This window comes from Cyanistes caeruleus, chromosome 7, assembly GCF_971803275.1.
Source record: "Cyanistes caeruleus chromosome 7, bCyaCae1.hap1.1, whole genome shotgun sequence".
Taxonomy (NCBI): Eukaryota; Metazoa; Chordata; class Aves; order Passeriformes; family Paridae; genus Cyanistes; species Cyanistes caeruleus.
The window spans coordinates 3,833,368-3,975,922 of NC_141707.1; the positions used below are offsets into that span (position 1 = coordinate 3,833,368).

General features: G+C 46.3%; 3 protein-coding genes, 2 long non-coding RNA genes, 1 other non-coding gene and 1 pseudogene across 23 annotated transcripts; 2 read left to right on the forward strand and 5 right to left on the reverse strand.

Moving 5' to 3' along the window:
- Window positions 1–6,926: 6,926 nt before the first annotated feature.
- Window positions 6,927–14,376, reverse strand: LOC147652095 (uncharacterized). The gene is made up of 2 exons (XR_015289626.1): window positions 10,574–14,376; window positions 6,927–9,216 (listed from the first exon to the last, which is right to left on the reverse strand). It is a non-coding gene; the product is annotated as an uncharacterized LOC147652095 (long non-coding RNA).
- Window positions 14,377–16,502: 2,126 nt separating this feature from the next.
- On the reverse strand, window positions 16,503–25,017 carry LOC147652096 (uncharacterized). Its single transcript, XR_015289625.1, has 2 exons — window positions 24,476–25,017; window positions 16,503–24,174 (listed from the first exon to the last, which is right to left on the reverse strand). It is a non-coding gene; the product is annotated as an uncharacterized LOC147652096 (long non-coding RNA).
- Window positions 25,018–30,231: 5,214 nt separating this feature from the next.
- On the forward strand, window positions 30,232–36,049 carry LOC147652097 (maestro heat-like repeat-containing protein family member 7). Its single transcript, XM_086898913.1, has 16 exons — window positions 30,232–30,421; window positions 30,664–30,808; window positions 31,128–31,192; window positions 31,310–31,573; window positions 31,816–31,964; window positions 32,207–32,354; window positions 32,560–32,747; window positions 32,830–32,967; window positions 33,240–33,354; window positions 33,527–33,664; window positions 33,897–34,073; window positions 34,207–34,362; window positions 34,514–34,615; window positions 35,018–35,120; window positions 35,289–35,349; window positions 35,661–36,049. Exons 2-15 carry the CDS (start codon window positions 30,691–30,693, stop codon window positions 35,345–35,347), a joined length of 1,920 nt encoding a protein of 639 aa, XP_086755039.1. The 5' UTR covers window positions 30,232–30,421; window positions 30,664–30,690; the 3' UTR covers window positions 35,348–35,349; window positions 35,661–36,049.
- Window positions 36,050–51,800: 15,751 nt separating this feature from the next.
- On the forward strand, window positions 51,801–51,873 carry TRNAK-CUU (transfer RNA lysine (anticodon CUU)). The gene has a single exon. It is a non-coding gene; the product is annotated as a tRNA-Lys (tRNA).
- A 4,733-nt stretch (window positions 51,874–56,606) lies between these two features.
- LOC147652099 (uncharacterized) lies at window positions 56,607–58,679 on the reverse strand (annotated as a pseudogene).
- Window positions 58,680–64,155: 5,476 nt separating this feature from the next.
- Window positions 64,156–73,902, reverse strand: LOC147652100 (maestro heat-like repeat-containing protein family member 7). 18 transcript variants are annotated; one of them, XM_086898896.1, is made up of 20 exons: window positions 70,640–72,072; window positions 70,385–70,540; window positions 70,130–70,285; window positions 69,875–70,030; window positions 69,620–69,775; window positions 69,371–69,520; window positions 68,887–68,951; window positions 68,642–68,758; window positions 68,305–68,453; window positions 67,830–67,977; window positions 67,444–67,631; window positions 67,217–67,354; window positions 66,824–66,938; window positions 66,529–66,666; window positions 66,125–66,301; window positions 65,838–65,993; window positions 65,574–65,675; window positions 65,112–65,206; window positions 64,767–64,823; window positions 64,156–64,486 (listed from the first exon to the last, which is right to left on the reverse strand). In XM_086898896.1, exons 1-19 carry the CDS (start codon window positions 70,767–70,769, stop codon window positions 64,769–64,771), a joined length of 2,547 nt encoding a protein of 848 aa, XP_086755022.1. In that variant the 5' UTR covers window positions 70,770–72,072; the 3' UTR covers window positions 64,156–64,486; window positions 64,767–64,768. The 18 variants fall into 18 exon arrangements, with proteins under 18 accessions (XP_086755022.1, XP_086755018.1, XP_086755021.1 ...); XM_086898892.1 differs by having other exon boundaries at window positions 65,104–65,206; XM_086898895.1 differs by having other exon boundaries at window positions 68,642–68,770.
- A 45,949-nt stretch (window positions 73,903–119,851) lies between these two features.
- On the reverse strand, window positions 119,852–126,057 carry LOC147652101 (maestro heat-like repeat-containing protein family member 7). The gene is made up of 16 exons (XM_086898916.1): window positions 125,204–126,057; window positions 124,952–125,104; window positions 124,647–124,711; window positions 124,386–124,502; window positions 124,049–124,197; window positions 123,574–123,721; window positions 123,138–123,325; window positions 122,910–123,047; window positions 122,526–122,640; window positions 122,210–122,350; window positions 121,836–122,012; window positions 121,547–121,702; window positions 121,283–121,384; window positions 120,813–120,915; window positions 120,479–120,532; window positions 119,852–120,198 (listed from the first exon to the last, which is right to left on the reverse strand). The coding sequence occupies exons 1-16, from the start codon at window positions 125,334–125,336 to the stop codon at window positions 119,999–120,001; spliced, it is 2,139 nt and encodes a 712-aa protein (XP_086755042.1). The 5' UTR covers window positions 125,337–126,057; the 3' UTR covers window positions 119,852–119,998.
- Window positions 126,058–142,555: the final 16,498 nt, after the last annotated feature.

Here is a 142,555-nt window from a genome sequence, read left to right on the forward strand (position 1 = left end):
CCTGGGGCATTCCCCACCCCTTGCCCTCCCCTGCCGTGGCAGAGCCCGCCGGGGCTTTTTTCCCTCCTGCTCGCTGCCGGCAGCTGCGTTTACCGTTTTCACTGGCCCGGGTCAAATTTAGGTTGGAGACTTCTTTTAATAAAGAATGATCAGTCCTCATAGCTACTCCCGCAAGACACGCCAAATCAATAACCACATTTATAGGTTCTTGAAATCTCTCAAATGCTCCGATGATGGCTACTAATTCTTCTAGTTGTGGTGACCCTTCCACCACCTGGACATCAGACTTCCACTTCTGCATCCTGGGTTCCTTCCAAGTCATTACTGACTTGTGGGAGGACCCTGAGCTGTCAGTGAAAAGAGTCAGAACCTTGAGAGGTGCCTTACTTGGGATGAATTTGGGGATCAGATTAAAAGCTGAATTGAACAGATTATGTTTGGGATAACGGATGGAATTTTGGTCTGGGTAGCTCTCCAGGGCAAACTGAAGGCTCTCATTGAATTGGATCAAATGTTCCAAATCCTCCACGGTAGCCAGTGGTAAGTAAATGCATGTGAACTCACATTCCACGAGAGAGTGGAGGCAAGATTGGGCCTTCTTGAGCAATTCTGCCATTAATTCCTGAGTGGTAGTTATCATCTTAGCCGGCTGATGGTAAGGGAACACCCACTGGAGGATAATTAGGAGGTCTTTTGAGTGAGTGTTCCATTGGAAATTGAGGCCATGAAATTGAGGGGCCTTACCTAGGATGGCAAACTGGAAAGGCAGGCTGGGCTTGTAGCAGTGGGCTTGCCATGAAGACAGGGCCTCTTGAACATTGGAGATGGGCTCCCGGGCCTCCAGCATGAGGGCACGTGGTGAATCCAGGTCCTAGCTGGCACGGCGTAGGTTGAAGAGTGGCACAAGGACCTCTGTTGTGATTCCCAGCAGGGGACAATACCCAATAATGGACGTACAGAGTTGGTGGAGATCATGCAGTGTCCTTGGGTCATCCCTGATCTTAAGCTGCTGGGGCACGATGGTCTGCCCACAGATCCAGAGTCCCAGGTAGGCCCAGGGGCAGGTGCGTTGGATCTTGTCCTCGCAGATTTTGAACCCAACCTCCTCGTTGGCCTTAATAGTCTTATTCAAGTCACATTCAGGTATGAGTCACCTGGGGCACAGACCAAGATATCATCCATGTAATGGAGTATTATCACCTCTGGGAACAGGCTCCTGATGTGGGACAGAGTGTGGGCCACGTACCACTGGTATATCCTTGTAAATTTTTCATCCCTTGTAGGAGGACAAGCCAGTGGTAGCGCTTTAGAGGGGCGTGTGTGTTAGAGGAGAGGACAGAGAATGCAGAGTGAGACGGATGGAGGGGAATATTTAAAAAGCAGTCTTTTATATCAATTACTGCAAGTTTCCAGTCACAGGGCAACACTGATGGTGAGGGCAAGCCGGGCTGCAGGGGACCCATGTTCTCAATGGCCTCATTTATCTTTCTGAGGTGGTGGAAGAACCTCCACCTGTCTTTGCTGGGCTTTTTCAAGACAAAGACAGGGAAGTTCCAAGGGCTGTTGGTCTCCGTGATGTGGCCCTTGGAAAGTTGCTCCTCCACAGGGGCTTCCAGCGTGCATAACTTTCGGGTAGAAAGGTCGACCCACACTGGATGGTCTTGTTTCCAGGTGAGCCGAGGGCTGGTAGGTGTTGCGTGCTCAACAGTGGTCCCAATTAAAAATCCCGACTGGGGATTGATAGTGAAGCCCCTCATGAGAAAACAGGTCCCCACCCCAGGCCCTCACCACATAAGGTTGAATGGTGGCCATTTTGCCCTCAGAACCTCCCACTACAACATTTCTCTTGCTGCAGTCACACCTCCAGTCCCTGATATCATCCCTGCCATGGGCTCTGGTTCCCAATCTGCTGGCCACTCGGAGTGGGCCATGATGGTGACATCCACTCCGGTGTCCAGCATGTCTGGGCGGCAGATCTTCTCCCTCTGACAGAACAGGCTGCGCCCCACAATGGGTTTGTTGGAGCACATAATCTGCACCCACAGAGTGGTGGGGTTGAGGGGAACCTGTTCTGGATAACGTAGAGGCACTAAAAAGGCCTGTGTGATAGGAGTCTGTTGGGATGGGTAGAATGGAGGGTCTGTACATGCCTGGGAGACTAAAATTTTGTCTCCTGGGTATACAGTATGAATTTTAGGGAGGACATAAACTTGTTCAGGAGAGTTCAACGGGTCCCTGATAATTAAGATGTCCCAAGGACGGTCCCCTGGCCCATACTTCCCAGTTGATAACTTACGGAAGCACTCATCAGTTGAGTCAATTGACAGGTCGCTTACCAGCTGGCGCCAGGTTCCTACCTGAACCGCTCAGGATGCAGGGTCTGCTCCAGATGCGCTGGCAGCTGTGGAGCTCTCGGAGCAGGTGTCAGGTTCTCCCTTTGCTCTGCAATGGCCGGCAGAGGGGGGCAGAACGGCTTCTGACTTGATGTCATAGCGCGGGGCTGGTTCACGCTCTGTGGGGAGTTTCCCAGGAGCTGCTGGTAAGGCTAGCATTGTTGTGGCCATGGATGGTCCTTGCAGGAGTCAGTTGGTGTATTTTGCCGGGGACAGTCCTTAAAAAAATGTCCAGTCTCTCCACAATAGAAACACCTATCACTGTTTCTTACTACTGACGCAAATGCTCCCAGTCCCCCTTCCACAATACCCTTGGTCACTTCCTGTGCTATGGTGTTTCCAAATGACACACGCCGGGCGCAGGCTTCTACCATCTGTTCAATTGTTGCTTCAGTGTCAAGGGGTAGGCTTCTCAAAATTGCCTTGCATTCAGGATTGGCGTTTGCCATGGCCATTTAATTAAGTACCTCTTTCCTGGCCTCTGGGATTTCTATTTGTCTTTCAAGGGTTATTTTGAGTCTGTCAACAAACTTCATAAATGTTTCATCTACCCGTTGTTTAATGTTTGCAAAACTTTGTGTTGGGATTGTGTCATGGGGGGTAGGGAGCAGAGATGTTTTTACTGCGGTGGCAATGTCGTTCACTGTGGGTTGGGTAAGCTATCTAGTTGACCTTGGGGCTTCTGGAAGTCACCTTCTCCCACTAATTATTCAACCGACAGATCGGGTGGATTGAAATATTTTGCATATGTCTCTAGTAAAGTTTTTAAATGCTTTTTCCACTGCCTTTCCCACAACATATACTCAGCTGCTAAAGGAGGCAGCTGGTAATATTTTTTATGTTATGGGGGACCAGAGTGTGCATGGAGAAAGTGGTTTCCAGGAGGTTCTTGAAGAAACGAGATCTTTGCCCATGCTCTTTGGCCGCCTTACACAGTTCTTTCAATTCCCCATAGCGTATTGGCTAGCATAAAACCCCTCTCTCCTGTTTCCAGACAAGAGGGAAGGCTGAGATTTGTTGGCCAGTTCCCAATCCCTGTCCCAGGTGGCTTCCCTCTGGGTCCTGGCCCAGCAATCCTTAGACCCGACGGTAGAGTTGGGGTCTGAGGAGTCGCTGCTCTCATGTGCCGAGGAGGATGGAGCGTGCTGGATAACTGCGCGGGGCTTCCTGGGGCAAACCGGAGCCGCTGAGTGATGGGTGGCAGGGGAGGCCAAGATGGCCTCCTTCCGGTCGCCGTCATTTCCACTTCCTGTCCCAGTGATGAGGGGACTGGAAGGGGTAGGATCACGGCAGGGGACCAACACCAGAGAGAGAGGGAGGGCTGGGATCCATGACAAAAGGGGTGTTCCCGATGGAGGGGGAGTGTCCAGTCACGGTGTTAGGAAAAAGACACAACTTGGGGGGGTTCAAATAAACTAGGGTGTTTATTAAGGAAAAAAAACAAGGGGGAGGAAGGGATAATGGGAGAGGGAGTAAAGAAGAGAGGAAAGAGAAGAACAAAACCAAAAAGGGCCTGGGTCTGAGGATTGAGGAATCCTCTGGCCAAATGGGTGATTTGGCCCCAAGGCATGAACTCAGCAGCACTGCAGTGAATGCAGCTAATCTGCACTCAAATTTATATAATTATCTCTAAAAGAGATTTAGACCATAACCTGCAGTGTCGGGTCCTCTGCTGCAGCTAATCCACTGTTAAAAAGACAGTTCTTCCAATCTCCTAGCTCCTTTTATAATCTCTGTCCCCTCAGCTTGTTGTTGGTAGTCCCACTCCTATAGTTTCTGTTGATTGGTGCTGGTAAAACCTTCTCCTCACACAGTCTGCTGTCATTGGGGTAACTGTGGCTTTTGGCAGCAAAGTTCTTCATTAGTACACACTGTTGCCGTGGTGTTAAGCTACGAGTCTTCTAGAGCAGGTTAAAAATACTTTGTACAATGCTGCATGCTGCTGGCAAGGGGATTTGCTTTGAGGCCTTTGAAAGTGATAAACTTAAAAGGGATTAGTAAATTGACAAATAACGCATCAATAGAAACAAATAAATGAGCAAAGGATCATAAAAATAGGGACAATGCCTATCACTACTGATAATCTTGTTTATAGAACCATTAAACATTTAATTGGAAGACATAAAAAAAACAACCAGTACAATTCTATAATAACTGTAATAAATGGAATTGATTTGTACTAACTGAATTGTAACTATTTGGCAAGTTATTTCTAGAAGCAATCAAAAGAATGTGTTACAAGGCAGATGCATCCCTTTACACATGTTATATGTTAAAACTGAGGTACAGGATGTAGTTTGGAAGATAAGTGATGTCCCAAGATGAAAATGGCCTTGAGATGGACAAAATTAAAATGACTTTAGGCATTGGGCCTAAAAATCAGTAAATATCAGACTAATTAGTAGACTTACATAACAACGCTTAGTACGCACGCACAAACCTGTAAGGTTATCCAAAGGACAACGAGGAAGAGGAGAAGCCTTCACCAAAAGACTACCAAAAGAAGACTGAAGACCCCCTAACAACAAGTGAAGCATGCGCCGTGAAGAAAAGTGACGTCAAATCAGAAAAATTCCAAATAGGGGGAAACTTATGGGAAACATTAATGAATATGTATTAGCATACAGTATAGAAGTTTAGCTTGAAGTGCTTTGTTTTGTACATGAGGCAGGGTGGGGAACCCCCTCCGTACCCCAGTGGAAACCGGTCTGAATCTGGCTCCTCTTCAAAGGCAGAGTTAATATCTTGCCCCTGCATGTCCACGATCAATTTAAAAGCATTGGATATTTCTTCTCTCTGACTCTCCTCCCCCCTCTCTAAGGGTGTTGGAGCCAGCAACACTCGCTCCGCAGTGGGAGGTAAAGATGGCTGCTGCTGGGATGCAGGTAGATTTCAGGGTTCAGAGCCTGTGGAGATTGCTTGTTAATGATCTTAATTAACAAAAGGCATGGAAAAAGCAGCAAAGGTAGCTGACCTCCTACAGCATTCCACAGCAAGTTTCTAAAAGCAGTCTCAAGGTCTATATCAAACAAATTCCTCTGCATCCAAATGAGAAAGCTTCTTAACCCTTGATTAGTAGGATAATTACTTTTTATCAATTTTTTTATTTATAAGAAACATCCCTCTATTACTTTGCAATTTGATCACTCATCCTAAATTCCCCAGTCCTCACCTGACTCATCAAGGCCAGAGATGAAAGCAAGCACATCTGCTGTTCTCGTTGAGCGAGAGACTGCATAGGCTTCTTTTCAACCTCTTCTTGGTGGTCCTTGAAGTCTTCTTCTCAGACTAAAGCTTAATTCCAGGGATAACGTTCACTGGGTCTTTCTGGATCCTAGAGATCGCCTTCACAGAAGCACCAGATCGTCGAGATGAAAAACAAGGGATGGGACTACCATGCTTTGAGATGATTTATTGCTCAAGTGAGCCAGATAAGGCATCAGTCTCAAGGCGTGAGATTTGGAGAGGAGCAACAAGTCAGCCATAGCTCAAGGTAGTCACAAATTTCTTCTTCACACTGCAATATATCACATTTTGGTCCAACAGGCAGTTGACATGAAATTTGTTTTAACTTATTAACTTTTCACCTTTGCTTAATTTTGCTGCACTTCAACTGTCTCTTAGCCACTAAGCTGACAGGTCACATACACATCCACACACCTCTATCACAGCTTCTAGATCTCTAACCTACTCTCTAAATCACACTATTGCCATTCAAACTTTATACTATTTTATTTCATATTATTTCTTGCTTACTCAAAACATATTCTTACTTATAATTATAGATTATTATTCTTACTTATAAATAATAATTGTAAATAAATAATTGTAGATTTTTATTCTTACTTATAAAATTATAATTTTTCTACTTAATGTTTGTGTACCTTTATCATTACATTAACACAAGCTCTTTCCAAGGCTGCAGATTGAACCCTTTGGCATCTGTGGAAGTTTCTATTTTTCCATTTCCCACATGCCATGGGTACAGCTTTTGACATTAGCTTTGGCAAGAAGAAGAGCCAAACCCGAGGGAATATTCTATTATTTCCCTTTGAATTGTTTGGGATTCATGCCCTGTTGATTTTCAGTGCAGTGGGGACGTGAAGCTGTATATTTAAACCAGTATGTGGCCAAGACACTGTGTCTCATGAAACTTCTTTGACAAGAAGCCCAGTTAGCACAAATGCTGCCTTTGCACTTTTCTGTTCATATTATCCAGCCAGGAGATTTAGTGCTGGTTAAGGAGTGGACAAAGCACCACTGGTGGCCAAGTGGCATGGACCTTTCCAAGTGTCACTGACCACAGAAACAGCTGTCAAGGCAGCTGAACACAGGTGGACCCATCACACTTGGGTCAAGGTCTCTGCAGCCCCAGAAATTTGGACGTCTCGGCTGGAGGAGAAGGAGGGAGTCACAGGGAGGCTGTGACTGACACTCTGCAGGAGGGGACCAGAGCAGCAGCCAGGGCGTTGACATCGCCTACTGCTGGGGTCTTCATTTCTTCATGCAGGAACAGGAACGACACAGCACCAATACGATGATCAGATGGTTCATTTATTTTCTAAACTGGGTTACATTTATACTGTATACCAATCTGTACACATAATTATCTCCTCTACAATTGGCTGCATGTGCTGTTCACACACTTATATAAGCATATTATTGGATAACTACATTTACATATATCAGACAAGAATTTATTTAATTTTCTCTTTTTCTCATCCTGTTAGTTCTTTATGTTCTTTTATGGACCACGACTTGTTCCTTCTGTGTCTGACAACCTTGTCTTTGTTCTTAACTCTTTCTCTTCATTTTGCAATTTGTTCTAATGCAGCCCAGAGTTCTGTATCTCCCCCTCTTTTCTTAAAAATTTGAGTAACTAAATTGTGCAACATTTGTTGAAGTCATTGTAACAAACAAGGAAGAATCAGCATAAAACTTAGAAATACAACCAGTAACATTATTGCTCCTATGATCACTGTTTGCCACCAACCCCTTAAACCGAACCTAGCAAGCTGTCATGGTTTTAAAGCAGTAACTAAGAAATTACTAGACAACTTACTTATTTCTTACTGTGAGATATGGATTAGAACAAGAGCAAAACAGGCTTAAAACTTAAAAGGAATAAAGAAAGTTTATTAACAAAACTACAAGAATAAGAAAATTAAAATAAACTTCCAGAAATCCCTTTTTTCTTCCACTACCCAACCATTCCCTTGTTCACATGACAACATAGAGAGAAAAGACTTTGGAACTTTGGTGTTTAAACAGTCCCCAGTTCCTTCTAGAGTCTTTTCATCAGTCTCTGTAGAGAAACAGAAGTCTTCTTCTGCTAATCTATGGAGTTTCTCACAAGAAAACTATTTCTGTTATAGCTTTCTGTTTCTCTGATGCCAGCTGCCCGGAAATATGTCATCAGATTTTCTCCTCCCATTTCACATCTCTCCAAGGTGTGTATGGGTCACTGAGCTTAGGGATTTTATTTTTAAGGATAAGTCATTCAAAGGCAGAAGTCTTCTTCATCTGTCTCTGTAAGCCTTCCTGGAAAACAGTTTTCTCTTGGCCTCTCAAAGCTTCAAAATCTTCACTCAACTCAATTCCAGCAACTCACAGTATTACAAGTACTCTCTCTCTTTTGCTCAAAAGTTACACTTTGAATATCTTATTCCTCTCAATACTCTTATCATGAATTAAAGGAGTCTTTTTATACTATTATTGTTCATCTCCATAGCTTTAACAGGAAGATATTTCAGCTGTAAAGCATCTCCTTATTCTCTCTTTCTTATTTAAACTTAACTCTTTTTTTCACTGTTTTTGGTGGTTCTATGATGTCTTCTCTATGTTGATTGTCTCTCTCTTTCTCTGTTTTTCTGAGAAAAGGAGTAATCTGTGTGTTTATCCAGGTAGTAAAAGAATTAAAAGCTTTAGGAAAACTGCAAGAGTTCATGGTGTTAAGTTTCAGTCTAGCAGCAAAAACTAAAAACCAAGCTCGGCTGACCAGCGCTGCTTCTCTTCCCCCTCCCCCCCTCCACCCCGCGGCCTTGTCGGCCTGGAGAGGGCGGGGAGGAGGCCGAGACAGAGCCTTGTTACCTCCTCAGAAGCCGGAAACCAAAGAGCATAAGAGAATTCTGTCTGTACTTCTTAAGGAGGTGTTTACAAGTTGAATTCACTTTTTAATGGTCAGATCTGCTGTCAATTCTTGGAAATGACTGATAATTGGTCAGGAGGAAAAAACTCCCATCAGCCACCAGCAGCTTCAACTTCCCCTCTTTCTAAGCTGTCTTAAAGGTAAAGCTACCTCATGACAGTAGGAAATTATTAGCTTCCTCTGGACACATTTCTCTTTCCTCTTATGTTTGTTTTATGCATCTTCTAGTTCATCTCTCTTCAGCTTGCAGCATCTCTTCAGTAATTTGAGTCTTACAAGAATTTTTTCAGGCTCTCTCTGCCCTTTAGCAACACCTTCTGTTTCTGGTCCACAAACCTTGTCTTCAACTGCTTTTAAACCATCCCTAACAGCTCGATGGGCTTTTTGGTGTGCATCCTGAATGGCCCGTTTTGAGGATCGCCTATCTAACCTTTGCATGTGATACAAAAGTTCAGACATTGCCTTTTCTTGTTTATGCAACAAATAACAAGTTGCTCAGGCTGAAGTTTAGGGTGAAGTGTTTCATCAGTTTCCACAGGAAGTGACACTTGAGATGGATTAATTTGCTGTTCTGATGGAGCAGGTGGGGCTGACTGAAAAGGTGAAGGATGTGCAGGCATACCAGGCATATCAGGCAATGATGGTACTGAGGGAAAAGACTGAGGCACTGTGGATCTGTTATAAATGAAATTAGAATTTCAGACAACTAGGTCTATTTAATTGATAGCAATTTAATAACCAAAAAAAAAAAAAAAGATACAATTGAGTGAATTGAATACAAGAATTCAATTTAGTAAAAGAATACAATTTAGTGAAGAACAATTTGATATAAAAGAAATACAATTTAGTAAAAGAGTACCATTTAGTAAATATATTCAGATATCTATATCTATATATCTATATGTGAATATAGCTTGCCAGTGATTGAATATGGTTAAGGCATAAGCAAAACCAGCCGGGGTATGGGGAGGGCTTCTCAACCTGTCTCACGTACAAAACAAAGCACTTCAAACTAAACTTCTATACTGTATGCTTATACATATTCATTAATGTTTCCCGTAAGTTTCCTCCTATTTCCCATTCTTTGACTTTATGTCGCTATTCCTCATGGCTCATGCCTCACTTGTTGCTAGGGGGTCTTTAGTCTTCTTTTGGTGGGCTTTTGGATGAAGGCTCACACTCATCCTCATTGTCCTCTGGATAACCTTACAGGTTGTGTGTGCGTACTAAGCGTTGTGTTATGTAAGTAAGCATTGTGTTCCACCAATTAGTCTTACATTTTATAATTTTCAGGCTCTATGCCTAAAGTCGTTCCAACTTTATCCATCTCAAGGTTGATTTCATCTTGGGACATTACTTATCTCAAAACTGTACCTTAATTTTAACATGTAACATGTGTAAAGGGGTACATCTGCCTTGGAACACTAATTCCTTTGATTGCTTCTAATAATAACTTTCCAAATAGTTACAATTTAGTTAACATGAATCAATTCCATTTATCACAGATCTATATCAATTTCCCTTCCTCCCCAAAATTCTCTCTCGGATACCGGACACACAGTTTTTGCGGTAATAATATCATTGGTTTTCAAGAAATTATTTTCTTCTTTGTAATTTTTTCTATCTTTTTCAGCTGCTACAAAAGCCTGAGCAGCAGCTGCTGCAACACAAGCCTGGCCTTTCATTGTTTCTACCATTAGCCTTAGAGTACGATGGGTAGATACCAACTTTCCAGCTTCTTTGTCCCTTGTTTGAACAGATTCCCCACGTTCTGCACCAACATTAGTCTATGTAGCTGTATCATAAAGCGGATCAGCATTTACAATGAAAGCTTGTTTTCTACACCAGAGAAGCAATGCAGCCAAATCCCCTTCCTTGATCTTCGTCTCTGTTTTTCCTGTAAGCTGCAACAAGCTTTTAATAGCAGCCTTTTCTATCCCTGATACAGCGACTCCCATGCTGTCGATATCTGATCCTTTCTTTCTGGCTTAGCGCGGATCCATTCCTGCCTCTCTCGGGCAGCCCGGCTTACCTCCGGTAACGCCGGCCGACAGCCCCCGCCTTCTCCAGCTTCTGCTCCCAACAGCGACGCTTGATTGTGTCTCGGGGTCACCAGTTTCCCGGGGTCTTCATTTCATCATGTGGGAACAGGAACAGCACAGCACCAATACGATGATCGGATCGTTGGTTTATTTTCTAAGTTGGGTTACATTTATACTGTATACCAATCTGTACACATAATTATCTCCTCTACAAGTGGCTGCATGTATTGTTCACACGCTTTTATAAGCATATTATTGGATAACTACATTTACATATATCAGAACACAAGTTATTTAATTTTCTCTTTTTCTCATCCTGTCAGCTCTTACTTTATGTTCTTTTACTGACCCTGACTTGTTCCTTCCATGTCAGATAACCTTGTCTTTGTTCTTAACTGTTTCTCTTTATTTTCCAATTTGTTCTAACGCAGCCCAGACTCCTACAGCCTACCCACAGACTGTCTGCTGAAATTGTCTGTGTGGGCATCCCTCCTTTAGAATCTCCAGTCACTGCAGGGCTAATACTTGCTGTCATTGTTTTCTTTATGTTAAGTGGTTTCTGTGCCTTCATTCACCACAGGGGGTGTGGAAGACAACAGGAAAATTAGATTAGGAGATTATATTACACCACAAGAATGTTTTTCTTCATAATCTTACCTTTCTATTATCAGTTAATTTTGAGCCAGAATTCAGAGAATATTTTTTGAATCCTAAGAAAAGAAATAGCAAAAACCTTTAACTTTAGCAATTGTTGGGGCTGCAGAGGACCAGGGAGGTCTGAAGAGTGGCCATGGGTGGCCAGCCCAGTTGAACCTAAATGGTGAGTCAACATCCTGAGCAAAGTCCATTATAGAATGAGATTTTAGGGTGAAGAAAGAAGTCCATGTTGACTTTATTCTTCTGAAAGAGACATTAATTGCCTAAATAGAACAAGAGGTTTATATGTGGGAAAAAATATTTCTGATTGGACTTTATCTTTGAGTTTATCTATTAGCAGAAGAAGGGGAGTGTGTAAAAATGATTAAATTACTCAAACTGCTGCTTGCAAATAGATGACAATAAAACAGTAGTGAAACAAATAACAAAAAGAATAAGTTACCTCATGTACCAGCCCAAAACTGGAAAGGATTGGAATGGGATGTATTTTCATGGTTACCTAGTGAACTATGGGTTAAACAAATGCTTCTTCCCCTCTTGTGAGCTGTAGCAAGTCTCATCTTTTTACCACGCATGATCCCTGGCTTTGTGCAACTTACTCAACATGTGCTCAAAGGGATGCAGGGAGGAGCCATGACTACAGATCCAGAAATGGCTACAAAAGGAGAAAAAGTTATGTCACTGCAAATAATTGCAAAACCAAAAATGATCCAGGAACAGAAAATTAAGTCAATGATAACTAAAGTTTGTAAAGACAATTATTTAGAAAATGAAAGAGGAGGGATTGAAAGGAATAAGAGAGATCTATCTTTACAATCAACCTGTGGGGCTGCTGGTAAATAAAACTAGATACTGAGAGGTAAAGAAACAATGGGAAAGATTCCACTGATTGATGAAAGGAGTGAGAGGGATTGGTCTTTACAAACAAACTGCAGGTCTGCTCATAAATAAAGTTAGATGCTGAGAGATAAGAGAAACAATGGCAAGAATTATAAATTCTATAGGAATTCCAGTGATTGACACAAGGAAAAGAAAAGGGGAGGGTATACATTAGAAGGGAGTCTTCAGTATTAGGCATTTCAGGAAGCCTGTACCTCTCAAGTACCTCAGCCAATGGGGAAAGAGAAAGGGAAATCAGGATAAAGAGGAGGCTGTGTCCTCCAAAAATTTGAGAGACCCCAGGAGAAATACCCCATGGCCTCTCCTTTCATTCCAATAAAGTTATAGGACTCCTCTGTCTCCTTTTTAGACAAAAAACCTGCTGGTGTTTGGACTAATTTTCCTGACACTAGCAAGCAGAAAATATTGTGAAACCTTCCAAAAGGTGCAGGGTATTGGGCTGGGGGGGCAGAAAGAACACACACTCATCCCTCTCCCCATTCCAGACACATTAACATTAGAAAAGCTAACCCTATAATGAATTGTGGGGGACAGTGAACCAGCCAGCGATACTGCCGTCCTTCTGTAGAGGGAAGAGAACCTTTAGGAGCCACCTGCCCCCAGCAGGTTTCCTGTTTCATGTTAATTTTATGTTTGCCATTGGTTATCTCCTTGGAACCACCCTGACCTACAGAGCATAAAAGGTCACTCTCTCTGTAAGCCTCCTGGCATTCCTTCGTAGATTTCTTGGGGCAAAGAGCTGGATTTAAAGCACTCGAGAGATCAGATAAGAAGCCCCATCTGCTCACTCCAGCATCACTCTGACAAGCTGAATTCATTCACAACAGCCTTGCCAAAGGCTAAGAGCAGAAATCACTATTGAAGCTGTGAGGTCTGGGGTCTCTGCATCCCACCACCACCCAGCGAAGCAATAATGAATAACCCTGCATTTACTGCAAACTCCGAACCTGGAGATGTCTTGTTCACTGATACCTCAGCCAAACACATTGATGGTAAAAGTATAGAGCTGTTACTCCTAAAACAGGAATGGAATTGGTAGAAGGAATCAAAAGGTACATAGGTAAGAGAGTTAGAAGACTCTTATTGGCAATAAAAGAGAAAGCAAGGATGGTGTACGGTAATTCTTACGCAATCTGGGCTGGTGCCACACAGTGATTTTGTCAGTGGAAATGTTCATTGGCAAGTGAATGGAAAAGAGGTTTGGCAAAGGCAGGATTTGAATGGTTGATTTTACAGACTCAATCCTAACAAATCTATATAGGATGGGTTAAAAGCCATGTGAATGACAGATTTTACAGATATAATAGAATGATAAAGTGGATCAGCTGATAAAAATCAGAAAGATAAAAACTGATCCACAACAGTGATACCAATTTGATAAATGGTTACACTGTAAATTAGGGCATATTGGAAACTCTGGGTTTTGCCACACAGAGCAGAGACAAGCAATTGATCTGTGTGGAACAGTATTCTTACAGAGTCCCCAGTGCCAGCTGAGGCTTAAACAAAACCCCAGACCTGGCACAACCCCCACATATCAAAAGTAACAAAACACTCTGGTCAACTGGCCAGACAATTTCTACTGGACTTCTAAATACATCTGTTCCTAGTACACGCTAACAGGTGGAGATGATATCTGAACCGACAGTTGCCACTAAAAGCAGACATGCTGATGGAAAAGCTACTGTTTCAGAACTGCTGACTGGTTTTCCAGTCTCCCTGTCCCAAACTCTGTGCAGAGTGACACTCCTGTCTCGGTACAAGTTTGGTTTCCCCCAAAACTTGAGAAGTTGTTTCTCAAGGAAGCCTCGCAAGCCGCTCCTACACTGCCCCCGTCTGGCAGCAGTGAGCATAGCGCTGTGTTTGCGACGGGAGGCCAGAGATGGAACCGCTGCCGTTAACTCGCTGTGCCAAAAACATATCCATTATTGCTGAAATTCTGTTGTCTTGGTTTCTCTAATAACCTTGAATGCTTAAGTATACCCTCACTAGAAAAAAGACTAGAAGAAAGACTTGGAGGTGAGACAAAGAACCACTCAAGCAGCAGCGAGAAGGACTGTTCACAACCTGCACGGCTGTGAATGCTACTACTGCTGCTGGACCCCTAGCAGCGAATCAAACCACAGGGATGGACACAGAGAAACCGTGCGGGACTAATAACTAATAACTAGTGATTCTGCTGTAACCAAAAATGACCATGATGGCACTCTTTATATTTTTAGGCTTACAGGCCAATGTTTGCAGTAATGCAGCATGGCTAATCAGCCATCCCAGCAAAACTAACCATGTTGTTTTTCCTAAACTCACATACAACAATTGTACCTGACCCTTGAAAGGGCATTTCATGAAAGCATTCAAATGGTGAGAACCTCATACCAAACATATTCTCCAAAAGTCTTTCCCCAGCTGAAGTGATGCTCCTTTGAGAAGGAGAGACAACTCAAATTTCCAGAAATGAACAAAGCCTGAAGATACAATCAATACCTCGAAAGAAGAATTTATCAGTCTTCCAGAAGTAATTTTAAAAAATCAATAAACTTTGGATTTCCTTTTGGCTTCCACAGCTACCAGCACCAGTTGCTGCCTATGTGTAGATCAGACTCTGCGAATACAGACTGATCTAAAAGAAATTGGAAGGAACACTAGAATCTTTCAGGAAATACAAAAGAACCAATGAGAAAATATATTTAATGGAGTAACCTCATAAGTTCCAAATTTAAATGTGGCCATTAAGAAAACTCATCGGCGTAATAACCATAGTTCTAACATCAGTGCTCCGTACATTTTTTTCTATTACAAATTTGTAAAATTGGATTGAACAAGATGTTTAAATCTGACAATAACCATTTTGTCTCACAAGCTATCAGAAGAATGAATAACTATTCTACATAAACTTGATTACATTACATCTTAATTAATACAAGTGAAATACCAAATAATTTGATCGTTTTTATTGCTTTGTTTAACATTTGTATATGTTTTGTAGTTTTCTGCAAGTATTGCTTTAGAATACTTGGGTCTTCCCCCTGATTGTCACAGTGGGTAGAAAAAACTTCTCCTTTAATGTAACTTGAATTTCCATATGACCATGGAATCAGTTTTGCTTACCTCTTCAAAAGAAGACATAAAATTCCCAACTGAAGTAATATCCTAATCAGGTAGAAACAACTGAGTTTCATTACGTCTTTGATTCCACTGAGACAACCAGACTATTCTATAACACACATATAGATGTGCTTAAATGATTGTAAGGTTGTCTAACACTTGATATCTTAAACAAGAAGAACGCTAGACTAAGAAGTGTGAATGGAAGTGAAAAGATCATCTGATCATCTGTTAAAGTTCTTCAATCCTTACAACAGAGAAACTACATCCACAAACTCATCTTTGTTCCTGATCTGCATGTCATCCTCCTATGATTTTAGAACTCAAGGTGTGGGGAACATCCTGACTTACATGGACTGGTAACAAAACAAGTTAAGTCACTTACTGGATTGTCTCCAACTACCATGAACACTCTGAATTTATGCTGTATTTTGTAATCTCTTGGTTTATTACTAATCTTTATATATATATATAAATATAAACATATGAATAACTAAATCAAAATATGTATATGTTACATAATCTAATATATAAAAGACATAAACTGAAGACACAGCAAGTGCTTCTTAGCAATACCAATAAAGTGTTTACCATCTTTTAATGAAATAGTGAAGCTGAGGAGATCAATGTGTATCCAACTACTCGATGATGGTATATGCGTAGATGAAGGTGGATGCCTTTATAACACAGAGACAAGAGGTACCTGTGCTGCCACACCATGAGGTAAAGCCAAGGCCTTCAGTCCAGGGGTGGAATCTGGCAGGACTTCCCCCCTACCACAGAAGAGCTTATCAGTTCTATCAGCAGGTGCAGTAATTCCCCACATTCTGCCCCTCACGTGAACAGGTGAGTTAACCCAGGCCGGATGGAATCCACTAAAAGAGTTATTGCTGACACCAGAGAGATGGGATACAATAAACATCTCTGCTGGTAAGGAACAACTTGCCTTGAGAACAAGACATGGGAAGATAAGCTGGAATTTCTGACTGACAGACACTTCACTTTACAAACTATAGAAGCTACACAAACTTTCACAGAGGCAGAATCTTCTACACACACTGCAAACGTGTAGGATGCCTTGAAGTTCGGATGCATCTTCGTAGATACTTTAAAGGAAATTGTGGGACAGAACTTTATGTGTACTCCATCATCAATTAGATGGAAGTCACATTAATTCCTGATCTATACCTTTTCCTCACTAACTGTAATGTAGGTACCTTTTATTGTCCACTCTATTTTTTATCTAGCAGTGGCTCATTTTGTTTTGTCCTATTGGCCTGGGTTGATTATGATGTTAAATTGTATCCCCATTTGTCCACCTAACCCAGACACAAGTTTTGTATTCTTAAAATTTCATCTAAGAGCGAAAGTGAATGGAAAAGAAGCACCGAGTCTGTTATCAGAAACTGTACTTGCTCCCCCCTCATCCTGAGAAGAAGTTTTGATTACAACACAGACAAACAGCAAGACACAGATCACCTTGACTTTTCCAACTAGCCAGAGCAGTGAGGTCTTCCTGGACTGTTTTCTTTCCCTTTTCCTTGAACCTGCTCTGAACTGGGGAATCAGGGGAGCACCGGGAGCTTGCACCCATAGGCTACCGAGAGCCCAGACTGGGCAGCGGCATTTTCCAGCGCCAGAGAGATTGAAAACAGAGCGAACACCCACAAGAAAGAAACCCTCTGATTTTTGTCATCTCTTCAGAGTGGCGAGAGTTTTGTAATCTGATATTGTTCATTCTTGTGCTGGGTAGTGCTGTGCCTGTTAAATAAACAGGTTTTTTTCCAGTTCTCTCAAAAAAATCTCTTCCCAAACTGGTTGGGAGGTAAGAGAAAGAAGCCATGTGAGTTTGCTTCCCTGGAGTGGAGCCCATTGGAGGTTTTCTCCCAAAATTTGCCCTAAACCAAAAGAAATACATTCATTGGCGCATTGGCGCCCAATGTGGGGCATGAGAGAGTGAAAAAACCCTGTACTAATTGTACTGAAGTGACAATTACTTTGTATTGAGACAAGATAAAACAATCCCTAGCCATCCAACCATGCTGTTTCAATTAATAAGGTCTTCTAAACTGCAAACCTTCATGTGTTTCTAGTCACTAGGCTTTTTTGAAGTTTTAATACCTTTATTATCCCTTAGTTTATTTTCTTATCCAAAACTAGCCCCAGTATTACCTCTAACACATAGCTTTTACAATAGAGGAACACAAATTAAAATAGCTGAGCCTAGTGATTATAATTTCTAAAAAGTTGATTCAAGTGCTAAAATCTGTTCCAAGTATAAAAGATTCAGAAGTATGGTTATGCACCCAGTTTGTTAGAAGAAGAGCAAGAAATGAAGCTTTTCAACCTTTCCTTTCCTTTCCTTCTTCTCCTCTGAATCTCTTACATCACTATTAGAGAGTGTTCAGTTTCCCCTGAATGTTAAAGAGACCATCTTTCTAGCATTTAATCTGACAAATTTCGTCTATACAGTCTTCAACCTCTCTAGAATGAGAGCTGAAATTTTTGGAGGGACTGATAAAACCCCTGAACCAAGCGTGAGAAATCCTGAGTGGTGTGAAAAATATAAGCCAAATACTGAAGCAATTTTCTAACCCTATAGTTTAAGACTTTCCACATGAACAAATTCAGAATCCAGCTGAAGTAGAAAAATACCTAAAAGAAAAGTGTCATGATGATTCCAAAGAAAAAAAAATCATTACAGTAAACTAAACCCTAGCATATGCTTATCGTACATTGCTAAATACTGTAAAGCGGCAAACAAGACAAAAAGAACAAAGAAATAAATCAAGTTACCCCAGTTACTCAAGCTGCAGCCAACCTCCCAGTTACAAAGCCGATAGCTAAACCAAACAACAAACCTCAACCAACAGCTGTTACTACTAACACAAAAAGTAGAAAGTGCACAGACAAAACCGATCAACCAATAGATGATGATGATGATAATGCAAGAAAAAGACCCTCAGCACCCCCTGACATAAAATCAAGAGTCAAAGCAACTAGCACAAAATCAAAAGCTAATATTTAGTCCTTTTCTCTGAAAAACCTTCGTGCCCTAAGGAAGGACTACACTTGACGACCTGATGAATCTATAATTAGTTGGTTAGTCCGTCTGTAGCAGGTGAGGCTACAGTTCTGGATGGTACTGAAGTGAAGCATCTGAGATCCCTGTCACACGATCCAGTTATCGACCAGAGAATGATGAGGGGAGCTAACCCTCACAGTCTCTGGGCACAGGTCCTGGAAAGTGTAGCCCAAAGATATCTGTGTGTAGATGATCTCTACATGCAGCAAACACAGTAAAAAAACATCGAACAAGAAATCCAACACCTGAAAGAAATGGCAGTAGCAGAAATTATCTTTTCAAATGACATACCAACTAAAAATCCAGACTTAGTGCCATGTACATCCATGATGTAGCGAAAATTAGTACGACTTAAGCCACAAAAATATGCATCTGCTTTAACAATGATAAAGCGAGATGAAAAGAAGAAGAGCGTGCTAGATATAGCAAAAAAACCTCCGAGCATACGCAGATGCCGTGCATAGCCCCACACATACAAAAATCACAACTATAGAAACACGTCTGCAGAAATTAAAAGATAAGATAGAAGAGAATCACAAAAAACTTAGAGATGAAATTAAAGAAGACCTTCTCCAAATTTCAGCAGTACAGATCAAAAGTCCTGGTACTCAACACAAACGTTCCCCAAATCGAGAGAGAAAGTATACCCCATGAACTGAACTGTAGTTCTTCCTGCGTAATTGCAGAAAAAACATAGAGATAAAATGAGAAATCTACTGCAGCTCTGACACAACAAGTGTGTGAATTAAAGGAAAAGTCACAAAAGAAGTTCCACAAAAAAAAAAGCAGCTCAGTTACCCGTAACCAAACTGCAAAGTATAATGATAATAACATGTCCAATCCCCTTAAAAGAACCTCCAAAACATATACCCAAAGAAAGAAAGATAACCAAGCCTAGAGGAGCCCTGCCTGCCTCTAGCCAAGTAGAAGCTAAGAAAAATTGTGGTTTTTAGACTGTGTAGATTCGTTGGCCTGGCACATCAGAACCACAAAAATACGAAGCTTTAGTTAATACTAGTGCACAGTGCACATTGATCCCATCAAAACCTGTGGGGGCAAAATCTGTTTCTATTGCTGGTGTGACACAGAGATCGCAAGATTTTACCTTCGTAGAAACAGATGTGAACCTAACTAGAAGTGAGTGGAAGAAACACCCTATTGTGACAGGCCCGGAGGCCCCATGCATTTTAAGAATAAACTACCTCCAAAATGAGTATTTCAAAAATCCAAAAAGACTCCAACTGCAGAAACAGAAAGTGTCCAACAACTGAACACCTTACCTAATCCATCTACAGTAAGACTTCTAAAAGTGAAAAAACAACAAGTACCAATTACCACCTCGACAGTACACTGCTGACAATATAAAACAACTTGAAATGCTGTAATCCCCATCCATAAAATGATCTGAAAACTAAAAAGCCAAAGAATAGTCAGCAAAACCCACTCACCCTTCAACAGTCCCATTTGACCTGTACATAAATCTAAAAAAACTAAAAATTGACTGTGAAGTATCTTACATTAAATAAAGTGACTCCATAGCTGAGAACTGCTGTGCCAGGCATGCTGGAGCTCCAATATGAGCAAAAGTCCAAAGCTGCAAAGTAGTACACCACTATTGATATTACCAATGCATTTTTCTCCATTCCCCTGGCAGCAATATGCAAGCCTCCATTTGGCTTCACGTAGAGAAGAGTGCAGTACAACTAAAACTGACTGCCCCAAAAGTAGAAACACAAGCCCACCATTTACCATGAACTGATCCAAGCTGCCCTAGAAAAAAATAAAGCTCCAGAACATCTACAGTACATAGGTGACATCACTGTGTGAGAAAACACAGCAGCAAAAGTGTTTAAAAAAGGAGAAAAAATAATCCAAATCCTCCTAGAAGCTGATTTTACCATCAAAAAACAACAAAGTTAAAAGACCAACTCGTGAAATTCACTTCTTGAGAATAAAATAACAAAATAAACAGCATCAAATTCCTACTAATGTCATCAACAAATCCACAACCATGTCTCCACCAACTAACAAAAAAGAAACACAAGCTTTCTTAAGTGCCATAAAGTTTTAGAAAATACATATTCCTGAATATAGTCAAATTGTGAACCCTCTTTACCTAATCACCCAGAAAAAAAATAATTTCCGCAAGAGCCCTGAGCAACAACAAACCTTTGTTCAAATCAAACAAGAAATCGCTCATGCAGTAACCCTTAGCCCAATCAAAACAAGACCAAATGTAAAAAATGTACTCTACTCTACAACCAAGAACCACAGTCTGTCCTGAAGCCTTTTACAAAAACTGTCTAGTAAAACTCAAAACCGACCATTAAGATTTTAAAGTCAAAGTTACAAAAGATCTGAAGCCAATTACACCCCAACAAAATATAAAATCTTAGCAACCTAGAAAAAAGTCCAAGCTGCCTCAAAAGTAATTAGCACTAAAGCACAATTCCTCCCTAACACCCCAACTACCAATACTAAAATAAATGTTCAAAAAAAGTTTCCTCCACCCATCATACAAGCAATACCACATGAAGCAAGTAGATTGCTCTTATCACACAACATGCCCATATTAATAAACTGAATCACCCTGAAATTTTAAAAATAATTACAAACTAGCCTAAAAATGAAAATTTTAGTCCCACAGATAAAGAACAAAAAAAATAACAAAAGCTGAAAAAACTCCACCATATAACCAGCTACCAACAAAAAAACCATGCTACGCTCTTTCCACTGATAATTCCTATCACATCATAAAAATAAACCAAAAGTAAAAAGCAACTGTATAAAACCCCACATGAAAAATCACAAAAAACACTAAAACAAAAAGGAAATCAAGTCAACTTGCAAAACTCAAAGCTGGTCAACTAGCTTTAAATATTGCTGAAAGAAAAAAGTAACCAAAGCTCTACCTCTACCCAAATTCATAAATAGTAGCCAATGCTCTGTGAAGATAGTTAAAAAAGTAAAAAAAAGCTAATTAGCAGCGTAAAAGAAAACCAATTTGAGCTGCTAAAAAGTAAAAAAATATTACTACCAAAATAAAAAAACTACCAATAAAAATCTGCCACATAAATGCCCATATCCCCAAAAATAAAACTAACAAAAACCACCAAAATAATAAGCAAGTAAATCAAGCTGCAAAAATACAAGTGTCAAAAATAAATTTAAATTAAAGACATAAAAAGTTATTCCTAGCCCAAAAAGCTCATAATACCTCAAATCATCAAAGTAAAAATGCCACCTATAAGTGAGCACAAGACCAAAATGTAAATTTAACCATAAACAACATTTCTCAAGTTCTTCATGACTGTAAGATGTGTGCTACAATCAAACAAGCCAAGCAATTAAAACCCCTCTAGTACAATAAGCAATAATCCAAATACAAGTATGAAAAAACCTAACAAATTGACTACATCACACTACCCCAAACCCGCCAAGGCAAGCGCTACATGCTCACAATAGTAACAACCACCACAAAAGAGTTAAAAACCTACCCTGTGCCTCATACTACAACCCATAACAAGACCAAATTATACATAGTAAATAATGCAGAAAAATAAAACAACACGATGTATACCTCAAAAAGACCTAATCATTAAGTAAAAAACTACTACCATTATCTGTACATTAAACCACGCAAACATGAAATAAAAAGAAATGTGTAAGTGTTAAAAGTATGAGCAAATAAAAAATAGTGTTTTAAGTGAGTAAAATAAGAAAGTGAAAAATCCTACAGCTCTCCAGCGTAAAGCCTAAATTCAATAACTTAGTGTAAGACGTAACAAGAACATGATAAATCTATTACTTGCATTTTTTGAGTAAAACAGAAGAAAAGTTTTTATCTATGTATATGTGTGCAGTTAAAATATTAGTTTTAACAGTAAGTTGACGATATAGAGATAAAAAGTAGAATGTCCTAAGTTAATTATCATGTTAAATTGCATCCCCATTCGTCCATCTAACCCAGACACAAGTTTTGTAATCTTAAAATTTCATCTAAAAGTAAAAGTAAGTAAAAAAAACACCGAGTCTGTTATCAGAAACTGTACTTACTCCCCCACATCCTGAAAAGAAGTTTTAACTACAACACAAACAAACAACAAGAAACAGATCGCCTTGACTTTTCCAACTAGCCAGAACAGTAAACTCTTCCTGAACGGTTTTCTTTCCCTTTTCCTTAAACAGATCAAACCTGCTCTGAACTGAAAACTCAGAAGAGCACCAAGAGCTTGCACCTGTAAACCACCGAGAGCCCAACCTGAGCAACAACATTTTCCAACGCCAAAGAAATTAAAAACAGAGCAAACGCCCACAAAAAAACCACAAACCTCTAAATTTTATCATCTCTTTAAAACAATAAAGTTTTATAATCTAATATTGTTCATTCTTGTACTGAATAGTACTGTGCCTATTAAATAAACAATTTCTTGCCACTTCTCTCAAAAAAATCTCTTCCTGAACCAGTTAAAAAGTGAGAAAAAGAAGCCACGTGAATTTACTTCCCGGGGGGGGGCCCATTAGAAGTTTTCTCCCAAATTTACCTACCAAACCAAAACAAATACACCTATGTACTAAGTAGTCTATTTAAAGTCTTATGTCTGTTAATCCTTTGTCAATTCTATAAAGAACTAATTTTGTAATAAACCTAATCAGCCATTCTTAAGAACTTGTGCATGAGAGACATTTGGGGTGCAGGCTGTCTCAAAATGAGCTGCTGCCACAAAGCTGAGACAAAAGCAGAACTTGTCTAAACTTGTCTCCGTTTGTAACAGCAGAGCCCAAACACAGGCGGAGGAAGAAGGAGCAGGAGCTCCCAAGAGAGACTGGAAGGATGCCCTCCCTCTGGTCTCACTTGCTTGGCTTTCTGACAGGCTCTGAGGCAGGGGCTGCGATTCCTCAGTTGTGGGGCCCAGAACCAAACCCGGGATCCCGGCACTGCCTGACAGCGCTCCGGACCCCGGCACGGCTGTGTGTCCCAGTCTCGGCCACTGTGCTGCTGCTTCATTTGCTCTTAGGCACACCCACAGCTCCCTGTTAAGCCCAGATGCTTTCTGGTTCTGCCCTCTTCCTGATCCTGAGCAGGGATGGAGCATTGCTGTGCTTTCAGGAAGCTATTCTTGAAAGCCTCAGGCATTCTAAGCTCCTTTGCCCTCTGTGGATGCTTGCCACAGAATCCCTCACAGCCAGCTTCAGGGCATACTCAGCTTGGCTCTTCCAAAATCCAGGGCTCAGGGTGCTCAGCAAGACCTTTAACTCCACAATGCTGTGGAACTGGACCTTCAGCACAGGGACCTTTCCAGCCTGATCTGCGCTCGTTCCTCTGCGCCTCTGCACAAAACACAACGCAGGAGACAAAGGCGGGAGGGGCCTGTGTGTCACAGGGCTCAGGATTTGTGACCCTTCAGCTCCACAGACAGGCAGCTTAAGTGAAAAACTGTTTCTTGATGGAAGGCAAAGGAAAGCGATGAGCTGAGAGGCAAAAAAGGGGGTGGCACAGTCTGAGGGCTGCAGGGAGGGAGCTGTCAAAAGGGAGGGGAAAAAGAGGGTATGGGCAGTGTCTGAGGGCTGCAAGGAGGGAACTATCTACAGGCAGGGAGAGGGCTGAAGCCACACGAGCTTCCCACAGGCTCAGCTGTGCCAATCATTAGCTGTGCCTGGAGCTCCAGCTGGTCTCTTCTGGTATCAAGGTATTCTCATCTTCCATGGTACCTGGAGGCCTTCAATGAACACTGGTTCTTCTGAGCCGGCAGATGAGCGTACTTCTGCAGCTCTTTCACTGAATATCAGCTGAACTACTGTTTGTTTGGGAAGGGCTGTCATTCCTCCTTAGGGCTCGAAAGGCTGGAAGAGAGGGGAACACAGCCACAGTCAGAGCCCGGATCTGTGGGAATCCTAGGAGAAAGTCCTGCCAGGGCCATCCCAGCTGGCTCTTGCCAGGGTCACAAGAGGGAAGGGGCCAACGGGATCAGCAGCAAGGTCCTGGTCAAAAATCCGCACCCCCCCAAACCACAGCCCCGCGTCCCTGAAATCTCCGTGGGCTCTGCCCACACCACCCCTTGTCCACACAGGTAGCGAAGCCCTCCATTGCAGGGGCAGAGATTGCAGCTCCCCGCGCCAGGCCCCGCGGACAGCCCTCACTCACCCTTACTGAAGGCCTGAAGATCTTTCTTCTGCCCCCTCATGGGCACCTCGACCATCTCTGAGAACGCAGAGCCTGTCAGGGCCCCGGCGGCACAGCTCCCTGCTAGCGGTGCTGCCAGCCCTGGGGCCACAAGCCCTCCCGCCCCGGCAGGGCTCAGCCCCAGCCCTTGCCGCATCCTGACTCAGCCCAAGGGCACGGCTGCCAGAGGCCGGCAGCAGCAGCCCCGAGGCCAGCCAGGGCTCCAGGGCGCCGGGCCCGGCTGCCGCTGCCGGGACAGCAGCAGCTGGGGCCGGGGCCGAGCTGCGGCGGGGCGGGGAGGGAGCCCGGGCTTGTGGCTCACCCATGAACCTGATGGCCGCTGCTCGCAGGGGCTCCTGTGGGTTCTGCAGGTACGGCAGGGCCTGGTGCAGGTACTCGGCCGCTCGGCTCTCGTCCTGTGCCAGCTGCAGAGAGCGGCAGGAGGGAAGGGTTGGCGCGGGCTCTGCCCCTCGGCCGGGCGCTGCCTGCAGCCAGCCCGGGCCTCCCGTGCCCGCCCAGCCCTGAGGCACCGGGCAGCAGCCGCTGGCGCCGGGCTCTGGAGGGGGCAGAGGGCCGGCTGCTGCCCGGGGAGCCGCGGTGCCGGCCCGCCCCGCAGCCCCAGTGTCTCGGGGCTCCATCAGCAGCCGGCTCAGGGCCACAGGAGCCTGGAGAAGAAGCCGTGCGGCCCAGGGAAGGGAGCGGTGTGTGGGGCGCAGGCTGGAGCCCCTGCGTGCAGCACTGGGCAGGGGCCACAGCTGCCAGCTCCACACACTGAGCACCGGGTCCAGGGGACTTCTCTAGGTTGAGGCTGGGACTTCCAGGCTCTCCTTAGTAGGCATTCTTTGAACCTTCATGCGTGATACACCTGCAGGATCTGTGTCGTGGTTTTAAACTAATAACTAAGAAAATTACTTACTTCTTGCTGTGAGATATGGATTAGAACAAGAGCAAAACAGGCATACAACTTAAACGGGAAAAAAACAAAGAAAGTTTATTGACAAACTACAATAATAAGAACACCAGAATAAACCTCCAGAAAAACCTTTCCATCCCCTATCTACCCACTATTTCCTTATTCACATGACAACAGAGACAAAAACTCTGGAACTTTGATGGTTAAAACAGTCCCAATTCTTGCTACAGTCTTTTCACCAGTCTTTATAGAGAAACAGAAGTTTCTTCCTGTTAATTTATGGAGTTTCTCACAAGAAAACTATTTTTGTTATAGTTTTCTATTGCCCTAATGTTAGCTGCTCAGAGCTGCTATTATTAGAGTTCACTCCTCCCATTTTCACATCACTCTGAAGTGTGTATGGGCCATGAGTCTAGAGATAGCATTTTTAAGGATAAGTTATTCAAAGGCAAAAAAGTCTTCTTCATCTGTTTCTGTGAGCTTCACCAGAAAACAGTTTTCTCATTGCCTCTCAAGGCTTCAAATCTCCCAGCACTTCACTATACCATAATTACTCTACTTTTTACTCAAATTTACACTTTGAACACTATTCCTCTCTAGATCTTGTATCATGAATTAAAGGAGTTCTTTTCAGGACTTCATTGTCCATCTCCATAGTTTTAACAGAGAGATATTTCAGCTTAATTAAAGCATCTTCTTAATTCTCTACCTTTCCTGAAGCTTCTTTTCTTTCCTGTCACTGGTAGCTTATAAAGTCTCTTTTCATGTTGATCACTCTCTTTTTTTCTCTCTGGATAAAAAGATTAATCCGCAAGTCTCATCTGGGTAATGAAAGAGTTAAAATCTTGCCCAGGCTTTTGTAGATAATTCGGTGATCTCTGCCGAACAGGAGCTGGAACCGTCTGCGATGGAAGGTTCCTCATAGCTGCTCTGGAGAGTGTGGTCACTGCTCCAGCCCTCTGCAAGTCCAGGGCCTCTCTCTTTCTTCACTCGGCAGTTTCTAGTGAATATAGTTACAGCAAAACCTGCAGCCGAGCCAGAGATCGGCTCGGCCCGGCCCGGGGAAAACCTTCCCCAGGCCCCCCCATCTCCCAGCCGGGAGACGGGGCAGGCCCAACTCCATCCCCGCCCGGCCGCATGGCCTGGGCAGGGAACGAGAGGCCTGGAGCTCCGCCACCTTCCACAGCCAGGAAACAAAGAGAGCCCAGAGAGCTCTGCTTTTACACTTTAAGGTAGGGTTCACAAGTTGATCCCACTTATGGCCTAAACTGCTGTCAATTCTCAGCAATGACCGATAATTGGTCAGGAGAAAAGACTCCAAGCACTTCCCAGCAACTCCAACTCCCTTAAAGGTAAAGTAACTCCATGACAATCTGTTCGAGATCCCTCTTCCTCAGGAATCTGGCTGAACAATGCAGTGTTTCCCTGCGAGCCCTGGACAGCAATAGAGACCCAGAGACGGCAACCCAGTCCAGGGCACAGGACCCGTGTCTCTGTACCAAGGCCTGGAGGAGGCTGCAGCCGACAAGGGAGCAGGAGGCAGCTGAGCTCCCTCCCAGGCGGATACCAGCAGCCCAGGGGTTCTCCCCTCTGCCACACGTTGGTTCTGGTCATGGCAGTGGAGGGAGAGTGGGAGCAGGCTCTGCTGCGTGTGTCTTCAGGGCCTTTTCTCTCTCATTAATAAATGCATCATCTTCTGGAAGAAAACATGAAGGACAGCTGAACCTGTCAATCATCCTGTATGAATGGAAGGAACAAAGACCTCAACATTGGCTGCTTCAGGCCCACCTGGGATCATGCCTGAATATTCCATGGGGCACCAAATGTCTGGGCAGCACCCAGTGGCCATGGCTGGGGCAAAGATTCTTAAGTTGTTATGGAATGGCAGGAGTACCTCAGCCAGCTGTAGGGTGATGGGCCTGTGTATCGAGGTGCCATTATCCAGGAACAAATAGCTGAGTAGAATGATGGTTATCCTGACCACATCACTATCATTTTCTCGCAGGAGCTCCAGCAGGCTTTCAGTCAGGCTCCACATTCTTTCGGCCTGTGCGAAACACAAGTCTGTGAAACCTCACCCTGCTGCTGCAGGGCCCAGAGGCCAAAGGCCTCTCCTAAAGCACTCAGGCAGCTGAGCCAGGAGGCAGGAGAGTTTGGAGCAGCTGCCTCAGCACCCAAAGCCCAAGTGACTGCGTTCCCCACCCGCATGCTGTCCACATGGCTTCAGCTGCTGCCTGATTCTCGAGGGATCATCCTTGAGCAGGAGGGAGGCCCTGTGAACCTGGTGACACATCTCTGCGCACTTTCTCTGCAAGGTTCTTTGATATGATCTCCAGGATTCTGTCATCACATTCCCTCAAATCCAGGCAATCCAGGACCTGAAAGGCACAGGGTAGTGACCGGGGACCCGGCCGGCAGGAGCCTGGAAATGCGCAGGGCTGGGCCCAGGCAGAAGCACAGGGCACGGGCTCGGTCCCAGGCAGCTGTGGCTATGAGAAAGCAGAGAGCTGGGAGCCAGCTCAGCGAGGTAGTGCTGGCCATCAGGCTCACCTCCACAAGGACTGGAAATGCCATGGCAGGGAAATCCCTGTATGGCAACTCTCTGCTGAGCAGCCCCAGCAGGTAAAATGCAATCCTGGAACACAAGCATATGGATGCATGGCACATTTCCCTGACAGGAAATAAAAGGAGCCAACACCCTGATCCAGCAGGGGCAAACCTCTCCCAGGACTGACTCATAGACATCTGATCTCCTCAGGGTGGGATGTAAGCGGTCCCGGCCATGTCTTTTGTTTCTTCATGACCTGTATTTGTGCCCCGGACAACCACTCCCTTCACAAAGTCTTCCTTTCAGATGGGAAAAAAATCCCTAAAGAATCCAAACCAAAAGAAGGGCCTCTACTTTGCTGTATTCAGACAAAAAGAAATGCTACAAAACAGCTAAAATACAGAATCCAAGAAAAATTTCTTAGCTTATAATGGCACAGTTCATGATCAAATTCAGGTATCAGTAAATTTCTAGCTAAATACGATCTCACTCATTTTCAACATGTAAACAAGATGGCCAGTCCTGTCCTGCTGGGTCCCAGCAGCGCCTTGCAGCAGTCCTGCACCCACGTCAGGATGCTGGCCAGCACGGGGCTGTCCTGGAAAGTAAGGCGGCCGACTTGAAGTTTGTGCAGGTAGCCAAAGGTCAAGCCCAGCGGTGTTCCCTCAGGATATAGCAGACTTGCAGAGCTGCCTGATGCTGCCCACTCCTTGTGGCACCAGTTGCTTTCCTGTGCAATGTTCTACCTGCTCCAAGAGTAAAGAGGGAGCTGGAGAAAGAGCTTGCCAGGCTGCTCTCCCTCCTTTCCCAGCAATCCTGCTTAAGGGGAGAAGTCCAAGCTGAGCTCAAATGTGTAAATGTAAGAGATGTGCACAGGAAGGGTCAGTGGGAAGGATGATCCAGGAACCATTGGCCTGGCAGCCTGAGCTTGCTACCGTGGAAGGGTTTGGAGCAGATCCTGCTGAGTGCCATGCCATGGCATGTACAGGGAACCAGGGGGTCTGCTGGAGGGTGGGAAAGCTCTGTGGAGGGATGGGAACAGCTGGGGGTCCTGGTGGGGTGTTGAGGAGTTCTGTGAGCATGTTTTGGGGACGTTGGTGTTGGTGGGTGTGTTGGGGAAGGAGCTGTCTGGAAGTGAGAGGTCTAGGCTGGAATTTGAGTCAGTTTCATGGCGTCATCCATGGTTTGGCACAGCTTTGGTTATGAAGGAGATAGGGAATATCTGTGACTTTTCCTGTTACTGGTCCTGGTTCTCATGCAAAAAAGAAGAGGGGTGAGCTGTACTGTACTGGCCACTTAGATATCTGTTCCAGGGGGAGGATTAGCCTTTTGCAATCTACTCAATTGTTTGGACTGCTTTTGTAACACTCATTCCTTGAGAGCTTGTCATCCTTAAGAGAATTAAGATATTGCCATCCCTTCCTAGAAAACCCTTTGAAAACCAAAGAATGGCCACTTTTTGCCTCTGTGTAGTGTTATGATTTGTAAACTGGCTCTCAAAAGATGACATTAAGGCAAAGGACTCGCTGCTTTGAGATGGGAAGCAAACTTGCAAATCTTTCAAATTGTCAGGCCATACCAATTAATTTGGGAAGTTTGGAACTTTATGGAGCTACTTGAATTGAGTAAAGGGAAGTAAAGCTTTCCTGAATTGAGGATTCTTAAATGCCAGATGCTTCTCTTCCTTTGCTGCAAAGGTGATTTTGTGCTGCAGAAAATGATTTAAATGAGAAAATAATTCCAGCAAGGAGTAAGAGCTTCTGAAAGATAGCAGGAGTTGCCAACAGTTGCTCCAGGAGCTCCAGCCAAGACCCCTGCAGGAAGGAGCCCAGCTCCCAATGCACATGGGCTTTGCCTGCCCTCTGGCACAGAAGCCCCCCAGGGGCACAGGTCTCTGGGGCAGGAGAAGGGCACCAGCACTGCCAGGGCTCGGCTGGGGTGGCGGCAGGTCTGCCTCAGCAGGGACTCTGCCACACTTGCTGATTTCAGTGCTGCCAGGCCCCTGTACAGATTCTGTGCAAGGCCCTGTGCCCTTCCTGCTGCGGCTGCATTGGCAGCCCTGGGGGCTCCTTCTGCTGCCCTGAGCCTGCAGAGCAGGGCAGCGTTTCCTGCTGGTTTGAGGCATTCCTAAAGATCCTGTCAGGCTGTCTTAGACACTTTGGGCAAGGGATTCCTTCCAACCTGGGCCACTTTGGGGGGGATGGGGGCGGAACCAGGAAGGTGGCAGTGTCTGCAAGGGCCAGTTAGTGACAGAGTGCAGCCTGGTAACTGTGGAATGGAACGGTGGAATGGACAAGAGCTGGCGGTGACAAGACCACACCAGAGTACTCAGTGCACGCGACGGGACAGGACGCACCAGAGCTGTGCTGTGAGGAGTCCCCACACAGCACACTCGTCTGTGTCTGACCCGGAGCTTTACTGAGGCGTTATTCGTGCAGCTGACGTCGTGGCCAGACTGTGGGACTTGGTGAGCCAGAGCTTTCCCAAGTCATCTCCAATCCCTGTGGCTTGTGCCATCCATGCCAGTTTGTGGTATTTGGTCACCAGAATAATTTACTAGGAGTCTCCAGTCATTTTGGCAGGAGCCCTCGAAATCAGACGGCAGGGCTTGCTGTCCTGTAGCCTTCCTGAGGCTTCTCTGTCGCAGGTGCCTTCAAGGCACAAGTACACAATTTGTTGACCCAGAGATTTCCCATGTCATCTCTTTAGAAGGTGCCCTCAAGGCCACATTGGATCATGGCGGGCAGATTCCTCAACCTGTTCAAGGTGTTCAGCTGGAAAAGAAACACAGACGCTGGAGCTGCCCCAGCACAACACCCGGAAGAGCCAGAGCAGTTCCAGCCTCTGCAGGATGGTGAGTGGCAGAGCTGGGCCACAGGGCTGATGGCTGCAGCCAGCTGGGCCCTGCCCCATCCCATCCCATCCCATCCCATCCCATCCCATCCCATCCCATCCCATCCCATCCCATCCCATCCCATCCCATCCCATCCCATCCCATCCCCTGTGGACATGGCCAAGGACAGGACGGAAGAGGGGCCAAGGCTGCCCCCCCAGCAGTGGCTGTGCTCCATCCCATGAGCCACCCCAGGGCTGTCCCTGCCTGGGGAGTGCAGGGCTGGGCTGTGTTCTCCGGCTTCTCCCGCAGCCCCTCAGCTCTGGCTGCTCTTTGCCAGATGCAGCCATGGACAGAAGACAAGAGCAGGAGCCCACCCGTGGCCGCTTCAGCACAACGCTGAAGGTACCTGCAGCCATCCCCACCTGGGCTGAGCCTGCTGTCACTGCTGAGCCCAGCACCACGCTTGGAGCACTCCATGGAACATGCCTCTCTTCCCTGTCCTTTGTTCTCCGTACACAGAGGTTCCGGAAATTCCTGACAATTCGGCATAGAAAGATCAGCCCCATAGGAACTGAGGGCACAGCTGAGCCTGACTCCGGGCTGACCGAGCTCCAGGCAGAGCCTGATGTCAGCCCAGATTCAGCTGAGCCCTCAGAAAACTCCGATGCTGCCGTGAGTGACAACAGGGCAGAGGCTGACGTGGCGCTGACCGAGGACATGGCCATTCCAAACACCAGAGAGACTCAGGGCATCACAAATACTGACACTATGCCCCTTCCCACTGTGAGTCATGCACCCAATATGGATTTTTTTGAAAGGGAATGTTTCTTCTGACCAGCAGGTAGACAGCCAGGCGCCAGAACTGGAGGTCTCCCACAATCATGTGCCCCTTCAAGCCACATCCACAGGGCCCCCTCAGCATTTGAGGCCAGCACAGTGTGGTGGGAAGGGAAGCACTTCTTGGGGGAAGCTGGGGAAGTTGCTGCCTTGGACAGCACTCCAAATCTTCCCCATTCCTATTCCAGGTGCCAGCTACTGTGAGGAACATTCACCAGAGTCTCATGTGCTATGTTACGGTGGATGCCACACTGCCCACTAACATTGTGAAGCTGGCTGAACAACACCCTATGGATGTGGTGCTGACCCTCCTGCGCTGTGCCCCATCGTGTGACAGGTATGGGGCCCACGTGCCTTGAGAGCTCAGGGCTCCCCAGCCTTTAGGGCCCATTGCCCTGCACAGCCTGTCCAATGGGGTCTGCCCAACAGGAAGAGATGTCCCCTCTGTTTCCTGAGGTGCTGCCAGTGCTCCCTCCCTGCCCCTCAGGGCACCGGGGCTCTGTCACCTGGGACCCCACACCTACACAGGGCATGGCACTGTGACTGAGACACCCCTGACACAGAGCTCTGATCCCACAGATCTGCTGCAGTGATGTGGAAAACCATAGCCTCATCAGGACCAGCGTTGGAGAAGGTGCTGCCAACTCTGCTCCGTGTGATGGAGAACTGGCCACTTTGCAGCATCTGCACCTCTGATGGGGACAATAAGGACGTTTTTGCTCTGGCTGTGAGTTTCTGGAACTGGCCTTGACTGTCCCCTATGTTGCTTCTCCAGCAGCTCTCCATGCTTTCTTTGCCTCAGGCTGGGCTGAAACCTGGGCTAGGGGCAGGCTCAGGGGACACTGGGCCCACTGTTCCCCCTGCATCTCCCCTTGGGCTTTGCCCCATGGACACCTCGGCACTGAGCGCTGTCTTGGTGTGATTCTTTGCAGGCAACTCTGGTGCTCTGGGTGATTATGCAAGTGCCTCAGAGCCATGAGGTGATAATGCATGTTTGCCCATCTCTGTTTACGGCTCTGCTGTTGCACATTTTCACCACCACACAGCTGATGCCAGCAGAAGTTGATAACTTCTGGAGAGAATGCCAGGAGCAACACCACCTTCCCAGAAAACCCAACAGGTGCCAGTCCTCCTCTCCTTCCCATGCCCTTGTGGCTGACACCAATACACCCAATGTGACCTGGCCTTTGCTCTGCACACAGGTTTGCAGTGCAGGCCATGAAGGCTCTGCTCTGCTGTCTGCAGTATGACAGTGAGCTGATGGCCATGGAGCGCAAGTGTGGCTGGGAAACGCTGCTCCGTGCTGACACCCAGCACTATGCCGTGGGTCTGTTGGCCAGGTGAGACCCCTTCTCGCCACTGCCTCTGAAATGTGTGCCCTGTGCCCAGGGCTCCCCACCACAGTCCCTGTGGTCATGGCCAAAGGGCTTCGCCATTGAGGGATGGCTGAGCAGACTGGAAAAGGCTGAGAGGAGGGTGCCCAGAAGGAGCCTCTCCCAAAGCGCCCACGGTCCCTCCAGGGATGCTGGGAAAAGACCAGATCTCCATGAGTCATCCCTGGGAGAGGTTTGGCCCCCCACTTCAAGTCTTGGTGCCATTTTCCCCCTTCCAGGGTGATGCGCCGTGGCTTGATGCCCTTGTGTTGCCATGTCGCATACCAATTTCTCCGGAGGCTCATCAGGGAGGAGGCACGTTGGGATCTGTCCACCCTGGCATTCCTTGTGGAGGTGAGCCCCATGGCCAGCACTGCCTCGCTGAGCTGCCTGCCAGCCCTGTCCCCTTGCATAGCCACAGCTGCCTGGGACGGTGCCCGCGCCCTGTGCTGCTGCCTGGGCCCAGCCCTGTGCAGTTCCAGGCTCCTGCCAGCCGGGTCCCCTGTCACTGCCCGGTGCCTTTCAGGTCCTGGATTGCCTGGACTTGCGTGAATGTGGTGACAGTGTCCTGGAGATCGCGTCAAGGCACCTGCAGAGCGAGTGCAGGCAGAGGCGTCGCCTGGCGCTCAGAGGCCTCGTGGTGCTCAGCAAGGAACCCTCGATGGTGAGAATGGGGCAGCAGCTGAAGCTGTGCTGGGCAAAGCAGCTCCTTGGGCTGGCTGGGCTTCAGGAGCTGAGGCAGCTGCTCCCAGCTCTCCTGCCTCACCTGCCTGAGTGCTTTGGGACAGGCCTTTGGCCTCTGGGCCCAGCAACAGCAGGGTGGGGTTGCAGTGCCAGGGCGGTCTTGGCGCTGCAGCTGTTCAGGGCTTCCCAGCACAGCCTTGTGTTCCACACAGGCCAGACCTATACACAGCCTGTGTCGAAGCTTCCTGCAGCTGCTGAGTGATACAGACGAAGAAGTGGTCAGCATGTCCCTGTCTGTATTCACGAATATGCTCCAGAAAAAAAATCTTCTGTTACCAAGGACTGCAGCTCCCAAGATAGCTGAGCCACTTCTGATGCTTTTTGACCATGTAAGGTTTTGTGCCCTGGCCACAGGCAACTGGCTGCTGCCCACACAATCTTTTGCCCTGTGAATTTTCTGGTCTTTGCCCAGGTGGGCTGGTGAAGTTGGCACTGAGATCTTTTCCTCCTTCCTTTCTCCAGGACAAAAGCCACGTGCAGGTGCTCTCCATTCACCTCTTCTGCAAGGTGATGGACCTGGTAGTGGATGAGGGAAAAAAGCCCCTGGAGAGACTCGTGAACCAGAGCCTGCTCCCGCTCATTTTGCACTGCCATGATGAGAACTGGCGCGTGGCAAATGTGAGGTTTTGTGTGATGCTGATGGATCTGTGGGAGGGGGCTTGGCTGCCTCCTGTCCTGCTGCCTCCCAGGCTGCGGCCTCCTCCAGGCCTTGGCACAGGGATGCAGCTCCTGCACCCTGGGCTGTGATGCCATCTCTGCATCTCTCCAGGCCTCTTGGGAAACGCTGCACTGTGCTGCCACATTCTTGAACAACACAGATCTCCAGAGGGTGCTGAAAACAGAGAATCTGTCAAAGATCACTGAATGTGTGGTAAAGGACGGCCTGGAAGCCCCAGCCTCAGCTTAGAGAAGCTCCCTGTCCCCAGTGCTCAGTGTGTGGAGCTGGCAGCTGCGGCCCAGTGCTGCACCCAAGGGCTCCAGCCTGCACCCCACACACCTCTCCCTTCCCTGGGCCAGACGGCTTCTTCTCCAGGCTCCTGTGGCCCCGAGCCGGCTGCCGATGGAGCCCCGAGCCACTGGGGCTGCGGGGCGGGCCGGCACCGTGGCTCCCCGGGTAGCAGCCGGCCCTCTGCCCCCTCCAGAGCCCGGCACCAGCGGCTGCTGCCCGGTGCCTCAGGGCTGGGCGGGCACGGGAGGCCGGGGCTGGCCGCAGGCAGCGCCCGGCCGAGGGGCAGAGCCCACACCAACCCTTCCCTCCTGCCGCTCTCTGCAGCTGGCACAGGACGAGAGCCGAGCGGCAGAGTACCTGCACCGGGCATTGCCATATCTGGATAGCCCGCAGGAGCCCCTACGAGAGGCAGCCGTCAGGTTCATCGGTGAGCCACGAGCCCGGGCTCCCTCCCCACTCTGCCCCACCGCAGCTCGGCCCCGGGCCCGGCTGCTGCTGTCCTGGCAGCGGCACCCGGGCCCGGCGCCCTGGAGCCCCGTCTACCGCTGGCAGGGAGCTGTGCCACCACGGCCCTGACAAGGCTCTGTGTTCCCAGGGACGGTCAGGAAGTTCATGCACAAGGGCTCACAAGGAAGAGCTGCAGACCCTCAGTGAGGGTGAGTGAGAGCAGCGGGCTGGCACTGGGGGCTGGCAGGGGGCAGTTGCAATGCCTGGGACGGGAGCTGCAATCCCTGGCCCAGCTGCAGAGTGCTTCATTCCCTGTCTGGGTGAGGGCGGTGTGGGCGGAGAACAGAGAGATTTCAGGGACATGGGTGGGAGTTGTGGCCAGCACCTTCTGGCTGATCCTGTTGTCTGGTCCTCTCCTGTGGCCATTGCAAGAGCCAGGTGGAATGTCCTTGGCAGGAATGTCTCCTAGGATCCCTGCAGATGCATGCCCTGACCGTGGCTCTCGTCCTCTCTGTTCCAGCCATTCAAGCCCCAAGGACAGACACCACTCCATCCCACAGCAACCTTAACAGTCAAGCTCAGTTTGCCAGTGAACAAGTGTCCCAAGAACAGCTGCAGGACACACTGAAGAGGACACCACCTCCCAGTGCCACTGGAGATCCAGGCACAGCTGACAACTGGCACAGCTGAGCCTGTGGGATTCTCATGGGGCTTCAGCTCTCTCCCAGCCTGTAGATAGCCCCCTCCAGCCCTCAGACTGTGCCCATCCCCTTTTTTCCCTCTGTTCTTCCTCCCTTTTGACAGCTCCTTACCTGCAGCCCTCAGTCTATGCCCATCCCCTTCTTTCCCTTTCCAGTTCATCCCTTTGCTTCACCTTACATTAATAAACAGTTTGCCTTTTTCGCTTAACCTGCATCTGTCTGGAGTTGAAGGGTCACAAATCCGGAGCACTGTGACGCACAGGCCCCTCCTGCCGTTCTCTCCTGCACCGTGTTTTGTGCAGAGACGCAGAGGAAGGAGCGAGGATCAGGCTGGAAAGGTCCCTGTGCTGAAGGCTCCGTTCCACAGCATTGTGGAGTTAAAGGTGTCACTGAAGGCCAGTAGTGGGACAAGGAGCCTGGGTGTGTCAGGGACCAAAGTTGTGTCTAAGGCTCTGCCGTATTTGGTCCTCTGTTGTGCACATCAACAGGATGGCGAAGAACAGACTTTGAAGGAAACCTTATGGGTTAACTGCTGGGAATTTGATCCTTTAGAGGAACAATGGATTTATCAATTGATGGGAAGTTAACCTGGAACAGTAACAATGAGGCTTTTATTGGCATGGTGACCTTACCTCATGTACTGGCCAAGGGTGAGATGACATGGTAACTGGGAAAATTCCACTCCAGGGGAGAAGATAGGAGGCTTGGTTCTGCAGTGGAGAGGCAAGAAGGACAAAATGCACGCCTTTTGATGCAGGGCATGCCCTGAAGGTGCATGGCCTGTCTGCCCCTCCCATTGGAGCACCATGCTCCATCTCCTGCCGCTGCTTAGTGGCTTTGCACCAATCCAGGGGTTGGTAGGTATTTATTTGCAACAGCAACTAATAAGGTAAGACTTGCTTTGCAATTTTGTGCACGGGCATCTTCCAAAACCCATGATGTTCTTGGCAATGAGGATGGGATGCCCAGAGCACAAAAATCGATGGTGTTTTGAGCAGGTGTGAGTGAAAAATGGACGCATGTTTGAGTGTGGGTAAGAGAACAGGGACAGGGTTTGGGCAGTGGAGCGTATGGCTGTGTAATATATGTTGGTATAATTCGTGTTTTATTGTACACATATAAAATCAAGTATAAAAGCATGTTTTATGTAAAATAAAAACCACAAGCAACTTAAGATTGCAAAAGCAGCTGCTGGAAAACCAGGAATTTGCAAGAGAATGACCCAGCAATTAAGATAACACTGAGGAGAGCTGGGTCCACCAAAGCAAAATAAGCGCTCTAACAACCCGGTGATTAACGCCTGATACCGACCTGATGTGATTCTCCAGGAACATACATCTCAATGTTGGTTTCCCAAAAAAAACTACACAGACTAAAAAAAAAACACCAACTCACCACGATTCTACATCTCAAAGCCTGCTTCCCGAAAAAACACTCAAACTTCATCTCCTTCTCAGAAAACACATCAGCAGTCCAGCAGCAGAAATATGAATATGTAACAACACAAGAAAAAGAAAAAAACTGAAACTGCATAGCCTCAAGCTGACAAGAACGGTATAAAACACTGCTGTCCAAAAGACAAGTTGTGAACTTGGGGGGAATCAGTGTGGCAGAGGCTGATTCAGAGTTCACCCAGCGCCGATCCCTGGTTCAACGCTGACAGTGATTGTGGTTGTTTCCATGATTGGATTTTACAGATTTTTCAATAAAATCCTTATTGATAAAATTTGGCTGAATTTCATTTATAACAGTTGCACCCTGAGCGCGGGCGCGTAGCTGCAGCAAGGAAGCAGTGCCGTGGGTGCGTGTGCCAAGAGCAGGGCCTGCTGAGTGGGGCACACAGCTGCCCCAGGACAGTCTGTTCCGTGGGCAGCGGATCATGTGGTTGCAATTTCACAGCAACACAGAGCTGCACAGAGTTCTTGCCCTTGTTAGCGTTCAGGATCACACATAATCACAGAATGATTATATGAAGGTGCTTTGTTAAAGAGCTCTGGGTGTCAGGGGTACACAGACCCAAATCTGACCCAATTTGGTTGTGAGTTGAACATGTTTTATACTCTATCGTTATGCAACTTACATATTAATTATTAAACTTACATTGTTCTCTTGTATGCATTTTTTTTGCCCAAGCATGGATTTCTCGTGATCCCCCCTAGCCCCCTAACATGGTTCCTCATGTTCTTTAAACAATAATTATACCTAATCACATCTAACAATTGTATCATTTATCATCTACTGACTACACAGGTGCAGTTTGACCTGATCTTTAGCAAGCACAAGGCCTAACATTTCTCAGGGCCTACTTTTCCCAGGTCTTTCCAAACCCAACTTTCTTCCTAAGTCCCCGAATTTTCTAAGATTTTAAGACCTTTTACTATCATTCCCCACTTTGAAAGCATTTTCACTTCACTATAAGTGCAAATGTTTTCACTTGATAGAGTCCTTTGTTTCTGAGTTTATACTTGATGTTCTTCGAATCCTTGATTGATGTAAAGGTTGTCCTGGATGTTGTCACGAATTGGAGAACCAGAAGATGGTGGGGGTGGATCTCGTGTCAGTGCCTTTATTATTTTCTGGTTCCAGGACGTTTTTGTCTGTATTTCTCCTTTTACGATGCTGTAAACTAACCAAATTGCTAAGAATACAATTAGTAAGATTATCACACTCTCAATGATAGATTTAATCCATGAACTCACATTCCACCCTAACCCTTTGAAGATTTTGCCTAACCAATTCATAGTTAAATCCTTTTGCTCTTCCTGTGCTCCATGCTCTATTTGTTGCAACTGATTGATGTCATATTCTACATCTGCAGTCACATTTGGGATGTGGATGCAGCAATGATCAATATGTCCCCTTAAAAAACTCACACACTCCATGTTCTTTCAGGAGCAATAAATTGTAATTGTACGTTGAGTTCTTTAAATCTTTCCCCGGTGACTCTTGCTAGTCTATCTACCTGACCTGTTTCTCCATTCTGATAGTTTGCTATCTGCTCTAGGGCCCACCCAAATTTCACTCTACTAGAAGATTCTTGCCAAGTGTTATCTTGATTCTATTTCTATCCTAATCCTTCCTAGCTATGCCTGTGTCTAGCCACTGAGTTGATTTTGCCATTGTTAGCATCTGTACTGAGATTAATTTTTGCTTTAGCAATTTTACCAATGCCTCTGCACCCCAATGACATTTGTTATGTTTAATTTGTAGAACTTCTGTCATTATCAAGGGGGTTAACACTATTTGTCTTTGTGCAGTTACATACCACTCTTCTGAATCCTTTTGTGCATTTAGTAAATGTCCCAATTTCTCATCTTCTATTGAATATCTTGGCTTTGGAGGCAAATTAAATTGAGATACATTAACTTTTAAAGGTATCAATGCCATTGTTGTTTGCACTTCTGGAGCAGCTTGTCGGGCTGTCCAGTCTGCTTTTTGATTTTCCTCACAAATTTTGGAGTTTCTTGATTGGTGTGCTTTACAGTGTATAATTGCTACTTGTTCAGGTTTTTGTACTGTTTTTATTAATTGCAGGACTGCATCTTGATGTTTAATGTGCGTACCTTGAGAAGACAGTAGTCTTCTTTCTTTCTCCAGTGTTCCATGTACATGCATTACTCTAAAAGCATCCTTTGAGCCAGTCAATATGTTTACCCTTTTCCCTTCACTTAATTCTAGTGCTCTGCTTAAGGCAACCAGTTCTGCCCTCTGGGCAGATGGATTTGCTGATAATGCTTTTGCCTCCACTATTGTACTGACTGTTGTTACCATATATCCAGCCTATCTGGTCCTGTTCTCCAGGAAGCTGCTTCCGTCTGTGAATAGCTCCTACTCTGGTAGCTCTAGTGGGATGTCTTTCAGGTCTTCTCTTGCTGAATAGGTGTACTCTAGTACCTCTAAACAATCGTGCTCTAATGGGCCTTCTTCAGTTGTGGTACCTAGGAACAAAGCTGGATTCAAGAGGTTAGTTGTCTTTAGTGTGACATCATCCTGCCCAGTCAGGATTACCTGGAATTTCATCATCCTGCTTGGAGATAGCCAATGGCCCCTCTTTTGTTCTAAAACAGCGGTCACCATGTGTGGCACATAGACATCTGTGTGTCTAACCATCATGAGTTTCCTGGCTTCTTGTATCAGCATCAGTGGCTGCAACTGCCACAGGCATGAAGGCTATCCAGCACTCACGTTGTCAAGTTGTTTGTAAAAGCAGCCTACCAGCCTTTTCCAGCTTCCCAAACATTGGGTCAGTACTCCCAGTGCTAGGCGTAGTCTTTCATGCACAAACAGGTGAAAATCCTTGGATGATTCAGGCAGTCTTAACGCTGGAGCAGTTGTCAATGCCTCCTTTAGTTTGAGGAAGGCCTCCTTCTGTGGTTTGCCCCAGGTAAATGGCTGCATCTTCTGGGCTCCATACAGGGGTTTTGCAATTAGTCCATAGCCCATGATCCACAGGCACCACTCTGTCATCTCAAGGAAAACTCGCAGCTCATGCAGGTTCTGGGGTTCTGGAATAGCACAAATAGCTTGAATACAATTAGTACCCAGCTTATATTGCCCTTGTGAGATTTCACATCCCAGGTAAATCACAGTCTGCCAGGCAATTTGTGCCTTCTCTTTAGACACCTTATATCCTCCCATTCCCAGTTGATTTAAAATTTCAATTGTTACCTTTATGCAGGTTGTTTTCTCCTCTGTAGCTGTCAGTATATCGTCAACCTACTGTAACAGCAGGTATTGTTTTCTCGGTATTTGCCTGTTTTCAGTCCAAATCTCCAGCTCCTTTGCCAGCTGGCTTCCAAAAAGTGTTGGACTGTTCTTGTATCGTTGTGGAAGTTGTGTTCAGGGGAGCTGAGTTTTCCTTCAGTTTTCTGGATTTTCCCACTCAAAGGCAAACAGTTTCCTACTTTCTTTGTCAAGGGGTGTAGGAAAACATTTTAACAGAGTAAAAGCATGATATTTCAGTCAAAGCCTGTCTGCACAACCCAGCTTTCAATCCAAGCGACAATAGTAAAGGCAGTGTCCTTGAAATTCTCCTGGAACAGTGAGAATAAAGAAAAAGAATGGTATTGTGTACTTGGAAAAGAATGTAAAACAATATGTATTAACCAATAGTAGCTTGTTAAGCCCACGAACTGTGTTGGCCCTATAAAAGTGTGCTAAAGACAGAAATAAATGACGTTCGCTCTACCTCTATGAGGACTCAGTGCATAGTCTGAGCGGTTTCCTGTTACCTGGTGCCCAAACAGGGACCCCTTTGCGGGCAAAGGGGATCAGCTCGGCAGGTCTGTACAGCGGGGAGACGTGGAAGCGGACTGGGGCTGGCGGAGTGGATTCACACGGCAGGTCAGAGCTGGGTTGGAGGCTTCACACGGCAGTGAGATGTGGAAGTGAACCTAAGCTGGGGAAAACTGGGGCAGAGGAGCCTGGGAGGAGACTGAAGGCAAGTACGCGTCGGCGCTTAGGGTTGTTATAAATGCAAAGGCAATTTTGGGTTAAATAAAAGAGAAATTTATTATAAAACAATAATAAATTCGGACAGCGAGAAACACCACAATAAAATGAGCAGCGCAGCGCTGGGTGGACAGGGTCTACACACAAGGTATAGGTGTTCCCAGATCCACACCTGAGAGTCCCTTGGCCTGGGTTTTTATAGGAAGTTTATGTCCTGAGGCCAAATTCCAAGCAGGCACCCTTCGCTAAAAGGTTCTTGATTGTTCGAAGAATAGATTTCCTGGCACCGGAGAATAGAGTCAATAGACGCTGGGCAGAGGCTCCTCATATGTAAAGAGGTCCAGGATGTCTTTTTGATATCATTTTGGTCCGGGCCATTAGGGTGGAGTGGTGGGAGCCATCCTGGAGCCGATGGCTTATCTCGGCTGGCTCCTCTTCCTTTGTCTAGTTTTGCCCACTTCTCCAACACAGGCGGGCAGGGCGGAGGTGCTCAGGTCCGGCGATATCTCGTCCGGGCCCGTTCTTTTGTTCGTTCGATGGCCCGTGTCCTGCCCATTCTTCCTGGGCTGATGTGCCTGCTTGTGATCGTTATCTGGGTGTTTGGCTGCAATCTGTTGCCTCTCGGAGGAGAATCACGACCAGATCCGGAGAAGGACTTTTTCCCCATTACATGTTGTATTTTATGCCATTGCAATCATACATATATTTTATTTATACCCTTTACGAATTTTTATTCACAGATTAATTTATTACAGGGTGGAGGGGTCGCTCCCCTCCCTCTGTTCACAGGGTTGTTAGCATGGATGTTGAATTTGTGGCAACATGAAAACTGCTTCAAAGCATTATCGTTAAACGAGGGGAAGCAGTCAAGAATAAGGACCGTGAAAAGCTTGTTTTATGGGCTAGAGAAAATGGAGGACTGCAGGTCCCGCTGCTGCCTTTTGCAGCAGAAGAATGGAGAGATATAGGATCAGTTGTGGAAAAAAGCTATTACGGGGAAAAGCAAAAACGCTCTATCTCTTGGTCTGATCTGGAGAGTTGTAATAAATACCTTAAAAGACATGAAAGCCGAGTCCACGGTCGCTGCCACTGCCTTGCAAGCCGTGGCTTGGTCCGAGATGGATGTGTCGCAGTCACCTCCTGCCACGTTCATCAGCCATCTGGGTGCTTTCTTTGGCATTGGGCATGTTTGGCCAGTAAAGGGGCTCACAAGGAAGCAATGTAGCTCTGTCTTGGAACATTTAAAAAACTCAGGAAAGTACCAGGGTGGGCGGGTCTACGCCAGTGGAGCCCAGGCTGGAAGTTACCCCACCGAGTACGGATGTAGAAATGACGGCATCTCTGGAAGGATACGGCGGCAGCGCCAGCCAGGCAGAGCCCTGAACATCAGCAGAAATAAGAGCCTGTCCTGGGGTGACTTTACGATACTGGTATCCCCAGTTGTCTGGTTTATGTTATATATTAAGTTCTGCACCTTTAAGACTGGCTCTGAGAGCAAGAGAGGGGGAAGAAGAAGAGCGCAGTTTGTGTTAGGGAAAAACATCACTCCCACACATCCCGCTCCTGGACTGTGGTGTCTGCAGCACGGACAGACAGCGGGACAGAGCTTCTCTCTGGTTTTTAGTTAGCTTTAGCTAGCTGAGGAAGAGGAGGTCCCTGGACCTTTGTTTTTTCCCTTTCTTTTTCTTGGATCTGTGCAAACCTGCTCTGGACTGAACACCCAGCCAAACCCCAGGAGCTCACGCCTTTGGCCCACCGGGGCCTGGGCCTCGGCACTTTCCAGCGCTGAAAGGACTGATAAGAATCTGAGTGAGCCAAGCTACACCACATGAAAAAGACTTTTCCTCGTAGATTTGCCATTCCATCGAACAGCGAGAAGTTTTATTATTTAATACTATTCAATTTTTGTTCAATAAACAGCTTTTTCCACTTCTCTCCAAAGAATTTTTTTCCTTTCTCGGACCAGTTGGTGTGGAGGGGTCATTTCCCTGGGGAAACCCCCATTCGGAGTTTTCCTCCCTAATTTGCCCTAAACTAGGACAGAGCCACAGATTGCAAGCCCCCATCTACTGTACGCAGGGGAAACCTGCAGGACGTCCCTCTTCCCCCAGATGGAGACGTGTCGATGCATTCAGCAGACAGGCAACCACCGGCAGGAGAAGAATCAGTAAATTGTAATGATGCATCGAAAAAAGATCTATTAGGGTGGCAACAGCAAACAGGGATACTTGTGCAACAACTGCAAGCTCATATTGAGCAGTCATTAAGAAGTGGAGCTCAGTGTCATCAAGAGAAAGCAGCTCCACAGCAAATGCTGAGACAACGAACAGAATCTGTTCAGCAGCAGCAGGATGTGATGCGTCCTGAACTATCTGCTCCAGACACTTTTAACACTGCAATCTTATTCAGGTCCCAACTCCACTACTCTGGAAGAAGAGAAGCCAGATTTAGATTGGTTCCCACCTGACTCGGAGGACATGGGGGGAGCACTGGAGTGTGTGCAGAGAACAAAGGCACCCCCAAGGCAGAGGCAGTGCAGAAACAGCTCCAAGGCCACGCTGGGCAAATATCAGCAATTACAGAAACAGCTGATCAGAAACAGGTGGCTCAAACAGCTTCAAAGGGAGACAAAATAGTCAAAAAATTGCTAACCATATGGTATCTAGTTTGAAATTCATCACTGTAATTAAAAGTTAATAAGTTGCAATGATCACTGTTGTTACCACCTGGCCGAGGCTTTTCGTGTAACATCGCCTGTTTTTGTAAAATCGCGCTCTTTTCCCTCTATCTGTGAACAACGAGAGAAATATTGAGGGAAAGAACTGCATTTGTTAAACTTTGTGAGTTTTTTTTTCTCTCAGTTTTTGCCCTCTGTGAGAGTATGTGGAGGATGATGAAGACTTCACTCAGACAGTCTAAAGATAACAGCAGCAAAGAGGGCAGTTCACCCTCCCGCTCCCTCTCTAAGAAAAAGCACTGGGAAAGTACACAGTTTGTTAAAAAGTCATGATTCATTGTGTTATAAATGCAAAGGCAATTTCGGGTTATATAAAAGAGAAAATTTATTATCAAACAATAATAAATTCGAACAAAGAGAAAAAAACCACAATAAAATAAGCAGCGCAGCGCTGGGTGGACAGGGTCTATACGCAAGGTATAGATGCTCCCAAATCCACACCTGAGAGTCCCTTGGCCTGGGTTTTTATAGGAAGTTTGTGTCCCGAGGCCAAATTCCAAGCAGGCACCCTTCGCTAAGAGGTTCTTAATTGTTCGAAGAATAGATTTCCTGGCACCGGAGAATAGAGTCAATAGACGCTGGGCAGAGGCTCCTCATATGTAAAGAGGTCCAGGATGTCTTTTTGATATCATTTTGGTCCGGGCCATTAGGGTGGAGTGGTGGCACCCATCCTGGAGCCGATGGCTATCTCGGCTGTCTCCTCTTCCTTTGTCTAGTTTCTCCATTTCTCCAGCACAGGTGGTCAGGGCGGAGGTGCTCAGGTCTGGCGATATCTCGTCCGGGACCATTCTTTTGTTTGTTCGATGGCCCGTGTCCTGCCCATTCTTCCTGGGCTGATGTGCCTGCTTGTGATTGTTATCTGGGTGCTTGGCTGCAATCTGTTGCTTTGGAAGAGAAATCCTGCCTTGACCTGGAGGAGGATTTCTCATTCCATATTTTCATCATTTACAATTACATATACTTTATTTAAACCTTTTCTTTCGAATTTTTATTCATCCAATTCTTTATTACAATTGTTTTCTTAGAATGTCTTTATATACCCTTATAGAATTAATTTTGTGTTTTAAGTAATTATGAGTTTATGCTGTTGCAGTTTTTTAGAGTTTTACTGGAGGAATTACTATGATTCTTTAGAAAATTTTAAAAAAACCTATTTAGAAATGTTTAGAGTAAATATTAACAGAAGTAAAAAGTTACCTTGCAATATTTAGTTTTAAAACCTAATGTTAAAATATTGAATGATTTACAACTCCTAAAAAAAGACCTTCCAATTAATATTATCTACAGAAGATATTCATGGTTTAAAAAATAATTAGCTAGGAGAATTTCACTATAATTTCACTAAGATCCATTTGCTTGTTTCCCACAGTTTTAATAAGGTAATTTCAGTGTGAGTTCTTTTGCTATAAAAAGCACGTAGAACAGCATATATACCAATTTGGACTTCAGATTTTAATTAAAAGTTAGACTTGATGTTTTTGAAAAGAGCTACAAAAGCTGAATGGCAACTTGCAAAACCCTGTGTTGTTGTGGTTTTTCTTTAGTAAAACTGCACTTTAAAAATCCTAACCAACTTAAGCATATACCAAGCAATTCTTATTATGAATAAGTATTTTCAGTAACATCTGCAGTTATTGTGAGTTATTCTCAAAGCCAGATGACATGGAATTGTGATGTATTTATTGCATCCTTATAATCTCTATAGTGAGTCCATGTTGCTGTTGTATTATGTTCAAAAGTATATATCAAACTTTTAGTTGTTTTTTTGTAATAATAAAATAAGATTGAGTTATATTTTCATTTGATACAAATTAAGTGTTGATAAAATTAAGCAAAGTTGAGTTTCACTATGTTTAGGTCTGAATGTTTTTAAGTTATGCTTTATAATTTTGGTATTGTTTTGAAGTTAAATTTTGTTATTTCCTTCTGTTATAATTAATTTTTACCAGGTTTGAATATTGCTTAATTTAAATTGTTTTGCGTTTTTTTTGAAGACACTTGTTTAAACTGCCAAGTATAGTTATTTTCCTAGAGAGATTAAGATGACTACAACTGAAGTGGCTGTGGTGGAACACTGGTGAACACCTGCTTGTGGAGAGAGGAGGATACAGTCTCTTGCATCCTTCATTTCATCAAAAGTTGTCTCGTTATGGACCTTGGATTAGGTTCTTTTTCCCTTTGAACTGAAGATTGACAAGAGGGAGGCAGTTTTCTCTTGTTTGGTCTCAGTTGTTTATTTTTTTCTTATCAGCATTACAAGGTACAAGGAGCTATGTGCACTATGATAGAAAAGGGGTAAAATGGCTAACAAAGATCTTCTTCAAGGTCTTTTATACGTCCATTTACCCAATTAACATATGCCAACTAAATTATTTTTCTTAGTGACCTAATGACCCAACACCTGTGTGCTGCACTGCGGCATTTTTTACCCAATCACCTACTACTACCCAAAAACCCCTAGGGGAAGAACATGAAGAAGAAAGAAGAAGGACAAGAGACAACGCCCTAAATCCTCCATCTTGTCTTCTGCTCTCTAAACTACCTTAAACTCTAAACTTCAGCCCATTCACCCAGTGACTCAAGAAACTTTCTAATTCACACACTTACATTTTCAATCTTTTCCACTTAACTCTAACTGTTGTCTCCATGGTGCTATGTGAAACTCACTGCTTTCTTGGGTGTCAGAGTTAGACATTACAGGTAAAGGTATATATCTTGCATCTCTGACCCCAACATCTCCCCCTTCTGTTTGAACTAAGAGCACTTCTTTAGCAGCTTTTGTTATCATTTCCTGAATAAACTGAAGTAAACAAGGCACAAACACCAGGAGAATTACAATAACAATCAATATAAATATACTTATTCTTGTAAGCTCTCTTTGCAATGGTGTAAAATTTAACCATCCAAATAAACCATCTAACCATGACCCTTTGTCAACTTTAAATTTAGCTATTCCCACTTTCAATTGTTGAATGCTTTTATGAATTGACTCTGAATGATCAGAGAGATTCATGCAGCACATTCCTTCAAATTCTTCACACCCATGTCCATGCGCTAGCAAAAGAAAATCAACTGCTGCTCTGTTTTGCAGAGTAGTGCGTCTCACACTTTGAACATCAGTTAACAAATCACTCAAAGCGAGAGATATAGAATGCGATTGCTTACTTAACCAGTAGCCTAATCTATCCAGTTGCTTCAAGACTTCTGCTGAAGCTACTTTAGATGAAAGGAGAGCTGCTGCAAATCTTCGTCCAAAATTCCATGAATAAAACTCATCGTTACAATTGGACGTATATTGATCGAGAAACCTCTTCTCTCTGTGATTTTGCTCTTTTATCATTTTTATATTGGGTGCTAACAAAGAGAGTCTTCCAGTACTGCATGGACCGCCACTAACGTTTGATGGAATGGCAGGCCAAACTCTACCTCCACAAATGAGGAAATCTTCTTTTGGTAATTGCAATGGAACATGATTAGGTGGTGTGACTAAAACTGATGTAAAGTTACACCAAGGTGTCGCCTCCTTGTACAGAGCATGATTTGGAGTGACGTCTGTTATTTTACTTTTGCTTTGTTTTGATATAGAAAAATTGAATATTATACAAACTTCCATCCTTGTTGAACCAAGGATATCTAATTCTTGCAGTTCATAAGGTGCCTCAGGGAGATATTTGGTCCAGAAACTCCACCTGTCAGCAGGGTTTAGAATGGACTGTGAAAGTTTTGAAGGAATGTTTTTTGGAATTGGCCACTCACCTACTGACAAGCCCACCAAACAAGTCGAGAATGGCTTTTCTGGACTTGAGTGAGTCAAGCAGATGGTGTCTAGGCCTGATGCATTGGCTAGGGTCACCCAAACATTTTCTTTTGGTTGGCTTACAGGAAACATTGCATCACTTAAAGCAATCAGTAAAATAGTAAGACACAAGGGTAGTCCCTGATTTGATTTCATATTTAACAGCTTTATCTCTTGTGCAAGATTCTGAATTTTGACACAAGTTTTTCTACGAAAAAGCACTTTTTTACAAAACCCAAAGTTCACTGCTTTCGCATGTGGAATAAAGGCAGATCTCCATTGTCTGCAGTCTTGATGCAGTTCACGTTTGTGTGCTCGCTTCTCTACTCTTGGAGTCATTCGCTTGTTTCTGCAGCCGATAAGGTTTCACGTTCTTTGCTGGAAGCCACTTCGGCCCCGAACCTGTAGAGACACAAGCATACCCTTTGCCCCAAGTTATTAATCGAAACGGACCCTCAATCTGTCCTATTTCTGGATTCTTAATCAACACTAAAGGATTTTCCTTTAACTTTGCCTGAGTGCTATTGGAAATTTGTCTAATGATTGGCAGAGCGGGCTTTGCAAAGGAATTGTTTAGGAAATTCAAAACATATAAAGTTTTATTCAAACGCATTTGAGGCGTGGCCTCTGCCTCCCCCCTTTTTTGTTTATCCAAAAGGGATTTTAAAGTATGATGTGTCCTCTCTATAATGGTTTGACCCGTAGGAGAATGAGGAATGCCAAAGGTGTGACGAACACCCCATTTCATTAAAAATGAGGCAAGGCTTTGTGCTATATAGGCAGGCCCATTATCTGTTTTTATTTCTTAGGGTACGCCTAATGATGCAAATGCTTGCAAGAAATGCTGGCATGCATGTTTTGCGGTTTCCCCTGTGTGCAGAGAGGCAAAGACTGCACCTGAAAAAGTGTCTACTGACACATGAATATTCTTGAATTTCCCAAAAGGCAGATATTTTGTAATATCTCTTTGCCATATTTTCAAGCTTTGCAACCCTCTTGGATTGACCGCGCCTGTAGATACAGGAGGTTTCACAAGCTGACAATTGGGGCAAACACTTATAATTGCTTTTGCTTGATCTTTAGAAATGCAAAACATTCTCATAAGTGCTTGTGCATTTTGGTGAAAAAATGCATGACTTAGCTTTGCTTGCTCAAAAATATCTGGCAAAGTATTTGCAATAGTCATTGTTAATTTATCTGCGTTTGCATTTCCTTCTGTCAAGAATCCTGGGAGTGAAGTATGTGCTCTGATATGTGAAATAAAGTATTTATCTTTTCTATGCTCTATGGCCTGTTGCATACACAGGAGATAACGATACAAATCATCGTCAACTTTTTTTAAAAGTGACCCTTCGATTCTCCTGACTATATTAGCTACATAAGCTGAGTCAGTTATTAAATTAAAAGGTTCTTGAAACCCTTGAAATGCTCTGACCACTGCTGTTAATTCTACAATCTGTGGGGAACCCTTTACTATTTGAATATCTGAATCCCATGTTTGTGTTTTTGAGTTTTGCCATGTGATCACTGACTTACGTGTTTTTCCTGAACCATCAGTGAACAATGTTATTGCATCTAATGACACTTCACTCAATTTTGGCTTCTCTTTGAAACTTAATTTCGATTGTAATAACTTATGCTTTGGGTAGTGAATTGAGCAGGTTCCCCAATAGTCTAACAATGCAATTTGCAATGATTCTGATTTTTGCATCGCCCAATCAAAATGCTCCCTCTTCAAAGGCAGATAATTGGTGACAAAGTCCTTGCCTGTCATTGTTAACAACCTTATTCTTGCTCTAATTATGATCTGTACTAACATCTCTAATGTTGTGAAGATAGTCTTTGGAGACCTGTAAGGCAAAAAAATCCATTCAATTATTAATAATGAATCTTTTTTTGAATCATCCCATTGAAATATGAGACCATACAATTGCATATTCTCTCCTAATACTGCAAGAAAAAAATGGTTGCGATATTACACAGCGATGGGCCTGTCTTTGCTGAAGGGCTTCCATGACTTTTTCAAGTGTCTTTTGAGCCTCAGGTGTAAGAGTTCTAGGAGATTTGATGCTATTTTCTCCTCTTAATAAATCAAAAAGCGGTGCGAGCTCATCATTAGTAATTCCTAAAACTGGCCTTATCCAATTGATCTCTCCCAAGTCTTTGCAAGTCCTGCAGGTTGTGGACCCGTGTCCTCAATTGTATTTTTTGCGGTTTAATCATTTGCTCTGTAATCAACCATCCCAGGTATTTCCATGGTGAAGTTTGTTGAATTTTCGACGGGGAAATTTCTAATCCTGCATTATGAACTTCTGCAATTACACTGTCATGAGCTTCTTGGATCTCTTTGTGTGTTGACACTGTAATAAGCAGATCATCCGTATAGTGGATGATCATTGCCTGCGGGTGTTTCTTTTGGGCCAGAGACAACACTCATGCTACATGCCATTGGCAAATTGTTGGTGAATTTTTCAGTCCTTGAGGAAGGACTGTCCAATGGTATCTTTGCAAAGGGTCTTTTTTGTTGATACTTGGGACAGACAATGCAAATCGTGGAGCATCTTTTGGATGAAGCGGAATATTAAAGAAGCAATCTTTTAGATCAATAATCACAAGCGGCCAATCTCTTGGGATCATTGAGAGATTGGGCAGTCCAAGCTGGAGTGGTCCCATCTCTTCAATGACATCATTAATCTTTCTAAGATCATGAAGTAACCTCCATGAATTGGATGTTTTTTTGTGAATGACAAAAACTGGAGAGTTACAGGGACTATTTGTTGGCTTGAGGTGATTTTTCTGCAACTGTTCTTTCACTAATATTTTAAGAGCATTCAACTTCTTTTGTGTTAGGGGCCACTGGTCCACCCAGATGGGTGTGTCTGTTTTCCAAGTCAATCTCAAGGTGATGAGTGCTGCAGTGACCCCCATCAAAAATCCACTTCTATTTTGGTACCCCATTGTGACAGAATGTCTCTTCCCCAAACCGTAATGGGTTTGTGTACAACAAATGGATGAATGATTGCAGTCTTCTTTCCGGCCCTGAAACTACAATTGCATATTCACTTTGCAATTATGTATAATGTACTTCCTCCAATTCCTGAAAGAGAGTTCAAGGGTACTACTATGCTCCATTCTTTGGGCCACAGGACATGAGAGATCACTGTGACATCCGCACCTGTGTCTAGCATGCCTGTAATTGCAATTGTCATGTCACCACGTGTTAAATCACAGGTGAGTTGAGGTCGATCATGACCTATTTGCTTTATCCAAAAAACATGGACATCCGCGTCTTCCTTGCTAGATAGAGTTTGTACATTAGCTACTGGGGTAATTTGTCATATCGCATTCGATGGCAAGGCAATGGCTTTAGCTATGGGAGTATTCTCTGGAACGATCAACGGATGGTGCAAGGGTTGAGCTAAAACTGTCAGCTCTCCATTATGATTTGCTGAAATGACTGATGGATAAACAATGAGTCCTAAAGTACTGCTTCTGTCCGTGCCTATAATTAAAAACTCTTGCCGCTTCCATGACATCCCAGTGACTCCCGTGGGAATCACTGCATGACTTTCATTCATAAAGTAGATTAACTTGGAAGCTGCCAATTCGCACTGTGCCCCTGGTGGCAGCAGCTCTGGATCACTTGGGAAGTTGCAGATGGTCCTGCAGATGGAATCTGATTGAGATTCCCTGCACAATGAGTTCTTTGAGGGATCTGGGGGTGCTGAGTTGTCACCGTCACTTGTGTCATAGCGCGCTGGCATTCCGCGCTCTTCTGCCCGTTTCCCAGAATGGGCAGAGGTTTTCCATCCACAGTCGTCTTGGAATAACATTGACTTGCATAATGCTTTCCTCTTCTGCATCTTGGGCAGAGACCTGGTGTTTTCACGTTTTCTGAAGTCTCTGGAGAAATTTTTCTGATGTGCCCATGTTTTCCACACTTAAAACATGGCTTCTTAGACAATTCTGTGGTCAGCCCAGCTAGCTCAGTTGGTAGAGCATGGGACCCTTGATCCCAGGGTTGTGGGTTCGAGCCCCACATTGGGTGCCATTTGTCTTGTTATGGACCTTGGATTAGGTTCTTTTTCCCTTTGAACTGAAGATTGACGAGAGGGAGGCAATTTTCTCTTGTTTGGTCTCAGTTGTTTATTTTTTTCTTATCAGCATTACAAGGTACAAGGAGCTATGTGCACTATGATAGAAAAGGGGTAAAATGGCTAACAAAGATCTTCTTCAAGGTCTTTTATATGTCCATTTACCCAATTAACAGATGCCAACTAAATTATTTTTCTTAGCGACCCAATGACCCAACACTTGTTTGCCGCAGGTAAAGGTATATATCTTACATCTCTGACCCCAACAAAAAGTTAAATTTATTTCTTATAATCTCTACTGGTTTTGTTTTCTATAAGTAACACAAAAGAACAGTGACTGTTGTTTACTAGGAAATTTAGAAGTTTTTTACCTTATTTCAGATTTGGTCATTAAGACATGAATATTCTAAAAATATTATCTTAATTTCTTTAGATACTGCTGACATATTCATTGTATAATGTGAATTTATGGATTTTTATGATGAACACTCTATAGAGTGTCACTGTTGTATTTATAGCCAGCTTCTTCTATATTTTAACATATCTTTTAGACACATGTCATTTGAGATCTTTTTGTTTTCTAACTACAGATGCATCTTGGTAAACGAGCTATACAACTGTTCCTATATAAGGTTTTTTCTTGTTTTTTACTCCTTTCCTTGTTTAAGAAGACTTGCTTTTGCCTAATCCAGTGCAGCTTTATTATTTTTCAGTGCTTCCAGAATTCCAAGAAAATGTATCATTACTGAAAGACAGCTACCATGAGAGAAATTTCAGATTAAACCAACTGCTAAATGGTTTGATTAGTCTGTTGCCTAAGACTTCTGATCATTTGCTTTCTACAAATGCACTTCAACAGTTTGCTGAGCTTTAACCATCTTGTAGCTGCTATTATTAAGAACCTTGTTTTGAAAATGACTTAAGAGACATCTTTCCAGGCCCTGGCCAAGCCTTGACTTTACCTGGACAGAATGTTTGCCAGCAGATCCAGATGTTTTTTGCACCAAATCAGTATTTGAGTCACTTTTTGACTCAGCAATTTGACCCTATTAATATGACAGCTGGATCAATTTTGAAGTGGGCCTGGAGAATCATTTCCGGAGGTGGTTATCCAATCCTTCACTGATTTTGTTGTCTGTTTGCAGACTGTAAAATGCTGGCACAGTGTTTTAGTAGTTAATAGTAATTCCATATCACATATGTTAGTGATAATGTTTATTATCTGACTGATTTCTGACTGCTATAGATTTTTCATGCATTATGTGTATAGTTTTGTGTTGATTAATGATTAATATGCATGATAAAAGTACATCTCACTTTCAAAAACAAAAGGAATTGATACCCTAAAAGTATTTGATTAATGTAGTATGTACGTTAGAAATTTAGACCACAATTCATTTTGAATAATGAAATATTTACATCAAAAATTTAGAAAGATCATATAATCTGAATTTACAATTAAGTGTACCACAGCTAAGCCAAAATGATTCATTAACTTTAAGGGGAGAACTGCCTATGTTTTGTTGACAGGTTCAAGAACATCACCTGTTCATCTGACCAGGCTGTCTGCTTCTGAAAACATGAGACACAGTAAACAGAGAAGTCACCACACTATCTTGGTACTCCAGACAAGATCAGAAGTGGAGCTGCCAGGACACAGTTGTGTCTCAAAACTACACAGTTTGCCAACAGAAATTTAATGTTATCATCATGATGTTGTGTCTCTACCAATTTTCTTCAGTTATTCTCTGTTTTAAGATTTGAAAGAATGTGTTGTATGAATCTTTCTAACCACTCAGTCTCTATCCATGAACAACTAAAACAGCTGCAAACAGGTTAAACGCCCTGAAAGAAGTCAATGACCCCATTAGAAATTGGTTAACCAATTGAGACATTATTAAGTAGTTAAAATCTCTGTACTAGAAGAAAGATGAATTCTTGTTATAGTATTAACAGAAGTAGCTATTATAAGCTGTATGTTATCCTGTATCTGTAAAAGTCTAAAACGAATCACGTCCAAAACCTGGGTTGTGCAAAAGGAAAAAGGGGAATTGTAGTAAAACATTCTAACAGAGTAAAAGCATTTTAGTCAAAGCCTGCCTGCACAACCCAGCTATTGAAGGCGACAATAGTAAAGGCAGTGTTCTTGAAACTCTTCTGGAACAGTGAGAATAAGGAAATACAATGGCATTGTGTACTTGGAAAAGAATGTAAAACAACATGTATTAACCAATAGTAGCTTGTTAAGCCCCGTAAACCCTGTCGGACCCTATAAAAGTGTGCTTAAGATAAACGACGTTTGCTATACCTCTATGAGGACTCAGTGAATAGTCTCAGTGGTTTTCCATTAAAGGGGTATGCAGAAAAAGGCATATTTTAAATCAATTACAGTAAACCATTTATATTTCTCTTTCATCGATGCCAACAACCTGTAAGGATTAGCTACCACTGGGTAAATCTCTTCACTTATTCCATTTATTCTCTCCAATCCTGTACTAGTCTGTACTCACCATTTGATTTCTTCACTGGAAATATTGGTGTATTCAATTCTGATTTGCATTCTTCTAGAATTTGGTATTTCAAAAATCTATCAATAATCTTAGCCATGCTTCTTGGCTTTATGGGATACTGTTTAACCTGTACAGCTTTTGCCCCTTCTTATAATTCCACATGTACCAGTTGTGCCAATTTGGATTTTCCTGGTAGATCTGTTTCCCATACAGAGGGAATTACTGCATCCTCTACTTCCTGAGGGATAGTGGGGACTGCTTTTTCTTTTACCATTAAAATTTGTCCTGTCTTTGATTCAGGTATTTTCATTAATAGCTCCCCATTCTCAAAAGTTATTATTGCATCAAGTTTTGCTAGTAGAACTCATCCTAAAAGTGGAATTGGACACTCAGGCATATCTAAAAATTCATGTCTTAACACTTTGTTTCCAAAACTCAAATCCAGGGGTTTCAGGAATGGCTGATTCTCCTCCTTCCCTGTGGCTCCAGCTATGGTTGTTTTGTCTCCAGTTTGCCCTTTTAGATCATTTAGAACAGAATATGTAGCCTCTGTGTCCACCAGAAATTTTACTTCTTTATCTCCCAATTGTATAGTTACTAAAGGTTCCTGTATTGGTTTTTGTTCCAATTCTAGTCAGCTGCTGTACTCCCCCAGCACCATTAATTTGGAAGCATCTTGATTCTGGTTGAACTGATGGCCCTGCTTAAAACGATTCGGGCATTCATTTTTCCAGTGCCCCTCTTGTCTACAAGAAGCACATTGATTTAACCCTAATCTTGGCAAAACCGATCTCCCTCATCCTGTGCCAAGTCTGCCCCTCCCTGGTCCACAACCACCTCTGCTGCTGCTAGCATTCAGGAACACATAATCGCAGAACGATTATATGAAGGTGCTTTATTAAGAGGTTTTGCAATTAGTCCATAGTCCATGATCCACAGGTAGTACCACCCTGTCATGTCAAGGAAAACTCGCAGCTCATGTAGGTTCTGGGGTTCTGGAATAGCACAAATAGCTTGAATACAATTAGTACTCAGCTTACGTTGCCCTTGTGAGATTTCACATCCCAGGTAAATAACAGTCTGCCAGGCAATTTGTGCCTTCTCTTTAGACACCTTATATCCTCCCATTCCCAGCTGATTAAAAATTTCAATTGTTACCTTTATGCAGGTTGTTTTCTCCTCTGTAGCTGTCAGTATATCATCAACCTACTGTAACAGCAGGTATTGTTTTCTCGGTATTTGCCTGTTTTCAGTCCAAATCTCCAGCTCCTTAGCCAGCTGGCTTCCAAAAAGTGTTGGACTGTTCTTGTATCGTTGTGGAAGTTGTGTTTAGGGAAGCTGAGTTTTCCTTCAGTTTTCTGGATTTTCCCACTCAAAGGCAAACAGTTTCCTACTTTCTTTGTCAAGGGGTATGCAGAAAAAGGCATCTTTTAAATCAATTACAGTTAACCATTTATATTTCTCTTTTACGGATGTTAACAATGTGCAAGGATTAGCTACCACTGGGTAAATATCTTTAGTTATTCCATTTATTGCTCTCAAATCCTGTACTAGTCTGTATTGGTCAACACAGAAATTTGGGCTCCAGTGTTAACTACAGAAGTAAAAGGTGCACATTTAGGACCCACTGTTGTTAAAATCAGTATGTCTCCAGTTTTATTATTTCTAGTGAGCATTTTAAACACAAACAACCCCTGCCTCTCTGCTCACCCATGAGAGGCAGAGTTACCAGTTTCCCTGATTCTGAAGCTGTTTGGGCTCCACTCCCAGAAGCTGAGAAGGAGACTGCTTTGGCTGACAGCCCAGAGCCTGTGGAGGTGTGCTGGGTTATACAATGGGGCATTTGATACAATGGACTTGGGACAGTGCCAATTAGAAACTACTCAACTTTTAAGTGATAAGCCATCCATTACATCTCTGGGGACCCCTTTCTTTATCTCTAGTGACCACCAATACTGGCGGTTAGAGATCTGTTTTCTCTTTTCTGGGTTTTTGTTAAGAGAACCAATGTATCTAACACCCTTTGCTTTCTCTGATTTTTCTTCTGTGATTTTTACAGGTCCATAATTTCTACTGTAATTAATTAGCTCTTTTGCAACTTTGTTCCATGTCCAAATTTTATGGCTCCTAGCAGGAGAGCGCAATTGTGAACCTGTTGGCTGAGAAGGGGTGGTGAAGGGAGCAAACCCAGGATCAGTGGAACCAGATCGAACAGTGGAACAGCTGGGTTCCCAAGAAATCTGTCTAGTCTATCCACAGGGGTATAGCTGCTATGGTTTTTGGAGAAAAAATTGCTGTAGGTTTAAGTGATTCTGGAAGGCCTTGACTTAAAGGGGTCATCATTTCAGTTTTCACAGGTAACAACATTGGTGATTCATAACCAGCAATTAATTTTCTTTTGTGTATCATTTGCAAGCAGGCAGCTTTGTGAATATTTTCCAGTAGTTGGTCAAGGGTACTCACTATAGCAGTCAAGTCCCCCCTTTCCAAGGGATTAAGCCCTGCTGCCCAATAAGCTGCGTGCTGAGTTAGGGACCATGGGTTACATCTGTCTCCTGTTGTTAAGAAGATTTCGTGTCCCCAGTACCCACTGGCTTCCCGTTCTCTCTACCAAATTTGATCTTCTCCGGTGAGAGACACTCAGAACATGTATTCTGTCTCTGTCTCGTGTGGGAGATGCCCAAACTCCTTTTTTAACTTAGCCAATTCAGTAGCAGTGCATGGGGTTTCTTGAGTGGTTATATGTGGATCAAGATCTTCATCATTGATATAATTATATTGTTTTAATTAGAGGTTTCAAGCTAGGACTGTAGTGTTCCCCACAATTTTTATCCAAGTTAGCTCCTTTTGAGGGTAAATTTGATTAATGAGAGGGGTTTCCCTCTCTTCTGTTTCTTTTAGTGAGACAGCATTTTTTGAATTTTTTTATGGAGGGCTGCTCACAATGGACTGATCTTACTCCTTTCTTCACCCAATTGTTTTTGCAAAATTTTAACTAGGTTTTGGAGGGAGTCCATTATAGGTCTTTCCTCACTTCTTTGCTTAAAGTGAGTTTCTATAGCTGCTGTAAGACAAGCTCCCAAAACTGAGCAGAGTATAGTTTTATTTTTGCCCAGTTTAAATTTTGTTTCATGTTGTAAAAAAACATACTCTATCAATCACATTTTCCAAATTAAACCAGTTATTAAGCGTTTCTCTTCCCCTCCCAGAGAAGGTCTGGCACTGTGTTTTGCTAACAGAGTATAAAATGCAGCTTTAACTTCTGCACTGCCATTTTCAGTCATTTTTACAAAGAGAAAACCACTACAGGGAGGTATAAACTTAAATTATGCACAAATACACAGCTTTTTGCTTCCCTGAATGGGTGAAAAGACCAAATCTGCTTGGGAGGCACTCCCTCAGTTTAAAATTCTGGTTGTCTCTTTGCTACACCAAGCAGTCAAAATTCATACACACAACAACAACAAAAAACAACAGTCCCGCCCTTTTGCACTAAGAGATCTTTTGCAAAATTCTGCAGACAGAGCCCTCAAGTGAGCGTGGGGTGCTTTTCACCTCGGTGTGTGCAGTTTGCGGGAAATTCGAGTCGCCCCCCTTGCTTTCTAGACACCGCTCACTCTTTTGGGAGTGTCGGGCTGGGTGTGGCTGGGGCGAGAGGTCCTTCCCCTAATACAGACTGCACAACAAACCTGCAGCCCCTTCTGTCTGTCAGAAATCCTGTCCGTGACTCCAGTTTAAATGTCACAATTCACTAACACAAGTGGGAGTCATGAGAGGTTTGTTTGATCTCAGAGTGCAAAAAGGACACCAAGGGATTTCAGTTTAAATCACAAAAGCAATAATGTACCTTTATTTTAGTGCCAACAACAAGGGTTATGTGATAGAGGAGAGGGAGAGAGAGAGGGAGAGATAAAGAAAACAAAGAAAGACAGAAGAGGTTATAGCTACCAACAGACGAGACGGGGTCACTGGGTTCTTTTTCTGTGGGGAGATCTCACCAAAATTAACTTAGCCTTACTTAATTCTTCCCCAAAGTTACCTTGTTTCCAATATGCTAATAAGTAGCCCAAAGGAGAAGTACCTGGAACAGGAGCATTGCTGCCCAAAACCCCTTTAATCTTCTCCATAATACAACTGCAATACACCATAAATGCTGAACCTGTGACGCTTTCGCAGTCATCTGACTGACGGCGCCTAAACAATACCACCAGGAATTCCTTTAGCCCAACCAAGCGTAGCTTTGTCTGCATCTTATTGGCAGGCACCCAAACCAAACCAAACCAAACCAAACCAAACCAAAGTAAAAGCACCTTACCTCTTCTCCCGGAGACGTTGTGAGCAGCAGAGATGGTTGTGGCTGATGGGCTCCCCAAGAATCCCTCGGTGCCGGCTGGAGCAGGATCGGGTAGTGAGCTCGCTCAGCAGCACTCACAAGGTCCCACCTGGGTCGCCAAAATGTTAGAGTTCAGGAACACATAGTCACAGAATGATTATATGACGGTGCTTTATTAAGAGCTCTGGGTGTTAGGGGTACACATACCCAAATCTGACCTGACTTCGTTTTGAGTTGAACATGTTTTATACTCTATCGTTATACAACTTACATATTAATTATTAAACTTACATTGTTCCATTGTATGCATTGATTTTACCCAAGCATGGATTTCTTGTGATCCCCCCAAACCCCTAACATAGTTGCTCATGATTCGTTAAACAATAATTATATCTAATCCCATCTAACAATTATATCATTTATCATATACTGACTACACAGGTGCAATTTCACATGATCTTAGCAAGCACAAGGCCTAACATTTCCTAGGGCCTACTTTTAACACTTTACCCAGGGCTTGCCAAGCCTAACTTTCTTTCTAACTCCTGAATTTTCTATGATTTTGAAATCTTTCACTATCACCACATCCTCTGAAACCTGGATTCTCTCTTCCTTGTATTACTACCAAAAGATTTTGCTGCTGCTTTTTACTAGCTTCCTTTTCCCTGTTATTGTATACTTTCCAAGCCACTTCAAGTAATTTATTCAAATTCCTTAATTCCTCTCCTTCTAACCTCTGCAATTTTCTCCTAATATCATCCTGCGATTGCCCAACGAAAGTGAGAGCAAGCTGACCATTCACTTGTTCTGTTTCTAGTTGAAGATCTGTATACTTTCTCGCTGCCTCCTTAAGCCTTTCCAAGAATGCAGTAGGGGATTCTTTCTTTACCTGTCTTATAAAATTTAGACCAATTCATAGTCTTAAGCATAGCATTCTGAACTCCTATCTGGACCCACTCTTGATATCTCTTCAGCCTCCATATGTGTCCAAAATTGGGACCCCACCCTGGATCCTCGGTCAGAAAGTTCTCATCTAAAGTCCCTGTCTCAGAACCCAGTTCTGAGATCTTTTTTTGCTCTCTCCTTGGCTGCTCTAAGCACCATCTCTTTCTCAGCAGAGTCCATTAAATTATCCAATATTATTGTATATCATCCTAATCCAGATTCTGAGTTTTCGTAATCATTTTTACCACCTCTGTTACTTGATCAGGATTTTCTCTATAAGTTCCAGATGATTGTTTCCAGATTATCAAGTCTGCAGGGGAGAAAGGCACTTTTACAAACACCGGCCCCTCCACTCCTACTCCTTGTCTCAAGGGGGCAATCACAGTCCGCCTTTGCCCAAATCTTTTCCCGTTCTACCCAGAACTGGAGCAGGCTGTGACCGAGTCCGATGGGATACCGGTGTCTCTGATTTATTATCATCACCCCTGCTACTGCTGTCTTCTCCCCCGCAGCATTTTTCACATTTTCTTGTATCACGGTTAGATTTTGATCACTTCCCGGAGAAGAAGAATCAGGTGTAGGCGGGAGAGGAGGGTAAAGAGGGACAGGTGAGGTAGGATTCAGTGCAATAGGGTTAGGTGAAATGGGATTGGGTGAAGTGGGGGCAGACGAAATAGAATCAGGTTCTTTTGGTTCCGCTAAAGCCATTTGTAAATCAACATCCATATCGTTCCCCCAGTGCAAACTTTCTTTTAATGACAGGTACTCTAAACAACTCTTTCCTTTTACACAAACCTCACATTTATCACTCATACGTGCCTTAGCTGCCATCAATCCACACTCAGCCTGCCATTCCGGCTTGTCATGCAAATAAAAGAACAAATCAACATACAGAACTTCATCCCACTTTCCCTCTGGCTTACGGAACAACATCAACTGTAAAATGGTGTTATACTGCAAAGATCCATTTCTCGGCCTCTTTTCCCCACTGTTCAGGTCATATCCTGGCCACCATCTATTACAATAATCAGTCAACTTTGCGTAAATCTTGCCCAAAATTACCCTCTTTTCAATGTGCTAATAAGCACCCCAAAGGAGAAGTACGTGCTATAGGGGCATTGCCACCTCAAATCCCTTTAAGCTTCTCCATATTACAGTTACAATACACCACACACCACTGATGAGGAACCCTCAACGCTTTCGCACTTGTCTGACAGACGGCGCCCAGGCAATACCAGGAATTCTTCTAGCCCAACCATGCAAAGCTTTCACTGCATCTTATTGGCAAGCACCAGAGCAGACTGAAAAGCACCTTACCTCTCAGAGGGATGTCGTGAGTGGCGGAGACGGTTGCGGCCGGATGGGCTCCCTGAGAATCCCTCGGTGCCGGCTGGAGCGTGATAGGGTCATGAGCTCGCTCAGCAGCACTCACAGGGTCCCACTTGGGTCCAAATGCTAACCAAAATGTTAGCATTCATTATGATTACATGCAGGTGCTCTTTATTGAAGCGTGCGGGAACTAGGGGTCTCAGCAACCCAAATCTAGCTGCATCGTCTTTGTCCAAAGTGCACATATTTATACAATTTCAGCTGTAGCAGTAATCACTATAACAATCTTATCAATATTGCTTCATTAACATTGCTTCATTAACTTTATCAATATTGCTTCATAGAGTTAGCTCATCTTTGTACGAACATGTACGAATCTTATCTCTGAGTATCTTAGAGAGCCCAAGTACCAGTTCCCGTTACCATAAACATTTTAGCTTGCTAAACTATCCCTAATAGCAAGCATTCTTGTGGCCTACTTCTACATGATTTTCAGAAACATTTAACCCCCATAGTAACACCAGTACAACCTTTATATCCCTCCTTCTGTCTGTGATAGGTCCATTCTTGATCCTCTCCCTGACTGTCTTGTTTCTAGGGTTCTCATTGGTCCTTATCAAGGCGCATTCCAGACCAATCATTTCTCCTGGGCGTAGAGTGATTGGCTAACCCTTTCACCAATTGCTGTCCGAGGCATGGATGTCAAGCCTATGAAGTCATGTTCTGGAATGTTCCCTCGGTTTACTGAATCCTCCATGACATAAAACAGCACCCCATTTACTTTAAGTTAACCTTGATTCCATTAACGCATACCCACACCGATTACTAGACTTCACCCCCTTGCCCATAGGGCCACAAACCCACCAACAACAGATACCAACAACCAATTAGGAGCATGTATTAATTAAAAGTCAGCTTATAATTAAACATTAACTATTAACCAACTTGTTATAACCATTGATTTACCAATAACATTGTCACAGTATAGCTGGCCTGGCCTGGACAAAGTAAATCTGATCGTAACACAAATCCAATTCAGCTATCCTAATTCATGCCTGAACATGTCCCTGGATAAGTTACAGGGGACCCTCAGCTGGCTCCATTCAAGATGAGAATTAAGCATACCACAGGCCAGGAAGCTGGGCAGGGAGAGAGATCTCAGACAATGGCCGTATAGCATGGGAGATTTTAATTGGATATTTAAGTTATGAATAATAAATGAGGTTGTTTGTTTCATGAGCATCTGGAGCACGAGCTGTGGAGTTTTCATCTCCCTACCCATGACCAGCACCTTATGTTATGAAGAAAAACCATTTTCAAGCAATGTATGTGTTATGATGTAAAGTTAATAATGTTGTTGCTGTTTCTACCCCGATGTTAATTGTATTGAGTTCATCTCTTACCCGAGTGTTCCAATCCCTTCCGGTCAGGTCTCTGCTGCTGCTCCCTGACACAGCGTAGCACCAGCCTCAGTGTGCAAATGAGGTGAAAAGGGTTAGGAGTGCTGAGAGAGCCCCTAGATCAAGCAGACCAGATGAAAGACAGACAAAAGAGCCTCATAACCTGTAATAAATATAGTTATGAATAAAAATTCGTAAAGACCTAAATAAATATATCTGTAGTTATAATAACATGAGAGAATATAAAATATAGTGTGGCCAAAGATTCCTCCCTAGGTCCAGCCGCAAACATCCATGTTAGAGATAACAATTCTAGCCGGCACCGGGATAACGATCCTAGCCGGCGCCCATCAACCTAAAAGAATAAGCAGGACAGGGGCCATCAGGCTGGACAAAGAAAAAAGCCCAGCCGAGATATTCTTCGGCTCCAACACCGGAGCCAACCACTCCATCCTGATGGCCCAAACCAGGATGAAATCAAAGAACACCCAAGACCTTTTTACATATGAGGAGACTCTGCCCCACTGTCTGTTGATTCAGTTCGCCGGTTCCAGGAAATCCATTCAACCAACTATCAAGACGCTTTGTTGAACAGTGACTGCTCGGAGTTTTGGCCTCAGGGCACAAAACCCCTATAAAAACCCTGGACATTCTACCCTCCGTGTGGATTTGGGTAAATCTGTACCTCTGGGTATAGACCCCTGTCCACCCAGCGCTGCGCTGATCTATTTTATTGTGTTTTTTTTCTCCCGTTTGTGATTGAAATTGTTTTAAAATAAATCGCTGTCTATATTAATCATATTTTGCCGTTGCATTTATAACATAACCCAACTGGCAGAGAGACCAGGATGTTCCCAGCCTCGACTCAGAGTCCGCGCCATCATCAGGGAAGAGCTTGACTGGGATGACACCCCTACACAAACAAGTCACGAGAGATCTTCCACGGATTCCTGTGAGGACGGAAGCCCCAGGCCTGTCGAGGGGCAGGACTGAAACACCTCCTTTCTGGCGACCTCGTGGGAGCAGTGGCGGCGTGCCACTCCTGAGCCCCCACCCTGGAGCTGATATCTTAATAAAGGCACAAAAAGGACTCAGGTGTCCTGCCCATTCATTTCACCTTACACCCCACTGCAAGAGGAACAAGACTCAACACCCAGGCGATCAAGCTCATGGCCTAAGGCTGAGGGGTAGGGGGCTCCAGTCCCAAAGACAGGGATGGCACTTACCCAGCCCCACAACTCCTGGGCCCACATCTCCAAAAGGCCCAGACCAGGGTTACACACTTGATTACACAGGGTCCCTCCAAACTGAGGGAAATGCTGGCACCCGAGCAGCCAGGTGTCACGGACAAGGTAGCTGCCTGAGAGCCTCTGACACCCAATTCCTCAAAGCTTCCCACAGCCCCTCAGGGTCTCCCCCGGCATGGCCCGGCAGCAGCACCGCAGCCCCACAGGAGCTCCAGAGGAGCTGCATCAAGAGGCACCTGGGAGCCCTCAGCAACCCAGCCAGCACCACACGGGCACGAGGACACAGATGGCGCTTCCTGGCTGGGACAGGGCTTGTGCCTTCAGCAGAACTGCCAAAGGCCAAGGGCTTCTGGCCATTTTCCCTGCACCGCTGCACGCCTGGGCAGCTTGCCAAGCACAAGCACCCTTTCCCCCGTCTTCCCCCATGCCCTGCAGACCCTGGGCAGCGAAAGAAAGATCCTGGGAGACTGTCTATTATAACATATTATATATTTACATACTACCAAAAAAAACCCAAAATAAAAAGAAAGACAATCTTAAAGAAAAGAAAAGAAAAATCCCTGCTGGCTCTGGTGACCCCAGCAGACAGTGGCTCCAAGATCAACTCTCAACAGAACTCCAGCAGCAAAGCCAGGCACTGCTGCTGCACAGACGGGGACGTTTCTTCCATGCCTTGCAGAATTGATCTCGCAGCATCCGAAAGAAGGAGTAGGGAGCTCTCTGTACTGCCCGGAGTACAAATGCTACTTCAATTGCAAGGTTTCTGATGGCAGGGCTGCTATCATCCACCATATTCTCAAGGGCTGGAAGAAAGACAAACAGAGCCACGGGCAGCTCCCAGACCTGCCCGGGCCCACGAAGAGCCCCCTGCCAGGGCCATCCCAGCCGGCTCTTGCCATGGGCAGCAGGGAGCAGGGAGCAGCCCGAAGCTGCTGGCCACGAATGCCCCACGTGCCCCTGAAGTCTCGCTGTGCTCTGCCCACGCTGCCCCTCATCCGCACATTGAGCAGAGCCCTCCGCAGCCTGGCCAGGGATTGCAGCTCCCCCCGCCAGCCCCGCTGACAGCCCGCTGCCCTCACTCACCCTCACAGATGAATTGCAGCTCTTCCTTCTGCCCTCTCATGTGCTCCCCGGCCATCCCTGGGAACACAGAGCCTGTCAGGGCCCCGGCAGCACAGCTCCCTGCCAGCGGCGCTGCCAGCCCTGGGGCCACAAGCCCTCCCGCCCCGGCAGGGCTCAGCCCCAGCCCTTGCCGCATCCTGACTCAGCCCAAGGGCACGGCTGCCAGAGGCCGGCAGCAGCCCTGAGGGCAGCCGGGGCTCCAGGGTGCCGGGTCCGGGTGCCGCTGCCGGGACAGCAGCAGCCGGGGCCGGGTCCGAGCTGCGGCGGGGCGGGGAGGGAGCCCGGGCTCGTGGCTCACCCATGAACCTGATGGCCGCTGCTCGCAGGGACTCCTGTGGGCTGTCCAGATAGAGAAGGGCCCGGCGCAGGTGCTCGGCCGCTCGGCTCTCGTCCTGTGCCAGCTGCAGAGAGCGGCAGGAGGGAAGGGTTGGCGCGGGCTCTGCCCCTCGGCCGGGCGCTGCCTGCGGCCAGCCCCGGCCTCCCGTGCCCGCCCAGCCCTGAGGCACCGGGCAGCAGCCGCTGGCGCCGGGCCCTGGAGGGGGCAGAGGGCCGGCTGCTGCCCAGGGAGACGCGGTGCCGGCCCGCCCCGCAGCCCCAGTGGCTCGGGGCTCCATCGGCAGCCGGCTCGGGGCCACAGGAGCCTGGAGAAGAAGCCGTGTGGCCCCGGCTGCGGCACTGGGCAGAGATCCAGCTGCCAGCCCCATGCACCGAGCGCCGGGGACAGGGGGCTTCTCCAGGCTGAGGCTGGGCCTTCCAAGCCGTCCTTACCAGGCCCTCGCCGAACCTCCATGTCTGATCCACCTCCAGCATCTGTTCAATATCTCTCCTCCTCAGGAATCTGGCTGAAGAATGCAGAGTTTCCCGGGACGCCTGGAGAGCACCAGAGACCCGCAGATGGCCCCACAAGCCAGGGCACAGGAGGCGCATTCGTGTGCCAAGGCCTGCAGGAGGCTGCAGCCGGCAAGGTGCCAGGCCTGCAGGAGGCAGCCGAGCCCTCTCCCCGGGTGACAGCAGCAGCCCTGGAGTCCTCACCTCAGCCACCTGCTGGTTCTCGTCGTGGCAGTGGAAGAAGAGTGGCAGCAAGCTGTGGTGCACGTGTGACTTCAGGGCCTTTCTTCCCTCTTCCATGAATAAATCTATCATCTTTTGAAAGACAAACATGGATACCAGCTGCACCTGGCTATCATCCTGTATGAAAGGAAGGAAAAAGACTTCAGCTTTGGCTGCTTCTCACCCACTTTTGACTGGCCTGCAAATCCACAGGGCACAAAATGTCTGTGCAGCACCCAGTGCCTGTGGCTGGAGACACAGAACCTTACATTGTCAAAAAGTGCCAGGAGCACCTCAGCCAGCTGCTGGGCGATGGGGCTGGCTATCGGGGTGCTATTATACAGGAACAAATATTTGAGAAGAACTATGGTCATCCTGACCACGTCACTATCATTTTCCTGCAGGAGCTCCAGCAGGCTTTCAGTCAGGCTCCACATTTTCTTGGCCTGTGGGGAAGAGAAGTCTGTGAAACCCCACCCTGCTGCCACAGGGCCCAGAGGCCAAAGGCACTGGCTAAAGCTCATCTGCCCGAGGCTAAAGCACTCAGGCAGATGAGCTGGGAAAAGGAGAGCTGGGAGCAGCTGCCTCGGTGCCCGAAGCCCAGCCAATCCCAACAACTGCATTCCCCATCCCTACGCTGCCCGCATGGCTTCAGCCACTGCCCCCTTCTCACCATGGACGGATTCTTGGCAAGCACTAGGAGGCCTCTGAGTGCCAAGCAATGCCTCTCTCTGCACTCGCTCTGCAGATTCTGTGACATGATGTCCAGGATGCTGTCACAGTATTCACTCAAGTCCAGGTAGTCCAGGATCTGAAAGGCACAGGGCAGTGACAGGGGAGCTGGCCAGCAGGAAGCTGTAACCGCACAGAGCTGGGCCCAGGCAGCAGCACAGGGCATGGGCACCGTCCCAGACAGCTGCAGCTATGAGAAGGCAGAGAGGTGGAAGGCAGCTCGCCTTCAGGCTCACCTCTACAAGGAATGCCAGAGCAGCGAAATCCCACAATGACAACTCTTTGCTGAGCAGCCTGAGCAGGTAGAATGCTACTCCGGAACACAATTGTATGGATGAAGAGCACATTTCTCTGACAAGAGAAAAAAAGGAAGGAAAACTCTGAGCCAGCGGCTCTCCCAGGAATGACTCACAGACTGACAGAGGGCTGATCTTTCCCCACCAGCCTGCAAGGGGACGTGGGCCCTTGGGGAGGTGGCTGCTCCTGGACACCCTCCTCTCCCAGCCTTTTCCAGTCTCCTTAGCTGTCCCTCGGTGACGAGGCCCTCTGGCCCACGACAATGGGGACTATGTGGGGCAACCTCAGCACGGGGCACAAATGCCAGAGGCAATGGGGAGAAGGGGTCTCACCTGGCCAGCAGACCCACAGCATGATGGTGGGTGTCAGCGCAGAGCAACGTGTCCCAGCCACGCTTGCGTTCCATTTCCACCACTACATGCTTACACCGGAGAAGGCAGAGCAAGGACTTCAGGGTCTGCACTGCAAACCTGTGTGCACAGCAAAGCCCAGGTCACGCTGGGAGCACTGGCTCCTGCCCTGGGGATGTGGCAGGGACAGGAGGAGTGGGATGGAGCACCTGTTGGGGCTGATGGCAAGGTAGTGTTGCTCCTGGCATGCCTTCCAGAAGGTATCAACCTCCTGTGGCATCTCCAAAGTGCTGAAGAGCACTTGAAAGACCAGATGCACAAAGAGGCGAGGGAAATACACATTCAGTACACATGGGATGCAGGGCATCCGAAGGAACTTCCACATCACCACTGTCGCCTACAGAGGACAAAGAACCCAGAGACAGTGCTCAGTGCTGAGGTGTCCTGGTGGCAGGGCCTGAGTGTGGCAGTGAGCTCCAGGCCTGGTTTCAGCCCAGTGCCTGAGGTAGGGAGATGCAGTGGGGGAAGGAGGAAACGGAGCTGCTGAAGAGGCAGTCGGCCATGGGGTGAGCAAAGGCCAGTTCCAGAAACTCACAGCCAGGGCAAAGACACCCGTGTTGTCCCCATCGGAGGTGCATGTGCTGTGCTCTGGCCAGGTTCTCAGCACATCGAGGAGTTTCTGCACCACTGGCTCCATAGTCCTGCTCGAGCACATGATGGTCTTCCACATGGTCATTGCAGCTCTGTGGGGTGACAGCTCTGTCTCACAGGGGTCTCAGACAAATCCCCGTGGACTGGGCAGCAGTGGCGGGGGGAGCTGAGCTGGCTGCCAGCTCTGCCTCTGCCCGCTGCCCCTCGCTGGCAGCAGCACCCAGGCAACCCAGCCCTGCAGGGACAGGGCCCTGAGGGGGCATAGCATGGCAGCAGGCTTGGGGGCCAATGTAGGAGGGCTGGGAAAGGTCCCAGGTACACAGGACCCTGCAACTCTCTGTTGCTCAGACACCTGGGCAGGGCTGTGCAGGCTGATGGGCTGGGGAGCCCTGAGCCCTCTGGGCACGTGGGTCCCGTACCTGTCACACGTTGGGGCCACACGCAGGAGAGCAATGACCACGTCAGTGGGCTGTGCCTCGGTCAGATCCAGCAGGGTCCTGCCCAGCCTGGAGTCAGCAGACTCATTGGCCATGAGCCACTGGTGGATGTACCTCACCATGGCAGGCACCTGGAGAAGGCACAAGGGGAGACTCAGAAAGCTGCCAGAGGGAGTCAGGAATGTCCCCAGCATCTCCAGAGAAGTGCTTCCCTTGTCACCACGCTGCAATGGCCTCAAAGGCTTAGAGTGATCAGCAGGTGTGGCTTGGGAGGCCAAGCGAACCCTGGAGGGTCAAACCCTGGCCACAGGCTGCTTACTTGCTCTGGAATGGAAACACCCTCCTCCAAAATGAATTCCAGCATGGCAGCACTGGTGTCACTGGTGTAGACGTCACCATCTTCCATGGATCCAGTGCCCATGACGCTGGTCTCTTCCTGCCAAATGTGCTTGATGAATTTGCATGTTGCGTAGGAGAAGGAAGGGTGGGAAGAGAGGGATATTGAATGGAGTGTTCCAAGCATGTGCCAGCATGCCCAGGCCAGTTGGGGATGGCTGCAGGTACCTGTGCTGTTCTGTGGAAGAGGCCACAGGCAAGGCCCTGCTCTTGTGTCTGGTCCATGGCTGCATCTGGCAAAGAGTGAGAGCGGCCAGAGCTGAGGGGCTGCAGGAGCGGCTGGAGAGCGCGGCCCAGCCCTGTGATCCCCAGACAGGGACAGCCCAGGTATGGCCCAGGGGATGGAGCACGGCCACTGCTGGGGGGGCAGCCCCCGCTCCACTTGTATCCTGTCCCTGGGTGTGTCTCCACAGGATAGGGTGGGTGGGATGAGATAAGATGGATTGCAATGGGATGCAACGGGATGGGATAATCTGGGATGGGATGGGATGGGATGGGATGGGATGGGATGGGATGGGATGGGATGGGATGGGATGGGATGGGTTGGGATGGGATGGGATGGGATGGGATGGGATGGGATGGGATGGGGCGAGATGGGATAGGATGAAGCTGGCAGAAAGCACCAGTGCTGTGGCCCAACTCTGCCACTCACCTTCCTGCATTGGCTGGAACTGCTGCACCTCTTCCATCTCCAGTTCTGGGTCAGCTCCAGGGCCTTCCTCCTCTTCCTCCTCCTCCACCCAGGCCAGCTTGGGCACTCTCGGGGGTTGCTGCTCCAGATCTTCTCCAACACTCTCCCATCCTTTCCATCGGAACAGCACCAGGGGATGGCATGGCATGCAATGGGATGGGGCTAAGCTGGCAACAGGCACTAGCCCTAAGGCCGAGCTCTGCAACTCACCCTCCTCCAGCGGCTGGAACTCCTGCACCTCTTCCGTCTCTACTTCTGGGGCAGGTCCAGGGCCTTCTTCTTCCTCATCTTCCTCCTCCTCCACCCAGGCCAGCTTGGGCACTCTTGGGGGTCGCTGCTCCAGATCTTCTCCAACACTCTCCCATCCTTTCCATCGGAACAGCACCAGGGGATGGCATGGCATGCAATGGGATGGGGCTAAGCTGGCAACAGGCACTAGCCCTAAGGCCGAGCTCTGCAACTCACCCTCCTCCAGTGGCTGGAACTCCTGCACCTCTTCCGTCTCTACTTCTGGGGCAGGTCCAGGGCCTTCTTCTTCCTCATCTTCCTCCTCCTCCACCCAGGCCAGCTTGGGCACTCTCGGGGGTCGCTGCTCCAGATCTTCTCCAACACTCTCCCATCCTTTCCATCGGAACAGCACCAGGGGATGGGATGGCATGCAATGGGATGGGGCTAAGCTGGCAACAGGCACTAGCCCTAAGGCCGAGCTCTGCAACTCACCCTCCTCCAGCGGCTGGAACTCCTGCACCTCTTCCGTCTCTACTTCTGGGGCAGGTCCAGGGCCTTCTTCTTCCTCATCTTCCTCCTCCTCCACCCAGGCCAGCTTGGGCACTCTCGGGGGTCGCTGCTCCAGATCTTCTCCAACACTCTCCCATCCTTTCCATCGGAACAGCACCAGGGGATGGGATGGCATGCAATGGGATGGGGCTAAGCTGGCAACAGGCACTAGCCCTAAGGCCGAGCTCTGCAACTCACCCTCCTCCAGCGGCTGGAACTCCTGCACCTCTTCCATCTCTACTTCTGGGGCAGGTCCAGGGCCTTCTTCTTCCTCATCTTCCTCCTCCTCCACCCAGGCCAGCTTGGGCACTCTCGGGGGTCGCTGCTCCAGATCTTCTCCAACACTCTCCCATCCTTTCCATCGGAACAGCACCAGGGGATGGCATGGCATGCAATGGGATGGGGCTAAGCTGGCAACAGGCACTAGCCCTAAGGCCGAGCTCTGCAACTCACCCTCCTGTGGCACCTGGAACTCCTGCACCTCTTCGGTCTCTACTTCTGGGGCAGCTCCAGGGCCTTCTTCTTCCTTCTCCTCCTCCTCCAGCCAGGCCAGCTTGGGAACTCTTGGGGGTCGCTGCTCCATGGCAGTGTCTGGATTTATGGTACTTGCAAGAGAGATGCCTCAGAAAAGCTCTGAGGCAGCAAGTCCTACAGTTGTGCCTGGAAGGCACCTGCAAGACTCAAGTTCTGTCAAGACTGCAGGACAGCAAATCCTGCACTCGGGTCTTGAGGGCTCCTGCCACAAGGACAGGAGGCTCCTCGTCAAGGATTGTGCCCTGGTCTCAAGGGCAGTGACTGCAGAGATGGGCGATGCCTCGGAAAAGCTCCAGGTCACCAGTCCCACAGTCTGCCCTCGAGGGCACCTTAAGAAAAGAAGCCTCGGCAAGGCCACAGGTCACCAAGTCCTGTGGTCTGGCCTCGAGGTCACCTGCAAGAATGACGGCTCAGAGAAGCTCCGGGTGAGACACAAACGAGTGCGCTGTGCGGGGGCTCCTCACAGCACCGCTCTGGCGCGTCCTGTCCCGTCGCGTGCACCGAGCACTGTGGCATGGACCTGTCGCTGTGGCCAGCTCCTCTGTCACCACGTGTCACAAAGGGCCCTCTGACACCCTGTTCCTTTCCATCCCACGCTGACCATGTCACAAAGGGCCCTTGCAAACACTGCCATGTGCCCTGGTTCTCCCCCTGCCCCCCATCCCCCCCCAAAGTGGTCCCAGTTGGAAGAAATCCCTTGCCCCAAATGTCTAAGACAGCCCAATGGGATCTATAGGAACGCCTCAAACCAGCAGCAAACGCTGCCCTGCTCTGCAGGCTCAGGGCAGCAGAAGGAGCCCCCAGGGCTGCCGACGCAGCCGCAGCAGGAAGGGCACGGGGCCTTGCACAGAAGCTGGCACGGCCTCCTTGGGACACGGCCCGGCTGGTGGCCATCCTAAACCTGCCCAGGGTGTGACACAGACAAGGAACGTGTGGGCCAGGCCACGAACGCTGCTCTGAGCCCCGGGCCCTGGCCAGCACTGAAATCAGCAGGTGTGGCAGGTCCCTGCTGAGGCAGACCTGCCGCCCCCCCAAACGAGCCCTGGCAGTGCTGGTGCCCTTCTCCTGCCCCAGAGACCTGTGCCCCTGGGGGGCTTCTGTGCCAGAGGGCAGGCAAAGCCCACGTGCATTGGGGGTTGGGCTCCATCTTGCAGGGGCTTCCTGGATCAACTCTTGATATCTGTCAGATGATGTTGCCCCTTCCTGGAATAATTTTTTTTCCTTAGAAGGGATTGGCAGTAGCACCAGAACACCATCAGTTTCTGGGTTTCCCTGGACAATTCAATTGTACTGAGGTTCTCCCATGTTTCCTTCTGCTTTTCTTTCTTGCATCCTGGAAAAAAAAATGGATCTACACAGCCTCTGATATTCTACATTCCTCTTGCTGCGTGTCTGGCTGTGGCAGCTCATGTCCAAACACAACTGCATCCCTGCTGAGCACGGGAAATGATGGCTACAAACAGGGAGGTCCCCAGTGAACCTCAAGGCAGACCCATGGGGAAGTGCAGACTATTGGGATAACTCTGGGCAGAGAAGATGTTCTGTGTCTCTGATTATGGTGCTGCTGCCCAGAAACTGGGCAAGGAAACCATACTCCTTAATATAAGACCTATGGAGCAGGTATTTGTTTATTCGATTCCGAGATTTAGGGGTGTTGCTTTACCCATTCATCCATTCTTCACACCGTACTACCTTTTATACATTTTTTTAGTTAATGTGCACATGATACTTTCCTAACCTTCATATTGCAGCGTATTTTCCAATGACGTGGTTATGTAAAACCTTGTAGCACATGTGCGGCTTCTGCACGAGATGGTCCTCAGCCTCCTGGTGGTTGTTTTGGATGATGGCTCATAAGTCTTCCTCAGGCTTAAACTTTTCACCCCTCCTTCCAAGGCATGCTCTATAAGATTGTCTGCTCACACAGTCAGTGGTAAGTTTTTGCAGTTCACTTGTTCTGCTAAATTTGCTGATTTCTAAAAAGTGCTTCATTTACATACCCTGTTACAACACTACTACTTACTGCACAGCTCCAGCTTTTTGTGTAGCTCAAACATTATCTCATTGCCTTTGCAACAAGTCTGCCCTTTCTTTTATCCTTTGCAAATTCTTTTGCAGCTATAGTCTTGTTGTGGTCACAAAATATTTACCTGTTTTGATCCTGAATGTCATTTTAATTTGCTTCCATTTGTGATACGTGGTGACAGCTTGGCTACAATACCATATGAAACTCTGGCTCATCATGCAGGTTCCTAAGATTATTATTCCAATTCCTAAAATTCCTACAAACAGTTGTGTTAGCCAATTCATATAAGGTAGCCAAGATGTTAGAGCTCCCCACAAATGTTTACTCCAAGACGTATCATCTTTGGTTACTTCAGGGAGCACCTTTGCACGTTGCCAAACGGTATGGAAATCCATTGCTCCTTGCCCTGACTGATCTATCCAAGTGCAACAACTGGTATTAATTAGAATACAAACTCTTCCCATTTGGGATGTTATCATCTCTAACACCACGTGGTTTTGAAAGACTGCTTCTTCTAGTGAGTTTATTTCATTTTGTAGTCTTAGTAAGTGTTGTGCTTTTAAAGCATTAGCTAAAAAAAATCACTAGAGAACTTATTCATTTCTTGCTGTGAGATATGGATTAGAAGAAGAGCAAAACAGGCTTAAAACTTTAAAGGAATAAACAAAATTTATGAACAAAACTACAAGAATAAGGAACCAGAATAAAACTTCCAGAGCTCCTTTTTCCCCACTACTCAACCATTCTCTCGTTCACATGACAACACAGAGACAAAAAACTTTGATGGTTAAAACAGTCCCAACTTTGCTATAGTCTCTTCATCAGTCTTTGTAGAGAAAAAGAACTTCTCTTCTGCTAATCTATGGAGTTGTTCACAAGAAAACCATTTTCCTATGGTTTTCTATTGCTCTGATGCCAGCCACCTGGAAAACTCTGTCATCAGTTCTCTCCTCACATTTTTGACATCACGCTGAGGTGCGTTATAGGTCATGGCTCAAGGGGTGTCATTTTAAGGATGAGTTATTCAAAGGTAAAAGTTATCTTCATCTGTCTCTGTGAGTATCTCTGGAAACAGAAGTTTTCTCCTTGCTGCCTAAGGCCACAAATTTTCAACAACTCTCACTTCTCCGTTTTTGTTCCAGCATCACATAAGATCACAACTACATCACCATTTGCTTAAATTCACACTTTGAAATACTCTATTCCCCCCAAAATACTCTTTCATGAATTAAAGGAGTTTTTCAGAACACTATTGTCCATCTCTACAGTTTTAGCAAAAGAATATTTCAGCTTATTAAAGCATCTCTTTATTTCTCTCCCCATCTGAAGCTTAATTCCTTTCTTCACTGTCTTTGATAGTTTATGTTGTCTCTTTACCTGTTGATCACTCTCTCTTTTCCTCTCTCTCTCTGAAAAAAAAAAAAGGATTAATCTGCAAGTCTCAGCTGGGTAGCGAAAGAGTTAAAATCTTGCCCAGGCTTTGTAGATGGTTCTGTGATCTCTGCCAGAGCAGCCGCTGGACCTGTCTGTGATGGAAGATTTTTTTCATGGTTGCTCTGGAAAGTGTAGTCTCTGTCTCAGCCCACTGCAAGTCAATGGCTTTCTCTCTCCTTACTCGGCAGTCTCTGATGAAACTCAGCAATGGCAAAAACTGCAGCTGAGCCAGGGACCGGCCTGGCCCGGCCAGAGCCCGGGGTGAAGCCCTGCAGGCCCCATCTCCTGGCCGGGAGCTGCAGCAGGCCCAGCCCAGCCCCTGCCCGGGCCACATGGTCTGGGCAGGGGAACGGGAAGCCAGCTGGAGCTCTGGTACCTTTCACAGCCAGGAAACAAAGAAACAAAGAAATTCCCAGGCTTAGGTCTTACGGTGGTGTTCACAGGTTGATCTCACTTTTCAATGGTCAAAACTGCTGTCAGTTCTCAAAAATGGCCAGGAGAGAAACTCCCATCAGCCTCCAGCAGTTTTAACTTCTTTAGGTGTTTCTCTTTGTTTTCTTAAATGCCAATCTGTCACAGTAAGGCATCTGCTGTTGAGTTAGCAATCCTGTTTTGGCTGAGATGTTTGAAATTGCCTTTTCCAGTTGTGCAATTCTTAAAATTGGGAGCCCTAACAAAACTGTGAATCCTAGTGCTGCATCACACCAGTGGGCTATTGGATGTTCTCTTAGTGAGTCTGTTCTTCCATAGTCCTTGAATAATAACTGTCATTTCATTAGTTTGATTTATAACCTGCAAATGAGGGATAAGGCATCCCATGGGTACATTGGCCAGTGCAGTCACCTGGTAATTGCTTTAATGCTACTCCATTCCCACAAAACCACCAAGATGCATCAGTAAGATCACAGCTGGTATCAATTCTCACAGACTCGTTTCTGGTTTGTCTATCAAAAAGACAGGTTTTCCACCTTGGCTGAGTGACATGGACCCACCCAGCTGTGTTACCGGAAAAGTTGCCGAGATCTGTCCCAGACTTGTTCAGCCCTGTGTATGTGACTGACTCCTTGATAGGTAGTAATTGGAAAAGGGGCTTTCCCAGGGAAGATCCTGCCTGCCTACATTGAGCACTAGTATTGTGTAAGCTGTAGGGGTTCAAATCTGACCAATTGCTTGATGGTACCCCTGTTAAGGGAAGGTTCCATTGGTGCACCTCTCTGCAGAGACAGAAATCCCTGAGTCCTGTGTAATTAGCTGTGGCCCCTTTCAGTGTTACATAGGTGTCAACATTGAAGGCAGTGACAGTATAATCAATGAAAAAGACAGTGAAATACAATATTAATTTAATGGTTTATGAATGAATCTCCATTTTAGTCTATAATCCCCAACAGGTTTGGTCATCCAGGGTTTACTTGGTGATTTCTTCACTGGGGTGTAGTGAATCAAGGCAGTCTTTCCTTTACTCAAACGGATGTAAAGGCAGTCAGGAGCACTTGGAACAGTCCCTCCCACTTTTCCTGCAGAAGATCACCTGTAAAATTCTTACCATACACTCAGTCACCAGGATCAATTACATGCAATTTATGATCTGTCTGCTTAGATTGAATCTCAAACACAGTATTAAACTTCTGGAGCAATTGTTTATTTATAGCCATTAAATAGTCATAGATATATTGATTACCAACTTGCATCAAATTTTCATCACAAGGAACATGTCATCCATAAGGTCTGCCATAAAGCATTTCAAATGGGCTAACTTCTTCCTTAGATCTAGGTTTTATTCTGAGTCTGATAAGGGCAATAGGTAAAGCTTGATACCAATATAAATTCATTTCTTGACCAATTTTAGCTGCCTGTTGTTTGATCATATGATTCAGCTTTTCTACTTGACCACGAGCTTGTGGTCTATAGGGCGTGTAAAGCTGCCATTGGATTCCTAATGCTTTGCTGAGAGCTCGCACCATTTGTGCACAGAAATGTGATTCTCCATCAGAGGATATTTCTCTAGGTGCACCAAACCTAGGTATGATCTCATTCAACAATGCTTTTGTCATTTCTCTAGCTTTATTTGTCCTACAAAGGAATGCTTCTGACCACACAGAAAAAGTATCAGTAAGTACCAGGAAATATCAAAATCACCCCCTGCTTTCTTGGGAGTTCAGAAAAGTCTATCTGTTACAAGTGTCCAGGAAATGCTCCTCCTAAAAACTCCTTTTTCTAGCCTAACTGTTGGATTTGGATTATTCTTCAAACAAGTCACACATTGTGATGTTACTTCTTCAACACTTTCCTGCAAGCTTAGGCCTGCAATTTCTTCCCTTAGGTATTGGTGTAAGGGCTCTGCTCCCCAGTGAGATTTCTCTCCCCACGTTCAGACTTCACAATGTCTCATAAACTTTTCTGGTGGTAGTAGTTGACCTGTTTCTAATTTTCCCCAACCATTTTCTAGAAGTTTTCCTTTATTTTCATTAATCCATTTATAATCAGAAGGTTGGTATTTTACAGGCTGCTTAGTTGATACTGCAGTAGGTATTAGAGCTGCCACAAGTGGTTCATTTCTTTTGGCAGTGATTCCAGCTTCAGAATCTGCAAATTTTTTGTTGCCTGCTTCCGGGAGGCTGTTACCTTTAGAGTGCCCTCAGCAATGTATAATTTCCACTTGCAATGGGAGTTCCACCGCCTCGGGGAGCCTGAGGATTTCAGCTGCATGTTTGACAATCTCCTTTGGTGAATGTAGTCAGGAGTCCCCTTTCCCTCCTTATGGCTCCGTGGACATAAACAATTCCATAAGCATATTTGGAATCAGAGCAAATAATATTTTTCTTTTCCGTTGCCATTTCTAATGCTCAAGTGAGGGTGTCCTGGTTTAGGGTAAATTTGGGAAGAAACCTCCAAATGCGGTCCCTCTTGCAAGCAAATGCAAGCGGCCCTTCCCCCAATTGGTTTGGGAAAAGATTTCTTTGGAGAAAAATGGACAAAATGTTTATTTAGCAGCCAAGTATTCACAAGTATAAAAAACGAATAATATTAAACAATAAAACTTTTCACAGTTCTGAAGAGATGGTAAATTCAGAAAGTCCTTTTTGTGGAGTGTAACTCGGCTCACTCAGTCTCTTATCAGTCCCTCTAGTGCTGGAGTGCAGAGTCCCAGGCCCTGGTGGGCCACAGGCATGAGCTCCTGGTATTTCTCTGCGTTTTCAGTTCAGAGCAGGTTTAAACCATTCCAAGGAAAAGAAAAGCCACAGTCCAAGGGACTTCTCTGCCTCAGCTAGCTAAAAAAACTAACTAAAAGCAAAGGAGACCTGTCTCACTGTCCATTCATAATGCAGACAACACAGTCCAGGAGCAGGATGCAGGGGAGTGAGGGCAATTTCTGAAAACAAACTGCGTGCTTCCTTTTTTCCTCTCTTTGCTCTCAGAACCAGTCTTAAACATGCGGAAATTAATATCCAGCGTCAACAGTACAGACGACTGGGGGTACAAGCATCATAAAGTCACCCCAGGACAGAGGGCTATTAGCTCAGCCTTTTGTGCTGAGGCTCCTGCTGGTCACGGGTTTGACTCGATTACCTCCAAGACTGTAGTCACAGTGTAGCCCACCCTTTGCACTCCCTGTCTCACAAAACTGCTGCCAACAGTGAACCACTTCATGGCACCTGGGAGCAGCTCCTCCTTTAGATCTGGGCAGCTGGAATACACAGCTCTGATGGTCTCTAGGCAGTCACGTACTACAGGTTCAGCTTCAGACCTTCCTTGCAGTAAAGAGGCAGGGTTAATAATATTGGTCACTTGAATTTCAGTATCATCAGATTCGGCCAGGACTGCTTGGTAGTTTTGGAACCTCGAGGAAGACAACCAATGGTTCCCTTTCTGTTCTAATACAGGTGGCACTGTGTGTGACACTAAGACAATCGTCTTTTGTCCTAGTGTAAACTTCTTTGCTTCTTCAATGTTTGTGATCACTGCTGCTGCTGCCCTAAGGCAGGCAGGCCAGCCTTTGGCCACAGTATCAAGCTTAGAAAAATAGGCTACTGCCCTTTTGTAAAGACGCAGGTGTTGTGCCAGAACTACTAAAGCTATTCCCTGTCTCTCATGGGGGAATAACCAAAATTACTTCCTTCACACAGCCCCAAAGCAGGGACCCTCATGAGTTCAATGCTTCCATTTTTCAAAGGCCCTGTTTGCTTTGGGGTTCCATATCACGGCATTTTCAGAGATTTTCACCAATTCATATAAAGGTTTCTCAATCAATCCATAGCTGTACACCCACAGTTGGCACCAACCTGTCATTCCAAGGAAGAGTTCTCTTAAGGTTTGTGGTTGATGTGTCTGGCAAATTGCTTTCTTCTGGGCAGTTCCCAAGGACCGTTGTTCTTCGGGGGCCTCATATTCGAGTTAGGTCACTTGTTGCTGTTCCAGCTGGGCTTTCTGTTGAGATACTCAATAACTATTCAATCCAAGAACATTCAAACTGCCCATTCAAAACATTCTTTAGTACTTGCAGTGGCAATCAACAAATCATCTGCATACTGTGGGAGTGTTCCTTCCCCAGGCAGAGATTGCTATTGCTCTAATTCTTTAGCCAATTGATTCCTGTTAAAAATGACTCAGACCATAAGCAGGAATGAGTAAATAAAATCTAGTTAGATCCTGTTCAAGTTACAAAGCAAAGTGGGGACAGGGCTGGGAGCATTGTGAGACTCTTCCTGCTCACCAGAGGCTCAGCCCACAGAATGGTGTCTCTACCTTTCATACACTCAAGGTTGCACCAGCTACATTAATATTCATAAGCAGTCCCTATATTTCCTCCCAGCACCTCCGGCAGTCAGTGGCTTTGCCCATATATGTATACTTGGCTCCTCCTAGGGTCCGTGGCCTCATCCCTAGAGGTAGATTTGGCTCCTCCCAAGGTCTGTCAGTCAGTCCTCTGTGCCTTTTGTCGGTGAAGCCCTTCTTGCATCTTGACTGGTGGTGAGCTGTTGGCCTGCCAAGCCTCCCAGCACCCAGTGTCCCCCACTCCCTGCCACCTCTTGCCAGGGACAAGAGTACGCCCACCCTGACGTGTTTTGACAGCCCTGCCGGCCAGAGCTGCCAGGCAGTAACCACAGAAAGGAAGGGATGGATTGAGGGGACAACGGAAAAGGGTTCAAAACCAAACTGGAAGAACAAGAGTACCTGTCAAAAGACCTATAAATCTTAACAGAATTTCTTCCCAACATACTTAATAACTCCTCCTCATTTGTGTGGGTCAATCACTATACCTTATTCATTGCAATTCCCAAAAACTTTGGACCCTTGAGGTAATACCCTCAATGTGTCCAGGTAATGTTGGTTTTTCCTGCCTGTGCTATGATTCTCCCATGCGAAAGCAAATGTATTTTGACTTTCTTCTGCAGATGGAAGACAGAAGAAAGCATCTTGAAGATCTATCACTGAAAACCCCTTCCAGCCCTTGAAGACATGATGGATGACATCAGCCTGGCAGTCGAAAGCCTGGGAATTCAGACATTGTGCTGCTGAGGGCAGGAGACCCCACTCCGATCTCCACATTCCAGAGGCTGCGAGATCAGCTCCGCAGGGCGTGGAGACCATGACCTTGTCTGTTGGGCCTCGGCTGGCTGCGCTGCTGGAGCTCTGCAGAGCTGATCTGGCAGGCTCTGTCTGCTGGGGCCACATGAGCAAGCGAAGATTTCCCTTTTCTTCAAGATTGTTTGTTTCTTTTTGTTTTTCTTTAGTATATAAATATAGGATATATTATAGTAGACTCCCAGGAGCTTTCTTTTGCTGCCCATGGTGCACAGGGCATAGGGGAAGAGGGTGAAAATGGTGCTTGTGCTCAACAAGCTGCCCAGGTGTGCAGTGGTGCAGGGAAAATGGCCAGAAGCCCTTGGCCTTTGGCGGTTTTGCTGAAGACACAAGCCCTGTCCCAGCCAGGAAGCGCCATCTGTGTCCTCATGCCATGTGGTGCTGGCTGGGTTGCTGAGGGCTCCCAGGTGCCTCTTGATGCAGCTCCTCTGGAGCTCCTGTGGGGCTGCGGCGCTGCTGCCAGGCCACACCAGAGGAGACCCTGAGGGGATGGGGTGGTTGGAAGCCATGAATGGATGAGGGACTGTGGTGGCCATGACAGGACAAGGCTGTGGGACGGCACGAGGGGGATGTGTGGAGGCTGGAGGCTCCAAGGGGACAGGAAGCTCTTGAGGAGCTGGGGCAATAGGAAGCCCTGAGGAACTGGGTGTCAGAGGGATAAGCAGCCCCCGGACAGCCGCCTTGTTCCTGACACCCAGCAAGTCTGACGCTTCCCCAAAGTGTCTCCCAGACCTGCAGCAGAAGCCATCAAGGCTGGGCCTCACCAGGGTGACGGGGACACCCCGAGGTGCACAGGCTGGGCTGGCTGGGGACAGGGAGGGCAAGTCCCTCCTGCTGGAGTATGGCACAAGGTAGTGGGGAGTCAGATAACCTGGTATTTTACTCCCAAAATGTTCTTCCTTTCTCCTAAAATTTATCTCAGATTTTGTCACAAAATTATCTCAATGTGCTCTCTAGCTATTACCTGACTTTTCCTCAAATATAATTTTGTCTCTTCGAGGTCACCTCTAATTATCTGCCAAATGTCCACTAAATGTACTCCAGAGATTGCTTCCAATTTCATAATTCTCTCAGCCCAGTGATTACCTCAACTTTAACCCCCAAATGTTCATTCTGTGCCCTACAGGTGACACCAGATAATGCCAGCATTCCTCTGCTATGAAGTTCTCTCCCTCTGAGCCACTCCAGGTTTACCCCTCACAAACTGAAACGCTCCTTAGTCCTGAGACAATCCTGCCCCATTCTCCTCTACGGGTAGCAGCGCTGGGCTGCCCCAGGGCACCTCCCACACCGCTTATGGAAGGCCGCCCAGTGCGTGGCCCGGAGGGGCGGACACAGCGGGCTCGAGTTCCCGCTCCGCGGCTGAGGGGAGCGGCGGGCCGGGGCCGCCCGCGCCTGGGCGGGAAACGCCCCCTGCGGCCGGGAGCGGCGGCGGCGGCGGCGGCGGCTGCGCAATGGGGATACGCCCGCCCCTCCCGGGTCCCTCAGGGAGCGCCCACGTCCCCTCAGCGGCCCTCAGGTACCTTCAGCGACCAGCATGTGTGCGCAGCCAAACCCGGCATGCCCAACTCCCCCTCAAATGTGGCCCACGTTCCCTCGGTGACCCCGACATTCCCTGAGGGATTCAACAGACACCCGCCTCTGCTCAGTGACCCCCCATGTCAACCTCAGTGGAATCCTGAGCACCTGCCCCCCTCAGTGACCCTCATGGCCCCAGAGTGGCATGCAGGGCACCTTCATGACACCTCAGCAACACACATGGCATCCATCTTCCCTCAGTGACTCATGAGGCACTTATGCGAGGAAAATTAGTCCACAAACACCAGAGGTTTATATCCAAAATAAAGACAGAGGAGTCTTGTTACTTTATTTGAATAAAGGGAAAGGCCATGGGGCATTCCCCTGGGGTCTCTCAAATTTTTAGAGGATGCAGCCTCCTTTTTTTCCTAATTTCCCAGCTGCATTTCCCACTCTCTTTACCCATTGGTGGAAGTATTTGAGAGGTACAGGCTTCCCAAATCGCCTAATAATGTATACCAAACCGCCCTTCTAATGTATACCCCCCCCCCCCTTTTTCTTAACCTATGGATCTGGTGGTTCCACGCATTGCTTCTTCCATCTCTCAGTACCTAGCTTTACCCACAGTTTGTTTGTAAAGAGAAATCTCTCCCATTCCTTTCAACTGGATATCTATTCTGGGAACCTAGTATCAGTTCAGTGACCCGCATGTCCCCTTGACATCACTTGGGTTGAAACAGAGAAATTCAGAATCAGGAATCATTTATGAAATTGTCTTGTGTAAAAGAAGGGGCTACAAAACCCATGTGAAATGCTGACTGCTCCCATAATAGCAGGAAGGCAATAAAGACTACAGGATGATATAAGGAGCTGGAATACGTAAACAGGATGCAAGCATAAATGCGCCATAGGATGAGGGGTTCCTTGGATTCTTTTGGATCCCTAAGCCAGAAGAAATGGAAAGAGGGGGGTTCAAAAGAACTGAAGGGAGCATGCGCAAGAACACAAGGTGAAAAGTTCAGCTGAAGGAAAATTGCTGACTTCAGCCCCAAAGACCCCCAGAAGACCACCAGAGTGACCAACAAGGAACAGTGCACAGCTGCAAGTAGGCGTGGAACTAATTTTAATAGGAAGCGAGGAGAAAATGAATATGTGTTAGGCGTACTGTGTAACCTTAGTTTATAGAGAATAAAAAGGGAGAAACAAGTCTCGAAGGAGTGCATGCCTTTGGAGGAGATATCCCCCATGCAGCTCAGTGCTGAGTAAGTTCATACCTCCTCTTATGACTATAGAGTTCTTTCTATCCGCGTATCATTTTGGCGAGCCAGGCAGGAGGATCTCTGTCTGGCCCTGGGAGCGGCTGAGGAGAAGATTCCCTGGTGTGCCCCCAGGACCTTCCTGGGAGAGACCCCCAACCTCGGATCACTCACCGCAGGGACAGACAACAACCTGCTGGCCTTGCGGATAAAGATATGAATTAAATATCAAGGAAGGGGCTGCTGATAAGCCGTATAGAGACGTCTGATGCACAGCACAGTCCCAGTGGGCCTGCAAGCACCTGGCCAGGAGGGGCCGGAGACAGAGAGAAAGGGATCGATCCTGGCCGATAGCGCAGCTGACTGAGGGGTTCTCGCTGAGCTGATGGAGCAGCCTGCTAGCGACTCTGGGGGTGAGTCGAGAGAACCCTTGTTTTGTGTGAATGCTAAGTCCAGACACGTTGAGTCACTGAGTGTGTTTGGTGTGTGAATGAGCGAGTGAGACACACCAGAGGTGCAGAGCGAGTGTGGAGCTCTGTCCGCGGTTCCGACCTCGGGCGACTGTGGCGGCCGGAGAAAAGTGAAATGACTGGGGTCAGTGTGGAGCAAGCCCTAGTGTAAATGAGGAGTGTTGTGCTTGAGTGTGAAATGGTTAATATTTGTTTTAACCGTGGGTAGATGCTGGTATTGTTGCTTTAATAACCATCGGGGCATACGCTTCACATGCCAAGTGAAAACTCTGAGGTTTGTGTGTGGAAAGTCACATTGGGTGCCCACAAATTGGAATGGTGTGTGAGAAGAATATTGGGAAGAGACAGTGAAATTGTGTGAGGAAAATTTTGGATGGAAATGGGACAGGACAAGAAGGAGGAAATAAGAATAGAAGCAGGGCACTAGACAAAGTAAAGAAATCCCTAAAGTGAGTCCGCTAGGTTGTATTCTTGCACATTGGAAAGGTATTGCTGGATATTGTGGGGGAACTGAGAACAAGAGGGATTTAATCAGGTTCTGTAAGGACTGGTGGCCACTATATAAATTGGCTGAGGGAGCGAGGTGGCCACCTAGTGGAACTTTGGACTATAACATGCTATTGCAACTGGTGCTCTTTCTCAGGAGGGAAGTGGACAGAGATATCATATGCTGATATGTTTTTCTCCCTTCGAAATCACCCCGAATGGCAGAGGGACTGTGGGATCAGGGCTCCCTCTGACCCTCTGGCATTGGCCCTGGAGAAGGAAAATAAGACTAAGAGGGGAAAGCTTAAGTAGTGTTGTTCAGTGTGTAGCATAGGGCAAAGATGCACAAAATCAGATAAGGTTTACCAGACTGTGGCCCAAGAACAAGATCTGGCAGACGAGTTGCTTAAGCTTCCCCACATAAGACCAGAAAGGGATGAGGATGAGGATGCGGACTCAGGGGATGTAGACACCCCTCCGATTGCACACCGGACTAGACAACAGACACACATAATACAGGCACCTCTGCATGAGGCAGTGGCACCAGAGGGAGGAGTGGTATTGGTTAAAGTTCCCTTTTCCACAATCGATTTGGAGGCATGGGAAAAGTTGCTAAAAATTACTGCAGTGATCCAGGTAACACAGCTAAACGTCTGCAATATATAATAAAACAACACAATCCAGACTGGAGTGATATGCAATTATTATTGGATGCACTGACCAAGACAGAAAAACAATTAATTATAAAAACGGCAGGGGATCTGGCAGAAGATTATTATAAAACCCAACAACTGGATGTGAAAGATTATTTCCCACTCCAAAACCCACAGTGGGATCCAAACAGATTAACAGAATTGAAAAAAACTGGAAATGTATCAGGAGTGGATTGCAAAGGGGATGGAAAGAGTCATCCCCAAAACTATAAATTGGTCAGCCTTATTTGCAATGAAGCAGGGACCCTCTGAGTCGCCATCCGAATTCCTTGAAAAATTAAGAGATGCCATGCATCGTCACACATCACTGGACCCTGGGTCTGAAGTAGGGATACAGCAGTTAGTTCATTTATTCCTGGGGCAGTCTACGGGTGACATAAGAAGTAAACTCCAAAAGCTTCGGGGGGCAGATGGGAGTAACTTAGAATCTTTGTTGGATGAGGCATGGAGAGTCTTTAATAACCAGGAAGAAGGATATAAACAAGGAATGATTTAGTTTGTAGCTGTTGTAAGTGAGGGAGGGAGAGGAAAACGTGGACAGGGATCACACAGACAAGGCCCAAGACCTGAGCAGAGACCAATGTGCAATCTGTAATAAATATGGTCACTAGAAAAATCAATGCCCAGAGTGGAAATGGGGTGGCTTTCAGGAAAAGGGAGCCCGGGAAAAAGGGAAAATGATTGCATATGTGAAAGAAGACTGAAGAGGACCAGTAGATCTCACCCCAGAAGATCCACTGGTTATAAAATTGAAACTGGGGGAAAAAGGGAAAGAGGTGGAATTTCTGGTTGACACATGGGCAACATATTCAGCCTTGAATAAGACTTTAGCACCTGTGGGGAAGGATTATGTTACAGTAATAGGAGCAACTGGTCAACCTGAAAAAGCATATTTTTGCAAGCCATTAAAGTATAAGCTTGGAAAGCAATGGGGCATTCATAAATTCCCATATCTGCCCAGCTCCCCGAGACACCTTTTGGGGAGAGACTTGTTAGAACATTTACAAGTAACTATAGAGGATTGGTTAGCTAGCAAAGGTCATGTTCCCATGCAGCAGTTAGCTGAGAAAGAATTAGACAATAGAGTACAGTTGGTGTGAGATGTTGCAAAGTCAGGAAGACCTTAGTGATAACTGTGAACTGAGAACAGGACGCTGTGATCAGAAGAATGTGAATTCAGCATAGATGAGTGATCACAGGAAAGTGGAACTAGGTGGAGTTGACCTTAAATGAAAATATCCAATAATGAGCTTGCTTTTGCACTATGTATGAGCCTAATTATTGATGCTATATAAGTGGCTTTAGAGTTACCAATAAATGAGACTTGCTGATCATTCATATTGAGTGCTGCTTTTCTCCCGCTGAACTCATCAAATGGCGCCCGAACAACAGGGACTTTTGGGACCCTAGGGACCTTTGGGACTTTTGGAACCTTTGGGACCTTTGGAACCTTTGGGACCTTCAAAAGGAGTCGGCCAAGGGAGTTGGCGACAGGGGACGGGTCCTCTGCAGCAAGGACGGCGAAATGCAACAGCTGTGCTGTGTTCCAGGCAACTCACAGGAGAGTCCTGATCACACAGCAACGGTGCCGCGCCCCAGGAGGAGAGTCCTGGCCGTAACGTGCTGCCAAAACCTTGTAGGGGCTGCAACAGCGCTGACGGTAAGATGGAAAGCAAGCAGCATACGATTTATTTACCTGCTTTTTAGAAAAGCGACAGGTTAAAGATTTTGATTTGTGCAAGGAGCTTCCTGGACTTCTTGCTTACGGGTATGCTCAGGGTTGTTTTCAGAATCCCCATACAGTCCATGAATTAAGTGAGTGGTGAAAATTTGGAGATAAATTGTGGGAAGCTGTTTTTAATGATGACAAAACTGCTATAAAATTGGGAAAACTATGGTGGACAGTTCATAATGCTGTCTTGCAGTATCAGGCTGAACAGGCAGCTGCCACAAAGGCATCTGCAGCTATGTCAAAAAATAGATTATTAGAGGGAGTTAATGAGTGTCCATTGCCACCCGCCATGAATACAGTAATTTTGACTCCCCCCCGCACAGTCACTGACCCCTGCCGCAGCTGCTAATCCTTTTGTGCCATCTCCAATTCCTTCACCTACTAACCTTGATTCTGGAACGGAGCCTTCGGCACCGTTACCATCCTCCCCTATGGGAAATAAATCTGTCCCTGAGATAGGGCATGAGTTAGGTGAGGCTATTGCATGGGAAAGAAAGGAGACATGGGCTGCGTTGGCACGGTATATTTTGCAAGAGGGAGATCAGGAAATAGCAGATGCTGTATTGGAAGTAGCATGTCCCGTAAACTTTACACCGATTCAAGGATTAGTGCAAGCTGCATTTGACCAAATTAAAGAGCCAGGAGGTATTCCATCTTATATGGGTATTAAACAAGGGCAAGATGAGCCATTTGGAGCATTTATTGATAAAGCGGCTGAAGCTATAGAGCGGGCAGGTGCTCCTGATTATATGAGGGGAGCATTATTAAAACAATGTGCATTACAAAATTGTAATCCAGCAACCAGGTCAGTTTTAAATTCCCTAAATGCTAACTGGACTATTGAAGAGGCATTAGAGAGGATGTCTAATTTACCAGTGAGCTCACAAGCAATGTTAGTCCAGGCAATTAAAGAACTAGGGCAAGGGTTAGAGAAGCAGGCTGCATCTGCTTGGAGTCAGGTTTTAGCAGCTCTTGCACCCCTACAAGCGGCTACAACCAACAATGGCAGGATTCCAGCCTCCCGATTCAAATGTTTTCGCTGTGGCAACCTTGGACATATTTGGAAGGAATGTTCCGTACCATCTGTTTTGTGCAGTCAGTGCTGGTCTAATACCCACACTGATAGTATTTGCCACCGGCGATCAGGAAAGGGGAAGGTCAAAAAGGAAGTGCAAAAAGCCGCCACGCCAGGACACAAATAGCAGCTGCCGGAACATCAGTGCAACTTCCCTCCAGCCTGCCACAGCAGGGAGCCTGGGCCTGGACCTGGCAGCCTCAGTGACTGTGGATTTATTGACATCTCAGCCCTACAAGATTCCCACGGGAATTATTGGACCAGTGATAATAAATGGAAAAGCTATGGGTTCAATAGTGTTGGGACATTCATCTGCTTGTTTATTTTACCTGGAGTAACTGATGTGGACTATTCTGGTGAAATATATATCATTGCATATACACTGGCACTACCAGAATTGATAAAGGACAGTGAATTGCACAATTGGTGCCACTACCGCAATATACTCATCAATTGACACCATTGAAAAATCAATTACGGGGTACAGGTGGATTTGGTCCTACAACAGGACAATGGAGCCAATGGGGGCACTACAACCTGGTTTGCCCAATCCTGCAATGTTGCCAAAAGATTGGCCCTTGTTAATAATTGATTTAAAGGACTGTTTTTTCACTATCTCACTGCATGAACAGGATACTTGCAGGTTTGCTTTTACCTTGCCTTCATTAAATCGAGCAGAACCAGACAAGAGATTTGAATGGACAGTTTTACCACAGGGTATGTGTAATTCTCCTACCTTGTGCTAGCTTTATGTTAATAATGCTTTGCAACCACTGTGGGTTCAGTGGCCTACAACTATTATTTATCATTATATGGACGATATTATTTTTGCTCAGTCACAACCTTTTGCAGATAAACAAGTTAAAGACATTCAAACACAACTACTTCAGAATGGACTGATCGTTGCACCTGAGAAAATACAGCAGTCATCCCCATGGAAATATCTCGGGTGGACTTTAACTGAGCAGTATGTTACCCCTCAGAAAAACATGTCATTAAACATGTCACTTCATACTGTTCATGATGCTCAGCGATTGCTTGGAGATTTACAATGGCTTAAACCTGTTGTGGGTATTCCTAATGAACTTTTACAATCTTTACGAGCTTTCTTAAAAGGTACCAAACTTACAGCACCCATACAGGTCACCAGTGAGCAACAAGAAGCTCTCAATAAAATAATGGACTGTATCCAGACAGGTGTTGTTCGTAGGCGAGATCCAGACTTGGACATTAATCTTACTGTATGGTTTGGACCTCAACGTCTTATCAGTGCCTTAACACAGCAACAGAAGAAAACAGGGGAGATATGGGTATTAGAGTGGTTGTTGTGTGTTCACTGATGCTGGAAAGAAATCTTGCACAGCTGCTGCTACATGGCAAGATTCACAAGGACAATGTGAATTATTGTCATATTATTCCAGCTCAAAAGGAGGACACATTACAAACTCTGGAATTAGTTGCTGTTGTTTGGGTTTTGGTGCAGTTTAAGGGTCCTGTTAATGTGGTAACTGATTCTTTATATGTTGCAGGAGTAAGTGAATGTATTGAAAATGCAGACATTAAGGAAGTAAAAAACCCTCGTTTATATGAACTGTTTTTGCAGTTTCAAAGAGCAGTAAAGTTGAGGACTGCTGCCTTTGCAATTATCCATCTTCCTAGCCACAAATGGGATGTGGGTTTAGGAGAAGGAAATGCTAGGGCAGACCAATTGGTTTCATTGTCACAAAATAGCCCTGTCCCACCACAGACATTAGCCAGAGAAGCTCATGCCATTTTTCACCAAAATGCAAAAGGTCTCCATTGGGAATTTCAGATACCTTTAGAGGAGGCTCGGGCTATTGTCAAAGCATGTCCTATTTGTAGTTTTCATAATCAAGGCAGTGGATTGGGTCTTGGGGTAAACCCTAGAGGATTACAGGTTAAAGACTTGTGGCAAATGGATGTTACTCATGCTACAGAGTTTGGGAGAGTTAAATATGTGCATGTCACCATCGATACTTATAGTCATTATATCTGGGCCACAGCTCAGTCTGGTGAGAAAGCACGGAATGCTGAGCGACATTTAGTAAGTTGTTTTGCAGTCATGGGAGTTCCACGTTCTATTAAAACAGACAATGGAGCTGCTTCTTGTAGTAGTAGAATTAAGCAGGTGATGCAATCATGGGGAATCAAACACATAACAGGGATTCCACATTCCCCCACGAGTCAGGCAATAGTACAACGAGCAAATGGTACCCTAAAACAATATCTGAATAAATTTAGGGAGATCAAAGATCCACAAGAACGATTATTGCGTTGTTTATTTGTTTTAAATTTTCTGTGTATTTTTGGAAACAGTGATTTGCCTGCAGCAATACGTCATAGTGCGCCTGAAGCAGAGAAAACTCAAAGTCCAATATGAGTTCGCTATAAAGATCCAAAAACAGGACTGTAGGGAGGTCCTAGCAAGGTACTGTATTGGGGACGTGGTTATCTTTGTGTGTCTACCCGCACAGGGCCTGTCTGGGTGCCGAGCCGATGGACTAAACCTGCTGATCCCAGGGATTTACCTTCAGCTGATCCAGAAAATTTAGCAGATACTTCTCGCTCTCTACCATCAACATAGAGACGGACCTGATGAACTCTCACATGCAAATCTTGTGTACAGTACCAAATTGTGAATGTTATCCTTTTGTATGTTACTTTTGTAAAGTGTGTAAAGAAAAGTGGTGGATACATTCTAAGTGGGGTCCATCCCCAAGAGGCATTTGTACAGAGTGTTACAACTTTGAAAGAAATTTGACTGAGATTGCATTACAGGAAGGTGTGCAAACAGGACAATTTGAAAAAGGATCTGATAGATGGTGGGAGATTTTTGCTTTTGGGATAAATCCAGAAAATTATTGTTATCATCCTAATACCCCTTTACCGTATATTATTGAAATAACCACAATACGTTGTTGCAAGACACAAGTCAAGTGTGATATTCCAGGGGTAAAAAATAAAAATTGGGAGTAATTCTTAAAACAGCAGTCTCGAGGAAAGGGGTCTTTCCCTGAAAGTTATCCCTGCTGCCGAGAAGATGGAACACCCCATGGTTCGAAGCAACCGAATCAATGGGCGAGGCAGAGGGGTAAAAGAAAAGGGAAGCAAGGTCTCACATGGGATCCAGCCAAGATGCTGACTGAACTGCCACAATCCTTTTAAAGTCCTTAAAGGACTATCTCTGATCAAGTTGTTGTGGTTTACCATGATAAAGGGAAATGAAGGGTTTTTGACTGACATGGATGAGAGACAAAATATGTGGGTAACATGGGCTAATCAAACTGGATAGGATAATTTTTGCCTTTCAATGGCTACCCCTTCAGATCCTTTTCGAACTTGTTTAGTGGGCGCACCTTTAGATGATTCACTCAATGCCACAATGTTTAAAAACTGGACAAAGAGTTGGAAAACACCCAAGGAAGCAAACAAAACATTATGTGAAATTCCATTAGGTAAATTCATGATCAATATCTGTGACACAGGTTTAATTCCAGCAAATCCCATTGGTGCTCAGAATTGGTACATTGCTACAGGTTTAAATGTTACTGGGTCAGAACCACAAGAGTTAAGAGTGTTAGGTTCAGCCCCTAGCAATTATTGTTTAACTTTTATCAATTGGGCTAGGAACAATCATGCGAAAAAGTCTCATGGGCCAAATAGTACAAATGTTTCTCCACAAAATTTGTTATATTCACAAAATAATGATGCATACTGTGGCAATTGGTCTTACAAAGTAAATTCTAGCAATACACCTCTACAATTACCACCTGGTATTTTTCTAATTAGTGAAGATCGTGCATGGCAAGGACTGCCAGCAAACATTTATAAAGGGCCTTTTTATTTTGGAAAATTTACATTATTTGCACCCACTATACAGCCATTATTAGGAGCCAATAGAACCAGGTTATGAACAAAGAGAACTGTGTTTCAATTGGGGCCAGAATGCAAAGATCAGGTTGAACTTTGGGAACGTCCTACAGTGATTGTGTCATCTATTTTTACTGGAGTATCTAGTGCCCAAGCCGTAACACAGTTACGACGACTGGCATGTTGGACAGGAAGACAGTTTAATATTACATCAAAGGTTTTGTCTGATTTGCTTTTGGATATGAACAGTGTTAGGCATGCTGTATTGCAGAATAGAGCTGCTATTGATTTTTTGCTATTAGCACAAGGCCATGGCTGTGAGGATTTTGATGGGATGTGTTGCATGAATCTTTCTGACCATTCAGTGTCTATTTATGCTCGTCTTCAACAACTACAGAACAATATGAAAAAATTAACCATGGAAACAAATCCATTAGAGGAATGGTTTCAATCCCTAGGTCTCACAGGATGGTTAAAAAATTTGGCACAAATGGCAATTGTTGTTATATTGATCATTGTGATTGTGTTACTGTTTATTCCTTGCATACTGCAATGCTTGCAAAACATGGTAAAGAAGGCTACTTTTACAGTTTTGTTAGTACAAAAAGAAAACAGGGGAATTATAGAGGAATGGCAGGCTAGCAAAGGTCATGTTCCCATGCAGCAGTTAGCTGACAAAGAATTAGACAATAGAGTACAGTTGGTGTGAGATGTTGCAAAGTTAGGAAGACCTTAGTGATAACTGTGAACTGAGAACAGGACGCTGTGATCAGAAGAATGTGAATTCAGCATAGATGAGTGATCACAGGAATGTGGAACTAGGTGGAGTTGACCTTAAATGAAAATATCCAATAATGAGCTTGCTTTTGCACTATGTATGAGCCTAATTATTGATGCTATATAAGTGGCTTTAGAGTTACCAATAAATGAGACTTGCTGATCATTCATATTGAGTGCTGCTTTTCTCCCGCCGAACTCATCATTTTAGGAGGAGCATTTCCTGGACACTTGTAACAGATAGACTTTTCTGAACTCCCAAGAAAGCAGGGGGTGATTTTGATATTTCCTGGTACTTACTGATACTTTCTCTGGGTGGTCAGAAGCGTTCCTTTGTAGGACAAATAAAGCTAGAGAAATGACAAAAGCATTGTTGAATGAGATCATACCTAGGTTTGGTGCACCTAGAGAAATATCCTCTGATGGAGAATCACATTTCTGTGCACAAATGGTGCGAGCTCTCAGCAAAGCATTAGGAATCCAATGGCAGCTTTACACGCCCTATAGACCACAAGCTCGTGGTCAAGTAGAAAAGCTGAATCATATGATCAAACAACAGACAGCTAAAATTGGTCAAGAAATGAATTTATATTGGTATCAAGCTTTACCTATTGCCCTTATCAGACTCAGAATAAAACCTAGATCTAAGGAAGAAGTTAGCCTATTTGAAATGCTTTATGGCAGACATTATGGATGAAATGTTACTTGTAATGAAAATTTGGTGGAAGTTGGTAATCAATATATCTATGACTATTTAATGGCTATAAACAAACAATTGCTCCAGAAGTTTAATACTGTGTTTGAGATTCAATCTAAGCAGACAGATCATAAATTGCATGTAATTGATCCTGGTGACTGAGTGTATGGTAAGAATTTTACAGGTGATCTTCTGCAGGAAAAGTGGGAGGGACTGTTCCAAGTGCTCCTGACTGCCTTTACATCCGTTTGAGTAAAGGAAAGACTGCCTTGATTCACTACACCCCAGTGAAGAAATCACCAAGTAAACCCTGGATGACCAAACCTGTTGGGGATCATAGACTAAAATGGAGATTCATTCATAAACCATTAAATTAATATTGTATTTCACTGTCTTTTTCATTGATTATACTGTCACTGCCTTCAATGTTGACACCTATGTAACACTGAAAGGGGCCACAGCTAATTACACAGGACTCAGGGATTTCTGTCTCTGCAGAGAGGTGCACCAATGGAACCTTCCCTTAACAGGGATACCATCAAGCAATTGGTCAGATTTGAACCCCTACAGCTTACACAATACTAGTGCTCAATGTAGGCAGGCAGGATCTTCCCTGGGAAAGCCCCTTTTCCAATTACTACCTATCAAGGAGTCAGTCACATACACAGGGCTGAACAAGTCTGGGACAGATCTCGGCAACTTTTCCGGTAACACAGCTGGGTGGGTCCATGTCACTCAGCCAAGGTGGAAAACCTGTCTTTTTGATAGACAAACCAGAAACGAGTCTGTGAGAATTGATACCAGCTGTGATCTTACTGATGCATCTTGGTGGTTTTGTGGGAATGGAATAGCATTAAAGCAATTACCAGGTGACTGCACTGGCCAATGTACCCATGGGATGCCTTATCCCTCAGTTACAGGTTATAAATCAAACTAATGAAATGACAGTTATTATTCAAGGACTATGGAAGAACAGACTCACTAAGAGAACACCCAATAGCCCACTGGTGTGATGCAGCACTAGGATTCACAGTTTTGTTAGGGCTCCCAATTTTAAGAATTGCACAACTGGAAAAGGCAATTTCAAACATCTCAGCCAAAACAGGGTTGCTAACTCAACAGCAGATGCCTTACTGTGACAGATTGGCATTTAAGAAAACAAAGAGAAACACCTAAAGAAGTTAAAACTGCTGGAGGCTGATGGGAGTTTCTCTCCTGGCAAGCAACTGGCCATTTCTGAGAACTGACAGCAGTTTTGACCATTGAAAAGTGAGATCAATCTGTGAACACCACCTTAAGACCTAAGCCTGGGAATTTCTTTGTTTCTTTGTTTCCTGGCTGTGAAAGGTACCAGAGCTCCAGCTGGCTTCCCGTTCCCCTGCCCAGACCATGTGGCCCGGGCAGGGGCTGGGCTGGGCCTGCTGCAGCTCCCGGCCAGGAGATGGGGCCTGCAGGGCTTCACCCCGGGCTCTGGCCGGGCCAGGCCGGTCCCTGGCTCAGCTGCAGTTTTTGCCATTGCTGAGTTTCATCAGAGACTGCCGAGTAAAGAGAGAGAAAGCCATTAACTTGCAGTGGGCTGAGACAGAGACTACACTTTCCAGAGCAACCATGAAAAAAATCTTCCATCGCAGACAGGCCCAGCGGCTGCTCTGGCAGAGATCACAGAACCATCTACAAAACCTGGGCAAGATTTTAACTCTTTCGCTACCCAGCTGAGACTTGCAGATTAATCCTTTTTTTTTTTTCAGAGAGAGAGAGGTAAAGAGAGAGTGATCAACAGGTAAAGAGACAACATAAACTATCAAAGACAGTGAAGAAAGGAATTAAGCTTCAGATGGGGAGAGAAATAAAGAGATGCTTTAATAAGCTGAAATATTCTTTTGCTAAAACTGTAGAGATGGACAATAGTGTTCTGAAAAACTCCTTTAATTCATGAAAGAGTATTTTGGGGGGAATAGAGTATTTCAAAGTGTGAATTTAAGCAAATGGTGAAGTAGTTGTGATCTTATGTGATGCTGGAACAAAAACGGAGAAGTGAGAGTTGTTGAAAATTTGTGGCCTTGGGATGCAAAGAGAAAACTTCTGTTTCCAGAGATACTCACAGAGACAGATGAAGAGAACTTTTGCCTTTGAATAACTCATCCTTAAAATGACACCCCTTGAGCCATGACCCATAACACACCTCAGCGTGATGTCAGAAATGTGAGGAGAGAACTGATGACAGAGTTTTCCAGGTGGCTGGCATCAGAGCAATAGAAAACCATAGGAAAATGGTTTTCTTGTGAACAACTCCATAGATTAGCAGAAGAGAAGTTCCTTTTCTCTACAAAGACTGATGAAGAGACTATAGCAAAGTTGGGACTGTTTTAACCACCAAAGTTTGTTGTCTCTGTGTTGTCATGTGAGCAAGAGAATGGTTGAGTAGTGGGGAAAAAGGAGCTCTGGAAGTTTTATTCTGGTTTCTTTTTCTTGTAGTTTTGTTCATAAATTTTGTTTATTCCTTTAAAGTTTTAAGCCTGTTTTGCTCTTCTTCTAATCCATTTCTCACAGCAAGAAATGAATAAGTTCTCTAGTGATTTTTTAGCTAATGCTTTAAAAGCACAACACTTACTAAGACTACGAAATGAAATAAACTCACTAGAAGAAGCAGTCTTTCAAAACCACGTGGTGTTAGAGATGATAACATCCCAAATGGGAAGAGTTTGTATTCTAATTAATACCAGTTGTTGCACTTGGATAGATCAGTCAGGGCAAGGAGCAATGGATTTCCATACCGTTTGGCAACGTGCAAAGGTGCTCCCTGAAGTAACCAAAGATGATACGTCTTGGAGTAAACATTTGTGGGGAGCTCTAACATCTTGGCTACCTTATATGAATTGGCTAACACAACTGTTTGTAGGAATTTTAGGAATTGGAATACTAATCTTAGGAACCTGCATGATGAGCCAGAGTTTCATATGGTATTGTAGCCAAGCTGTCACCACGTATCACAAATGGAAGCAAATTAAAATGACATTCAGGATCAAAACAGGTAAATATTTTGTGACCACAACAAGACTATAGCTGCAAAAGAATTTGCAAAGGATAAAAGAAAGGGCAGACTTGTTGCAAAGGCAATGAGATAATGTTTGAGCTACACAAAAAGCTGGAGCTGTGCAGTAAGTAGTAGTGTTGTAACAGGGTATGTAAATGAAGCACTTTTTAGAAATCAGCAAATTTAGCAGAACAAGTGAACTGCAAAAACTTACCACTGACTGTGTGAGCAGACAATCTTATAGAGCATGCCTTGGAAGGAGGGGTGAAAAGTTCAAGCCTGAGGAAGACTTATGAGCCATCATCCAGAACAACCACCAGGAGGCTGAGGACCCTCTCGTGCAGAAGCCGCACATGTGCTACAAGGTTTTACATAACCACGTGATTGGAAAATACGCTGCAATATGAAGGTTAGGAAAGTATCATGTGCACATTAACTAAAAAAATGTATAAAAGGTAGTACGGTATGAAGAATGGATGAATGGGTAAAGCAACGCCCCTAAATCTCGGAATCGAATAAACAAATATCTGCTCCATAGGTCTTATATTAAGGCATATGGTTTCCTTGCCCAGTTTCTGGGCAGCAGCACCATAATCAAAGACACAGAACATCTTCTCTTCCCAGAGTTATCCCAATAGTCTGCACTTCCCCATGGGTCTGCCTTGAGGTTCACTGGGAACCTCCTGGTTTTAGCCGTCCATTCGCGTGCTCAGCAGGGATGCAGTTGTGTTTGGACATGAGCTGCCACAGCCAGACACGCAGCAAGAGGAATGTAGAATATCAGAGGCTGTGTAGATCCATTTTTTTTCCAGGATGCAAGAAAGAAAAGCAGAGTGAAACAGTGGAGAACCTCAGTACAATTGAATTGCCTGGGGAAACCCAGAAACTGATGGTGTTCTGGTGCTACTGCCAATCCCTTCTATATAAAAAAAATTAATTTCAGGAAGGAGCAACATCATCTGACAGATATCAAGAGTTGATCCAGGAAGCCCCTGCAGGATGGAGCTCAGCCCCCAGTGCACATGGGCTTTGCCTGCCCTCTGGCACAGAAGCCCCCCAGGGGCACAGGTCTCTGGGGCAGGAGAAGGGCACCAGCACTGCCAGGGCTCGCTTGGGGGGGCGGCAGGTCTGCCTCGGCAGGGACTCTGCCACACCTGCTGATTTCAGTGCTGGCCAGGGCCCAGGGCTCAGAGCAGCATTCGTGGTCTGGCCCACACGTTCCTTGTCTGTGTCACACCCTGGGCAGGTTTAGGATGGCCACCAGCTGGGCCGTGTCCCAAGGAGGCCGTGCCAGCTTCTGTGCAAGGCCCCGTGCCCTTCCTGCTGCGGCTGCGTCGGCAGCCCTGGGGGCTCCTTCTGCTGCCCTGAGCCTGCAGAGCAGGGCAGCGTTTGCTGCTGGTTTGAGGCGTTCCTTAAGATCCCGTTGGGCTGTCTTAGACACTTTGGGCAAGGGATTCCTTCCAACCTGGGCCACTCTGGGGGGGATGGGGGAGGGCCAGGGCAAGTGGTGAGCTTGGCCCCATCCCATCCCATCCCATCCCATCCCATCCCATCCCATCCCATCCCACGTGGTTCAAGGTCAAATTTATGGTCCACTTTGGACTTGAAGTCCAAGGTTGGATTAGGTGGGCAAAGGTTGGATTTGAAAGTCCAAAGTTGGATGTGAATGTTGAGGTTTGGTGTTGATGGGGAACACCGGGAAATCATGGAATAGTTGCTTTCCATGGGTAATTTAAACTCCTCCATCTCCCCTCCCAAAATTCCCATGGAATAACAGCATTCCAGTCATCAAGAATTTTGAATGCTCCAGTTTCATTCCCAGATTCTCATGGAACGGCATTCTGTGCACTGAGGATTTGGAATCTTCCAGCTCCCATCCCAGTTTCCCTCCAAAACCATGGAATTACAGCAATCCAGGCATCAGGAATTTGGAATCCTTCAGCTCCCCTCCCAAAATTCCCATCAAATAATGTCATTCTGGATGTCATGAAGTTTGAAGCCTCCAGCTGTCCTCCCCAGTTCACACATCATTTCCATGAAATAAGAGCATTCTGTGCATTGAGAATTTAGAATCCTCCAGCTCCTCTCCAAGATTGGCCCCAAACCCATGGAATTATGGAATTCCAAGCAGTGGGAATTCGACATCCTCCGATTACCCTCACAAATTCCCACAAAACCATGGAATTACAGCATTTCGGTCATCAGGAATTTGGAATCCTTCAGCTCCCCTCCCAAATTCCCACAAAAGCATAGAATTACAGAGTTCCAAGCGTTGGAAATTGTCTCCTCCATATGTCCTCTCAAATTCCCACTGTTATTCCCAAGGAATAACAGCATTCCAGGCACCAGGAATTTTGAATCCTCCAGTTCCCCATCCAAATTCCTATGAATAATGGCATTCTGGGTGCTAGGAGTTTCAAATGCTCTAGCTCCCCTCTCAAATGCCCATGGAATAACGGCATTCCAGCTGTAGGTAATTTAGAATTCCCCATATGCCCTCCCCAATTCCCACCACATTCCCATGGAATAACAGCATTGCAAGTGTCAGGAAATACAAATTCTCCAGTTCCCCTCCCACATTCCCATGGAATAAAAGCATTTCAAGCTTCAGGAATTTCAAATCCTCCAGCTCCCCTCCCAAATTCCCATAGAATCACGGCATTCCAAGTGTCATGAAATTTGAATCTGCCAGTTGTGCTCCCAGATTCCTATGGAACAATGGCATTTTGGGCATCTGGAATTTCGACTCCTCCAGTTCCCTTCCCAAATTCTCATGAAATACTGGCATTCTGGGTGTAGAGAATTTGGAATCCTCCATGTCCCCATCCAAATTCCCATGAATAATGGCATTCCTGGCATCAGGAATTTCAAATCCTCTACCTCCCCTCCCAAATTCCCATGGAATAACAGCATTCCAGCTATTGGGAATTTAGAATCCTCCATATCAGCTCCCAAATTCCCATCAAATTCACATGGAATAATGGCATTCAGGAATTTGGAATTCTCAAGCTGCCCTCCCTATCTGCCATGGAATAACAACATTCCAAGTGTCAGAAATTTTGAATCCTCCAGTTCTGCTCCCAAATTCCCATGGAAGAATGGCTTTCCAGGTATCAGGTACTTTAATCCTCCAACTCCCCTTTCCAAATTCCCACCAAGTTTCCATGGGATAACGGCATTCCATGCATTGGGAATTCAGAATCCTCCAGTTCTATTGAGAAACCGCCAGACTATTCAGCCGAGTCTTCACAGAAGTATGGCGAACGTCGTTTATTTCTATCTCTAGCACACTTTTATAGGGTCCCACAGGGTCTGCGGGCTTAGCAAGCTACTACTGGCTGATACATATGGTTTACATTCTTTCCCCAATACACAAGGCTATTGTTTTTCTTTCATTCTTGCCGCTTCAGGAGAGTTTCAAAGACACTATCTTTAATACCATGGCTTATACCAAAGGCTGGCTTGTGCAGACAGGCTTTTACTAAAATACCATGCTTTTACTCTCTTAAAATGTTTTACTACAATTCCCCATTTCTCTTTTTGCATAAGCCAGGCTTTAGACACGATTCTATTTACACTTTTACAGAGACAAGATAACATACAACTGAAAACTACTATCCTTATTAATACTATAAGTAAAATTTGTCCTCCCTTCAGCACAAGAGACTTAAATCATCCAGCAATGCCCCAGCTGGCCAACCAACTTCCAATGGGGTCACTGTCTTCTTTCAGGGCATGGAACCCATTCTGTAGCTGCTTTAGTTGTTTGTGGATTGAAACCGAATGATCAGTAAGGTTCAAACAGCACATGCCTTCAAACTCCTCACAACTATGTCTTTGTGCTAAGAGCAAGAAATTAATTGCAGTTTGATTTTGCAATACAGCGTGGTGTACACCACTCACATCAGCTGAAAGTTCACTTAACACTGTTGATGTTAAATTCAGTTCTTTCCTGGTCTAACAAGCTAGCTCTTTTGGAGTTGACAAGCTTTTAGCAGCAGCTGCTCTTGGAGTAAAAGGGAGGCTAGCTATATTATACCATGACCCCAAAAATCTGGGTCTCTAACCTCATCACATTGTAATTCATTTAGGTTTCACTTTCACCATTTTGATGTGGTTAGATAGGGAAAGCTGATCGGAAGATCTCGTGATGTACAGGAAGATAAGGCCCCTGTTCTTCAAAGTACTCTAACCCATAATAATATGGTGATGATGTAATCATAACTCGGTCATATAAAACCATGCACACCGGAAATAAACGCTCTTCACCATCCACCACATTGGTGTTCACATGTGATTAGCCCAACAGGCCTGTAAGTTAGCCATCGTGTCACTCACGAACCGGGTTGCTACGCCTCATCTGAGGCAACATAGTGGTGCCGAAGCCCGGGACCGCTCCCCGATATACGGGTTCGATTGGCCGGATTTCGGGAGTCTCACCGGACGCTGAGGGATGGCTGGAGCGGCGGGACCGACTCCAGCGGGGAGGACTCTCCCGTACTGCCGAGATGGAATCCCTCGGCAAGGTAGTTTCACAGCTGCATAAGCAGTGGGGTATTGACTGCAAATCAAGGGACTTCGAATGCGCGGTTGCCAGATTACTAGAATTATGTGCTATTGATCATCCCGTAGATATACTTCACCAGATTGCTGGGATAGGTGTACTAAGGTGCTCACGGATGATGTGCTGTGCTTTAAGTCCAGCAAGTGTCTTAAAAGCTGGGCGCGAGTTATGCAAGCGCTGCGAGAAGTGCTCCAAGAGCAGGAAACTTGGAAGGCAGCTCAAAGCTGTTTAAAAGTTACACCACGGGTGGGGGTTGGAGCTGCTACTCAGACCACATTTATTGATTGCCCCACTGATTCTAACTGGCCATCCAATGATGACAGGCAACCTGAGTTGCCGTCCCGCCTGCCTGGTCCTAACGCGGGTTTGGCCGCGGAACATAATCTGCCACCAGCGGGTAACGATGCCGCGGAGCCGCGGGGCACGCCCGACACCGCGGGCCCTGGAGATGTCGGGGAAAGGCCTCCGCCATACGCGCCGTGAAATGGTGTGGGGGAGAGGAGCAAGGGGCGGAGCGAAGGGTGCCTAACGTGCGCGGACATACGCGATCGGGAGTATAAGGGGAGGCGGGAGGACAGCGCCAATGGTGAAGGGGAGGAGAGCTCACAGTCCAATCAGAGAGCGTGCTCTAGAGTATCTCCTTGTAAGGAAAAGAACCTGCTGGAAGGAAGGTGGAGAAAGGGAGGAGAGAAAACCGCTCCTGGGGAAGGGAGAGGGTGGAGTCCCACCAAAAAGCATCGCAGCCCAGAAGCCCACTACCACTCGGCTTCCACCTCCGATTCGGAAGGGGACTGGGGCCACAGACGGCATGCATGGGAGACAGAGCAGCACACAGGTAAACATGCATCTAGCTGAAGCTCTGACTCCAACTCAGACTTTGAAAACATGCAAATAAATTTCATTAAGCCTAAAGGATCTGTGGCATCATTCCCACGAGAATCCATGCCACTCACAGACTGGAAGGAGATCCAAATGGCATGTGCTGAATGGGCTTCTCCCACAGTGCTAGCATTTCCTGTAAGGAAAGTGAATGGTCAAAAGACCTATTCCGCTGTTAACCCCAAGGACGTGCAAGCAATTGTTAAAGCCATTTCAGAGAGAGGAATAAATTCTGCTATGGTTTCTACTTTAATTGATGAAGTCTTTGGTAACGATGACGTGTTGCCTTTTGATATCAAACAAACATGCAGAATGATTTTTAATGGCGCTGGAATGATAGTATTTAGGCAAGAGTGGGAGGACAATTGCGTAAAAGAGCTAGCAAAAATAGCAGGGGACAACCGTCCACTACAGGGGTCCAGCTTACAACGACTGACAGGCAGGGATCCAACAATGGTCACACCTCAAGCTCAAGCCCAGAACTTGAGAGCCCCAGAGGTCGCAGCCACAACTCGTGCGGCCCGAGAAGCCATTCGCACCGTCTGCAGGGTAGTTGCCAAACCTGCCCCATGGTCTACAATGAGACAGAAAGAAAGCGAAAGCTTTACTCAATTCGTAGACCGGCTCCAGGCTGCCGTAGACGCTTCCAACCTGCCGGCAGAGGCCAAAGGCCCAGTCGTCGCCGACTGTCTACGCCAGCAATGCAATCTAGCCACCAAAGAAATTTTGCACTCTCTGCTGCCTGACTCAAGTATCGTGGCGATGATTAAACATGTGGCAAAGGAGGAACGCCCAGGTTCAGTCCACGCTGCTGTAGCGGAGGTCATGGCTGTTCAGAGTCAACACAGCCGCAACCAGCCAACTTCGGGCCCGTCACCCCAAGGCAAACGCAGAGGACCGTGTTGGGTCTGTGGCAAAAAAGGACACGTTGCCCAAGAATGTAGGTCTAGGAAGCAGGGAAACGGGCAGGGGAGGGGACCAATGAGCTGCGCAAGGCCCCCTCCCAGTTGGGACATCCAGCGGCCCACTTATGGGAACCCCAAATGGGGCAAACACCTTCTGAACCCTATGCCTCCACGAGAAGCAACCAACTTTATGCCTCAGCCAGTGCCCATTGCACAAGGATCAACCATGCCCACAGGACAACAGAGCAATGTGGGGAAAGGAGCCCTTGGGTGGCCCTGGCAGTGGAATGCAACAGCCCCCCGGTAGTATGGGGAATCTGCCGACAGCTTATTTGCTCCACGACAGGCTCCTGGAAAAACCCATCGAACCACCTCACAATCAGTGTCCCTTTCCTGATAGACACAGGTGCTGATGTAACTGTTATCACACAAACGTATTGGCCTCCAAGCTGGGAGGTAGAAGAAGCCCCAGCCGGAGTTGGAGGAGTCTCAGTCACCAAAAGGAGCGTAGAATTCATATCAATAACCCTGCATACTGAGGAAGGGCCTGAAAAGACTGTAAGCCTTCGTCTCTATGTCCTATCAAACGTCCCACCTCTGTTAGGATGAGATGCTCTATCCCAATTAAGAATTAGGGTGACAAATTTACCCTAAGGGCCACTGCCGCGTACTCACCAACCCCGATCAAGTTAACTTGGAAATCGTCCGACCCAGTGTGGGTCAAGCAGTGGCCCATCCCTGAGCCTCGAATGTCAATCCTTTTACAATTGCTCCAGCGAGAATTAGAAAGAGGACACATCGAACTATCCACCTCTCCATGGAACACACCAGTGTTCGTAATACCTAAACGCAGTGGTGAAGGCTTTCGTCTACTCCATGACCTACGTGCTGTCAATAGAAAAATTCAACCTATGGGTCCTGTACAGACACGGCTACCTGCTAACTCTTTTGTCCCGACGGATCAACCATGTGCAGTACTCAATATTAAAGACTGTTTCTTTTCCATTCCCCTGCATGACCAGGACAAAGAGCAATTTGCCTTTTCTGTCGTGTTCCCTAATGGTCAACAGCCCAATCTGCGCTTCCACTGGACAGTCCTTCCTCAACTCTCCAACCATATGCCAGATCATTGTGAGCCGAGCCCTAGCGCCCATTCGATCCGCGAACCCAGAAGCCACTATCATCCAATATATGGATGACATCCTTGTTGCAGCGCCGATGCTGGATCGTGTGGACAATCTTGTGTCAGCCATCTCTGAGGTTCTACAGACCAATGGCTTTGAACTAGCAGAAGCAAAAATAAAGAAAGGTCCTTCTGTCATGTTCCTAGGAGTAAAAATCACCAGCTCCTATGTGACGCCCCCAACAGTCAAGATTCGTTGCAACCTCAAGACGCTGCACGACATACAACTGTTAGAGGGATCCTTACAATGGTTGCGAAATGTCATCCTCATCCCACCAGAAGTCATGTCTCCGCTGTATGCGCTACTTCAAGGCAAGCATCCATGGGAGCCCAAGAGCCTCTCAAGGGAAGCCATGCGCTCACTCAATTTCATCGAACAACAGTTGTCCACGACAGTCCTCTCTAGATGGAACCCAAATCTATCTTTGGACCTATAAGTACATTTTACCAGAGAGGGGGGAGTAGGAGCATTGGCACAAGGACCTCCCGATAAAGCGCAACTGGTACAATGGGTACCTCTCAGAAGAGCCTCACGTGCGTTTACCCCCGGAGTGGAATGTCTCAGAAGCCTCATCATGAAGGGCAGAAGGCTTGCCCTGAGCTGCTTAGGTCTCAAGCCTGCAAAAATATACTTGCCCTTCCAGAAGCAGATCTCGACATCATCGGTAGCAATCTCAGAACATCTTGCTTTGGCACTTTTTGAATTTGCAGGAAAGCTCTGCTATGCCGCTAAACCTCCATGGACTCAGCTCTAGCGATAGCAGACGTTGACCTCCCACAGAAGGTCATGGACCGGCCACTCCCTGGACCAACCGTTTTCACCGATGTATCCTCAGCCACCTCTACCGCAGCAGTGGTGTGGCAGACACAAGAACAATGGCAATGCGTGAAAATGAGAGACAAGTCGCTCTCTGTCCAACTTCTGGAAGTCTCCGCTGTGGTATTGGCATGCAGGTTGTTCCAATCAGAGCACCTTAACGTCGTAACAGACTCCATGTTCATTGCCAGGCTCTGTCAAGCGATGTCTGGACCAGGCATTTCAGCATCCTCTGCTGCTGCCATGATAGAAGAAGCACTTTCCTCACATCAAGGCACCGTATCCATGATACACGTCAACAGCCCTGTTAAGGGATTCTTTCAAACCGGCAACAACAAGTCTGACGCTGCAGCGAAAGGGCTTTGGACTTTAAAAGATGCACGACAACTGCATGAGTCACTCCATGTTGGAGCCAAAGCACTTGTCAAGAAATGCAACATCTCAATAGCAGACACCAGGCACATAGTGGCTACTTGTCCTCATTGTCAGAAAGCGCCCTTGTGGTCCAGTGGGATCAATCCTAGAGGCCTCAAGGCCTCCAAGATCTGGCAAACAGACTTTACCCTCTGCCAAATATTGAAGCCTCGAGCTTGGCTCGCTGTAACAGTAGACACATGCAGCGGCATGATCGTTGCAACCCAACATGCGAAGACAAATTCCAAGGCAAAAATCCAGCACTGGCTAATGGCTATGGCATGGCTTGGCATTCCAAAACAAATCAAAACAGACAACGGTACAAACTTTATTGCCAAGTCAACTCTAGAGTTCGCTACTAAGTGGAGCATCACCCTAAAGCAGGGCATTCTGTACAGCAGCATTGGGTCAAGCATCATAGAGAGAGCGAACCAAACCTTGAAATCTAAGTTAGAAACCTTAGCCAAAGCAGAAGGGTTTACCAATAACATCCCTCCACCAGAACAGCCATGCTTGCTAGCCACCGCCATGCAAGTGTTGAACCAATTTCCCAGAGGAGATCAAGCATAAACCCCTTCCCAAAAGCATTGGGCCACTGAAGCACTGAAAGAAGGCCCACCAGTAAAAATTAGAAATGAATTGGGAGATTGGGAATCAGGATGGAAATTGGTCCTGACAGGTCCGGGGTATGCCGCAGTAGAGAAAGATAACATTATTAAGTGGTGTCCATTAGAATCAATAAAGCCTGTGTTGTATAACTTAACTAATGAAACCTCAGAGTTTCTCTTGACTGGTGTGTTGAGGGTTAGGTGTCTTTTTTTTTTTGTTTTGTCCTTCTGGCCTGCCCGGGGAATTTTTACCCATTATGTGCTGGGACAACCTAACTACCGGTACTTAGGGGTGCTCACAACGGACAATGAGTGGCCGGGCCCAGGGTGGGAAGGGGGCAGAAAAGGAGGGTGGGGACAGTTTTTGGGCTGGCTTCTTCTTCAGTTTTCGGGGAAGGACGTTGGTGTGCTGGGTCGCAGAGCTGCTGTGGTGGAGAGAAGGGAATTCGCCATCACCCAGGCGGAGCTGCTGCTTCTTCTCCTTCTCCCCTCTTTCTTGGCGGCCTCGCACCCCCTGCCCTGCCGGTAGGTGTGGCAGCCACCACTGTGGAGCTGCTGATACACCTCAGCCACCGGCCCAGGATCTCAGCTCATCCCTGCTGTTCCAGCCGACTGTTCCTCGGAGCCCAGGAGCACCGTGACTGCCCGCCCGAGGGGTTTGTGAAAACAAAGCCTCTCCTCCATCCCATCTCAACTGAGAAGGCTGTCCCGGGGTCCCTGGTTCTGTGTTCTTGTTATTGCTGTAGTTATTGTTTGTTTGCCTGGTTATACTAGTAAAGAACTGTTATTCCTATCCCCAGATCTCTGCCTGAAAGCCCCTTAATTTCAAATTTATAATAATTCGGAGGGAGGGGGTCTACATTCTTTCATCCCAAGGGAGGCTCCTGCTCTCCCTAGCAGACACCTGTCTTCTAGAACCAAGACACACTGTAATCTTCCACGTCGACCTCGCTTCTCGTCCTTGACATGGACATCGGCAGTTTCACAACAGCCTCTGTGCCTTTGTGTTTTCCTGTTTCTAAGCATGCCTCGCGTTGGACAGGGAGAACTGGATGTGCATCCTTACCGACCGTGCACCTGGACACTCCGCAATCCCGTGGATGGTAGAGTAATTGCCCAAACTGTGTCTAATGCCCCTAGTTTCATTGTTCACATCAGTGAAATATTTAACACCGATGGAACAGGAATTGATCCATGTCAGGGAAAACCTTTCACCTATGTTAATTGGGGAACATACTGGTGCCCTAGTGTCAACCCCGGTAAAAAGCTATTGCACCTATCCTGGGTACAGGTTTTGTGGGTATTGGGGTTGTGAAACCATCATCACCAGTAACCAGTGGACACCAGCTAGGAGAGATAGTTTCCTAGATGTGGGTTTTTGGCCTAAAGGCTGCAAGTGGCCCATGTTCGGAAAAAGCGGTATGATCACTGCTAAAGGAAGCTGTTCCCACCTAAATGTAACAGTCCTGCAACCTCAGGACACCAGCTGGTCGCTAGGACAAAAGTGGTCAGTATTCCTTCATAGCTGGGATACAGATCCAAACACGATCATTCAAATTATCAGAGCTTCACCACCGCACCACACTGCTCTCGGACCCAACGGAGTTGTAGCCCAACAATACAATCACATAAACCGCAATCCCACGCCTAGCCTCACTAGTGCCACATCAGCACTTCATGGCGCGCTCGAACTGACATCTCATGCCCTCTTTCATCGCATGCTAAATGCCGCATTTCTATTGTTAAATGCAACAAAGCCAGACTTTACCCATTCTTGTTGGCTTTGCTATGACGCCAACCCGCCCTTTTACGAAGGGGTAGCCCTTAACACCATGTTTAGTTACTCCAAAGCAAATAACCCCAAGCGATGCCTATGGAACACCCCTCGCAAGGGAATTACATTAGAGCAAGTTTCAGGCAAAGGTATTTGCATAGGCAACAGACAGGCAATACAACGCCATGAAGAAATTTGTGGCACTTCTGTGACTCTGGATAAGGCTGAGTCCTGGGTAATTCCAGCAACCTCGGGAATCTGGGCCTGTAGCTCCACAGGTATTACCCTGTGTATCTCCATCAAACACTTTGATGAAGCTAACAATTTTTGTGTCCAAGTGGTTGTTATCCCTAGGATCCTGTACTTTCCTGGAGATGAATTGCCTTACCACCAAGAGAGAGGTTTCCCACGCCAAAAGCGAGAACTCATTACCGCCGTCAGCCTCGTGGTGCTTTTGGGCCTACGAGCAACAGGCTCAGCGACAGGTGTCTCAGCACTAGTGACTCAAAACCAAGGTCTAGCCCAACTGCAAACTACAGTTGATGAGGACTTGCACAGATCCCAAGAGTCTATCTCCAACTTGGAACGATCCCTCAACTCCCTTGCTGAGGTCGTGCTGCAGAACAGACGAGGACTGGACATCTTACTCATGCACCAAGGAGGTCTGTGTGCTGCCTTAGATGAGAAGTGTTGCTTCTACGCCAATTATTCAGGGCTAATCAAGCAGTCCATGGCAGAGCTACAACAGAGACTTGAACAGCGTAGCTGACAACGCTCTCAACAGAACTGGTTTAACACAATGTTCAGCCAGTCCCCCTGGATTGTTACCCTCATATCCACGTTAGCAGGACCAGTTATTGTTGTTGTGCTTGTACTTATTTTGGTCCTTGTCTTCTTAATAAGTTAGCCCAGTTTATAAAAACCCATTTAGATAAAATTGACATTTTATATTTAGAACAAAGACTGTTAACCTAAGTTTGCATGATAGTTCGTAACACACCGCGGTTACGTTTAATGTTCATTACTAACAAGTTCACAGTTTGTTGTTAATTACATATTTAGTTATAAAGTTCTGTTCATGGAGATGATGTGGTTAGATAGGGAAAGCCGATCGGAAGGTCTTGCGATGTACGGGAAGATAGGGGCCCTGTTCTCCAAAGTTCTCTAACCCATAATAATATGGTAATGACGTAATCATAACTCGGTCATATAAAACCATGCACACTGGAAATAAACGCTCTTCACCATCCACCACATTGGTGTTCGCGTGTGATTAGCCCAACAGGCCTGTAAGTTAGCCATCATGTCACTCACGAACCGTGTCGCTACGCCTCATCTGAGGCAACACCATTTGATGTTTTTTATTTTACCAGCTATATTCAGCAATGGGTGTAAGTTTGGATGGAACAAGGTAAGTTTCCCAAGGTTACAGGGTCCTCTATGTGGGCTAGCAGGAATTCCATTCCATGCTCTATCTCCACAAATTAAGAATACTGAACTAGGTAATTGCTTTGGTGATTGTCCTGTGAGACTGCATCGTGAATAAAAAGCTTTACTTTTGATGTTAATAATGAGATCAACTACAGGGTTAACTGTAGCTCAGCGTTGCACCACTTTATTGGAGTGGCTTTTTGTTAGGGGTTCAAACATCATCCATCCACCTGAGGTATTGGTGGAGTTTAACAAATCCAATTCTTCTACCATAGGAGCCCTATGGTAACATTGAGAATTTCTATCATTTTTTCTTACCAACAGGCTTCATGTTGTCTTGACGTGAAGCCAACAGTGCGATGGCACTCTCATAACATTGCTAATGGATTCAGTCAAGTCTCATTACTAACTAAACCTTTAAATGCTTGAGGATCCCATCCAGGGACACCTATGAGACAGGTGCAAAAAGGATCTCCAGGTGTGGCTAGGCTTAGACACATTGATTTTTGGCCTGGTAAGTGTGCCAGAGTGACCCATATGTTCTGTTGCTTTTGGATGTTAGTTAGCAGACAGTTGGAACTCTGCACAGTACGATTACCATAAGCAGTTTGTTCCATGCAAATGACACCATGCTTTCAGAATTACAGCTAAGGTTTTAAGGTTAAATGAACTTTCAAATATGCTCACTTTAACTCTTGAAGGGGGAATACTTATACTTTATACTAATATCTTTTCTAAACTTATCAATAACTTACAAATAACAATTATCACACAAGCTAAACTCTTTATCTAAACTATTATCTAATGTGCTCTAGTATTTATGCAATCTAAGCGTGAAAGCAATTTGCTTAAAGGGTAAAATACAGTTACAATTTGCTTTTATATACATTTAGATGGAGTCTCTATACTCTTCTAGATCTTCTATAAAACTCTTCTCACAAACAATGATTTAACGTGATTCAGTCTTGGAACACTCGCTGCTCTTGTGATGTCAGCTGGCAGCTGATCAGTGACTGACTGAAGGCATCAATGTTTGGATTGTTCTTCACATCCTTCTAAATCTTGAAACAGAGAACAACTGAAGAAAATTGGTACAGACACAACATCATGATAACAACATAAAATTTCTGTTGCCAAACTGTCTGTGTAGTTTTCAGACACAACTGTGTCCTGGCAGCTCCACTTCTGATCTTGTTTGGAGTACCAAGGTTGTGTGGTGACGTCTCCGTTCACTGGATCTCACATTTTCAGAGGTAGACAGCCTGGTCAGATGAATAGGTGACCTTTTTGAACTTGTTAACAAAACACAGACACTTCTTCCCTTGAAGTTAACGAATCATTTTGACTTAGCTGTGGCACACCCAATTGTAAATTTAGATTATATGATCTTTCTAAATTTTGATTTACATATTTCATTCTTGTGGTCCAAATCTCTAATGCACATATTACACTAATCAAATGCTTCTAGGGCATCAATTCCCCCCCCTTTTTTTTTAAAAAAAAAAAATGAGATGTACTTCCGTCATGTGCATCAATATTAACACAAAACCATATACACAATGACTAAAAACCTATAGCAGTTAAAAATCAATCAAATCATAAACATTATTAATAACATATGTAATATAGAACTACCATTAACCATTAAAACACTGTACCAGCATCTCATAGTCTGCAAACAAACAAAAAAACATCAGTGAAGGATTGGATAACCACCTCTGGAAATGATTCTCCAAGCCCACTTCAAAATTGATTCAGCTGTCATATTAATAGGGTCAAATTGCTGAGTCAAAAAGCGACTCAAATACTGATTTGGTACAGAAAACATCTGGATCTGTTGGCAAACATTCTATCCAGGTAAAGTCAAGGCTTGGCCAGGGCCTTAGGCTTTAAACTGGAAAGATGTCTCTTAAGTCATTTTCAAAACACGGTTCTCAATAGTAGCAGCTATGAGATGCTTACAGCACAGCAAACTGTTAAAATGCATTTGTACAAAGCAAATGATCAGAAGCCTTAGGTACCAGATCAATTAAACCATGCAGCAGTTGGTTTAATCTGAAGCCTCTCCCATGGCAGCCAGCCCTCAGCAATGATACATTTCTATTGAGAGTCCGCCAGCTATTTACCAGCCTTCACAGAAGTAAACGTGAATGCCATTTATTTCTATTATTAACACACCTTTTATAGGGTTCTACAGGGTCCACGGGCAAAGCAAGTTACTATTGGCTAACACACACAGGTTTACATTTTTTGTCCTACACACAAGGATATTGTTTTGTTTTACTCTCTCTTCTGCAAGAAGGTTTCAAGGACTTTAGCCTTTAATATCGATACTTATTTCAAAGACTGGTTTCTGCAGACAGGCCTTTACAAATATATAAAATATATCAATACATTTCCTTGAAATTCTGGAAACACTGAAAAATAATAAAGCAATAAAAAACAAAAACTGCAGAGATTGCAACAAACAATAGAACTCTTGATGAAACCAAGGGTGTCACAGACTGCATTCACTTCTATCCTCAAGCAGGTGTTCATCAGCATTCTGTCACAGCCGTTTCAGTTGTTGTCATCTTTATCTCTCCAGGAAAATAACTATACTTTGCAGTTTAAACAAGTGTCTCCAATAAAACATGAAACCATTTAAATTAAACAATATTTAAACCTGGTAAAAATTAATTATAACAAAAGGAAATAACAAAACCTTAAAAGAATATCCAAGTTATAAAACTTAACTTAAAAACATTCAAATTTAAACATAATACAACTTAACTTTGCTTAATTCTATTAACACAAAATCTCTATCAAATAAAAGCATGACTTAATCTTACTCTATTATTATAAAAAGGCAGCTGAAAGTTTGATATATACCTTTTGAACACAGTATAACAGTAATACGGATTCACTATAAAAAATATAAAAATGTAACAAATACATCACAATTTTATGACATCTGGCTTTGAGAATAACTGACAATAACTGACAATGTTACTAAAAGTACTTATCCATAACAGGAATTTGCCTAGTATATGCTTAAGTTGGTCAGGATTTTTAAAGTGCAGTTTTAATAGAGAAAAACCACAGCACAGGATTTGGCAAGTTGCCACTCAGCTTTTGTAGCACTTTCCAAAAACATCAAATCTAACTTTTAATTAAAATCTGAAGTTCAAATTGATATATATGCTGTTATACATGTCTTTTATAACAAAAGGACTCACATTAAAATTGCCTTATTAAAATTGTAAAAAAAACAAGCAAATGGGTAATATATGGTTACCTTAACTTTGTCTTGTGCAGTAAAGATCTCCTAGCTAATTACTTTTAAAACCATAAATATCTTTTGTAGATAACATTAACTGGAAGCTTGTTTCATTAGTAGCTGTAAATCATTCAATATTTTAACATTAACTTTTAAAACTAATTATTGCAAGGTAACTTTTACTTCTGTTAATATTCACCTTAAATATTTTTTAAAAAGGGGCTCTTTGAACTTTCAAAGAATCACAATAAATTCTTTAGTAAAACTCTAAAAAAACTGCAACTACATAAAGTCATAATTACTTAAAATACACTATTAACTCTGAAAGGATATATAAAAACATTTAAAAAACCAAGAAACTATGACTTTTTAACAAACTGGGTTTGTTAAACGGGTTTAACGGGTACTATCCCGGTACCTCTTGTTGGAGAGGGAGCAGTGGGGGTGAACTTCCCACTTTGCGGCTGCTCGGCTGCTGTTATCTTTCTTCACATTCCTCCACATACTCTCGCAGAGGGGAAAAACGGAGAGAAAAAAACCAAAAAACTCACAAAGTTAACTTGAACAAATGCAGTTCTTCCCCTCAGTATTTCTCTCGTTGTTCACAGATAGAGGGAAAAGGGCACGATTTTACAAAAACAGGCGATGTGACACGAAAAGCCTCGGAGGGCCAGGTGGTAACAACGGAGATCATTGCAACTTATTAACTTTTAATTACAGTGATGAATTTCGAACTAGATACCATATAGTTAGCAATTTTTGGACTATTTAGTCTCCCTTTGAAGCTGGTTGAGCCACCTGTTTCTGATCAACTGTTTCTGTAATTGCTGATATTTGCCCAGCGTGGCCTTGGAGCTGTTTCTGCACTGCCTCTGCCTTGGGGGTGCCTTTGTTCTCTGCGCACACTTCAGCACTTTCCTCCTACGCCTCCCTGGTTCTGGTGGGAACCAATCTAAATCTGGACTCTCTTCTTCCAGGGGAGTAAAGCTGGGACTTGAATCAGATTGTGGTGTTGAAAGTGTCTCCAAAGGTGGAGCAAATAGTTCAGGACGCATCACATCCTGCTGTTGCTGAACAGATTCTGTTCGTTGTTTCGGTGTTTGCTGCAGGGCTGCTTTCTCTTGATGACGCTGAGCTCCACTTCTTCTTAATGACTGCTCAATTGAGAATATGAGCATGTAGGTGTTGCACAAGTTTCTCTATTTGCTGTTGCCACCCTAATAGATCTTTTTTTGATGCATCATTATAATTTCCTCATTCTTCTCCTGCCGGTGGTTGCCTGTCTGCTGAATGCATTTGTAATAGACAGAAACTCTTTTGTTCGCCTAAATATATAGATATGATAGGATGCTTTGCAAAACTGTGCTTTGTGTATAAAATCGGGAAGAAGTTGAAGGCCGCTAAATCACTGAGGCTCGCATAATAATTAACAGCCTAGCAGAGAGTCCTGGAATGCCAGGACAAGATAAGCCTTAAAGGGAAAACAGTGAGAAAAGGTCAGCAGAGTAAGATTGAGGAAGACTTGGAGCCTTCATCCTACGACCACCAGAGAGCAGAAAACGACCCCCTAATAACTAGAGACGCATGCGCAGAGACGCCGGAGAAAGGACACGTAACCCGGAAGCCGAGACACATAAAAGGAGAAACACGGAAGCGGGAAGCGCGGCAGTTTCGCGGAGAAGAAATTTTTACCTTCTCCCCTGTCTCCTGGCGCTGACTTTTGCTTATTGCTGGCTTGCTGTAATTAATAAAACCTTTCCTTATATATCTCTCTCTAGTGCATTCATAACAGCATTGACATGCCTTGGGGGGAGAGGGACGTCCTGCAGCTTGCCCCAGTGAACAGTAGAAGGGGACTGGCAATCTGGGGCTCTGATTTCTGATGATGTGTGAGGCTCCACCTGCCTGGGGCTGGTGCCATCTCCTTTTACAGATGTGCCATTTCCAGATTCGTATTTGGTGGATTAACTTCTGGCTTGGTCTCCGCTGACGTGGTCCTGCCTGCCCCGGCAAACTCCTGAGCTTTTAAAAGTTCCGAGAGTGAGCCACATCGCTACTCCGTGAGCCTTGTCACAGGCAGAACGTGCCCAACCCCAGAGAAAGCACCCAGACGGCTGATTTTCTCCATGATTGCTTTTTTCTACAACAAATCTCCTATGTCTTTCCATTCTTCCGCTGCAAAAGGCAGCAGCGGGACCTGGGGGCGCCCGTACCTATTATCTCTAGCCCATAAAACGAGATTTCCAAGGTCCATATCCTTGACTGCTTCGTTTCATTTAACGATAATGTTTAGAAGCAGTTTGTGCTGCTGCAAACCCATCCATTCTTCGTGACCACGGGCGGGGGAAGGGTCACGATCCCTCCTCACCTCTTCTGCCCTCGGTCTCCCCCAGCAGCCTGCCTCCATTCCGCGTCTCCCTGCCCGCAGGCTCGCCTACCCGGCACCGATCCACATCCGCGTCTTCCCACGCATGGATCCGCTCCACCGGCTCTACCACCGAATCCCCTCTGCCCACAGGGGGTCCCTGTTCAGGCACCAGGTATTGAGGAACCGCCAGACTATTCAGCCGAGTCTTCACAGAAGTATGGCGAGCGTTGTTTATTTCTATCTCTAGCACACTTTTATAGGGTCCCACAGGGTCTGCGGGCTTAGCAAGCTACTACTGGCTAATACATACGGTTTACATTCTTTCCCCAATACACAAGGCCATTGTTTTTCTTTCATTCTTGCTGCTTCAGGAGAGTTTCAAAGACACTATCTTTAATATCATCGCTTATACCAAAGGCTGGCTTGTGCAAACAGGCTTTTACTAAAATATCATGCTTTTACTCTGTTAAAATGTTTTACTCCGCAGCTTCCCTCCCAGATTCCCACCAAAACCATGGAATTACAGCATTATGGGCATTGAGAATATGGAATCCTCCAGTTGCCCTCCCAAATTCCCATGGAATAACAGCATTCTGGGCATTGGGAATTTCAGATCCTCCAGTACTGCTGTTCAAAATGCTCGCTCGCGGTGAGAGACTTCTCCAGGGTCAAGCTGTTCAGGTATAAGCAATTTATTGTAAGGGCAAAGAGAGGGAGAGACCCGTGTCTGCCACCAGCCTCAGCGTCTGCGTGGCCCCTGGGGGAGGGGAGAGAGTGCGGGGGGAGAGGGAGAAAAGAGGTTAGAGATGAGGAAGGAGGGAACAAGAGCAACAGAGGGAGAGCGGGGAAAAACAGGGAGGCTTAGGAGAGAGGGGAAGGACAAGAGAGGGGTAAGAGGGGGAAAGAGGGAAAAACAAGAGGGAGAGAGCAGGGAAAGCTAGAGAGGGGTAAGAGCAGGGAAGGGCTAAGAGAGGGGGAAAGGCTAAGAGGTGAGGAAAGGGGTAAGAGCTAAGAGGGAGGTAGGAGCAGGGAAAGCAAGAGCTGAGAGTAGGGGAAGGCTATGAGAGAAGAGCTAAGAGTAGGGAAGGAACTAAGAGCTGAGAGAGGGGTAGGAACTAAGAGAGGGGTAAGAACTAAGAGAGGGGTAGGGAAATAAGAGAGAGGTAAGAACAAAGAGAGCGAAGTTCTTGTTACAATCCAATGTATCTTTTTCTATAGTGAATATTCTAATTCCCAGTAACCAATCACTACGAGATACACCCACTAAAGAATTTGCATACAGACTCTGAGCATCCCCATATTAACATACAGTGTTGCATTTTGAACTCTAAAAGCTTTACAAGTTCTTTCATTGCTTCTTGACCTTTGGACTTCCTGTCAGCAGAAGGACATTGTTTTATCAACCAGGGATTCTCCTTTAGCTGGCTAGGCTATTGTTCTTTGGTTATACAGTAACTAGTACTCAGCTTCATGACTCAGAGCAGGCTTTCATTTCTACTTCGATTCTAGGCTTCATATTTTCAGAATCTTCTGCCAAACAATCACATTCATAAGGTTTCCCTGTTTCATCCTCCCCAACACTCCAGCTCCCCTCCAAAATTCCCATATCATAACAGCATTCCAGGCATTGGGAATTTCAAATCCTCCAGTTGCTGAACCAAATTCCAATGGAATAAAAGCATTCTGGGCATCAGGAATTTGAAAAATGGCACAGTTATTGCTACAGAGCAGTCAAGTATTTGACGGCATTGGATACTACAGGTGGGAAGGAAAACTGGGAATGGCTCCAGTGGCTGTGGAATCTCTGCCAAGCTCAACATCATGTCTGGACAACTCTACAACTCAGGAACACACAAAAAACATGGAAACATCAAGGCACTCAGCCACACATTGGAAACCGTGTAACTGGGTTTTTCTGTTTATTTTTTATATTTTCAAGAGATTTTTCCCTTTTAAAATCATTTTTCCTCCTTTTTTCAGTTTTTTTTTTCTTTCCCCCCCTTTTTTTTTTCTTTTTTAAATCTAAACCCTTTTCATTTTTAATCAGAAAAATTACAGACAACTCAAAGGCAAAAAAATGAGAACTCCAAGAAACCACAATAGTTTTCTTCTCCAGAATAACACATGGCAAAATAATATATTTTAAATAGTAAAATAAAGTACCAAAATTTAGTCCCTAAAAAAGCTATAAAGAAGAAATATTCAGAATATTGACAAGCTACTAATATTGTTGTTGATGATGCTATTATTGTTATTTCTTCCTTTTATTTTTTTTGTGGGAATATTTTTAATGGAATAAGAAAGTGAAAAATAAGCCAATTTTTTTTTACTGCCTTTCTTCTTATTTCTTTAATCTACTCAGGGTGTCCTATGATTCTGTTTGATAGCAAAAAGAGCACTAGACAAATGAAGCTTTATAACAAATAGCCAGTTCCCTATGGCAGCAGACAGAGGCAGTCAAGGTCAAGGAGCATTTTTGAGCATGGTGTCCTGGGGTGACTTTATGATACTGGTATCCCAAATCGTCTGGTTTATGTTATATATTAAGTTCTGCACCTTTAAGACTGGCTTTGAGAGCAAGAGAGGGGGAAGAAGCAGCGCGCAGAGTGTTAAGGAAAACATCACTCCCACACATCCCGCTCCTGGACTGTGGTGTCTGCAGCACGGACAGACAGCGGAACAGAGCTTCTCTCTGGCTTTTAGTTAGTTTTAGCTAGCTGAGGCAGAGGAGTTCCCTGGACCTTTGGTTTTTTTTCCAATTTTCTTGGATCTGTGCAAGCCTGCTCTGGACTGAACACCCAGGCAAACCCCGGGAGCTCACGCCTGTGGCCCACCGGGGCCTGGGCTTCGGCACTTTTCCAGCGCCAGAGGGACTGATAAGAACCTGAGCGAGCCAAGCTACACCACATGAAAAAAGACTTTTCTTCCTAGACTTACCATCCCATCGAACAGCAAGAGGTTTTATTACTTAATATTACTCAATTTCTGTTAAATAAACAGCTTTTTCCACTTCTCTCCACGGATTTTTTTTTCCTTTTCCCGGACCCGTTGGTGGGGAGGGGCATTTCCCTGTGGAGATCCCCATTTGGAGTTTTCCTTCCTGATTTGCCCTAAACTAGGACACATGGTTTTATCCCCACAAGGAATAAAATCCTTCCTGGTTGTAACCAATCTATTTGGAACGCTGCACATGGTTCACCATCTGGGCTGGGAAAAACCAGGGAAATCCTGGATTGCACACCTGAGGGAGGGGTCTGTTAATCCTGACTCATCCCAGGAACTTCTGCTCCTCAGTCAGGGAAGGATGGATTAGGGAATTCTCCGGTCCAGGAGCACCTATGGCACCTCCCGAAAAACCGTTTCCTTGCTTTCCCAGTTCCAGAAACTGAATTATTGGATTATTTTCCATCAGGAAATTGGGTTCTTCCCAGCATCCTAGCCCTCAGCTCTGAGAAATGGAATTGTAGAAGATTCTCAAAGCCTGACTGAAAGCTCACATAGTCTTGTACATTTGTATGCAAACTCTGAGATAAGGTTTGCTGACTTAGCTAGGCCATGGAATAGAGAAGACCTCGAAGAGAACGAGATTGAACGGGAAACGAGTTTCAAACAATGGCCTTGCAAACAGACCAGACATTTTGGAGAATCCAAACTGGGAAAGATGCATTGTATCAAGATCACATGGGGTCAAATCAGAGGTGATTGGTGTTAGAAGTATTAGCAGCATTATACAGCAAAAGATAATAGGCTGAAAAACATCAGGTATTGTAACCAGGAAGTAAGTTGGCTTCTGATGTCATGATGGCATTGAATGGAACGTCTTTAACTGTCATGGAGTTACTGTACCTTTAAGGGAGTTGGAGTTGCTGGGAAGTGCTTGGAGTCTTTTCTCCTGACCAATTATCAGTCATTGCTGGGAATTGACAGCAGTTTAGGCCATTGAAAAGTGGGATCAACTTGTGAACCCTACCTTAAAATGTAAAAGCAGAGTTCTCTGGGTTCTCTTTGTTTCCTGGCTGTGGAAGGTGGCGGAGCTCCAGGCCTCTCGTCCCTGCCCAGGCCATGCGGCCGGGCGGGGATGGAGTTGGGCCTGCCCCGTCTCCCGGCCGGGAGATGGGGGGGCCTGGGGAAGGTTTTCCCCGGGCCGGGCCGAGCCGATCTCTGTCTCGGCTGCAGGTTTTGCTGTAACTACATTCACTAGAAACTGCCCAGTGAAGAAAGAGAGAGGCCCTGGACTTGCAGCGGGTTAGAGCAGCGACCACACTCTCCAGAACAGCCATGAGGAACCTTCCATCGCAGACGGCTCCAGCTCCTGTTCGGCAGAGATCCTCAAACCATCTACAAAAGCCTGGGCAAGATTTTAACTCTTTCATTACCCAGATGAGACTTGCGGATTAATCTTTTTATCCAGAGAGAGAGAGAGAGAGTGATCAACATGAAAAGAGACTTTATAAACTACCAGTGACAGGAAAGAAAAGAAGCTTCAGGAAAGGTAGAGAATTAAGAAGATGCTTTAATTAAGCTGAAATATCTCCCTGTTAAAACTATGGAAATGGACAATGAAGTCCTGAAAAGAACTCCTTTAATTCATGATACAGGATCTAGAAAAGAATAGTGTTCAAAGTGTAAATTTGAGTAAAGAGTAATTATAGTATAGTGAAGTGCTGGGAGATTTGAAGCCTTGAGAGGCAATGAAAAAACTGTTGGGAGATTTGAAGCCTTGAGAGGCAATGAGAAAACTGTTTTCTGGTGAAGCTCACAGAAACAGATGAAGAAGACTTTTTTGCCTTTGAATAACTTATCCTTAAAAATGCTATCTCAAGACTCATGGCCCATACACACTTCAGAGTGATGTGAAAATGGGAGGAGTGAACTCTAATAATAGCAGCTCTGAGCAGCTAACATTAGGGCAATAGAAAACTATAACAAAAATAGTTTTCTTGTGAGAAACTCCATAAATTAACAGGAAGAAACTTCTGTTTCTCTATAAAGACTGGTGAAAAGACTGTAGCAAGAATGGGGACTGTTTTAACCATCAAAGTTCCAGAGTTTTTGTCTCTGTTGTCATGTGAATAAGGAAATAGTGGGTAGATAGGGGATGGAAAGGTTTTTCTGGAAGTTTATTCTGGTGTTCTTATTATTGTAGTTTGTCAATAAACTTTCTTTGTTTTTTTCCCGTTTAAGTTGTATGCCTGTTTTGCTCTTGTTCTAATCCATATCTCACAGCAAGAAGTAAGTAATTTTCTTAGTTATTGGTTTAAAACCACGACAATAACTTACCCTTCCAGGAGACTGATAATGGAATCAAATCTTTCCAAGTACCTCTCAGTTACCACATCTCTGTACAGCTGGGATCTTACAACCATCGGCATTCTGGTAATTCCGCTGATCCCTGTTCAGGACGTGATTGAGAAGGTTGGAATATCCTGAAAAAGGGGATTTGTGGCTTCTTCCTTGCAATCCTGAGATCTCCAGTGCTGGCACATGCCAGCATTCTCAACCCCCTCAGATAAACCTGCTTCAGTTTGGAGCTCTGGGGAAGTACCAGAGAAGCTGGGTGTCAGGAACAAGGCAGATGCTGGGGGTTGCTTATGGAGCTGGATCAAGAGGCACTGTTGCACTCCTTCTCCCCGATGGGACCCCTCTGTCCCACCCCCTGTGGTGAGAGCCTGCTCTTCTCAGGGCATAGGCCGCGGAGGGGGTCCTTGAGTGAATACAACATGGACTCAAACTATCTAGACACAGAAGGCTCAAACTTGCTGGAATAATCCCGGGTTTATTGTCTGTTGTCCATCCAAGGCAAGAGAGAGACCAAAATGCTCTGGGTCTTACCTCTTATACCAAGGGGCAGGGGTGATTAGGGGATGCAGGGAGGTCACAGCCAATGGGAAGGGGGAAGGGAAAGAAGGTTTTCAGGTAGGAACTCCCATTACACAAACCAGAGGTGAGTTTTACCCTTGGAAGCTACCAAGATTTTTAGATGCACTACAACAAGGCACCTGGAAGCTCTCAGCAACGCAGGCAGCAACACACCGGAAAAAGGACACAGATGGCGCTTCCTTGGCTTGGGACAGAGGTTGTGCCTTCAGCACAACCACCACAGGCCAAGGGCTTCTAGCCACTTTCCCTGCACCACTGCACGCCTGGGCAGCTTGCCGAGCACAAGCACCCTTTTCACCCTCTTCCCCTATGCCCTGTGCACCGTGCGCAGCAAAAGAAAAGTCTTGGGAGTCTGTGTATTGTAACACATCCTATATTTCTACACTACATTATGAAAATCCTATATTTCTACACTGGAATTATGAAAAAAAGTAAAATAACAATATTCAAGAAAAGCAAAATGCCTGCCAGCTCATGTGGCCCCAGCAGACAGATCCTGCCGGATCAGTTCCCGCCATAGCTGCAGCAGCATAGGCAGCTGAGGCTCGATAGACGAGGCCGTGCTCTCCATGCTCTGCGGAGCTCATCTCGCAGCCGCTGGAACATGGAGATCGGAGCGGGTTCTCCTGCCGTCAGCAGGTGAAATGTCTGGAGAGCAAGGCTTCTGATCTCCAGGCTGACGTCATTTATCATTTCTGCAAGGGCTGGAAGAGAGACAAACAGAGCCACAGTCAGATCCCAGTCCTACGAGGGCCCACGGAGAGCCCCCTGCCAGGCCCATTCCAGCCGGCTCTTGCCATGCGCAGCAGGGAGCAGGGATCAGCCCGAAGCTGCTGGCCACGAATGCCCCACATGCCCCTGAAGTCTCGCTGTGCTCTGCCCACGCTGCCCCTCATCCGCACATTGAGCAGAGCCCTCCGCAGCCAGGCCAGGGATTGCAGCTCCCCCCGCCAGCCCCGCTGACCGCCCGCTGCCCTCACTCACATTGCCAGATCTCCAGCTCTTCATTCTGCCCCATCAGGAGCTGCCCGGCAATCCCTGGGAACACAGAGCCTGTCAGGGCCCCGGCAGCACAGCTCCCTGCTAGCGGCGCTGCCAGCCCTGGGGCCACAAGCCCTCCCGCCCCGGCAGGGCTCAGCCCCAGCCCTTGCCGCATCCTGACTCAGCCCAAGGGCACGGCTGCCAGAGGCCGGCAGCAGCCCCGAGGGCAGCCGGGGCTCCAGGGCGCCGGGCCCGGGTGCCGCTGCCGGGACAGCAGCAGCCGGGGCCGGGGCCGAGCTGCGGCGGGGCGAGGAGGGAGCCCGGGCTCGTGGCTCACCCATGAACCTGATGGCCGCTGCTCGCAGGGGCTCCTGTGGGTTCTGCAGGTACGGCAGGGCCTGGTGCAGGTACTCGGCCGCTCGGCTCTCGTCCTGTGCCAGCTGCAGAGAGCGGCAGGAGGGAAGGGTTGGCGCGGGCTCTGCCCCTTGGCCGGGCGCTGCCTGCGGCCAGCCCCGGCCTCCCGTGCCCGCCCAGCCCTGAGGCACCGGGCAGCAGCCACTGGCGCCGGGCTCTGGAGGGGGCAGAGGGCCGGCTGCTGCCCGGGGAGCCACGGTGCCGGCCCGCCCCGCAGCCCCAGTGGCTCGGGGCTCCATCGGCAGCCGGCTCAGGGCCACAGGAGCCTGGAGAAGAAGCCGTGTGGCCCCGGCTGCGGCACTGGGCAGGGGCCCAGCTGCCAGCCCCATGCACCGAGCGCCGGGGACAGGGGGCTTCTCCAGGCTGAGGCTGGGCCTTCCAGGCCGTCCTTACCAGGACCTCAGCGAACTTCCACAGTTGCTTATCCTTCACAGGATTTGCAAGATCTCTCCTCTTCAGGACCTTGACCATGCTAAGCAGTGCTCTCTGAGAGGCCTGGAAAGCAGCAGAGACCCTCAGATGGCCCCACAAGCCAGGGCACAGGAGCCGCATTCGTGTGCCAAGGCCTGCATGAGGCTGCAGCCGGCAAGGTGCCAGGCCTGCAGGAGGCAGCCGAGCCCCCTCCCCGGGTGACAGCAGCAGCCCGGGAGTCCTCACCTCAGCCACCTGCTGGTTCTCATCGTGGCAGTGGAAGAAGAGTGGCAGCAGGCTCTGGTGCACATGTGACTTCAGGGCCTCTTTTTCCTTTTCCACGCGAACAGTCACCAATGTTCGGAAGAGCAAGATGGACACCAGCTGCACCTGGCTATTATCCTATATGAAAGGAAGAGAAAAAAACCTCAGCCCTGTCGGCACGGGGCTCAGCAGAGCACAGGCCTGCAAATCCCCAGGGCATCAAGTGTCCAGGCAGCAGCCAGTGGCCTCGGCTGGGGGCACAGAGCCTTACGTAGTCAAAGAGTGGCAGGAGCGCCTCAGCCAGCTGCAGGGCAATGGGGCCGGGTATCAGCTTCTTCGTCTCCAAGACTATAAAGCTGAGCACCATGACTGTCATCCGAACTCTTTCTCCATCTGCATCCTGCAGGAGCTCCACAAGCCTTTCCGTCAGGCTCCACATTTTTTCAGTCTGTGCAGAACAGAAGTCTATGAAACGCCACCCTGCTGCTGCCACGGGGTCAAGAGGCCAAAGGTCTGTCCCAGAGCACTCAGGCAGCTGAAGCGGGAGGCAGGAGAGCTGGCAGCAGCTGCCTTTTTGCCCAAAGCCCAGCCAAACCCATGTGACTGCATTCCCCAGTGCAGCTTCTGCCACTGCCCACTTCTCACCACTGAGGGTTTGTCAGTAAGCTGAAGTAGAGCCCTGAGTGCCAGGTGACGCCTCTCTTTGCACTCGCTTTGCAGGTGCATTGACAAGATCTCCAGGAGTCTGTTAGCACCACGTTCAGTCAAGTCCAGGCGCGCCAGGACCTGAAAGGCACCGGGCAGTGACTGGGGAGCGAGCCGGCAGGAGCATGGAACCACACAGGGCTGGGCCCAGGCAGCAGCCCAGGGCATGGGCACCGTCCCAGGCAGCTGCAGCTATGAGAGGGCCGAGAGGTGGCAGACAGCTCTGCAGGGAGGCAGTTCTGGCCATGGGGCTCACCTCCACAAGGAATGCCAGGGCAGGCAGATCCCAGCGTGCCTCCTGTGTGCTGAGTAGCCGGAGCAGGTAGCGAACGATGCGGGAACACAAGCGTCTGGAGACACAGGATATCTCCCTGGCAGGTGAAAAAGTAACAAAGCCTGTGGGTAAGGGGCATCTCCCAGGACTGATTCCCAGAGTTCTGGTGTTTGATCAGCATCCTACAAGGGGACCTGAGCCCTTGGGGAGGTGGCTCCATGTGGGAGCCTTCCTCTCCCAACCTTTTCCAGTCTCCTTAGCTGTCCCTCGGTGACGAGGCCCTCTGGCCCACGACAATGGGGACTGTGTGGGGCAACCTCAGCACGGGGCACAAATGCCAGAGGCAATGGGGAGAAGGGGTCTCACCTGGCCAGGAGACCCACAGCATGATGGTGGGTGTCAGCGCAGAGCAGCGTGTCCCAGCCACACTTGCGTTCCATTGACAACACCACTTGCTCACGATGCATTCGGCAGAGTAGAGACTTCAGGGCTCGCACTGCAAACCTGTGTGCACAGCAAAGCCCAGGTCACGCTGGGAGCACTGGCTCCTGCCCCTGCGGACATGGCAGGAACGGGAGGAGTGGGATGGAGCACCTGTTGGGGCTGATGGCAAGGCCGTGTTGCTCCTGGCATGCCTTCCAGAAGGTATCAACCTCCTGTGGCATCTCCAAAGTGCTGAAGAACACTTGGAAGAGCAGATGGACTAAGACGCGAGGAAAATACGCCTTCACTACCCGTGGGACACAGGGCACCTGAAGGAACTTCCACATCACCACTGTTGCCTGCAGAGGACAAAGCACCCAGGGATAGTGCCCAGTGCCAAGGTATCTGTGTGGCAGGGCCTGAGCGTGGCAGGGAAGGCCAGGGGAAAGCCTTGAGGAGCTCCACGCCTGTTGCCCCTGAAGCTGCCCCTAGGCCAGGTTTCAGCCCAGTGCCTGAGGCAGGGAGATGCAGTGGGGGAAGGAAGAAACGGAGCTGCTGAAGAGGCAGTCAGCCATGGGGTGAGCAAAGGCCTGTTCCAGAAACTCACAGCCAGGGCAAAGACACCCGTGTTGTCCCCATCGGAGGTGCACGTGCTGTGCTCTGGCCAGGTTCTCAGCACATCAAGGAGTATCTGTACTACTGGCTCCACAGTCCTGCTCGAGCACAAGATGGTCTTCCACATGGTCATTGCAGCTCTGTGGGGTGACAGCTCTGTCTCACGGGGGTCTCAGACACATCCCCGTGGCCTGGGCAGCAGTGGCGGGGGGAGCAGAGCTGGCTGCCAGCTCTGCCTCTGCCTGCTGCCCCTCGCCAGCAGCAGCACCCAGGCGAGCCAGCCCTGTGGGGACAGGGCCCTGAGGGGGCATGGCATGGCAGCAGGCTTGGGGGCCGATGTAGCAGGGCTGGGAAAGGTCCCAGGTACACAGGACCCTGGAACTCTCTGTTGCTCAGACACCTGGGCAGGGCTGTGCAGGCTGATGGGCTGGGGAGCCCTGAGCCCTTTGGGCAAGTGGGCCCCTTACCTGTCACACGTTGGGGCCACACGCAGGAGAGCAATGACCACGTCAGTGGGCTGTGCCTCGGTCAGATCCAGCAGGGTCCTGCCCAGCCTGGAGTCAGCAGACTCATTGGCCATGAGCCACTGGTGGATGTACCTCACCACGGCAGGCACCTGGAGAAGGCACAAGGGGAGACTCGGAAAGCTGCCAGAGGGAGTCAGGAATGTCCCCAGCATCTCCAGAGAAGTGCTTCCCTTGTCACCACGCTGCAATGGCCTCAAAAGCTTAGAGTGATCAGTAGGCGTGGCTTGGGAGGCCAAGCGATCCCTGGAGAATCAACCTCTGGCCACAGGCTGCTTACTTGCTCTGGAATGGAAACACCCTCCTCCAAAATGAATTCCAGCATGGCAGCACTGGTGTCGCTGGTGTAGACGTCACCATCTTCCATGGACCCAGTGCCCATGACGCTGGTCTCTTCCTGCCAAATGTGCTTGATGAATTTGCATGTTGGGTAGGAGAAGGAAGGGTGGGAAGAGAGGGATATTGCATGGAGTGTTCCAAGCATGGTGCTGGGCTGAGCCGTGCCAGCAGGCCCAGCCCAGTTGGGGATGGCTGCAGGTACCTGTGCTGTTCCATGGAAGAGGCCACAGGCAAGGCCCTGCTCTTGTGTCTGGTCCATGGCTGAATCTGGCAAAGAGCGAGAGCGGCCAGAGCTGAGGGGCTGCAGGAGAGGCTGGAGAACGCTGCCCAGCCCTGTGATCCCCAGGCAGGGACAGCCCCAGGGAACTGAGCACAGCCACTGCTTGGAGGCAAGCCCCAGCTTCTCTCCTATCCTTTCTGAGGGCATGTCCCCAGGGGATGGGATTGGATGGGATGGGACCAAGCTGTCTGCAGGCACCAGCCCTGTGATCCAGCTCTGCAACTCACCCTCCTCCAGCGGCTGGAACTCCTGCACCTCTTCAATCTCTACTTCTGGGGCAGCTCCAGGGCCTTCTTCCTCTTCCTCGTCCTCCTCCTCCACCCAGGCCAGCTTGGGCACTCTCGGGGGTCGCTGCTCCAGATCTCCAACACTCTCCCATCCTTTCCATCAGAACAGCACCAGGGGATGGCATGGCATGCAATGGGATGGGGCTAAGCTGGCAACAGGCACTAGCCCTAAGGCCGAGCTCTGCAACTCACCCTCCTCCAGCGGCTGGAACTCCTGCACCTCTTCCGTCTCTACATCTGGGGCAGCTCCAGGGCCTTCTTCTTCCTCCTTCTCCTCCTCCTCCACCCAGGCCAGCTTGGGAATTCTTGGGGGTCGCTGCTCCATGGCAGTGCCTGGATTTATCGTACTTGCAAGAGAGATGCCTCAGAAAAGCTCTGAGGCAGCAAGTTCTGCAGTTGTGCCTGGAAGGCACCTGCAAGACTCAAGTCCCGGCAAGACTGCAGAACAGCAAGTCCTGCACTCGGGTCTTAAGGGCTCCTGCCACAAGGACAGGAGGCTCCTCGTCAAGGATTGTGCCCTGGTCTCAAGGGCAGTGACTGCAGGGATGGGTGATGCCTCAGAAAAGCTCTGAGGCAGCAAGTCCTCCAGTCGTGCCTGGAAGGCACCTGCAAGCCTCAAGTCCCAGCAAGACTGCAGAACAGCAAGTCCTGCACTCGGGTCTTGAGGGCTCCTGCCACAAGGACAGGAGGCTCCTCGTCAAGGATTGTGCCCTGGTCTCAAGGGCAGTGACTGCAGGGATGGGCGATGCCTCGGAAAAGCACCGGCTCACCAGGTCCCACAGTCTGCCCTCGAGGGCACCTTAAGAAAAGAAGCCTCGGCAAGGCCACAGGTCACCAAGTCCTGTGGTCTGGCCTCGAGGTCACCTGCAAGAATGACGGCTCAGAGAAGCTCCGGGTGAGACACAAACGAGTGCGCTGTGCGGGGGCTCCTCACAGCACCGCTCTGGCGCGTCCTGTCCCGTCGCGTGCACCGAGCACTGTGGCGTGGACCTGTCGCTGTGGCCAGCTCCTCTGTCACCACGTGTCACAAAGGGCCCTCTGACACCCTGTCCCTTTCCATCCCACGCTGACCATGTCACAAAGGGCCCTTGCAAACACTGCCACGTGCCCTAGTTCTCCCCCCATCCCCCATCCCCCCTCAAAGTGGCCTCGATTGGAAGGAATCTCTTGCCCAAAGTGTCAAAGACAGTGTTGCGGCAATTGTTTAAGTTTAGTTGTTGTTGGAAGTTTGTCAGTTCTATGGTTCACTCTTCTGCTCCCCCCTGTTCATCCAAAGTTGGTTTGCCCCTAGGAGTTGTATCCTCCCCTGATCTGCCCTTCATTGTAAAGCCAGCTCCTTATTCCCAAGCCTTCCCTGCCTGTCACCACAACCCTGCCCCTACCCCTTGTCCATCATTGTAAAGCCTGCCCTTTGTTCTGGATCCTTCCCTGTCAACCCCCTAAGCCTCGAGGCCTCATTGGCCTGCATGACCGGTCCTCTATTCCCCCTCATCCCTGATGCTTCCTGCATTGGAACGCCCTCCCTTCGCTACTTCCTCCTGGATTCCCCATTGGCTGTTTGTTTGTACCCGAGCACAAGGCTCAAAGCTTCTGCCTTTGGCACTGATAAACCAAGGTAGTTCCACACACCTGACGTGGCTGCTGGTGTGTTTCTCTGAGCTAGCCTGGGCTCCGGCAGAACTGCGTCAAGACAGCCCGACGGGATATTTAGGAACGCCTCAAACCAGCAGCAAACGCTGCCCTGCTCTGCAGGCTCAGGGCAGCAGAAGGAGCCCCCAGGGCTGCCGACGCAGCCGCAGCAGGAAGGGCACGGGGCCTTGCACAGAAGCTGGCACGGCCTCCTTGGGACATGACCCGGCTGGTGGCCATCCTAAACCTGCCCAGGGTGTGACACAGACAAGGAACGTGTGGGCCAGGCCACGAATGCTGCTCTGAGCCCTGCGCCACTGGAGTTTCCAGTGTCCTTCTTTCTTACAAGATGCACATTGCTTCAGCCCCAACTTAGTCTGAGGCTGGTTTGAACTTCCTCCGCCTCTGGTATTTTTGCCCCTGTCTCATCCATGCCCATGTCCCCTGCCCTGGTGCTGATCCAGAGCTACCCCTATGGCTGTAGTGAGTTCTTTCTCTTTTCGTCTCTATTACTGTACACCTGCTATGCTTTTTTTCATGAATGCCTTGAAGTCCCTATTTACAGGCTCTTCTGGCTTCTGAAGTCTCTGTCCGATATCTGGGCTGGATTTCCCTAACATCAGGGATACTAACTGCTGCTTTCCCACGTCTGGTAAGGGATCTAGGGCTGTCTATTAACACACAGCTGCTCAGAGCCTGTCCACAAAGTCAGTGGCTGACTCATGCTGTCCCTGTTTAAAATTATTACTGATCAATTTATTGCTTTCAAAACGGCATTTTTTATTTTAAATTTGACCATTTCTCTGTGGCAGCAGACAGAGGTGGTCAAGGTGGCACAACCTTTCCAGGGAAGCATCTCCTGTGGCACTTCCCCCGGGCACCCTGGCACACTTGCCTTGCCCCCATGATTCAGCTGCGAGCCCTTCAAAGTGCTTTTGGAATGGCCGCTGTTCCTTGGGTGCCACCAAGGAAAAGAGACAGGAGGTGCCGTGTGGGGTTCCAAGGAGGTCTTTATTCTTCTCTCCCAAAGGGTTCCCGAGACGAGAAGTGCCCTTGGCTCAGTAAGAGCAGGGATTATATAGGAAAAGCAGGGGGTGGGGTGAAGCTACAGGGACAATGGTCTGTGGATTCTGGGGCGGAACAAAGGGGAAGGGACAACAGGGTACAAATAATATGCATACAGGGGGAAGGACATGTTAGGCACCACTTAACATGTCCCTGTAACAGCAAAGGCTCTCCATCGAGACCTTGCCCTTTGAGGGAGAGCAGCTGGTAAAAGCCTGGAGGCTCTCCCTCCAGGGGAGAGTGGCTACAGGATCAGTCAGTTTGTCAGCCTCCAGAACTGTTTCCTCTTTTTTAATTGAAAAAAGCCTCCCCAACAGCCTTTTTGCCAAAATGTAAAAAACATGAAAACATTAGTTAAACAATAAAAATAACCAAAAGAATCCACAAAGCATTATTAAGAAAAGAACCTACCCATCCCTTGATCCTCAGGTGTCCAAATTGATCTTGACACCGCTGAGGGGGCTTCTCAGCCTGGGGATCTTCAACTTTGTTTTGGATCCTCTGGATGCTAGTGTGGATGCTTTCCAAGTGGGACGATAACTTGAAACAGCGCAGCTCTTCAAAGTCCTGACAGCCATGCCCATGGGTGAGCAGCAGGAAGTCAATTGCTGCCCTGTTTTGTAAAGTTGCATGCCTGGTAACTTCTTCATCTTTAAGGAGGTCATGAAGGGCGGCATAAGTGAGGTTCATGCGCTTCACTACCAACATCCCAAGTGAGAGAGACTGTCGAGGGCCTTTGCTACTTCCACCCCCGGTGAAAACACTGATGACCCTTTTTGTCTTTGGCCAACTGAAATACTTGTCATCACAATTTACGTCAAATATGGCAGTCTCCCTCTTTAAGTGGGCCAAATGTTTCCGTTGTCTCCAATCTTCAATCAGTGTTATGTTTGGGGTCAAGATCAAGAGTTGATAGCATGCACAGACCTCCTTTAAGCTTGTGGGGGATCCATGCCCATGCCCGATCCCCACAGATGAAGAAGACACCTGGGGGGATGTTGCAGGATCATGTCCAGGGAAGCTACAGTTACTGGGACGCAGCTTAGGATAGGAATGAGACGGGCCTTTGTTCATGAAACCATTTATTCAGCCTGGGAACAAACTCATTCAGAAACAGAGAGCGCCGAACAAAGGCAGGGTGAGGGGTTTTGAGGGACAGAACCAGGGTGGAGTTCAGGGTCAGGGACCAGTAGGAACACAACAAAGGAGAAACCCCCAGGGACTCAAACCCAATCAGAACTCCTGGGCCACCCCTCACAAGGGGTCTTGGGTGGGACAACTTCATCCAGGGCTCACACTGCCCATCCCCCAAAGCAGGAGGTCAAAATTCACAGTAGCCGGACTTACAGGCATGCCTCTCACTTTAACAATGCTTATCTGAAATGAAATCTTTGCCTCCCTGAGGCACCTCACAGAGGGGGAGAAGTCGATCCCGGAACTCTCCAGAGAAATCTTCTGGTGTCTTATGGGTGTAATGACACCAGTTTGTCAAATTATAAGCTTTGTTTGTGGGGGTGATGACATACGCCCATGAGGACGGCTTCTGAAAATGGAAATTCATACAATAACTCACTTTGGCCGACCCCAGTAGATCCAATTCCTGTGGATTTTGCTGGGCAAATGGAAGTATCTTCTTCCACTCATGGCAGGCAACCATCGGGTTGGGGCAGCTCCATTTTCCTAAGTTGGGGCAATCGTATGGCCCAAAAGAGATCCCCACCAGGCATGATGACAGTGGGTCACTCACACTCCTCATGGACAGGCACATGTTCTCTTGGCCAATGGCTTTGGCCAAGGTGACGCACACATTTTCTTTGGGCTGTGCTATCATCCACGCACTCACAGTTGTTGGTGTCGGGGGCACCCAGAGGATTGAGTGTGGAGGAAGCCCAGTCCCCTGACAGGCTTCCTCCTTGGAGTTCTGTCCCCTAAGATAAGACAAAACTACTTAGTCATGGCAACTAAGCTGTAGACCCCTTCCTGCTTTGGGACTCCATGTTATCTCCCTGTAAACTATTGGTCATTTTACCCTGGTCTTAGAGCATTGGTCCTTTTCCCAATTCTCCCCTTCCCTGTAAAAACCCCAGCTTTTGCCCAGTTCAGTGGATGTGACTGTCACTGGCCCCCTTCACTGAAGCCTGACAATCGAGATTCTGCGGAACGCTACACAGTCTCCTGTCTCTTGTCTACGTGTCGGCTGGGGTAACCCATGAGCGGAGCTGGGCTGATCTGAGCTGATTACTGCAAGAGCTGAAATCCCTTCTAAAAGAGCTGAACACGTGAAGTCTCAGGCTGAGCTCCTAAGGGTTACCCCTGGCTGGAAGCAGCCTGAGACTCCCTGTATGGCCGTTCCTTCCGGGAGCCGTATCTGGGATAGTTGGTGGCAGAGCTGGGGGTCGAACAGACCCCTGGAACCAGCCATCAACAATTGAGGACATCCCAAGGATCACAGAGGCAACTGCAAGGCAAGTGATTTTCATTTCTCTGAGGACGGAGCTTCTGTTGGGGTAAAAACATGCATACTTAAGTCTTTGGGGGAAGAGGAGGGCATTTCTTTGTACCCATCCAAAGTTTTGCCCTCAACTGTCTATACTCCCTTTCTGTTTAAAAAACTAAACACTTGAAGACAGGGATTTGGGGAGTTTTTGGGAAAGAGGAAAAAGGACTGAAGAGGGGCAGTAAGTGTCGGGGAGCTAAGTATAAAGGGAAGTGAGGGTTGGGTGATAACTGGGAGTAACAACAAACTTCTCTGTAGAAGCAATGGCTAGGAAGTGCCTAGCCTGTGGTGTTATAGTGGTTTCTGGAGTTCTGCATTGTCTGAGACCTGGTGACAGGGCAGTGTGGTTTTTGAAGAAGCTGCATCTTGTGGCACCTCCACCTCCAGGCAGCTGTGGTTTCATCTTGCAGCTCTGTGGTAGTGGACTTGGAAAGGGTCTTGTTTTTTTTGTCAGGGGTAGTGTTCGTCAGCCTTAAGTAAGGCTTGCTGTATTTCCCTGGGAACTATTTGGGACTAGATGGAGTTAACACACAGGCGTATCCCATCCCTAAGGTAATCAATGGGAAAGGCCCTGTTTGTGTTGAGTCTCAGGATCTTTCATCAGCACCTGTGGCCTCTCATTGAGCTTAGCTTGGGTCGAATTGGAGAAGTGCCGGAATAAAGGGGAGGGGTCGGCTCTGAGAATATGCAATTTAAGAAATTGATTACATTGGGAGCCTTACAGAGTCTCCCAATGGGAGACATAGTCTCTGTTCCACCTTGCTGCTGATTAAGGGCCTGCTTGATGGTACAATGGGTCCTTTTCATTATTTATTGACCTATGGGATTATGGGGAATGCCTGCTGTGTGCTTCACCCCCTACTAACTGAAAGAAGTTTTTTAGTTACAGGAGGTGTTAAGGCTTATTGTGTGTCTTGATTTCTTTGGGGAGTCCCAGGATGGCAAATGCCAGAAGAAGATGCTTGATGGTATGGGTTGCATCTTCTCCTGCATGGGCCAAAGCAAACACTGTATCCAAAAAGGTGTCCACTAATTGGTGTATTTATTTTAATCTCCCGAATGATGGGTAGTGGGTGACATCCGTCTGCCGTACTTAGCAACTGCTGAAGCCTCTGGCATTGACCCCAGAGCTTAGGGATGGCAGTTGATATGACTGGCAGTTTGGGCAGGTGGCCACGATAGCTCTGACTTGGTCCCTACATAGATGGAACATGTGCATGAGGGCTGGGACATTTTGGTGGAAAAAGACATGGGATATCTTTGCCTGGGCAAAGAAGTCCGGCACGTTTGGTGTCCCAGCCATCATGGCAAGTGCATCCGCCCTCCTGTTTTTCTCTGCGATGGCTCCTGGGAGCTCAGTATGTGACCTCACATGCATTATGCGAAAGGGATGCTTCCTGTGGGAGATGAGATTAATTGTTTTAGAAAACATCTTCTATAAATTGATGTTGTGGTGAGATTTTTTTTAGCTTATTAGCAGAGTTAGAAAATTTTGTGTTTATCTTTCTTTGGCTGGAGGCCTGGGGCATTCCCCACCCCTTGCCCTCCCCTGCCGTGGCAGAGCCCGCCGGGGCTTTTTTCCCTCCTGCTCGCTGCCGGCAGCTGCGTTTACCGTTTTCACTGGCCCGGGTCAAATTTAGGTTGGAGACTTCTTTTAATAAAGAATGATCAGTCCTCATAGCTACTCCCGCAAGACACGCCAAATCAATAACCACATTTATAGGTTCTTGAAATCTCTCAAATGCTCCGATGATGGCTACTAATTCTTCTAGTTGTGGTGACCCTTCCACCACCTGGACATCAGACTTCCACTTCTGCATCCTGGGTTCCTTCCAAGTCATTACTGACTTGTGGGAGGACCCTGAGCTGTCAGTGAAAAGAGTCAGAACCTTGAGAGGTGCCTTACTTGGGATGAATTTGGGGATCAGATTAAAAGCTGAATTGAACAGATTATGTTTGGGATAACGGATGGAATTTTGGTCTGGGTAGCTCTCCAGGGCAAACTGAAGGCTCTCATTGAATTGGATCAAATGTTCCAAATCCTCCACGGTAGCCAGTGGTAAGTAAATGCATGTGAACTCACATTCCACGAGAGAGTGGAGGCAAGATTGGGCCTTCTTGAGCAATTCTGCCATTAATTCCTGAGTGGTAGTTATCATCTTAGCCGGCTGATGGTAAGGGAACACCCACTGGAGGATAATTAGGAGGTCTTTTGAGTGAGTGTTCCATTGGAAATTGAGGCCATGAAATTGAGGGGCCTTACCTAGGATGGCAAACTGGAAAGGCAGGCTGGGCTTGTAGCAGTGGGCTTGCCATGAAGACAGGGCCTCTTGAACATTGGAGATGGGCTCCCGGGCCTCCAGCATGAGGGCACGTGGTGAATCCAGGTCCTAGCTGGCACGGCGTAGGTTGAAGAGTGGCACAAGGACCTCTGTTGTGATTCCCAGCAGGGGACATACCCAATAATGGACGTACAGAGTTGGTGGAGATCATGCAGTGTCCTTGGGTCATCCCTGATCTTAAGCTGCTGGGGCACGATGGTCTGCCCACAGATCCAGAGTCCCAGGTAGGCCCAGGGGCAGGTGCGTTGGATCTTGTCCTCGCAGATTTTGAACCCAACCTCCTCGTTGGCCTTAATAGTCTTATTCAAGTCACATCCAGGTATGAGTCACCTGGGGCACAGACCAAGATATCATCCATGTAATGGAGTATTATCACCTCTGGGAACAGGCTCCTGATGTGGGACAGAGTGTGGGCCACGTACCACTGGTATATCCTTGTAAATTTTTCATCCCTTGTAGGAGGACAAGCCAGTGGTAGCGCTTTAGAGGGGTGTGTGTGTTAGAGGAGAGGACAGAGAATGCAGAGTGAGACGGATGGAGGGGAATATTTAAAAAGCAGTCTTTTATATCAATTACTGCAAGTTTCCAGTCACAGGGCAACACTGATGGTGAGGGCAAGCCGGGCTGCAAGGGACCCATGTTCTCAATGGCCTCATTTATCTTTCTGAGGTGGTGGAGGAACCTCCACCTGTCTTTGCTGGGCTTTTTCAAGACAAAGACAGGGAAGTTCCAAGGGCTGTTGGTCTCCGTGATGTGGCCCTTGGAAAGTTGCTCCTCCACAGGGGCTTCCAGCGTGCATAACTTTTGGGTAGAAAGGTCGACCCACACTGGATGGTCTTGTTTCCAGGTGAGCCGAGGGCTGGTAGGTGTTGCGTGCTCAACAGTGGTCCCAATTAAAAATCCCGACTGGGGATTGATAGTGAAGCCCCTCATGAGAAAACAGGTCCCCACCCCAGGCCCTCACCACATAAGGTTGAATGGTGGCCATTTTGCCCTCAGAACCTCCCACTACAACATTTCTCTTGCTGCAGTCACACCTCCAGTCCCTGATATCATCCCTGCCATGGGCTCTGGTTCCCAATCTGCTGGCCACTCGGAGTGGGCCATGATGGTGACATCCACTCCGGTGTCCAGCATGTCTGGGCGGCAGATCTTCTCCCTCTGACAGAACAGGCTGCGCCCCACAATGGGTTTGTTGGAGCACATAATCTGCACCCACAGAGTGGTGGGGTTGAGGGGAACCTGTTCTGGATAACGTAGAGGCACTAAAAAGGCCTGTGTGATAGGAGTCTGTTGGGATGGGTAGAATGGAGGGTCTGTACATGCCTGGGAGACTAAAATTTTGTCTCCTGGGTATACAGTATGAATTTTAGGGAGGACATAAACTTGTTCAGGAGAGTTCAATGGGTCCCTGATAATTAAGATGTCCCAAGGACGGTCCCCTGGCCCATACTTCCCAGTTGATAACTTATGGAAGCACTCATCAGTTGAGTCAATTGACAGGTCGCTTACCAGCTGGCGCCAGGTTCCTACCTGAACCGCTCAGGATGCAGGGTCTGCTCCAGATGCGCTGGCAGCTGTGGAGCTCTCGGAGCAGGTGTCAGGTTCTCCCTTTGCTCTGCAATGGCCGGCAGAGGGGGGCAGAACGGCTTCTGACTTGATGTCATAGCGCGGGGCTGGTTCACGCTCTGTGGGGAGTTTCCCAGGAGCTGCTGGTAAGGCTAGCATTGTTGTGGCCATGGATGGTCCTTGCAGGAGTCAGTTGGTGTATTTTGCCGGGGACAGTCCTTAAAAAAATGTCCAGTCTCTCCACAATAGAAACACCTATCACTGTTTCTTACTACTGACGCAAATGCTCCCACTCCCCCTTCCACAATACCCTTGGTCACTTCCTGTGCTATGGTGTTTCCAAATGACACACGCCGGGCGCAGGCTTCTACCATCTGTTCAATTGTTGCTTCAGTGTCAAGGGGTAGGCTTCTCAAAATTGCCTTGCATTCAGGATTGGCGTTTGCCATGGCCATTTAATTAAGTACCTCTTTCCTGGCCTCTGGGATTTCTATTTGTCTTTCAAGGGTTATTTTGAGTCTGTCAACAAACTTCATAAATGTTTCATCTACCCGTTGTTTAATGTTTGCAAAACTTTGTGTTGGGATTGTGTCATGGGGGGTAGGAAGCAGAGATGTTTTTACTGCGGTGGCAATGTCGTTCACTGTGGGTTGGGTAAGCTATCTAGTTGATCTTGGGGCTTCTGGAAGTCACCTTCTCCCACTAATTATTCAACCGACAGATCGGGTGGATTGAAATATTTTGCATATGTCTCTAGTAAAGTTTTTAAATGCTTTTTCCACTGCCTTTCCCACAACATATACTCAGCTGCTAAAGGAGGCAGCTGGTAATATTTTTTATGTTATGGGGGACCAGAGTGTGCATGGAGAAAGTGGTTTCCAGGAGGTTCTTGAAGAAACGAGATCTTTGCCCATGCTCTTTGGCCGCCTTACACAGTTCTTTCAATTCCCCATAGCGTATTGGCTAGCATAAAACCCCTCTCTCCTGTTTCCAGACAAGAGGGAAGGCTGAGATTTGTTGGCCAGTTCCCAATCCCTGTCCCAGGTGGCTTCCCTCTGGGTCCTGGCCCAGCAATCCTTAGAGCCGACGGTAGAGTTGGGGTCTGAGGAGTCGCTGCTCTCATGTGCCGAGGAGGATGGAGCGTGCTGGATAACTGCGCGGGGCTTCCTGGGGCAAACCGGAGCCGCTGAGTGATGGGTGGCAGGGGAGGCCAAGATGGCCTCCTTCCGGTCGCCGTCATTTCCACTTCCTGTCCCGGTGATGAGGGGACTGGAAGGGGTAGGATCACGGCAGGGGACCAATACCAGAGAGAGAGGGAGGGCTGGGATCCATGACAAAAGGGGTGTTCCCGATGGAGGGGGAGTGTCCAGTCACGGTGTTAGGAAAAAGACACAACTTGGGGGGGTTCAAATAAACTAGGGTGTTTATTAAGGAAAAAAAACAAGGGGGAGGAAGGGATAATGGGAGAGGGAGTAAAGAAGAGAGGAAAGAGAAGAACAAAACCAAAAAGGGCCTGGGTCTGAGGATTGAGGAATCCTCTGGCCAAATGGGTGATTTGGCCCCAAGGCATGAACTCAGCAGCACTGCAGTGAATGCAGCTAATCTGCACTCAAATTTATATAATTATCTCTAAAAGAGATTTAGACCATAACCTGCAGTGTCGGGTCCTCTGCTGCAGCTAATCCACTGTTAAAAGGACAGTTCTTCCAATCTCCTAGCTCCTTTTATAATCTCTGTCCCCTCAGCTTGTTGTTGGTAGTCCCACTCCTATAGTTTCTGTTGATTGGTGCTGGTAAAACCTTCTCCTCACACAGTCTGCTGTCATTGGGGTAACTGTGGCTTTTGGCAGGAAAGTTCTTCATTAGTACACACTGTTGCCGTGGTGTTAAGCTACGAGTCTTCTAGAGCAGGTTAAAAATACTTTGTACAATGCTGCATGCTGCTGGCAAGGGGATTTGCTTTGAGGCCTTTGAAAGTGATAAACTTAAAAGGGATTAGTAAATTGACAAATAACGCATCAATAGAAACAAATAAATGAGCAAAGGATCATAAAAATAGGGACAATGCCTATCACTACTGATAATCTTGTTTATAGAACCATTAAACATTTAATTGGAAGACATAAAAAAAACAACCAGTACAATTCTATAATGACTGTAATAAATGGAATTGATTTGTACTAACTGAATTGTAACTATTTGGCAAGTTATTTCTAGAAGCAATCAAAAGAATGTGTTACAAGGCAGATGTATCCCTTTACACATGTTATATGTTAAAACTGAGGTACAGGATGTAGTTTGGAAGATAAGTGATGTCCCAAGATGAAAATGGCCTTGAGATGGCCAAAATTAAAATGACTTTAGGCATTGGGCCTAAAAATCAGTAAATATCAGACTAATTAGTAGACTTACATAACAACGCTTAGTACGCACGCACAAACCTGTAAGGTTATCCAAAGGACAACGAGGAAGAGGAGAAGCCTTCACCAAAAGACTACCAAAAGAAGACTGAAGACCCCCTAACAACAAGTGAAGCATGCGCCGTGAAGAAAAGTGACGTCAAATCAGAAAAATTCCAAATAGGGGGAAACTTATGGGAAACATTAATGAATATGTATTAGCATACAGTATAGAAGTTTAGCTTGAAGTGCTTTGTTTTGTACATGAGGCAGGGTGGGGAACCCCCTCCGTACCCCAGTGGAAACCGGTCTGAATCTGGCTCCTCTTCAAAGGCAGAGTTAATATCTTGCCCCTGCATGTCCACGATCAATTTAAAAGCATTGGATATTTCTTCTCTCTGACTCTCCTCCCCCCTCTCTAAGGGTGTTGGAGCCAGCAACACTCGCTCCGCAGTGGGAGGTAAAGATGGCTGCTGCTGGGATGCAGGTAGATTTCAGGGTTCAGAGCCTGTGGAGATTGCTTGTTAATGATCTTAATTAACAAAAGGCATGGAAAAAGCAGCAAAGGTAGCTGACCTCCTACAGCATTCCACAGCAAGTTTCTAAAAGCAGTCTCAAGGTCTATATCAAACAAATTCCTCTGCATCCAAATGAGAAAGCTTCTTAACCCTTGATTAGTAGGATAATTATTTTTATCAATTTTTTTATTTATAAGAAACATCCCTCTATTACTTTGCAATTTGATCACTCATCCTAAATTCCCCAGTCCTCACCTGACTCATCAAGGCCAGAGATGAAAGCAAGCACATCTGCTGTTCTCGTTGAGCGAGAGACTGCATAGGCTTCTTTTCAACCTCTTCTTGGTGGTCCTTGAAGTCTTCTTCTCAGACTAAAGATTAATTCCAGGGATAACGTCCACTGGGGCTTTCTGGATCCTAGAGATCGCCTTCACAGAAGCACCAGATCGTCGAGATGAAAAACAAGGGATGGGACTACCATGCTTTGAGATGATTTATTGCTCAAGTGAGCCAGATAAGGCATCAGTCTCAAGGCGTGAGATTTGGAGAGGAGCAACAAGTCAGCCATAGCTCAAGGTAGTCACAAATTTCTTCTTCACACTGCAATATATCACATTTTGGTCCAACAGGCAGTTGACATGAAATTTGTTTTAACTTATTAACTTTTCACCTTTGCTTAATTTTGCTGCACTTCAACTGTCTCTTAGCCACTAAGCTGACTGGTCACATACACATCCACACACCTCTATCACAGCTTCTAGATCTCTAACCTACTCTCTAAATCACACTATTGCCATTCAAACTTTATACTATTTTATTTCATATTATTTCTTGCTTACTCAAAACATATTCTTACTTGTAATTATAGATTATTATTCTTACTTATAAATAATAATTGTAAATAAATAATTGTAGATTTTTATTCTTACTTATAAAATTATAATTTTTCTACTTAATGTTTGTGTACCTTTATCATTACATTAACCCAAGCTCTTTCCAAGGCTGCAGATTGAACCCTTTGGCATCTGTGGAAGTTTCTATTTTTCCATTTCCCACATGCCATGGGTACAGCTTTTGACATTAGCTTTGGCAAGAAGAAGAGCCAAACCCGAGGGAATATTCTATTATTTCCCTTTGAATTGTTTGGGATTCATGCCCTGTTGATTTTCAGTGCAGTGGGGACGTGAAGCTGTATATTTAAACCAGTATGTGGCCAAGACACTGTGTCTCATGAAACTTCTTTGACAAGAAGCCCAGTTAGCACAAATGCTGCCTTTGCACTTTTCTGTTCATATTATCCAGCCAGGAGATTTAGTGCTGGTTAAGGAGTGGACAAAGCACCACTGGTGGCCAAGTGGCATGGACCTTTCCAAGTGTCACTGACCACAGAAACAGCTGTCAAGGCAGCTGAACACAGGTGGACCCATCACACTTGGGTCAAGGTCTCTGCAGCCCCAGAAATTTGGACGTCTCGGCTGGAGGAGAAGGAGGGAGTCACAGGGAGGCTGTGACTGACACTCTGCAGGAGGGGACCAGAGCAGCAGCCAGGGCGTTGACATCGCCTACTGCTGGGGTCTTCATTTCTTCATGCAGGAACAGGAACGACACAGCACCAATACGATGATCAGATGGTTCATTTATTTTCTAAACTGGGTTACATTTATACTGTATACCAATCTGTACACATAATTATCTCCTCTACAACTGGCTGCATGTGCTGTTCACACACTTATATAAGCATATTATTGGATAACTACATTTACATATATCAGACAAGAATTTATTTAATTTTCTCTTTTTCTCATCCTGTTAGTTCTTTATGTTCTTTTATGGACCACGACTTGCTCCTTCTGTGTCTGACAACCTTGTCTTTGTTCTTAACTCTTTCTCTTCATTTTGCAATTTGTTCTAATGCAGCCCAGAGTTCTGTATCTCCCCCTCTTTTCTTAAAAATTTGAGTAACTAAATTGTGCAACATTTGTTGAAGTCATTGTAACAAACAAGGAAGAATCAGCATAAAACTTAGAAATACAACCAGTAACATTATTGCTCCTATGATCACTGTTTGCCACCAACCCCTTAAACCGAACCTAGCAAGCTGTCATGGTTTTAAAGCAGTAACTAAGAAATTACTAGACAATTTACTTATTTCTTACTGTGAGATATGGATTAGAACAAGAGCAAAACAGGCTTAAAACTTCAAAGGAATAAAGAAAGTTTATTAACAAAACTACAAGAATAAGAAAATTAAAATAAACTTCCAGAAATCCCTTTTTTCTTCCACTACCCAACCATTCCCTTGTTCACATGACAACATAGAGAGAAAAGACTTTGGAACTCTGGTGTTTAAACAGTCCCCAGTTCCTTCTAGAGTCTTTTCATCAGTCTCTGTAGAGAAACAGAAGTCTTCTTCTGCTAATCTATGGAGTTTCTCACAAGAAAACTATTTCTGTTATAGCTTTCTGTTTCTCTGATGCCAGCTGCCCGGAAATATGTCATCAGATTTTCTCCTCCCATTTCACATCTCTCCAAGGTGTGTATGGGTCACTGAGCTTAGGAATTTTATTTTTAAGGATAAGTCATTCAAAGGCAGAAGTCTTCTTCATCTGTCTCTGTGAGCCTTCCTGGAAAACAGTTTTCTCTTGGCCTCTCAAAGCTTCAAAATCTTCACTCAACTCAATTCCAGCAACTCACAGTATTACAAGTACTCTCTTTTGCTCAAAAGTTACACTTTGAATATCTTATTCCTCTCAATACTCTTATCATGAATTAAAGGAGTCTTTTTATACTATTATTGTTCATCTCCATAGCTTTAACAGAAAGATATTTCAGCTGTAAAGCATCTCCTTATTCTCTCTTTTTTATTTAAACTTAACTCTTTTTTTCACTGTTTTTGGTGGTTCTATGATGTCTTCTCTATGTTGATTGTCTCTCTCTTTCTCTGTTTTTCTGAGAAAAGGAGTAATCTGTATGTTTATCCAGGTAGTAAAAGAATTAAAAGCTTTAGGAAAACTGCAAGAGTTCATGGTGTTAAGTTTCAGTCTAGCAGCAAAAACTAAAAACCAAGCTCGGCTGACCAGCGCTGCTTCTCTTCCCCCTCCCCCCCTCCACCCCGCGGCCTTGTCGGCCTGGAGAGGGCGGGGAGGAGGCCGAGACAGAGCCTTGTTACCTCCTCAGAAGCGGGAAACCAAAGAGCATAAGAGAATTCTGTCTGTACTTCTTAAGGAGGTGTTTACAAGTTGAATTCACTTTTTAATGGTCAGATCTGCTGTCAATTCTTGGAAATGACTGATAATTGGTCAGGAGGAAAAAACTCCCATCAGCCACCAGCAGCTTCAACTTCCCCTCTTTCTAAGCTGTCTTAAAGGTAAAGCTACCTCATGACAGTAGGAAATTATTAGCTTCCTCTGGACACATTTCTCTTTCCTCTTATGTTTGTTTTATGCATCTGCTAGTTCATCTCTCTTCAGCTTGCAGCATCTCTTCAGTAATTTGAGTATTACAAGAATTTTTTCAGGCTCTCTCTGCCCTCTAGCAACATCTTCTGTTTCTGGTCCACAAACCTTGTCTTCAACTGCTTTTAAACCATCCCTAACAGCTCGATGGGCTTTTTGGTGTGCATCCTGAATGGCCCGTTTTGAGGATCGCCTATCTAACCTTTGCATGTGATACAAAAGTTCAGACATTGCCTTTTCTTGTTTATGCAACAAATAACAAGTTGCTCAGGCTGAAGTTTAGGGTGAAGTGTTTCATCAGTTTCCACAGGAAGTGACACTTGAGATGGATTAATTTGCTGTTCTGATGGAGCAGGTGGGGCTGACTGAAAAGGTGAAGGACGTGCAGGCATACCAGGCATATCAGGCAATGATGGTACTGAGGGAAAAGACTGAGGCACCGTGGATCTGTTATAAATGAAATTAGAATTTCAGACAACTAGGTCTATTTAATTGATAGCAATTTAATAACCAAAAAAAAAAAATAAATACAATTGAGTGAATTGAATACAAGAATACAATTTAGTAAAAGAATACAATTTAGTGAAGAACAATTTGATATAAAAGAAATACAATTTAGTAAAAGAGTACCATTTAGTAAATATATTCAGATATCTATATCTATATATCTATATGTGAATATAGCTTGCCAGTGATTGAATATGGTTAAGGCATAAGCAAAACCAGCCGGGGTATGGGGAGGGCTTCTCAACCTGTCTCATGTACAAAACAAAGCACTTCAAACTAAACTTCTATACTGTATGCTTATACATATTCATTAATGTTTCCCGTAAGTTTCCTCCTATTTCCCATTCTTTGACTTTATGTCGCTATTCCTCATGGCTCATGCCTCACTTGTTGCTAGGGGGTCTTTAGTCTTCTTTTGGTGGGCTTTTGGATGAAGGCTCACACTCATCCTCATTGTCCTCTGGATAACCTTACAGGTTGTGTGTGCGTACTAAGCGTTGTGTTATGTAAGTAAGCATTGTGTTCCACTAATTAGTCTTACATTTTATAATTTTCAGGCCCTATGCCTAAAGTCGTTCCAACTTTATCCATCTCAAGGTTGATTTCATCTTGGGACATTACTTATCTCAAAACTGTACCTTAATTTTAACATGTAACATGTGTAAAGGGGTACATCTGCCTTGGAACACTAATTCCTTTGATTGCTTCTAATAATAACTTTCCAAATAGTTACAATTTAGTTAACATGAATCAATTCCATTTATCACAGATCTATATCAATTTCCCTTCCTCCCCAAAATTCTCTCTCGGATACCGGACACACAGTTTTTGGGGTAATAATATCATTGGTTTTCAACAAATTATTTTCTTCTTTGTAATTTTTTCTATCTTTTTCAGCTGCTACAAAAGCCTGAGCAGCAGCTGCTGCAACACAAGCCTGGCCTTTCATTGTTTCTACCATTAGCCTTAGAGTACGATGGGTAGATACCAACTTTCCAGCTTCTTTGTCCCTTGTTTGAACAGATTCCCCACGTTCTGCACCAACATTAGTCTATGTAGCTGTATCATAAAGCAGATCAGCATTTACAATGAAAGCTTGTTTTCTACACCAGAGAAGCAATGCAGCCAAATCCCCTTCCTTGATCTTCGTCTCTGTTTTTCCTGTAAGCTGCAACAAGCTTTTAATAGCAGCCTTTTCTATCCCTGATACAGCGACTCCCATGCTGTCGATATCTGATCCTTTCTTTCCGGCTTAGCGCGGATCCATTCCTGCCTCTCTCGGGCAGCCTGGCTTACCTCCGGTAACGCCGGCCGACAGCCCTCGCCTTCTCCAGCTTCTGCTCCCAACAGCGACGCTTGATCGTGTCTCGGGGTCACCAGTTTCCCGGGGTCTTCATTTCGTCATGTGGGAACAGGAACAGCACAGCACCAATACGATGATCGGATCGTTGGTTTATTTTCTAAGTTGGGTTACATTTATACTGTATACCAATCTGTACACATAATTATCTCCTCTACAAGTGGCTGCATGTATTGTTCACACGCTTTTATAAGCATATTATTG

Bases quoted from the DNA above. Each gene is read 5' to 3' on its own strand.
- LOC147652097 (XM_086898913.1), top strand. From the start codon at position 30,691: ATGGCGGGCAGATTCCTCAACCTGTTCAAGGTGTTCAGCTGGAAAAGA. The intron at 31,193-31,309 runs GTACCTGCAGCC...CTCCGTACACAG, and splicing joins GCTTCAGCACAACGCTGAAG to AGGTTCCGGAAATTCCTGAC. The intron at 31,574-31,815 runs GTGAGTCATGCA...TTCCTATTCCAG, and splicing joins ACACTATGCCCCTTCCCACT to GTGCCAGCTACTGTGAGGAA.
- LOC147652100 (XM_086898891.1), bottom strand. From the start codon at position 70,769: ATGGAGCAGCGACCCCCAAGAGTTCCCAAGCTGGCCTGGCTGGAGGAG. The intron at 66,302-66,528 runs GTGAGAAGGGGG...TCTTCCCCACAG, and splicing joins TTGCCAAGAATCCGTCCATG to GCCAAGAAAATGTGGAGCCT. The intron at 65,994-66,124 runs GTAAGGTTCTGT...CCTTTCATACAG, and splicing joins TCCTGGCACTTTTTGACAAT to GATGATAGCCAGGTGCAGCT.
- LOC147652101 (XM_086898916.1), bottom strand. From the start codon at position 125,336: ATGGAGCAGCGACCCCCAAGAATTCCCAAGCTGGCCTGGGTGGAGGAG. The intron at 123,722-124,048 runs GTAAGGGGCCCA...GTCACCCCACAG, and splicing joins GTGGCCCCAACGTGTGACAG to AGCTGCAATGACCATGTGGA. The intron at 121,385-121,546 runs GTGAGGACTCCC...GCTGCTTTCCAG, and splicing joins AGAACCAGCAGGTGGCTGAG to GCCTCTCAGAGAGCACTGCT.